The 121,896-nt window shown below is 43.6% G+C and overlaps 7 protein-coding genes and 1 non-coding gene across 9 annotated transcripts in view; 4 read left to right on the top strand and 4 right to left on the bottom strand.

Annotated features, from left to right (window-relative positions):
* Positions 1 to 6,399: 6,399 nt before the first annotated feature.
* Positions 6,400 to 6,472, bottom strand: trnat-ugu (transfer RNA threonine (anticodon UGU)). Its single transcript has one exon. It is a non-coding gene; the product is annotated as a tRNA-Thr (tRNA).
* A 392-nt stretch (positions 6,473 to 6,864) lies between these two features.
* Positions 6,865 to 15,532, bottom strand: hhipl1 (HHIP-like 1). Its single transcript, XM_072364767.1, has 9 exons — positions 15,021 to 15,532; positions 12,732 to 13,378; positions 12,510 to 12,653; positions 11,836 to 12,164; positions 11,615 to 11,741; positions 9,108 to 9,253; positions 8,953 to 9,034; positions 8,029 to 8,111; positions 6,865 to 7,932 (listed from the first exon to the last, which is right to left on the bottom strand). Exons 1-9 carry the CDS (start codon positions 15,303 to 15,305, stop codon positions 7,364 to 7,366), a joined length of 2,412 nt encoding a protein of 803 aa, XP_072220868.1. The 5' UTR covers positions 15,306 to 15,532; the 3' UTR covers positions 6,865 to 7,363.
* Positions 15,533 to 16,763: 1,231 nt separating this feature from the next.
* On the top strand, positions 16,764 to 38,328 carry LOC140269776 (coiled-coil domain-containing protein 85C-A-like). Its single transcript, XM_072364768.1, has 5 exons — positions 16,764 to 17,557; positions 31,128 to 31,207; positions 33,419 to 33,511; positions 34,150 to 34,248; positions 36,921 to 38,328. The coding sequence occupies exons 1-5, from the start codon at positions 16,888 to 16,890 to the stop codon at positions 37,011 to 37,013; spliced, it is 1,035 nt and encodes a 344-aa protein (XP_072220869.1). The 5' UTR covers positions 16,764 to 16,887; the 3' UTR covers positions 37,014 to 38,328.
* A 7,127-nt stretch (positions 38,329 to 45,455) lies between these two features.
* enpep (glutamyl aminopeptidase) lies at positions 45,456 to 66,965 on the top strand. The gene is made up of 20 exons (XM_072365816.1): positions 45,456 to 46,297; positions 47,772 to 47,913; positions 48,489 to 48,623; positions 48,713 to 48,833; positions 51,883 to 52,037; positions 54,422 to 54,535; positions 54,617 to 54,751; positions 54,842 to 54,907; positions 56,233 to 56,298; positions 57,326 to 57,486; positions 59,140 to 59,222; positions 60,685 to 60,821; positions 61,147 to 61,202; positions 61,291 to 61,441; positions 62,250 to 62,323; positions 62,502 to 62,606; positions 62,702 to 62,875; positions 64,862 to 65,002; positions 65,840 to 65,921; positions 66,443 to 66,965. Exons 1-20 carry the CDS (start codon positions 45,672 to 45,674, stop codon positions 66,599 to 66,601), a joined length of 2,883 nt encoding a protein of 960 aa, XP_072221917.1. The 5' UTR covers positions 45,456 to 45,671; the 3' UTR covers positions 66,602 to 66,965.
* Positions 66,966 to 68,579: 1,614 nt separating this feature from the next.
* Positions 68,580 to 76,596, bottom strand: rrh (retinal pigment epithelium-derived rhodopsin homolog). The gene is made up of 7 exons (XM_072365523.1): positions 76,485 to 76,596; positions 74,929 to 75,119; positions 71,485 to 71,584; positions 70,562 to 70,715; positions 70,311 to 70,479; positions 68,803 to 68,981; positions 68,580 to 68,688 (listed from the first exon to the last, which is right to left on the bottom strand). The coding sequence occupies exons 1-7, from the start codon at positions 76,594 to 76,596 to the stop codon at positions 68,583 to 68,585; spliced, it is 1,011 nt and encodes a 336-aa protein (XP_072221624.1). The 3' UTR covers positions 68,580 to 68,582.
* Positions 76,597 to 78,360: 1,764 nt separating this feature from the next.
* Positions 78,361 to 80,470, top strand: cox8a (cytochrome c oxidase subunit 8A). Its single transcript, XM_072365156.1, has 2 exons — positions 78,361 to 78,548; positions 80,147 to 80,470. Exons 1-2 carry the CDS (start codon positions 78,432 to 78,434, stop codon positions 80,240 to 80,242), a joined length of 213 nt encoding a protein of 70 aa, XP_072221257.1. The 5' UTR covers positions 78,361 to 78,431; the 3' UTR covers positions 80,243 to 80,470.
* A 1,606-nt stretch (positions 80,471 to 82,076) lies between these two features.
* On the top strand, positions 82,077 to 86,477 carry LOC140270548 (glucosamine-6-phosphate deaminase 2). The gene is made up of 7 exons (XM_072365725.1): positions 82,077 to 82,151; positions 82,318 to 82,463; positions 82,547 to 82,648; positions 83,146 to 83,328; positions 83,405 to 83,589; positions 83,659 to 83,833; positions 86,072 to 86,477. The coding sequence occupies exons 2-7, from the start codon at positions 82,340 to 82,342 to the stop codon at positions 86,128 to 86,130; spliced, it is 828 nt and encodes a 275-aa protein (XP_072221826.1). The 5' UTR covers positions 82,077 to 82,151; positions 82,318 to 82,339; the 3' UTR covers positions 86,131 to 86,477.
* Positions 86,478 to 111,312: 24,835 nt separating this feature from the next.
* gabrg1 (gamma-aminobutyric acid type A receptor subunit gamma1) overlaps positions 111,313 to 121,896 on the bottom strand; it is a 21,845-nt gene continuing 11,261 nt past the window's right edge. Inside the window, exons 3-9 of one of the 2 annotated variants that reach the window (XM_072365522.1) lie at positions 121,677 to 121,744; positions 119,927 to 120,147; positions 119,564 to 119,646; positions 116,589 to 116,726; positions 116,347 to 116,499; positions 114,580 to 114,782; positions 111,313 to 114,495 (exon numbers count right to left, since the gene is read on the bottom strand). In XM_072365522.1, the coding sequence (XP_072221623.1) occupies positions 114,214 to 114,495; positions 114,580 to 114,782; positions 116,347 to 116,499; positions 116,589 to 116,726; positions 119,564 to 119,646; positions 119,927 to 120,147; positions 121,677 to 121,744 (1,148 nt within the window). In that variant the 3' untranslated portion in view covers positions 111,313 to 114,213. Of the gene's footprint in view, positions 114,496 to 114,579; positions 114,783 to 116,346; positions 116,500 to 116,588; positions 116,727 to 119,563; positions 119,647 to 119,926; positions 120,148 to 121,676; positions 121,745 to 121,896 lie in introns of those variants that run through there. The other variant, XM_072365521.1, reaches the window with a different exon arrangement.

Genomic DNA, 121,896 nt, shown 5'->3' with positions numbered 1-121,896 from the left:
AACCCTGCACCTCAGGTACCGTGTGCTTCTTCGTTTTACAGCCCGGCGCCAATGATGGGCGCTTCCAAAATGACTCGTCACATGAAAATTAAGAGTGCTTGGTCACCAAGATACAAAGGCTTGGTCACCTTAGACCAACTCTCTCCTTCCACAGGATGCAGGCACCATGCAGCTCGTTGTGTTGGGACATTTTGTCCAGTGAATATTAGTCGTCAGTAGTAATTATATTAGCAAATACCAGCATTGTTAGTTTTATTCGAGGGTATAGTCGTGGCGCTAAGTACCAGAATTAAAAGTATTGTCAGTTGTGGTATTTATTCTCCAACAGCCACATAATAAGGTGATAATAAGGTTATATAACAGCCACTTTCCTGTTGGTTTAAAACCATTAATAATATATGATTCTGAGAACGGGTCCAAAAATGATCTCATCCTCCATCTGAGAAAATATCTTCAATAACCGCAAATGATCTGTACGATTATCTTTAACACAATCACACAAAGAGGTTCCCTTCTTAAAGTAAAACACATACAAAGATTTTATCACTGACCCGTCAGTGAAGGACATGAACAGCTGTTGACCCCGTAAAGGAAGTGCTGGGGTGTCATATCACCTGTGAGCTCGGTCAGGTCATTCTCAGGTGTGAGATTTGTTTCAGATAAGTGCAAAAAAAGCAGTATGAAACCCCGAGCCCAAGCTGGTACGATCGTGGTTAATTAAAGCAAACAAGAGGCTCCACTGATGACATCATGTTCAGACCACTCGCTGGTCTCCCTGGAGACCGGCTCCACCATCATGTTTTAATTTTCAGGAGATTGTTTTGGCTCTCAGTGTCATGAACACCAAAGAAGAGGAAGGATGTCCGTTTCTCAGTGTGTCGTGAACTGTGACCTGAAATGTAAAACATCTCAGGTGCTTTGCCTTTAAGGGTGTGTGTGTGTGTGTACTTGTGCAACCATCTTTATGGGGACCGGAAGTTAGTTCTAAGCCATCAGAGTGAGGACATTTGAGAAAGTGAGGACATTTTGGCCGTCCCTCCTTCTTTGCTTTGTTTGACAGGATAACCTCTTACTTTTGTCAGCTCTGAGACACAAATGTTGCTACTAAGGTCCCCATTAAGGGGAATGATCTCTCCCATATAACGTGATTACATATATATGTAGATAAAAGGGGTAAGATATGATTCAGGTGCCTGACATTCTTGAAAAAAACAAAAACAACAGTTTGATGCAGGTTTAACATTTGTTTAATGTAGATATTCAGCTGCCATTTTGAATGAAAATGTGCCATTTTTTACTTGCAAATGGATATATTTAATAAAAGACCAAAGAATCACAGTATTTTGGAACTTCAAAGCACAGGATATTAATCAAAGGTTCATGTTTAACTTTGTTCTTTACTTGGAGTCTGACTCATTTTTGTAAGTGAAATACAGTCCAGTTGGTATCTTTTACCAGAGCTCTGACCTTTTGATCTCGCTCTGAGTTGTGGTGTAAAAGCTCTTGTATCTTTACCCTCTGTGTTGTTGTTGTGCTAGCTGTTAGCTTCCAGGGATCCACCGTGAGGTCTCACCAGGTGTTCACAGCTGTTGTGCTATTTGTCTTACCTCACAAGCAACAATAGTGAGACTAATTGCTGCTTTCGTGGCTCGTTCTGAGCGTGGCATTTAGAGTGTGGATCATTATCTTAATGGTGTACAGACTCTGCTCTCTTAGCAAACTGCAGGTTTACACAGACAGTGGTGTTGTAGTCTGATGCAGAAATCTGGAAACAACTGCAGCAAAACCTTATTCAACTGTACCATAGACATTTTTTATGTTAAAAAAATGCATTGAGATTCATATTGCGTCATCTTGGCCCCATGAAATAAATGTTTCCCACTGTGCAGCATCCCCTCTTCTTTGAACAACATCTGGAACTGAGGAGACCAGCTGCTGGACCGTTGGGAGAGGAATGCTCCTGTCTGATAGAGGATTCCTGGGTCTTCTTTGTTGTATTCGAAATGTTTTGGTGGTGAAACATCTGGACTGCAGCAGCCGGACTCTTCTACTACTAAGCCGTGCTGCTGCAATAGATGCAGGATGTGGTTTAACTTTGTCCTGCTGAAATATGCAAGGCCTTCCCTGAAGAAGGGGGCAGATGTTGCTCTGAAACCTGTTCATACCTTTCAGCAGTGATGGAGCCTTCCAGATGTGCAGGTTTCCAGTTCCACAGGCACTAATGCCCCCTCATACCATCAGAGATGCAGGCTTTGAACTGAGAGCTGATAACCAGCTGGATGCTCCCTCTCCTCTTTAGTCTGGAGGATGCTGGAGGATGATTTCCAAACAGAATTTCAGGTTTTGATTCCTCTGTTATGTATAAACACAACACTGGTTCATCCCTTGAGTTAGGAGCCTTTTTTCTGCCTGAATGCTTCATAGCTCAGAGTTAAGTGGCTGAACAAAGAAAAAACACATTCCTCTGAAAATGCTCAGGAACAAGGACTGAAAATGAGTGAAAAAGCAGAAAATGTCCAAAGAAAAACTGTGAAAGACCTTCAGAAAGCTGCAGAACTGTTGATCAGGACACTTTTGGGTAGAAATTAGGGCTGAATCAGGAGTTTTGCATAGAACTGCATGTGGTTCATATGGTTTAGTTTTGTTTGCTCACATTTAGACCAATTTTCTTTGGCCGAGATTGTTTCAAACTGCTACTGTAAACTGAGATCGGTACCCGGCCGCTGGTCACGTTACCTGCAAAAATCAGAGGTGTGGCGTCTTTTTGTTTTACATATCTGGCCCCCACATTCTCATCTTTAACACAGCCCCCCCTCCTTTGAACAGGCAGCTTGGAAGAGGCTTCGTGTCTTGGATCTGTTCGTCTTAAGATCCTCAGTAGAGGAGGTTGACCTCTTGTGTTGACCCTCCATTGTGAGAACTGAGGTTTCCACAGCTGGACATTGTCCACTGAAGGTCAGGTTATTGTCTGGAGGGCTGTTTGCTTAATAGAGCCTTGTTTTCTCAAGAGGTTATCAGCGAGTCCCCGTGTTCATTCAGTCTGTCTGCTCAGTAACGGGTTCAGTGGAAACAGCAGCTTACTGAGACAAAAGAAGAGCTGTTTCCTCCTCACTTTGCCTTTTGTCTTGAAGCAATGAGCCACAGCAGCCGACCTGTTGATCACTTTGTGTGAGGGATGTGAACAAAGACACACTCTTAACTGCCTGCACCCTTCATCTTCATTATCTTTGCTTTGAGTTACCGTGTTTATCCAGCTTTTATGGGGGTCAGGGGTCAGCGGTACAACATGTCTGCATGAATAGATGCACGTTTTTATTGAGGTTGTGGTTTTTCTGGATAATGTGACCTGAAAACACAGGAAACATGTTTAAACTGAGGTCTGCCGAGGTGACACGAGGAGGACAGAGAGAAGTGTTAGTTTGTTCAGAGAAAGGTCATAAATTAACTAATTTCAACCGTTGACTGAATTTATGGAGGCTTGTAAAACGACCTGATCAAAGAAAACTGCAAATAAGGCCACCAGTGAACACTAATTGCCACGAATCAGTCGAGGACTTTCATCTTTATGTCGGGGTTTGCATGTTAACCTGTGCAAGTGACCCGCGAACAGACATGCGTGGAGTTGATTGGATCGAGAGTTTTTGTTACAAACGTGCAACAAGAAAAGAAAGTACATCTGACATTAATTTTCACCGGGCTAATTGAGGAAGAGAAGGAACCACTTTCTGCCAGCGAAGAGTTGGGAAATTACAAACCTCTAAAGTCAGATAAAAAGGTGTTTTGTGGCTGTTGTGTAAAGCTTTAAATCCTGCTGTACAGATCTTACTGTTATAATTGGCTTTGTTCTTAGACATTATAAGTTCATATTCTGTATTTTACTAAATAACCTATGTTCTAGCTGGTACTTTTCCACTCTGCTCATACTGCACAACAGATGACCTTAAAATGGTCCAAGACCTTAGAATGACATAAACAACTGGGTCAGACAGAACATCTCTATTGGAGCAGATAGGTCTGGTACATTAGATCCGAGCCTAAAACAGTTTATCACATCCAAAGAACACAACAAGGACAGCGGCTGGCCTGATCATGCCACTAAAAACCGGCCAATTATACTCTGACAAGTGTGAATACAACCTCTGTGAGATAAAGCTGAATATAAATATGAAATGTTTCCGGATATCGGGGCTTGGCCTGACGGATTTCCTGCTGGAGCTCTGGCACTCCGAGTCCAGCTGCAATATACTTTACTATGTGACCACTAATAAATACTGAATTTAATAAACGATTTCTCCAGCTTGTTCTTGGGCTTCCAATGAAAGGTTCGGGCTAACAATTACTACACTTTACAAAAGATTAGTATGCTAAAACCTTCCAGAGGAGCTATTAGATGGATGTTAGCCCGACAGAGCTCCCGGGTGTCAGTGTTGAAAACTAGCTAACTAAAAGTAGCCAACTAAAACTAGCTAAAATTCTGTTCAGGCAAAGTGTGGTCAACAGAAAGATCTAACCCGGTTCAAAATAAACGTGCTAAATATATTACATTTTAGCATACTAATCTTTTGTAAAGTGTGGTAATTGTTAGCCCGAACCTTTCATTGGAAGCCCAAGAACAAGCTGGAGAAATCGTTTATTAAATCAATTATTTATTAGTGGTCACATAGTAAAGTATATTGCAGCTGGACTCGGAGTGCCAGAGCTCCCGCAGGAAATCCGTCAGGCCGAGCCCCGATATCCGGAAACATTTCATATTTATATTCAGCTTTATCTCACAGAGGTTGTATTCACACTTGTCAGAGTATAATTGGCCAGTTTTTAGTGGCATGACCAGGCCAAACACTGTCCTTGTTGTGTTCTTTGGATGTGATAAACTGTTTTAGGCTCGGATCTAATGTACCAGACCTATCTGCTCCAATAGAGATGTTCTGTCTGACCCAGTTGTTTATGTCATTCTAAGGTCTTGGACCATTTTAAGGTCATCTGTTGTGCAGTATGAGCAGAGTGGGAAAAGTACCAGCTAGGAACAGAGGTTATTTAGTAAAATACAGAATATGAACTTATAATGTCTAAGAACAAAGCCAATTATAACAAGGATATGAGTGTTAAACCCTGAGCTTCACTGCTTCTTTTTTAAGAGGCTGTCGCCAACATGAGTGAGCAGTTTTTGCACTTATTCACGTTTGAATGGGAGCTCGGCTAAAGAAGGACCTGGTAAAGAAGTACCAGCTCATTTGTTTGAGTTACTGGTGAGAACTTCCTGAGGCCCGTGAATGCAACATGTCCCCAGCTGTAGCGAGGAGCCTCCACCCTGCTCAGAAACCCACTGACATTACAATGTCACATTTCTGCCATCAATAGTTGGCTCCTGTTCCTGTGGTGAGACTCCATGTGAAGGTGCTGCGTCCTTATTCTCATGTGGGAAACCCGACATTAACATGTTAACTTTTCCATCTCATCGTTATCTGGTGGGATGACAGACATATCAGCCTCAGCCTTCATACAAGGCAGATGCTGTACTTTTAACTGTTTTTATTGGGTTGGAAAGCATTCACCCTCCACTGATAATCAAGCTGGACAGGAGGAAGTGAACATTCCCGGTGTTCCCTGCAGAACTGGGATGCCTCTCCAGTCGACCTGAGCGGTGGGAGAGGGGTGGACTTTGTGTTCTTTGGTTCACTCTGAGGCATTTTTTAGGATAACTTGATTTCATGTCAAAATGAAGTCAGTTCTGTAAAGATTTGTTGTTCTTTGTCAATCTAACAGTGGACCATCTGGGACTGAACCAGATCACTTTTAAGAGAAGCAACACTGACATCTAGTGGCATTTTATATATATCTTTACATGGATACTTTACTGAATTTCTATTTTTTGTTTTTTAAATGTAATGCCCTCCATATGTGCGTCTGGATGAGCATTTGAAATTTGAGTGTACTGTACAGCTTTCATATGACTGAGAAACACGGCTGATCTGCTATTAAATGTGTATTTACGTAGTATTTTTGGGTCCAAAAACCTCTTTGGATTTTATTTTATTTCGTACAAGTTGTCTATAACTCTCCTGCTAAAGTTGAACATCTTTAGTAATCCAGGGAGCTAAAACACCTGGGACAGTTTAATAGATTGACTTCAGGCTGCTGGAGGAACTGGAGTGAGAAAGCGCACGCTGAATGGTGCTTTAGCCTGGTTGCAGCTCCTGAGCTTTGATGCTCAGCATATCAATGACCTGCAGATTCAGCAGGTTGTTTTCCTTTCAGTAAACACGAGCAAGCAGCGCTAGAGCTACACTTACACTACAAAGTAAACCTCCGTGTATTCAGAATCTGTTAGTTTAAAACAAATTTAATTAGTTAACATTGGCGGAGCAAAGTGAAACAACATTTGAAAAAGCAATTCCACACAGGCCCCAGCGAGGATCGAACTCGCGACCCCTGGTTTACAAGACCAGTGCTCTAACCACTGAGCTATGGAGCCAATACGAACACCATCGCCCGATTTTAACATTTTTAAATCTGGACTTCATATTAATTGAATAGTTTGATTAGCTGCTAAGATACGAGTCATACAAATTTATCCCTGAATAACTATAATATGAACGAGTGTTGCTGCATAAATCAAACCTTAGTCATTAATAGTGAAAGTTTTGTACGTTACGGATTCACGAGTTTAGCTAACATCATACCCAACGTTAGCTAATGCTTAGCTTAGCATTAGCTAATTAACAACTACCGTGTTAATTCTGTGAAAATGTGGGCTACGAATCTGTTAAGGGCCCGTGTTTGTTTTCATATTACATTAGAAACCTTATGGGACAACAGGCTCGTGTGGAGTCAGTCCTCTAGTTTGGTTATCGTGTGGAGAAAAAATGCAGACCAGGAAGCTTTTACTCAAATCGTCAAATTATATTAACATTCATTCAGTGGACACACAAAAACAAACCCAGAAATATTGTTCAACTTGTTACTGTAACAAATCAAATAAACCAAAGGTACATTCAAATTAAACTTTCAACACTATTCTGTTAAAAACTATTCAAATTTACCACTACAGAAGTGAATATAGTTGGTGTTAGATCGTCAAACATCTGGAATGTGTTGATTATAAAAATAAAATCTGCAATACTTCTGAGGCCTTATTTTCCTCAGTTACTCCTGCTGGTCTCTGACATTTCTGCAACCTCTTTTATTGGAACCTTTCCCCCATTTAAAGCAGTTTTTTCAACATGTATCGCTGCGATTTACCAACAGAAACACCTTTTCTGCAGATTACAAGTACCTGTTAAATGTGAAGGTTATTTTGATTGTTTTATCTAAGACAGCAGGTTTAGTTCATGATAATTAGCTCTGACGTCATCGCAGTCCATTTTTAGGCCTCTATAATGTGGTCGGAGTTGCCACAGATCACTCCAGCATCCTCATAATGGGCACAGTTATGTTTCCCCACACCAGCATGTGTGCAGTCCAGCAGGCTGGACTCAGTCCCTTCACACTGAACATCATCCAGAAGAATCTGCAGTCCCTTCCCCTCACCAAACTCTGAATTCCTGGCAGCCTTCAGCGCGTACTGAAAGCCCAGCTGCCGGCAAACCACCTGAGCATTGTTAGTGATCCACAGGTCATCACACACGGTCCCCCACTCCCCGTTAATGTAGATCTCCACTCGTCCACGGTCCGTTCGCCCGTGGTCGTCCCCAACCAGCCTCACGGCTCCGTTCTGGAGCTCGGTTGCGCTGTCCGTTCTGGGCTTGCCCTTCCTGCGCCGGCCTTTCCGCCTTGAACTTCTGGCTGGTCTGGCGGTAGTTGTGGTCGGTTCAGGCGTGGTCAGGGTTGGTCCCAGATCTCCGAGACGATCAATGAGCTCTTGGAGCCAGTCATATGAGTCTGTGGGCTGTGGCTCAGGCTTGTTTTTGCTTGGCAGCTCCACACCAATCAAGGCTAATGGAAGAATCGCACAAATATGAGTAAAACCACACGAACGAGTCAGATTTAAGTAGTTTTACTGAGTGTCAGGGGTTTTGTTTGTGGACTCACTTTCTTGAGGAACAAACTTGATGAGATTGCTTTTTACCCTGACAGGAACAGGGTCATAGTGACACTGTCCCGGAGGAGCACGTCTGAAAAACAGCAACAAAAAGCTGTTCATTTACTTATTTAACCTTTTTTTTCTCTCTTTAGCATTAATAAAACCCAACAATACACATACATTCAACACAAAATAATATAGAAATGTATATATCATCCAAAGTTAAACCAAAAACAGTCACAATCGGACACATCTGCTTCTAATATGTGATTTAGTGGAAGCATCAGGTGATTTTTCAGTGTATTCCAAGCATTCTCACATGTATATTTTTTAAATTATAGGCAGAAATAAATGACCAAATGAGGTTTAAATAAATTTAAATGATTTGTCTGTATATTTCCACGTTAGCTGTCTTCTTACTGTTCAGATTTTTTCTTTTTTTGTGGCACTCACAGCACTCCATACCTCTGCTCTGAATGGATTTATGTCCTAAAAAGATGTAAAAATGTGATCCTTTGCATGGTGAAGAAAACTTTAAGCTCTTTGAATTCGCATTTCACTTCCAGCTCAGGTCCGACAGCAGTTAAAACAAGCTCGGCAGCTGGGAAACACATCAGCTCAGCCAACCATCTCCTGCTGAGAGGACGGCAGAGAGCGCCAAAGATGGGAGATTTGAGTTAAACCGGCCAGTCACAGAGCTGCCAAAACTGCTTATATCACAAACGGAGGCAGGCAGAGCTCCACTTCTGCTAAGAGAGGAGTCGAGGAAGTCAAACCGGAGAATCTTCAGCCCAGCCAAGTATGATCCCAATGCTGCATATCTCCCTGAGCAGAACCACGCGCATGTGTTTATGATTATGACCAGATGCGTCTCTCACACCGAGTGTTTGTGCACAATGAAAAGTTTCCCTCACAACGACAGCATCACCCACCTGGACGGATCCACCACTTTATAAACGACTCCTGAAGGGGACGTGGCGCTTGCTATTCCAGTGGACATGAAGTACAGCTCGCCTGCAGAGGAGCAGAACATTACACAACAGAGTACAACAAGAACACATGGAATGCTTTCAGGCTGCTTCGCTACCAGATTCATCCTCAGCAAAGGAGATGATGTACTGGTGATAGTTGTTGATGAGGCCTGGGAAGGCACACGTCAGGCCCAAGCCCATACAGATCTCATTGTATTTCCAGCTCCCCGTGTTCCTGTCCTCCTGCAGACTCATCAGACGCCTGGAACACAATCAGTGCGGTTACATGTGGGCCATCGGATCGGATTAATGGCTAAATTACAATAAGACTGAGTTATTCAGCTCAGTTCGACACCTTAATCTGACTAAGAAACAGATCGGATCGGATTAATGGCTAAATTACAATAAAACTGAGTTATTCAGCTCAGTTCGACACCTTAATCTGACTAAGAAACAGATCGGATCGGATTAATGGCTAAATTACAATAAAACTGAGTTATTCAGCTCAGTTCGACACCTTAATCTGACTAAGAAACAGATCGGATCGGATTAATGGCTAAATTACAATAAGACTGAGTTATTCAGCTCAGTTCGACACCTTAATCTGACTAAGAAACAGATCGGATCGGATTAATGGCTAAATTACAATAAGACTGAGTTATTCAGCTCAGTTCGACACCTTAATCTGACTAAGAAACAGATCGGATCGGATTAATGGCTAAATTACAATAAAACTGAGTTATTCAGCTCAGTTCGACACCTTAATCTGACTAAGAAACAGATCGGATCGGATTAATGGCTAAATTACAATAAAACTGAGTTATTCAGCTCAGTTCGACACCTTAATCTGACTAAGAAACAGATCGGATCGGATTAATGGCTAAATTACAATAAAACTGAGTTATTCAGCTCAGTTCGACACCTTAATCTGACTAAGAAACAGATCGGATCGGATTAATGGCTAAATTACAATAAAACTGAGTTATTCAGCTCAGTTCGACACCTTAATCTGACTAAGAAACAGATCGGATCGGATTAATGGCTAAATTACAATAAAACTGAGTTATTCAGCTCAGTTCGACACCTTAATCTGACTAAGAAACAGATCGGATCGGATTAATGGCTAAATTACAATAAAACTGAGTTATTCAGCTCAGTTCGACACCTTAATCTGACTAAGAAACAGATCGGATCGGATTAATGGCTAAATTACAATAAAACTGAGTTATTCAGCTCAGTTCGACACCTTAATCTGACTAAGAAACAGATCGGATCGGATTAATGGCTAAATTACAATAAAACTGAGTTATTCAGCTCAGTTCGACACCTTAATCTGACTAAGAAACAGATCGGATCGGATTAATGGCTAAATTACAATAAGACTGAGTTATTCAGCTCAGTTCGACACCTTAATCTGACTAAGAAACAGATCGGATCGGATTAATGGCTAAATTACAATAAAACTGAGTTATTCAGCTCAGTTCAACACCTTAATCTGACTAAGAAACAGATCGGATCGGATTAATGGCTAAATTACAATAAAACTGAGTTATTCAGCTCAGTTCGACACCTTAATCTGACTAAGAAACAGATCGGATCGGATTAATGGCTAAATTACAATAAGACTGAGTTATTCAGCTCAGTTCGACACCTTAATCTGACTAAGAAACAGATCGGATCGGATTAATGGCTAAATTACAATAAAACTGAGTTATTCAGCTCAGTTCAACACCTTAATCTGACTAAGAAACAGATCGGATCGGATTAATGGCTAAATTACAATAAGACTGAGTTATTCAACTCAGTTCAACACCTTAATCTGACTAAGAAACAGATCGGATCGGGTTACTTGCGATCGAATTAAGACCCCGAGATAACTCGTTCTGCGCATGCTCCAGATTTTTTCCCGCGATCGTCACCCGGAAGTGGAAGGAGACGATATTCCTGTTGTTGTCGTCAGAAAGAAAGAAACAACGCGATGGAGAATGCGCCGTTGGGCATCGTCTGTGCCATAACCAGCTCATCACAGATGGAGAGGGACGCAGCTTCATCTCGCTCTGCGTTCGCCATCTTTATGAATGCCTGAGTTTGTTGCTGTTGGTGGTGAAGACGTCAACAGGAAGTGGCTCTATTAGCGATAGCTGAAATGGGGACAGCGCCACCTATGGTACCGGGGGATGACATGCTTTGTGCCAGTGATTCCATTCATTCACCGCCATATATCCAAGGATAATTACCCTCAGATAAGGACCCAACTGTAGCTGTAATCCAGTTAATCTCACCATGTAACCCACTATCTGTGATCTGAAGAGTCTGAGAAACTGATCAACACTGTCTTTATTTGGTGCTGTCCCACATTTATAAAACAATGTGATGTCAGCTGAACCGTGTCCACACCTCTAATTTATTTCAGGGTGAACCTGCAACACGAGCTCTAACAAAGAAGAGTTTTCGCTTGTCCAAACTAGCTCCCGGACTTCCTGTCGATGCAGGCACCAAACAAACCGTTATCTTCAGGTTTTGGTTTGACATCTACCACCAGTTATATTCAGGTCTGTTCTCTACAGAAACACGGAGCTTGGTGTTACTTTGAGGCGATAACAGATGTTCAGATTGGACCTACCCACTCATGAAGTCTCCAAATATGTACATGCCGTTCAGGTTGGGGTATTCACAGCCGCGGTACACATAACCACCCGTCACTGACTTACCCATCTTGTGAGGATAAGCATAAATAGGCAGCACATCATCTGTGGATAAAAACAGGCCATAACTGGTGTCACCGTGGTTCTGAGACCTGCTGCACATGCTTGAGCTCGACTGTAAAACACTGGTGGTGCCTACCCAGCGAGCTGTTGGCGCACAGCTTCTTATCGTAGCAGGAGAAGCCCTCTTTGGCCCTCCAGCCGTAGTTCCGACCTTTCTCCACGATGTCGATCTCCTCAAACTTGTTTTGGCCCACATCCCCACAGAAGATTCGACCTTTGCCCTCTTTGGTCTGCGGGTCACCCCGGTCCACGGAGCACCTCCACATGTTACGGACGCCGTAAGCGTAAACCTCAGGGCGCGCGCCGTGCTCGTGTTTGAAAGGGTTATCCGGAGGGATTCTGTACAACGGGCCTCTCTCGTTGTCGTCCACATCGATACGAAGAGCTTTACCCAAGAGAGCTGACCTGCAAGAGACGAGGCAACGAGAGAACATTCTTGGAAGTGATTCATAATTACCGGAGGCTCTGCAGCATTGGATCATCTAAGAGCAGAGATGTCAAACTCCGGTCCTCGAGGGCCGCTGTCCTGCAGGTTTTAGATGTTTCCCTGCTTCAACACACCTGATTCAGATGTAATGAATCTCTTCAAAAGATTGTTAAGTTCTGCACAAACCTGCTAATGATGCATTGATCTGAATCAGGTGTGTTGGGATCATCTAAAACCTGCAGGACAGCGGCCCTCGAGGACCGGAGTTTGACATCCCTGATCTAAGAGTGCTTAAGTTGTGATTAATGCTTGTTACTTCTTACTTGTTCTGGGCGTTTCCGTATTTCCCAAACGGGTCTCCGGCCATTCCACCATCCCCCGTGAAAATGTACAAGTAGCCATCGTCTGCAAACAGCAGCTGCCCTCCGTTGTGGTTGGATGCCGGCTCATCGATCTCCAGAATGACTCTTCAGAGAGAACGTTATGTTATAAACAACGAAAACGCTGCTTCAGCTTACAGCCCTGGAACTGCGGTCCATACCTACCGCTCGGACCTGTGGTCCACCACGTTCATGTCATTGGCCATAACCTTGAACTCGCTGATCCGTATCCTCTCGTCGAAGCCGATCTCCACTGAGTAATACACGTACAGCTTCCTGTTGTACTTGTGCCTGGGGTGAAAGGTGATTCCCAGGAAGCCTCTCTCATCGCCCTCCCACGATGACGTCAGCACCGCCTTCGTAATGTTCAGAAATGGCCTGTCCAGCCTGGACCGGTCCGGAAGATACGTCCACACCAGGCCAACCTGCTCTGCCACGAAGAACCGATGCGTGCCGTCGTTGGCGTGCACCATGGCGAGCGGATTCCGCAGCCCGTTTGCCACTTCCTCCAGACACAGATTCAAACAGCCTTCTACATCAGTCTGAACCCGACCCAGGTTCCTGGTGAGCTTCTGGTTGCTGAGCAGATGAGGGTAGCAGTAGTCCGGATCGTCCAGCTCCAGGAACTTACAGACACGAGTTTGGTCGTCTTTGACCTTTGCTAGCTGAAGGTCATCGGAGAGGAAAGGGATGGTTGAGTGGCACTTTTTCCAGAACTGGGAGCAGTAGTCGGGACAGAGACCGGGGATGGTTCTGACTGGGGTGCTCGGGTCCTCAGCATCAAAAAGATGAGCTGCGTACGGAGAACACTCCTGAAATCAGACAGATGGAGAAGAGAAGAAGAATGAGGACGAGCAGAAGGGCTTTGATGATCATAAACGGTCATTTTATGCCACTGTTACAGTGTACGAGACATAAGGTGGAGAACACAGTCCAGGTGTTTGTGCTGATATGCTGTGTTTGGTTTCCTCCAAACGTGCTGCTGTGCATTAGGACCAAACATCTCCACTTTGCTCTGGTCTGTCCAAAGGACATTGTTCCAGAAGTCTTGAGCTTTGTTCAGATGCAGCTTTGCAAACCTAAGCTGTGCTGCCATGTTCTTTTTAGAGAGAAGAGGCTTTCTCCTGCAGCCCTTCCAAACAAGCCATCCTTGTTCAGTCTTTTTCTAACTGTGCTGCCATGACCTTTAACCTTTAACATGCTAACTGAGGCCTGTAGAGTCTGAGATGTAGCTCTGGGCTTCTTCACCTTGGGGTGACCTTTAACCTTTAACATGCTAACTGAGGCCTGTAGAGTCTGAGATGTAGCTCTGGGCTTCTTCACCTTGGGGTGACCTTTGACCTTTAACATGCTAACTGAGGCCTGTAGAGTCTGAGATGTAGCTCTGGGCTTCTTCACCTTGGGGTGACCTTTGACCTTTAACATGCTAACTGAGGCCTGTAGAGTCTGAGATGTAGCTCTGGGCTTCTTCACCTTGGGGTGAACTTGCTGGGACGTCCACTCCTGGGAAGATTGACAGCTGTCCTGAATGTTTTCCACTTGTGAATAATCTTTCTCTCTGTAGAATGATGGACTCCAGATAGTCTGGAAATGGCCTTATAACCCTTCCCAGACTGATGGGCAGCAGCAGCTGCTTCTCTGAGATCGTTGCTGGTGTCTTTCCTCCTTGGCATTGTGTTAAACTGACAGAACTCCTGCTTTTATAGAGCTGCTCACACTGACTGAGGATCAGTTAATCAGAGCATTGATCAGCAGCTCCTGGCTGCTACTTACCCTCTTAGTTCCTGGGGAAGCAGTGAGGGTTCACTTAGTTTTTCTCAGTTTTTGTTCAGTAAATAATGACACAGTGTGATGTCATGTGTGGCTGATCTGGAGTTGTTTATATCTCATCTTAAATCCTGGTACGGATCAAAATATGATGTCCTGATGTATAAAAAACTAAAACTAAAAGAAGTTTCTTTTCCACACGACTAATTCCAGCGATATATTTCCTTCAGATCAATGCTAATGAAAGATTAACCTCTTTATCTTATATTCCTTGACACATTGGGAGTTTTCAGCAATAAACAGCAGAATAAACCAGATAAATATTAAACACAAGACCAAGATAAAACAAACTTCTGTGGCCTGAAATACTGAACTAAAACTGCAGCTATAATCCTCAATGTGAAGTTATGGTGGTCATGAGATCAAAGGATGCCTCATAAGACTGTGGCCACATCTGCACAGTCAGCAGCTTCAGCTGCTAAAACATCCGATCAGGAGTCTCAAACTCCTTTCTATCCATCTTTAAAATGTTTCTGAATTACACTGTGAATCCTGTTTTATCTGAGAAACCACTCTTTTTCATGTCCTTCCTCTGGTTACATAAGAACCGCTTTGATTTTTGTTTGTTCAGCCTCTTGGCGCATGATGGAGACGCAGCCGAAGCGACCTTTGTCCGTGCGTGCCTACCTGGCAGAGTAACTCCAGCACGTACCCCGCACAGTTGGAATACCCGTGGTAATCGAAGTTGTCCATAATCTGGTAGTATTTGGCCATAAGACCCTGGTCTTTTTGATAATCACAGCAGCCAAAATCCTTGTACATTACGCAGAACTCCAGCTCCCTCTGCGGTCGGAAGGGCGGTTTAAAGTCCAGACACTGCGGGTGAAGCGCCACAGGTGCCAAACACAGCGCCAAAACGCACAGAATGCCTGTGCGCGACAGCCACGGAGTTTTGCCCAAACACCGCTGCATGATGGCGTGCGGTGGGTAACATGGAAGGAACAGCTGTGCGCGGGTTTCCTGTATGGACTCTGTCCTGTCCTCTGCGTTATTTGGCGTTCCGACGTGCTGACGCGCGGTGTTCTCCGTCAACCTGGACCGTCGGTGCAAACCGCAGGCTGAGGCCAGCAGCTGTCCGCGTGCATGTGCACGTGAACGGACGCTATTAACAGGCTCAAAGTAAAGAGAAGTCGAATGAGCAGCTCTTCCTGCTCCACTGCTTCTGCCTGCGTTGTGTTCGGGACTGTTTTTGTGTCCAATCCTTTGAAATTCAATTAGATCACGCAGTGCATTGTGGGAATGTGGGTTCTTCCGTTATTATGCATTCTTGTGCAGAACTGTCAGCTTTGGCAACATCATTGTTGAAGATTCCTGCATGTCATCCCCGTCCTCCAGCAGATGGCGACCACAGCCGGCCGTGAGGAGCAGCTCCGCTGCGCCACAGATCGCAGGGTGAGAAACTCTACGCTCAGCTCACAGCAGTGATCAGAAGTGACCTCGTTTCTTTACGTTTGAATCTTTTAAAGTGTTCTCCAGGCTTTCTGACGGTCTTTCAAAGGACAAGTGGAGGACAAAAGCAGTCTGAGGCCTAAAAAAAGCCATCTACAGCAGATGAACAGGATCTGAAAGTGATGTCCTGTAGAAAACGGGACAATTATTTCCTTTTTGCCATCCAAAAACATCCATTTAGAGAAGAAAACTCAGTGTGAACATGGTCTGTTAATGCATTCCTGTGTATTTCCTTTTCTCGGCTTCTTCGTGCACCTGGAAAGGACAATTAAACGGAATTTATAAAACGAACTACTTGTAATCAGGAATAAATAATGATAATTTGGTTTATTTTCCCAACAAACAATCAGACCTGCAATTACTTTTGACATACAGCACCTTACCTGAGCTGTGAAAAAGGGGCGGAACCATAAAATGATTATTTAGTTTCATGCCATCATTTCAGAGAAAACATTATGGTGAAATATTCCATTTACATTCATGCAGAGACTTAATTATTATTTGTGACTGAGCTCGAGTGCTTCTGAAACAGTTCACCTGCACCTACTTAAATTAAATTGACATTTACGCCGTTAGATTATTATCCTTATTTAAATCCTTCATAAAACATATGAAACAGATGAAAAATTTAAATTATACTCTGAATTTAACCAATGAAACCGTTGAAATATGATCCTCCTGTGAGTTCTCTGGCTGCAGCATTTTGGATCCAATAACAGAATAACCTGCTGAAATAACGCATTTTCACCGCTGCACTGCCTAATTCTCGCCTGCAGAGGGCGCAGCTTCCTCTATTAGTCCAGAGTAAACCCACCCGCGTGTCAGTGCGTGTGCACGCCCCTTCGTTCACGCGCTACGCGCAGATCATCTGTGTTTAATCGGAAAGTAACAAACTGCAGCCGCTGATCTGTGTCACTCACTCCGCGGGTGGCTTAGAGGAGGCACCGCGGGGCTCGTGCACGGTTCTGACAAGCTCGGTTCGGGATGGATCTGGTTCTCACCATAACTTCGCTGGGTTAGAGGACTGGTTCGAATCAGCGGGGACATGGACGCGGCGGACGTGAGCCGGCTGTCCGAAGAGGAGCTGCTGATTCTGGGGAAGGAGGACTTGATCCGGAGGCTGCGGATTCTGGAGAACCGGAACATGGACCTGATGCTGGAGCACGGCAGAATGATGAAGGACGTGAACCGGAGCCTGCAGGTCCACCTCCACGAGATCCGGAGTCTGAAGGAGGTCAACCAGAAGCTGCAGGAGGATAACCAGGAGCTGCGGGAGCTGTGCTGCTTCCTGGACGATGACCGGCAGAAAGGGAAGCGGGTGTCCCGGGAGTGGCAGCGGTTCGGCCGCTACACGGCCGGGGTTCTGTGGAAGGACGTCGGGCTGTACCAGCAGAAGCTGACGGAGCTGGAGGCCAGTCAGGAGGCGCTGAGGGCGGAGAACACCGAGCTGAAGGAGATCGTCCTCATGCTGGACGAGGAGAGGAGCGGAGCCGGCTCCCGGAGCTCCATCGACAGCCAGTCCAGCCTGAGCAACCTGGGCCCGGTGCCGCCCCGGGACGTCGGGGACGGGAGCAGCACGTCCAGCACTGGCAGCGGCGGCAGTCCGGACCACCACCACCATCACAACCCCTTACTCAAGGCGTGTGAGGGGAAAACGGTGTCTCTGAGGAGGTCCATGGATGATCTGCACCTCCACAGAGGCTCCGGAGGCGCTGGTGAGTGATTCTGAAGCTGCAAACGCGACTTCTGCTGGTGTTTCACTCCAGAAACGCCTTTAAATCAGCAAATATCAGCGACCTGACTGAAACTTTTCTCCTTTTAACTCAGACTTGACTGTAATTTAGGAAGTTAAGCTGAACTTCTACAAACTCAGTTAATGATTGATTCAGTTTCACTTTACAGTTCATAACTTTAAAAATGGTTTCTTTCATTTCAGCTGTTCTATGATCAGCCCTAATTTCTTTCTTTATTTCCAGAAACACAGTAAACAGCTGCAGAGATTCACTGAAACATGTTTAAACATGGATCTAAACCCAGAATCTGAGGCAGAAACAGAGTTTTTTCTCAGTTCTCAGCAGCTTTAAAGTGAATCTCTGGTCTGAGCTCCTTTATTCTCCAACACAGCCTGAACCCTCTGAGACAAGCTTTCTGTCATTTCTTTAAGGAGTCTTCAGGAATAGTTCTCCAGGCTTCTTGAAGGACATCCCAAAGCTCTTCTTTGGATGTGGGCTGCCTTTTGTTCCGTTCTCTGTCAGATGATCCCACACTGCTTCAATAATGTTGAGGTCCGGGCTCTGGGGAGGATTCATCCCTCCATAAGACCTGTTGCCACTGATTTTCAGTCCACTTCTTGTGTCATTTGGCACAGCTCAGCCTTTTCTCCCTGTTTCCCTTCCTTAAGAACGGCTTCTTGACAGCCACCCTTCCATGGAGACCATTTCTGATGAGGCTTGGGCCAACAGTAGATGGATCAGCTGAAGGTCCAGATGCATCTCTCAGGTCCTGTCAGGTCACAGTTGGATTTTTTCCTCTTTCTTAAGGACATCACTTTCAGATCCTGTTCATCTGCTGTAGATAGTTTTTTAGGCCTGACACTTCTTCTTTTGTCCTCCACTTGTCCAGTTTCCTCAAATGTTTTAAGGACACACTGCACACCATGCTGAGATATGCCAAGTTTTCAGCTAATAGCTCTTTGGGAATCACCTTGTTGCTGCAGAAATCCTATTTTCTGTCTGTCAAACTGTGTTTTCTTTGCTGTTTTTCATAGATGCAGCTAAAGAAATGGGAACAAATGATGTGTCTCTGTGACAAAGTGCCTAAAGATCCAGTTTAAAATGGCTTCTTTGCTAAGTTGTCTGTTCTGTGTCGACACAACACTGGTTCATCCCTTGAGTTAGGAGCCTTTTTTCTGCCTGAATGGGTCAAAGCTCAGAGTTAAGTGGCTGAACAAAGAAAAAACACATTCCTCTGAAAATGCTCAGGTACAAGGACTGAAAATGAGTTAAAAAAGCAGAAAATGTCCAAAGAAAAACTCTGAAAGAGCTTCAGAAAGCTGCAGAACTGTTGATCAGGACACTTTAAACGATTATAAGAAAGCCATGAATAAAGGAGAGCTGGATCAGGAGTTTCAGACATGATAACATGTTGTGAATACCTGTTATCTCATGAATAAAGAGGCTCAGCAGTGTGAGAGCCGATAATATTTCAAATTTACATGCAGGTTGATGTTGAAGAGCATCTTTATCCAGGACGACTTCCTGCCTTCACACACTCTGACCTCAGATTGAAGAAAAGGGATAAAGTCAGAGCTGAAAACGAGTTTTCTGGAGTGTTTTCTGCATCTTTGGATGCTTCGTTACACTCTCACTGAGTTTAAGTGTAAAGCTATAAATCGCTTTTAATCACACACAGATGGTGTCGGCCCGGCTCGGCCCGGCTCGGCCCGGCCCGGCCCGGCCCGGCCCGGCCCGGCTCGGCCCGGCACAGATTGTCCCGTCAGGTGTAATGAGGCCTTAGCACCGTGGCTGCGGCGGCACGATGCTGTAAGTCAGCAGGTGGAGCACAGATGGAGGCGGGTCGCAGCAGTTTAGAGAAGAAGAAGAAGAAGAAGCTGAGGTCCAACAGGTCTGACTCCAGGTTCTGAACCCGAACCACCAGCTCGTTTCTGTGGTCCTGACTGAGGCTGAGGGTCAGATCCACAGCAGATTTCAGCTCGGTTTATGGTTACTTTCCTCGCTCTCAGCCCCAGTTTTCAGAACCAGTTTGATGTTTTTCTGTGGAAGTTTGGCCTCGTTGAGCTGTTTCTCAGTGGAGACGTCGTGTTGGGACAGGAAAAGGATCCACATCATATGAGAGATAATCTACTTTATTAGCAGGGTCCCCCCCCCCCATCCTCCTGTCCTCATCCACATGAATCCCAGTTAGTACGACTGGGTAGAAATAACTTAAAAAGCTATAAAATGCAGGGAACTGTGGGTCAGAATGACCTCCTGTCCTCTCAGAAAGGCTTGTCCGGTGCTTCCAATGATCAGCCTCATCCTGGGAGGTAAGTGCACAGGTTCCAGGGGAAAAGAACCGTTGTAAAAGCCTAAATCCAACCAGAACAGGACCGGGTCATCGGTTGGGAGCTGCAGCCCATCGCTCAGGATGCAGTTTCTGGGGCCGAGAGGCTGTTTGAGGGTTAAAATGTGGTTTCCAGGTGGGTTTAGGTTGGGTTGGCTGGCATCGCTCCTCTTTTATGTGCTGAATGTTGATGATACTGAAAGTTTTATTGTGTAAATGTGATTCTCAGAAGCGCTGAGCTCCACAGGAAGGGAAACCCAGACCTTTCCTTTCTCTCTTGTTGTTTCCTGCTTTCTTCATAAGCTGACAGTTATATCAGCAGGATGGTGAACGTGGGGCAACTCGTTCGTTTCAGTTTTATTTATAAAAATCATTTCAGGGCACTAAAAGATACAGTTCAGTTCAATTCAGCCTAATCCAATTAATTCAGTTCCTAATTAGTCCAATTCATACAGATAATGAGTTTCCCAGCTCAGGAAACCAGCAGAATGCACTGAAACTTCTCTGTGGAGGGAAAAAACTCTTTTAACAGGAAGAAACCTCCATCAGAACCAGAACCAGGAAGGAACCATCTGCCTGGACCAGCTGGGGCTGAGAGGACAGAAAAGAGGGGACAACAAGCAGCGTAACACCAGGCCAGAGACACCTGCTGAGAGGACAGGAAAGAGGGGACAACAAACAGCGTAACACCAGGCCAGAGACACCTGCTGAGAGGACAGGAAAGAGGGGACAACAAGCAGCGTAACACCAGGCCAGAGACACCTGCTGAGAGGACAGGAAAGAGGGGACAACAAGCAGCGTAACACCAGGCTAGAGATACCTGCTGAGAGGACAGGAAAGAGGGGACAACAAGCAGCGTAACACCAGGCCAGAGACACCTGCTGAGGACAGGAAAGAGGGGACAACAAGCACCGTAACACCAGGCCAGAGACACCTGCTGAGAGGACAGGAAAGAGGGGACAACAAGCACCGTAACACCAGGCCAGAGATACCTGCTGAGAGGACAGGAAAGAGGGGACAACAAGCAGCGTAACACCAGGCCAGAGACACCTGCTGAGAGGACAGGAAAGAGGGGACAACAAGCAGCGTAACACCAGGCCAGAGACACCTGCTGAGAGGACAGGAAAGAGGGGACAACAAGCAGCGTAACACCAGGCCAGAGACACCTGCTGAGAGGACAGGAAAGAGGGGACAACAAGCACCGTAACACCAGGCCAGAGATACCTGCTGAGAGGACAGGAAAGAGGGGACAACAAGCAGCGTAACACCAGGCCAGAGACACCTGCTGAGAGGACAGGAAAGAAGGGACAACAAGCAGCGTAACACCAGGCCAGAGATACCTGCTGAGAGGACAGGAAAGAGGGGACAACAAGCAGCGTAACACCAGGCCAGAGACACCTGCTGAGAGGACAGGAAAGAAGGGACAACAAGCAGCGTAACACCAGGCCAGAGATACCTGCTGAGAGGACAGGAAAGAGGGGACAACAAGCACCGTAACACCAGGCCAGAGACACCTGCTGAGAGGACAGGAAAGAGGGGACAACAAGCAGCGTAACACCAGGCCAGAGACACCTGCTGAGAGGACAGGAAAGAGGGGACAACAAGCAGCGTAACACCAGGCCAGAGACACCTGCTGAGAGGACAGGAAAGAGGGGACAACAAGCAGCGTAACACCAGGCCAGAGATACCTGCTGAGAGGACAGGAAAGAGGGGACAACAAGCAGCGTAACACCAGGCCAGAGACACCTGCCGAGAGAGAGAAACACAAGTTAATGACAGCAATGATGTCATATGTACATGGAGGGAGGAGAGGTGATAAACTTATCAAATATTGCCAAATAATTACAAAATAAGCTGTTTAAGCGTAATGTGACCCTGGTAGGACTTTCAGTACTTCTAGAAAAGCATCCTAACATTAGCTCTTTACAGTATGAATGTATATAACTGAGACTTTATTGAACCCTAACCCCCCTGCAACGAACACTTCTAACTGGACAAATTAGAGTCTGATGCTCCTGGCTTTTTAAAGTTCCTGTTTCCTCATGAATGAGCAGAGTTTGGCTGGCTGGAATTCACTTTTCCATCGTTTAGGTACGAATTAGAGCATCTTTTCCTCATCTCTGCCACGATGTGTTGTACTTGCATGCTGAACATTGTCGTGGTTGCTTTGTTTGGGAGGCTGTGAGAGTTTTTAGGTTTTCTAGCTGAGTGAAATGAAAGGCTGAATCACTCTTCACGTCCTCCCTCTATTGAAGAGGAAGGAGTGCCTCTCGGTTGTGTCTGCGCCGGCTTCTCTTTGTGCGTGACGGATTCTGAGTGCAACAAAGAGAGAGGCTGCATTGTTATGATAATGAGGCATCATGGGAAACTCTCGGGCTGAGAAAAGGCCTGAACATACAATAAGAGAGTAAACCTGTTTCTATACAGCTTCCACTGTCTGTGACGAAGACGGGAATGTGTGCCTTCTGTGGCAGAAGAAGATAGAAACAAAGCATGAAGTAGTTTAATCCACCGTCCTGGAGTCAAAGCAGTTCCTGGGATGTTGCTCACGTAACCCTGTAACCTCCAGAGGAAGATGGGCCTCGCTTTAGAGTTTAAATGAATGCAACTTCCAGGCTCCTCCCCCTTCCCTCTCTGCTGTGCTTCAGCTCCGCCTCCAAAGCTCCTCCCCTCAGAGGAGGCGAGTAACCATAGCAACTGTAGAGGAAGATGGGCCTTGCTTTACCGGGGGCTCACACCACAGCCGCTCACGACGCTCACAACCCGCCGCTTCTACTTCTTCTGCCGCCAGAAGCGGCTAAAGGGGCGGGGCTTATATGTATAGCAACTAGCAGATATATATAATAATCCATCCATACATCGGTTCCCTCCTTCACCATGGATCGTACTCTTGGCCTTCTTTGTGTTTCTTTGTGTTTGCGCTCTGCTGTTTTCCGCCTTTTTCCCCTTTTTTCCACCTTTTTTTCGCCTTTTTTCCGCCTTCGGAATCCAGATCGGCCCTAATTGGCTGTCGTCGCGTCGCGTCACTGCTCATTTGCATAAAGTTGAGCCTTTCTCAACTCTTGAAGCTCACAACGTGCCGCTCACGACGCTTTTGGTCCCCGGTTAGAGTTTAAATGAATACAACTTCCAGGCTCCTCCCCCTCCCTCTCTGCTGTGCTTCAGCTCCGCCTCCAAAGCTCCTCCCCTCAGAGGAGGCGAGTAACCATAGCAACCGCAGAGGTGGCAGTGATCACTCTGGGTTTGTGAATCTTTGGATCTCACGCTATCTGATCCCAGTTGTTGGAGCTGCAGCGAGCACCAGTTTTACTTCTAAATTAAATCAAGGTTTTTGCTGGATATCGTGGCTCTTTTGAGATAAAACGGGTGATTTTTCTCTGCCTTCAGAGGTGGTTCAGTGTTGCTTCTGTCTCAGAGGCAGCTCAGACTCAGCTATCGCTCTGCTTTTTGATCGATGAACACTCGCTCGACGTCGGCTTTATCGCCGACAAATGAAGTCGTGAATCAGTTTTAATCTTAAATGAGAATCTCAGTGCTCATTTAAATTAAATTATCTTTACCTAATTAAATTCTCTTTAGCTGATCAGAGACTCCTTCTGGTTCTAATGAAATTAGATTAGCTGTGTTTGTTATAATGAACAGAAATCCTGCAGTTTTCTTTAGTTTCTGCCATGTTTTGCACATTTTGAAGACCAAACCAGGCCGGTGAGCCAGAGAAAGATTTGATTTTTAATATTTTTAATATTCCCGTCCTTTGAGTTCATGGCTTCATTATTTCTTGGCTCTTTCATTTCCTCTGTTTTGAGTCTTAGTCGGTTGTTACTCTGTGTTTCTGGTTTCTTGGTTGCTGTCGGTTCGTTGTTGATCATTTCTCAGAGCTTCTGCTTCACATCCCTCCCAGTTCCCCTCCTTCGGTCCTCAGCTCCACTTCCACACCCGTCTCCACTCGATCGGCCACAGCTGCAGCCGCTTCCTCAGGAGTTCCCCTCAGTATTTATGTGGTTAGATCCTCACCGTTACTTTCTTCATGGTTATTCGCAGGAGGTTGTTTCATCGCTCGTCTGATTTTTCTGTGGGTCCTCCTCACTCCACCAAACCGTAACACACCGGGTAGACGTTATATCTCGCCTCCATCAGTCTATTTATCTGATATTCATGTAGATACATGGGATATGATACAAGTAAAAGCAGAAAAATTATATTCCTGGGTGTTAGGGTGACTTTTCAACAAAAATCCGCTATTTTCCTGATCCTGAACGGTTCATTGGTTTGTTTTCAGACTAGCTGTAGCCTTGTGCTATCGTGCTAAGCTAACTGGCGCTTTACACTGTCCAGTATTTTCTCTAAAATGCCCCCAAACTGTAGACATTTTTTGCTGCTCGTTCTTTCCTCCATCAGACGTTGTGCGACAGTAATAACTGTCCGTGTGAAACAGGGCGACCGCTGAGCAGAACATGTTGGTGGGAGTTAAACGAAGCATCGAGGCAGAAAAATGGGCTTAAATAATTATTCGAGGAATCATTTCAGCTCTTTAATGTATCCATCAAAGCTGTGACTGTTACCGTACGTTCAACCCAAGAAAGACTGGATTTTATACCCATTTAACATGATGAAATTAGGAAAAACTCTTATTGTTTATATGGAAGCTCATTATTCGTCTGACTAGTGTAGCGTGCAAAGATTATCAAAGACAATGAGGTCATTTGTGTTGTAAAAATTAGTCACGGCCTGATGGGGATTTGTTGGGAAAAGCTGCCTGGTCAGGATTTCCCACATTCCTGAGAACACAAAGACCCAGAGGCACTGTGGGAAAAACGGCAACATGGGAAAGTGATAAAGAGACATTGTTTAGTCCAACATCACTGGAAAAAGCTCACCTGCTGGGATGAAACAGGCTGCTTCGACAGGCCAAACCGGCAATTAACCTCGATGCATGTAAACATGGAACAAATAAGTGTTTGTGCGTTTGTTTTGTGCAAATCCAGCATTTAATGCCAGGCATCCAGGGGGGGGTTTGTCCTGCCGAGGCCGAGTTTTCACCCTCTCCGTTCTTTTGATGACGTGAAATGTGTTTTAGTGACGGATCACTCGGCTTATTTCACAGTGACGGGGCAAAAAAAGCCTGGTTTGTGAGGCCGTGATGACGCTGGGGCAGCAACAGGTGGACTTTTCCATTTTTAAATGAGTGAAACAGCGATATGTGACCTAATTTATCCTGATCTCAAACTCATGTGAATATGAGACTCTGGATCAGGATTAGGACTTCGATTGACTTCCTTTTTCTGTTATATATATATATATATGTATATATATATATATATATATATATCCTATATACTGTGGGTGTCAAAGCCTACATCCAACACTTTGTTTTGACATCCTGCACCACACAGAACAGCAGGAATTACTAACCTAAAACGCAATATCCTGCTCTGTAGATGCTGAAAGACCAAAGTTCTTTACAGTCTGACTCTGAGGAATATTTCCTGAACTTATTGATGATTCTCTGATGGAGTTTGGCACAAAGCGGTGAGCCACGACCCATCCTTGTTGGAGAGGCTGAACCTTTGGTGGAAGCTGCTTTTATACCCAATCCTGACACCCTCACCTGTCAGCAGGTAACCTGCTGGTTGGAGAAGCTCCAGAAGCTGTTGCTGTGGATTCTATAAACTTTTTAAAGTCTTTCTTTGACTCCAGAACAGCTTTTACTGAGTGTTGCTGCAGCAGATTCTGAATTATTGTCTAAATATAATGAAGTTGGTCTGTGAAGACACTGAAAATCATTTCTTTGTTCTTCTGTCAGTTAAATAAAGGTTCAAACCAATGATCAAATCTATCCTTTTTTTGCATTTCACAGAACTTTTCTGGAGTCAGGGTTTGTGCATTCCGGCTGTTTTCGTCTCTCTAACTCGTGCATCCGTTAATATTTCACCCAGAAATCGTCTTTGAGACTTTCGTCTCCACGTGAAGCGCAGGTTTGGACGTCAGTGCAGCTAAAGATGTCTCGTTTGGTGGTCTCAGCTCCTCACGGGAGGAGGAACTTAGCACTGCAGACTTGTCAGCTGTAACAGGATTACAAAGTTTATTTTTTCCACCAGTTTTTGCAAACCCAGCCAGCAGCTACCCTGTTTTTTCTGGGATTTTCATTCCCCCGTTGGCCTCATTCCAGGCTGCGGCCATCTGTCCGACAGCATTATGTGGCTGACAATGGGGAGCCGGTCTTCAAAGACTCACTGTGCAGGACTTCACATCCACCCCTCTGCGGGACCCGTCGGGGTCAGAGGTCGTCTCCTGACCCTCCGAGGGTCTTTCTGAGGCCTGGATGCACTGATTTATCCGAGTTTCTGTGTGGGGGGGTCAGAGGAAACACGTGGACTCCTCACCGCCGTGTTTTCGTGGCTCATGGGTTCTGTTTTAGTGTTAATCTTCTCTGGATTTCCATCTTCGGTATTCCAGTGAACTTTTCCTTCTTGTTTGGGCCCTTCTGGATTTGTGAAGGTTTATTTTTCATGATCTGTTTTACTTTGGAGAGCCTGCCTCCTTTGTCCTGTTTAGTTTTCCCTCCTGTCTTAGTTTAATGACATCCTCATTATGACCCGTTCTGTTGGATTTTCCCTGCCTTGACTTTCATGTGCGGGATGTTTAAATGTTCCGTTGCTTATTTGCATTTAAAGCCATAAAGCAGAAGCTTCGAGGCTCAGTTTAATAAGCTGTTTTCAGTTTCAAACACACCGTCTGTCCCCTTGTTTTCTTCACTGAGATGTTGCAGTAATACCAGCCCTGATTAAAGAACTGGGATGTGGGATTTTACACATCATTAGAATATAAAACGTTATCTAACCGACCGCTTCCATCCAGTTAAAGGAAACTGGAGAACGGTAAGAAACCTCCCCTCTCAGGTCTGACTGAGGCTGTTTCTCCCCTGCTAAAACTTTATTGAGCCACATACTTTACATGCAAAGTGTGACGCAGGAACATCTCTCAGCGTTGCATGTTTCAGGTGATCAGACTGAGCTTTCCTCAGGGTCTCATGTGTGTTGACTTAGTTTGAGACGCACACTGAGCTCAGACTTTGTTCACCAGCTGCTGGAAACTGACTTCAGTCCTTTTATGACTTCTTCTCACAGAATTATTTAAAATGCAAACAGTTCATGTTTGTTTGAGTCAAATCTGGCCTAAACCTTAATAAAAAACACGCTTTTCTGTTCGGTGTCTGGTATGTTTGAGACCAGAAATGTGAGTTTAATTTCCTGAACTCGTCTTTGCCAACAAACTGATTGAAGAAGGAAAACTGAACCCTCTGAGACGAGCTTTCTGTCATTTCTTTAAGGAGTCTTCAGGAATAGTTCTCCAGGCTTCTTGAAGGACATCCCAAAGCTCTTCTTTGGATGTGGGCTGCCTTTTGTTCCGTTCTCTGTCAGATGATCCCACACTGCTTCAATAATGTTGAGGTCCGGGCTCTGGGGAGGATTCATCCCTCCATAAGACCTGTTGCCACTGATTTTCAGTCCACTTCTTGTGTCATTTGGCACAGCTCAGCCTTTTCTCCCTGTTTCCCTTCCTTAAGAACGGCTTCTTGACAGCCACCCTTCCATGGAGACCATTTCTGATGAGGCTTGGGCCAACAGTAGATGGATCAGCTGAAGGTCCAGATGCATCTCTCAGGTCCTGTCAGGTCACAGCTGGATTTTTTCCTCTTTCTTAAGGACATCACTTTCAGATCCTGTTCATCTGCTGGAGATAGTTTTTTAGGCCTGACACTTCTTCTTTTGTCCTCCACTTGTCCAGTTTCCTCAAATGTTTTAAGGACACACTGCACACCATGCTGAGATATGCCAAGTTTTCAGCTAATAGCTCTTTGGGAATCACCTTGTTGCTGCAGAAATCCTATTTTCTGTCTGTCAAACTGTGTTTTCTTTGCTGTTTTTCATAGATGCAGCTAAAGAAATGGGAACAAATGATGTGTCTTTGTGACAGGCTGCTGGTAACAAAGTGCCTAAAGATCCAGTTTAAAATGGCTTCTTTGCTAAGTTGTCTGTTCTGTGTCGACACAACACTGGTTCATCCCTTGAGTTTGGAGCCTTTTTTCTGCTTTTTTCAGCCAATGTCCAAAGAAAAACTTTGAAAGACCTTCAGAAAGCCTGGAGAACTATTGCTCCAGACCACTTTAAAGAAACTATAAAGAAATGAGGACTTTGTACAGCAGCTTTGTCAACAGAAAGCCTTTAATACTATTCTTTAATAATGCACGCTGTCTGTTCGTCTCTTTAATCCAAGTCATGGAACTGGACGAATTTACTTTTGGGCAAATCATAGGAAACTGTGTTTATCTTTCAAATTAGGCCTTATGTGCCATGTTTTCTGCTGAAAACTGACAGAATCAATGAGGTGAAATAAGAAACTGCTCAAACTCATCTCAGAACAGCTGAAGCTGTGATTCAGGATCTTTCAGTGGGATGATAATCCAAAGCAGACCAGCTTAGTTTTAGGCCTCTGAGTGATGCTACATGAAGGCAAACTAAACACCGAGCTGTGACCCCTGCGTCTGAAGAATCTTTATTCGTAGCAACATGAGCACAGAAGCAGGAAGGTGAGCTGGATCTGTGCTGACCGTCTGTAATTTAAGGATGTCCTCTGAGGTCGGCAGCGTCTGATTGGTCGTTACTTTGGGCTCATCCACAGGATGAAAACCTTCTGCTTCTTTGTCCTGAACCTGCTCTGAATCGTACGCCTTGAACTCCACAATGATGCCAGAGATGCAGCAGATTAACTCCTCACTCTGTTTCTCTCTTTTCATCCTTTCATGCTGGATGAATAACACACAGTGTAAGTATTTATATACAGCAAGAATTTGGGCCTCGGGATCAAATGACTCCAGATGGAAGTAGAACAAAGTGTTCTCTGTTCGCCTCAACATGTCTCCAACCCTCCGCTCCCTCTCCTGCAGCTCAGCCATACATCATGGAAATCAGCTTTAAGGAAACATGTGTTTGTATCCAGTGTGACTTCAGATCCATCCTCTGCTGCAAGTGTGAGCTGCTCCCAGAAACGATGCTGAACTTCTGAAATTAGAAGTCTGACTGCAGCAAACACATGTGGCAGAAATCAGGAGGTTAGAGGTAAACATGGATGCTTCATGGTGCACAAAGACACCTGAAGAAGAGCTCAACGGGATAATCTTCACGATGATGAAGTGAAAAGTCAAATAGAATAAAAAGTAGTTCATATCACCTCAAACACACAAAAAGAAATTTAACTTTTGATTTAATAGATGATATTTAGGGGATATAACTTATTTTAATCAGGTTAAAGTCATGGTTGAAATGAGGCAGCAGCTATTAAACAGTTTACTTTATCATAACTTCATTTTCTCTCAAATAATCTCTTTTTTGTAGACATAATTTAATGAATAAAACAATATGTTTATTTATTAAATTTAAGAAATGCACGTGATGTTGACTCAAATCATCTCTGCCTCCAAAGAACGCAGCAGGAGTATAATTTACTCATCAGGCTGACCTTATATCGTTCAGTTTCAGGGAGTAGCTGTGAAGAAAATGCAGCTTTTTACTTGTTATGATGCTGCAGAGCAACCTTTGCTTCTTCACTTTTTGAATGGATCACATGAAGCTGTGTCTCTTAATCTGCTGATGATGATAATCTGCACTGTGGAGAGGTTGGAGGTGTGGATTTAATCAAGCAGTATCACAGCAGTTATTATGGAACTTAACTGCACTCAACATTTAAAAAGTCCTTTTTTGAGGTACTGGTTTGCATATTTTGAAGTGAAGTCAGGCATCTTGTAGAGTTTTAAAGTTGGACTCGAAAATTTGGCCGATTTGTGTTTGTTTTTTGCTCTTTAGCTCCTGGTGTCGTTCAGGGCTGCGGTATCTCAGCCGCTAGGTGCTAATATCTATAGCAAAACTATAATTTGGGTTATTCAGCCACCTTTTACTGGAGGGTTGAAAACTCCTGATGTGCAGGAAGTAAACAGATAAGAAAAGATTTTACATTTTGACATATTTGGCCCCAAACTGGGCCCCTAAAGAGTGTTTAAATGTCTTAATTTGCCAATAAAAGACCTTAAAAACTGCCTGTTGGGGTGTCTTTAATTCAGACTTTATGTGTCCTAAATGTTTTTAATTGCATCCCAGTAAGAATTTGTGGTGTACGATGACCCTATTTCCCCCCCAGCCTGGCTAATCGTCCCTTCCTTATCAAACCGAACGCGATAAATGGCTTTTTCCTCATCCACTCTGACAGAAAACTGACATAATGAACCTGAAGAATGGGACGCGCTGCTGAAGTTCAGGTGTGCAGAACTTGTAGAGACTTATCTGACATCACCTGAAGCTGTAATTTCAGCTGACAGACAAGAATCTTTCTGTGAGATAATAATCCAAAGCATAGCAGCTTTGAGTTTCATGCCCTGCAGCGATTTGATGGAGGACTAAATATGAAAACCGTGACCTCAGTTTTAGTCTTCTTTATGAACTACGTGTTCTTTTGTCATTTAAAACCTGACCGAAGTCCTTCGTGGGGTGCAGGATGTTGCCTGTTGAGAGCACCTGACTTGAACACTTCCATCTAACCCAGTCCAGTTCAAGTATTTCTGACTCTATTCAAAATGTTTTGAACTCTTTGTGTGGCTGCAGAGGAATTTACTTCCACAGGTTCCCGTCTCTGCAGACAAGCTCCAGGTTGTCTGCAGCAGAAATTCCCCCAGTTGCTTAATCCTTCAACCTGTTTTGAAAACACCAGTGAGTACAGTATCACTGTGCTGGGATTAATCAGCTTAACTGGCATCTCTTTGGTCAAATCAACAATGTGTTTCTGAGCGAGTAATTCAGATTGGCTGCTAAACATTTAAAGAACACACAAGGAGAAACTCTCACAGGAGGCGCCTGACTGAAACTGGTGTTGGTTTACCTGCAGCCAGTCAGGAAAAAGAAGCTTTAACACGCTTTCTTTCACAGTTACTTCCCATTTCTTTGTTTTAACTCTTCATTTTAGTGTGAAACGCGGTGTATCGGTTGAAATGTCCTCCTTTATGAAATGGTTCGAGATTCCAACAGGTTTTTATCCATTATTATCCTCAGTGCTCTCTTTTGTGGTGTATATGACCAGCACTGAGCCTGGAGACGCAGTGAAACTATGACGTGTTTTAGATTAAAAAACTTTGCTCAGCCCAAAACCAACCGATGTGACTTTTTTTCCATTCAGATGCCTCAGACAGCTACATGAGACAGCTGGAGGACCGGCTGAGGATGCTGGAGGATGAAAACAAGCAGCTGCTGTCACAGGTAATTGTTACTGTTATCACTGTGCTTTATCTTCTTAAGATGTAGGACCCTTTGTTGGACATTTTCAGCTTTTTCACTTGTTTTCAGTCCTTGTACCTGAGCATTTTCAGTGTTTTTTCTTTGTTAAGCCACTGAACTCTGACCTATGAAGCATTCAGGCAGAAAAAATGCTCCTAACTCAAGGGATGAACCAGTGTTGTGTCGACACAGAACAGACAACTTAGCAAAGAAGCCATTTTAAACTGGATCTTTAGGCACATCTCCAAGCTTTTAGAACGATGTCTTATCTAAACATGACTGAAAGCAACTGTAGATAATGTTTAGACCAGATTCTCTTGATATTATTCAGGGTTTATGTGTGAAAACAGCTACGTTTTTTCCTCCAGTCAAATGGAGGGAAGGTAAACACTCAGTTCTCAGTCCCAGGACAACGTGTAACATACTGTTTGCTGTATAACACCGACTCTATGTGTATGATTCATACCAAACGAGCAGTAAAAGCCTCAGTATTAGCTCATATGTGGTCTTGTTTATATAGCTTCCCTGTGTTCCCTCCCTCTGTTGCATTCAGGTATTTTCAGTTTGTTTCATTTCACACTCCAAAGAACAGAGGAATTACTTCTGCCTCGAAGCAATAACCGTAAAATAAGTCCAACAGGCTTTCAGTTCCTTCATTATTCATACATGTCCCCACTGAAATGACAAAACTCTGCTCTAACGAGATTATGGGATTTGAAGCGTGTTTAACTTCATTATTTATCTTTGAAATCTAATTTCACCGCCTGTATTAAATCAGTTTAGCTCACCCTTCTGTTGGGTTTTTGTTTTAAAACAAGTGGAGCAGACATGCTTTCATCATAAATGTTCAGTACAACAAAAAGCTACAGTTAGCCTTTATGCTAATCTTAGCTTAGCATAAAGCGTAAACAGCTAGCTTCACTGTAGCTAAACGTACAAGAAAACTCTTAAATGTGGAGCTATTTCTTTAAATGATGCTGACTTTTCACCTTTTTACACAGTAGGTCATATCACCAGCCTAGAAATATAAGTTTAGCCACCAGAGATGTTGCTAACAGGATGCTAACATGTTTGCTGTTGTTGACCCTGACAGTCCGTGCAGCCTAGCTGTTGGGAAACATGTTCTCAGCACTTAAATTGACCAACTTCTGCTAATGAATTCTTTTCAGTTCAGCTGTATTGATAAAGTGTCAGGTCATAAGAGATAGATAAAGAAATAAATAAAGAATATCAAGCAACAGACACAGAGAAATAAAGGTTTAATTTCAGTACTCATACCCTGTCAGGTACAGAAATAACCCTACAGGTAAATACTCCTGACACTGATCCCTTTTGGTTTCAGTGCTGGTTCAGGACTGCTGTCAGAGACATAAAGAATCAGATAAGAACTGGTTTTGTTTTCCTATAATCATGTTATTACCCTTTCTGCACTGGACCACAGATCTTTCCTGATCACAGGATTTGTGTCAGGATCTTTCCACACTGACATGGTTATTTGACCTTTTTTTAAATTTGATCTCAATATCATAAATCTGGTTTATAAACGCTGTTTAAACTCATTTATAAGCAGTGCTGGAAACTGCTGTTTCTGTGGGAGCCACAAACACACGATGGCATAAGATAAGATGGGATAAGAGGTTCTTTACTGGGGTCCAGTGAAAGCTGGTGCCAGTTTTTCAAGGCTGGAGTCAGAACTTTCATGGATAAAATGGAAAGAACTTGTTGTAAGATTGGCTCTGCCCCCACTGTGGTGGGAAACCCCCACAAGGATGCATACTTTTTAATTACCTGAAGGTAAAAGCAAACAGAAAGGCTTAACTCTGTATGGAGGGTGTTGGCTGGATGCAGTTCTGCACCACAACATAAAGATATATTCATGGTTCTTTCAGATCTACAGACAAACCAAAATGTACCTTTTTCCTTCCTAAAATCCAGGTTCATGTAGCCACAGACAGGAGCAGATTATGGGATATTTATCAGTTTCTGGGTCTGAGGCTGGTGTTGCAGTGAGGGATCATCTGTCTGACCTACAGCACTGATGAGTGCAGATGAGCAGCTGATTGATCGTCTCCTCTTAATGCAAACACAGCAGGTCTCCTGTTACCTGCTTCCTCAGCCTCTGCTTTCTTTTCATACTGCATCCCTGCATCTTTTCCTAAGTATTTACTTGGTGTTTGCTGTGATTGTGACCAGAACGCCACCCAGACCCCCGGTGGAGAGCCGTCCCCCACGGAGCTCTTCCTCCCCCTGGGACAGAAACCTGAGGCTGTTGTTCATGCAATGAAGGTACGCTGACGATCTGATACTGGCTCCAGTTAGGGACACTTATTCTACCTCCTCTGAGACGTTATGTTAACCCTTTCAGCCCAACTGACGGCATGTTTCACCACAGGAGGAGGCTCTGCTCTTCCATTAAAATGGCTTTTATAAGACTTATGATGCTATAAATCATTAAAATGAAAAAAATCCCACCAGCCGCCCCCCCCTCAGGTTTGGAAACACTGAAGAATGGCATCTGTGAGCTGTATTTCCCAGCTGTGTCCTGTAGGGGGCGGTAGCTTAGATGGCTGATATTTAAGGGTACGAACAAAACACCTTTTTGGTCATTTCGATCGGAGGACTTATTTTTTTCTAAAATGTTTTACTTTTATCTCTCTTATCAGCCCAGTCAGAATTTCTGCCTTTGGTCCATTTTGCAGAGGTAAAGTGAACCTTTGAGGGATCAGGGAGCATCCAGCCCTCTAACTGGGGCTTTGGTGGCTGTTTTCATGGATAAATCACCACTGCTCCTTGATCTCCAAAAGGAAAAAGTCATCTTACCTCTAAGAGATGGAACGCAAAGTTTTCACTGTGCATAACTTTCTGTAGGTGTATTGAAATGGCTTCAGACTGATTAAATGTGTGTGGGGGGGGTGTGTTTGAAGGTGCTGGAGGTGCATGAGAAGCTGGACCGGCAGAGCTCGATGGAATATGATGAAGACCTCAGTGAGAAAGAGAAGGCCATCGTCAGGGAGATGTGCAACGTGAGTTTAACCACAAACTTTCTTTATCCAGAGATGGAACAAAAAGCATTTCTCAAAGTTCAGGGTTTGTCCTGATTGAGCGGGAACATCCATCCAGCGAATTTATAATAATAAGCGAGTATGGGGAGTGAAAGGGGACAAGTCCGGATAAAAGGGGACAAGTCTGGGTACAAGGGGACAAGTCCGGATAAAAGGGGACAAGTCTGGGTACAAGGGGACAAGTCCGGATAAAAGGGGACAAGTCTGGGTACAAGGGGACAAGTCCGGATAAAAGGGGACAAGTCTGGGTACAAGGGGACAAGTCCGGGTACAAGGGGACAAGTCCAGATAAAAGGGGATATGTCTGGATAAAAGGGGACAATTCCGGGTAAAAGGGGACAAGTCTGGGTAAAAGGGGACAAGTCCGGGTAAAAGGGGACAAGTCCGGGTAAAAGGGGACAAGTCTGGGTAAAAGGGGACAAGTCCGGGTAAAAGGGGACAAGTCCGGATAAAAGGGGACAAGTCTGGGTAAAAGGGGACAAGTCTGGGTAAAAGGGGACAAGTCTGGATAAAAGGGGACAAGTCTGGGTACAAGGGGACAAGTCTGGATAAAAGGGGACAAGTCTGGATAAAAGGGGACAAGTCTGGATAAAAGGGGACAAGTCTGGATAAAAGGGGACAAGTCTGGGTACAAGGGGACAAGTCTGGGTACAAGGGGACAAGTCCAGATAAAAGGGGACAAGTCTGGGTACAAGGGGACAAGTCCTGATAAAAGGGGACAAGTCTGGATAAAAGGGGACAAGTCCGGGTAAAAGGGGACAAGTCCGGGTACAAGGGGACAAGTCCAGATAAAAGGGGACAAGTCTGGGTACAAGGGGACAAGTCCTGATAAAAGGGGACAAGTCTGGATAAAAGGGGACAAGTCCGGGTAAAAGGGGACAAGTCCGGGTAAAAGGGGACAAGTCTGGGTAAAAGGGGACAAGTCCGGGTAAAAGGGGACAAGTCCGGATAAAAGGGGACAAGTCCGGGTAAAAGGGGACAAGTCCGGGTAAAAGGGGACAAGTCCGGGTAAAAGGGGACAAGTCCGGGTAAAAGGGGACAAGTCTGGATAAAAGGGGACAAGTCTGGGTAAAAGGGGACAAGTCTGGGTAAAAGGGGACAAGTCCAGATAAAAGGGGACAAGTCTGGATAAAAGGGGACAAGTCTGGATAAAAGGGGACAAGTCTGGATAAAAGGGGACAAGTCTGGGTAAAAGGGGACAAGTCTGGGTAAAAGGGGACAAGTCTGGGTAAAAGGGGACAAGTCCAGATACAAGGGGACAAGTCCAGATACAAGGGGACAAGTCCAGATACAAGGGGACAAGTCCAGATGAAAGGGGACAAGTCCGGGTAAAAGGGGACATGGTAAAAGGGGACATTTCTGGGTACAAGGGGACATGGTAAAAGGGGACAAGTCTGGATAAAAGGGGACATGGTAAAAGGGGACAAGTCTGGATAAAAGGGGACATGGTAAAAGGGGACAAGTCTGGATAAAATGGGACAAGTCCGGGTAAAAGGGGACAAGTCCGGATAAAAGGGGACAAGTCTGGGTAAAAGGGGACAAGTCTGGATAAAAGGGGACATGGTAAAAGGGGACAAGTCTGGATAAAAGGGGACATGGTAAAAGGGGACAAGTCTGGATAAAAGGGGACAAGTCCGGGTAAAAGGGGACAAGTCCGGATAAAAGGGGACAAGTCTGGGTAAAAGGGGACAAGTCTGGGTACAAGGGGACAAGTCCGGATAAAAGGGGACAAGTCTGGGTAAAAGGGGACATGGTAAAAGGGGACATTTCTGGGTACAAGGGGACATGGTAAAAGGGGACATTTCTGGGTACAAGGGGACATGGTAAAAGGGGACAAGTCTGGATAAAAGGGGACATGGTAAAAGGGGACAAGTCTGGATAAAAGGGGACATGGTAAAAGGGGACAAGTCTGGATAAAAGGGGACAAGTCTGGGTAAAAGGGGACAAGTCCGGATAAAAGGGGACAAGTCTGGGTAAAAGGGGACAAGTCTGGGTAAAAGGGGACAAGTCTGGATAAAAGGGGACAAGTCTGGGTACAAGGGGACAAGTCTGGGTACAAGGGGACAAGTCCGGATAAAAGGGGACATTTCTGGGTACAAGGGGACATGGTAAAAGGGGACAAGTCTGGATAAAAGGGGACATGGTAAAAGGGGACAAGTCTGGATAAAAGGGGACATGGTAAAAGGGGACAAGTCTGGATAAAAGGGGACAAGTCTGGGTACAAGGGGACAAGTCTGGGTACAAGGGGACAAGTCTGGATAAAAGGGGACATGGTAAATGGGGACATTTCTGGGTAAAATGGGACGTGTCCTGGTAAAAGGAGACGTCTCCTTACTATAATCAAACAAACCAGCTGCACCTTTTGCCCAGTGACCTGAAAACCATCAAACAACAGGTCAAAAACTGCATCGAAACCAAACTGTCCACCTCGCTGACCTGCTGCACACACTGGTCCTCGGGTCCTTTTTCCCTCCGATGCACTCTGAGGCCCAGGAAGTGCTCCCAGCGTGGCCGTTATAGAGAGGAAAGTGTTTAATTTAAAGCACTCTCTGGAGGAACAGCTTCTTCCTGTGGATGGTCTCAGGTCAGTTCATCTCCTGCATGTTTCTGACGGTGTTCTTTCATCCTTGCAGGTGGTTTGGAGGAAGCTGGGCGACGCTGCCGGCTCAAAGCTCTCCGTCCGACAGCAGCTCTCAGGAAACCAGTTCAAAGGACCTGCACAGTAGGCAGACACCCAGAGAGGCCACCGGTGCTCCCAGTAAACCCACAGAACACTCCTGAATGGGCCCAGAAGCCTTGCAGAGCGTCAAAGTGGTGTTTGGAGGAACTGCAGCTCAGAGCACAACCTTCATTTCATCTCCTGGAAATGAACGGATGTGTTGTTTGGTTCAAAGACGTCTCAGAGACGGTTGAGCTGCTCGCTGAGGCCACCATGTGGACATATACGGTACACTCAGTGTTAAAATATGTCAGGATAGATATTACATTTCTGATCTTTTGTAGCTTTTAATGGCTCATACGTGTCAGCTCCTAGATTAGAGCTGCTGCTCATCTGTTCAGCATGCAGTGAAGGCAGCTCTTTGCTGTGTGCAGGTCATATATTTACTGGAATACATTGAATATTCGCTGCTTAAATCAGTGCACCTCAAATCAGAAAACGCTGGGATGGTATGAGACATGAATAAGGGGGAAAAAACAGTGATTGTTCCTTTAACGGATGGTATAAACTCCAGATGTTTCATGTTCTGTCTCTTAATAAAGATCCATTTTTACATTTCAGACACATTCCAGACAAAGTTGGGCCGGTGGAGATAAAGATAAAGCGTATTGAGGACTTGAGGTTTTCTGATTGGCTCATGGGGGGGGGGCTCAGGGTGGGGCTTCAGTCTCACCAGGTGAATGACCCGAACGGACTTAGGATCTTCCAGATGGTACCTGAGAAGAGAACAGGGCACAGGGAGGGAAGAATGAATGGATGGGAAGGTATGGAGAGAGATGGGATGAGGAAGGATGGAGGGAGAAAGAAGAAGGGGCTGAGAAGGTTTGTGGGGGGGTAAGAGCAGTGGTTGAGTAAGTTACCTTCATTTTTCTGAGGAAACCAGGTGATGCAGAGTTCCAGCTCTTATTTTGTCCCATTCTTCCTGCAAACACGTCTTAAGGTGTGCAGCAGTGCGGGGGGGCGGCAGGTCAGGACTGCAGCCAGTCTACATGAATACGGTCATTCCCGTCCATGCTGAGCGTTTTGCTTTTACTTTACTTGACGTTTGTCGTTCTCAACCCTTTTCTATCATCTCCACCTTTCAGATTAGAGGAGCTAAACTGCAGCAGGTTTCAAATCTACACGATTCGTCAGATATTTGCTTCATCTTTCAACAAGAAGCAGGATTTTTAGATCACAGCACGCGGCTTTTACAGGAGAGTTCACGCCATTTCAGCTCATCTTAAAGAGGAACTCCGGTATTTTTAAACCTGGACCTTATTTGTGGCATGAAATACGTTCATCTGCTCACCGAGAACAGTTTGGTGAAGATATTTAGATTCCTCGAGATCCATATAACGGAGTGAACGGGGCTTAGAGGATGCAGCCTCTAAATAAGGCATTATCTGTCTTTATTTCACCAATACTTTAAGAAGAATGAATGAATGAACGTGTGCTATAGCTCTGTTAGCTCATAGCTGCTGTTATGTGGCTACCTGCAGCTATAGGAGAGCTAACGGAGGGATTTCTACACAGGCACTCTACTGGGACCACTTAATCCAGTACAAAGCAGTACTACAGTCGGCTACTTGCCTATAGCTATATATTAAGTAGCTCTCCTATACCTTGCGGCTATAGGAGAGCTACTTAATATTTCTTTACATTTGACATTGTTGGGTTTCCAGATGTTCAGTAAAACATTAACATACTTTAGACCAACAGTAACTACTTAAAGCTATTCCCATGCATCCAAACAGCAACATGTAGACACAGGAAGTGGATTCCCCTGACAGTCCTCCTACTAAAGCAGATGTACAGCAGAACAGTAAAATTATTTAGGCCGCACTGAATCAGATCCCCCCCCAGTGGGGCTGAATGATTTGTCTAATGTTGCATATCTGGATGTTAAATTTGAATAGACAGAAAGGTCCAGGCTGAGTGAGGACACCAACAAACTACAGCTCAGATTTGTACTCAGTAGAGTGCCTGTGTAGAAATCCCTCCGTTAGCTCTCCTATAGCTGCAAGTAGCCACATAACAGCAGCTCTGAGCTAACGGAGCTATGAGCTAACAGAGCTATAGCACACGTTCATTCATTCATTCATTCTTCTTAAAGTATTGGTGAAATAAAGACAGATAATGCCTTATTTAGAGGCTGCATCCTCTAATCCCCGTTCACTCCGTTATATGGATCTCCAGTTATCTAAATATCTTCCGAAGGACGCCGACTTTCACCAAACTGTTCTTGGTGAGTAGATGAACGTATTTCATGCCAAAAATAAGGTTTAAAAATCCTGGAGTTCCCCTTTAAGCACGTAGCACCACTGCAGTTTTAGGAGTCTTAACGTTATCAGACCCTCAGCTTCAGATCAGTCCTCAGACAGCTGGACACCTGCAGAGGATCAAACTCTGGCTTCTTCAGACTCTGAATTCTGGGACAGGTTTTGGTGAAAATGTGCGCTTTTCTCAGCCAACTTCAATATGTGGTAAATTTTCACAACATTTTCCGTTTGGCACCATTAGATGCGATCACATGTAGTTAGACCTTCGACAGTTTATATCCACAATTATCCCAAAAATCCTGCAAATGTGTAGTTAAATCCCGTGTTGGCATTTAAGATGAAGACGACATCCTGTTACAATGAGATTTCTGTTTGGTTATGTGCCTGAAAATGGTTAAAAGTCGATCCAGTGACCATGTGGTTGAAAACAGAATGAAACAAACGTTTTTACCTGATTTGACTGAGTGGTCACACAGTGCTAATGGAAAATGACAACTTTTAGAGACATTTAGCTGAAACTGTTGATGAATCTTCCCCCTTTCAGTAGGTTACGGAGTGTCTTTATATTTTTTAACGTGCTCTATATAGCTGAAGATGTACTTTAGCAGCATTTTAGTATGTAATGATGTTGGAAACACAGAGGAGACTTTTAGATGATCTGAAAATTAAAGTTTACTTTTTTGTAAATGTGTGTTGCTTCGGTGTTTGTGTGAATCTGAGAGGAAATCTAAATAATAGTGAAAGTTTAATGTTTGGAGGGCATTTTACAGCCCTAATTTCTTTATATGTTGGCAGGAAAACAGGAAATAGGTGCATTAAATTTACTGAAACATGATCAAACATGACGGCGTCTTTGTTTCCTCCACAACAACATTGATGTGTGTGGCGGTGCGTGTGCAGGGTTTTTATGGCGCTGTTGCTGTTACACCCCACAGCTGTAGGGGGAGCCAAAGAGCAACAAAAGTCAAATTCTCCAGTGTTACTTTAAATACTAATCATTCAATAATATGACAATAATTGGCTGTTTTCCACAGGTTCACGTGGACGCTGACACCTATCATTGTGTTTAAGGACCTCTAGTGGTTGTGGGATGAATTACATCTGAAGAATAAAACTGGCAGTAGAAAAAAGATTATATTTTAGTTTTAACCATGATATTTGCTAACTGTAACCCACAGGTTTTATTGCCTGAAACCAACCAGAAAATGACAGTTTTGAACTGGACCAAGTTGTTAAAACAGTGGGATGAAGCTAACTCTTTAGCAATCCAAACTCTGTTCATGTGTCGTCCCACGATGGTGGAATGACCTACCGAGCGCTACCAGAACAGGGGCGTCCCTGTCTATCTTCAAGAAGCTCCTGAAAACCCAGCTCTTCAGAGAGCATCTCCTATCCCAGCACTTACCTTGTACTTCCCTACCCCCTCTATCTCTGCACTTTATCTTTCTGCACTTCCTTCTATGCCTGCACCCTATCTCTACTCTGTTCCCTCTGACAGAGTCGGACTCCTGGGTTCCTTCTATGTAGCTTATTGTTAGCTTTTTATAAAGCTGTTATATCTTCATCTGTAAGTCGCTTTGGATAAAAGCGTCTGATAAATACAGAAACAGAAACTCTTTAGCTAACTCTGCTGGAACATTAGCCTCAGATATAGTTTATCCACTGGGCTCTTATATCCTCTGAGGCTGCTGCTGGATGGAAGACGCATGCTCCTCAGTGCAGCTGACAGCAGAACATTTCCACCAGCCATGCAGTTAGCAGCTAGCATGTTGACCCGAGTCTCAGACCTGTTCCACACGTCCACAATCCTTTTCTTTTTCTGGGGTAATGGCTACAGTTAGAAGTTATAAATACATTGTTAGGGCTGGTAAATTGTACGGGTTTCTCTAAGGGCTGCATGGTAGTGTGGTGGTTAGCATTGGAGGTTAGCATCAAGAGGGTTCCTGGTTTAAATCCCAGCTTTTATAAACATTTAGTTTATCCACTGGGCTCTTATATCCTCTGAGGCTGCTGCTGGATGGAAGATGCATGCTCCTCAGTGCAGCTGACAGCAGAACATTTCCACCAGAAGCTGGCTTCATCCGTCCAGCAGGGTGGATGTGAGTGGAAAGTGTGTGAAAGTACAGTTACATTTCTTTTAATCATTCATGTTGAAAGTGCACACGCAGACACTTCTCTGGACTGTAATTATGTTTTACTGTGGTGACGTTTCTGTAATTCACTTTTCCAAAACAACTATTACTGCAACAACAACGACGACCAGTTATCATCACGATGACTTTGCTTGTTTTCTGAGCACTGCCTCCTCTTTACTTTACCCTGTAAATTAAACGGTTACCAACACGCTTGGACAGCTGTCTCAGGTCAAGGATGAGTGAGCTATAACAGCCGCCTTATCTTACTGTTCTGATCTCTGTGAAACTGCAAAGACAATAAAGATAAAGAAGAGTCGGAGAAGTTATCTCTGTCTGCTTTGATCCTTTCAGCACAAACAAAAGGAGATGTTTAACGGACAGCATCGGGAGCGGATATGGACAGAAATAAGAAAACAAATGAGGGCAGATAAAAAGAAAACAAAGCTGAAACTGAACTCAGACGGCAAGTTCTGCTGGAACCAAACCACCTCCATCAAAACATCGACTGGGGACTTGATCTGGAACTTTGAGAAGGGAAGAAGAACTTCTCGTGGTGAAAATTATGCCAAATAAGTCAAATAGGCACAACCTATAAGATTAGTTATCGCACTGCAAGTGTTTAACATGCTTTTAAAAAGCTTTTTGGTACTTTTACTGCTCATTTTACGCTACATATTTTAAGGAAACAACGTCCTGGCCTGTAATTCTGCCCTTAACTCAAGCATTTCACGGCATGCACAGTAGTTTTGACCATTCAACATGTTATTTAAACAGTGTAAAATGACCCCCCAAAAGCTTAAAATGCGTGTAAATGGCGTGCTTCTCCTCCACTAACTGCAACAAGCTAAATAAATATCCTCCAGTTCGATTACCAGCATGAGGAACCTGGTGCGTCTACAGTAATCCTAACCTAACTAATCCTGACTCAAGACTAACTGATTGATGCGTCCGTTTTTTTTTCTGTTTATGAAGAAGACTTGATGCACCTTCAGTGGATAGAAACAACTCTGTGAATCACGTTTTACCTGCAAAGATTAAGATTAAGCGACTGAGTCGTCCCAAATATGATGGAATATCCCAGATCCTCTCTTGTGGATGTCCACCACAGCTGTTGTTGTTTTTTCCTCCTCGAGGTTTGTTTCAAAGCAGCCTCTCCTGACTCTTTAGCTGAGTTTATTCCCTTTAAACCAGGAAATGTAAACATGAAGGAGACTTAACTGGTGAATGCAAACTTGTGACTAAAAGCAAATTAAATGCCCTTAAAAAGATGATTAGAATGAGGAAATGTACCAATATTTTCACTGAAAAGTCCAACCAGGACCCTTTAGGGGGAAAGTCCTGCTCTGCACCTTCACTCTTTCCACCTAAAAGTGACTTTTTCTTCACGGACAAACATTTCTGCATCGTTTAAACATGGGTGAAAGAACAGGAACTGAGAGATGTGGAGCATCGTCCATATGAGAAGGAAACAGGTAACAAAAGACACTTTCATGCATCAGTAAAAAGGACTTTGTTCGTCTTTCTGACCGACAAACGTCTCGTATCTGAAGGCTTGAACTTAATTCCCACCATGTGTTTTTTGCATGTATAATATCCGACTTCTAAGTCCTTTTCCAGTTGATCTATGACGTCACAAAGCAAAAGAACCGCTTGGTTGGAGATAAGAAAACATAAATCATAGTGTAGAAACTTCAAGTCATGAAAAACATTGACAGGTTGTGCACATCAACAGGTTTACACCATTAATCTGGAGTCTGAGTTAATGTTTGCATTGTTTCAGTGGTGCCAGCATGTAATCAGAGCACAGCACCACGTCATGTGTTGTTGTTGCAGAGGCCATGCTTACTTCAGCTGACTCTGCCAGCTGGAAGCAAATCAGCTCACAATGTGCAAAAAACATCCACACTGAACGATTTTCCACATCATATTTTACATCCAGTGACAGCGAGCTGCAGCAGAGCGGTGTGTGTTGTTTATATCTCAAGTGAAGCTTCACATAATGAAGAGGAAAGTAAGGATGAGGTCATCCAAACTTTATGTAGGAAAACCATCACAAGCCTGATTACAACTGAAACCACAGCCTCAATCTCACCTGCAGAACAAAGAAAAACGTCTTTGTTCTTTATGTTATAATCCAACCAGCTGGGATTCCACTCATCTGCTTTTTGTGCCTTAAAATCCCAAATGTAATGCTGGACAAAGCAAACGGCACACGGAGACGGTAGAAATACACGACTGATCCAGTCCTAATTCTTTTCTATGTTTCCATGAAAACAGGAAACAGCTGTAAGGATTCACTGAAACATGTTCAAACATGGATCTAAACCCAGAATCTGAGGCAGAAACAGAGTTTTTTATCAGTTCTGAGCAGCTTTAAAGTGAATCTCTGCTCTGAGCTCCTTTATTCTCCAACACAGCCTGAACCCTCTGAGACAAGCTTTCTGTCATTTCTTTAAGGAGTCTTCAGGAATAGTTCTCCAGGCTTCTTGAAGGACATCCCAAAGCTCTTCTTTGGATGTGGGCTGCCTTTTGTTCCGTTCTCTGTCAGATGATCCCACACTGCTTCAATAATGTTGAGGTCCGGGCTCTGGGGAGGATTCATCCCTCCATAAGACCTGTTGCCACTGATTTTCAGTCCACTTCTTGTGTCATTTGGCACAGCTCAGCCTTTTCTCCCTGTTTCCCTTCCTTAAGAACGGCTTCTTGACAGCCACCCTTCCATGGAGACCATTTCTGATGAGGCTTGGGCCAACAGTAGATGGATCAGCTGAAGGTCCAGATGCATCTCTCAGGTCCTGTCAGGTCACAGCTGGATTTTTTCCTCTTTCTTAAGGACATCACTTTCAGATCCTGTTCATCTGCTGTAGATAGTTTTTTAGGCCTGACTCTTCTTCTTTTGTCCTCCACTTGTCCAGTTTCCTCAAATGTTTTAAGGACACACTGCACACCATGCTGAGATATGCCAAGTTTTCAGCTAATAGCTCTTTGGGAATCACCTTGTTGCTGCAGAAATCCTATTTTCTGTCTGTCAAACTGTGTTTTCTTTGCTGTTTTTCATAGATGCAGCTAAAGAAATGGGAACAAATGATGTGTCTTTGTAACAAAGTGCCTAAAGATCCGGTTTAAAATGGCTTCTTTGCTAAGTTGTCTGTTCTGTGTCGACACAACACTGGTTCATCCCTTGAGTTAGGAGCCTTTTTCCTGCCTGAATGCTTCATAGCTCAGAGTTAAGTGGCTGAACAAAGAAAAAACACTGAAAATGCTCAGGAACAAGGACTGAAAATGTCCAAAGAAAAACTGTGAAAGAGCTTCAGAAAGCTGCAGAACTGTTGATCAGGACACTAGAGATGAAAGGTCATAAAGAAATGAGGCTGATCAGTTAGTTTGGGGTCAGAATTCCTTTTGTTACACTAAAATAATACAATGTTGGCCTCAGTAGAATATTTTATCTGGATTTTTTTCCTCTGAACAAAGTCTGCCTCCTTTTAAACACAACATATAGAAACGAGGACTGGACCAAAGCTTCTGGGCTTACAGATGAAGAGAGAAGCTGTTTGAGTTTTGTGCCTCAGAAACATCTTGTTTCCTTCAGTTCGGTGACTTTTCTTTCTGCTCCAGTGCTGTTGTGGTCAGGTTCCTGCAGCCACTGAAACAAAGTTAATCCCAGGCTGCACAATCCAGCCATTGTTTTAGTTTGCATTTCACACTTCTCTGCTGCCATCGTTCTGGAGCTGATTTGGCACATCGTGCACAGTCATGTCCGAAAGCAGACTTTTTCCTCTTCGTGTCCACTGTCGGTGCTTCGGAGTTTAGATCGAATCACTCTGGTTTAAACCAAAGACTCTCACATGCACACACACTCTGGCTCGCTTGTTTTTACAGTAACTGGCACACATGAAGGTCTATTTTCAGTCCTGTTGCATTTTTGTAACCCCACACACGGGAAGTTGAACTCGAGCTCGCTGATTTACAAGCTGATTGTAGATGTTTAACGGGAGGAGGCGTGTTAACAGCACCAAGGACAGAATAAATCTCTCACTCCTTGTGTGAGATTCTCTTTGCTGACAGATTTCCTATCCTCACTTCTCCTCCTCTTTCTTCTCTCCACCCCTCAGCACCACAGGGGTAAGCTTTGGTTCAGCTCACACTGCTAATCTAAATACTGAGGGAGCCAAATCCAGCCGCTCTGACTCCAGGTCAGTTTCACAGCAGTTTACCCTCAGAGAGTCCTGCTCTGGGCCAGGGAAGGTTTCAGGTTTGGAAGTCACCATGGTTGACAGCATGGATGTTGAGAAGCAGCACAAGCGTTACTGCATTCGAGGGAAACATGTAGTCTTTATCTGCGGGACGGTGGCGCTCTGCTCCCTGGCGTTGGGCCTGGGGTTGGGCCTCAGGCCCTCCTCCACAGTACAACCCACACCGGTCCCCACAGAAGAGCCTCCCCAGCCCCCTCCACCTGGCAGAGGGCCCTGCCTGCCTTCCACCGACTCCAGCGGGGACTGGAGGAATTTCCGTTTGCCTGACTACGTGAACCCGGTTCACTATGACCTGCACCTGGAGCCGGACCTGGTCGATGACACCTACACGGGAACGGTGGACATTCAGGTGCAGGTCAGCAAACCCACCCGGCACCTGTGGCTGCACATCAGGGAGACGTTTGTCAGCGCCATGCCGAGGCTGAAGATGCTGAGCAGCCAGGGGGGTCAGAGGGAGGTGGCGGTGAAGAGCTGCTTTGAATACCAACCTGAGCAGTACGTGGTGGTGGAGGCCACCGAGGAGCTGGCCGCCACCGGCCCGGAGGAGGTGTACGTGCTCAGCCTGGACTTCCAGGGCTGGCTGAACGGCTCTGTGGTGGGATTCTACAGGGTCATCTACACAGAGGGGGGCGACACCAAGTAAGACCTGTTCTGAGCATCACGCACATGACAAACCTTTTCATTTCAGAGGTAAAACTGTCTCCATTCACTGTGTTTTAGCTTTTTGTGCAGCAGAGTTAAACAGCTACACAAAAGACTCCTTTACGTAGTGACATCAGCACGAAACGTATCCGTGTGACACCTGCCACAAAGCTGGCTGGACTTATCACACATAGCTGGCTCATGCACCTCCATCTTTGTCCAATCAGACCGCGTCTTTCAGTGGAAGCGCCGTAAAGACACAGGAGCTGAAATGTGACAAAGATGAATGAAGTACCGTTTTCACTGAATATTTAATATATTTTAACTTATCGCAGTAGATTCTGAACGTGGAAATGATTGAGATGTGGGCTCTTTAAAGCAAAGCTTTGGGCTTCTACAATGATGTTTAAAAGTCCTGATTCAGCATGATTCACTGAAACATGTCAAACATGAACATAAACCCAGAATCTGAGGCAGAAACAGAGTTTTTTATCAGTTCTCAGCAGCTTTAAAGTGAATCTCTGGTCTGAGCTCCTTTATTCTCCAACACAGCCTGAACCCTCTGAGACCAGCTTTCTGTCATTTCTTTAAGGAGTCTTCAGGAATAGTTCTCCAGGCTTCTTGAAGGACATCCCAAAGCTCTTCTTTGGATGTGGGCTGCCTTTTGTTCCGTTCTCTGTCAGATGATCCCACACTGCTTCAATAATGTTGAGGTCCGGGCTCTGGGGAGGATTCATCCCTCCATAAGACCTGTTGCCACTGATTTTCAGTCCACTTCTTGTGTCATTTGGCACAGCTCAGCCTTTTCTCCCTGTTTCCCTTCCTTAAGAACGGCTTCTTGACAGCCACCCTTCCATGGAGACCATTTCTGATGAGGCTTGGGCCAACAGTAGATGGATCAGCTGAAGGTCCAGATGCATCTCTCAGGTCCTGTCAGGTCACAGCTGGATTTTTTCCTCTTTCTTAAGGACATCACTTTCAGATCCTGTTCATCTGCTGGAGATAGTTTTTTAGGCCTGACACTTCTTCTTTTGTCCTCCACTTGTCCAGTTTCCTCAAATGTTTTAAGGACACACTGCACACCATGCTGAGATATGCCAAATTTTCAGCTAATAGCTCTTTGGGAATCACCTTGTTGCTGCAGAAATCCTATTTTCTGTCTGTCAAACTGTGTTTTCTTTGCTGTTTTTCATAGATGCAGCTAAAGAAATGGGAACAAATGATGTGTCTTTGTAACAAAGTGCCTAAAGATCCAGTTTAAAACGGCTTCTTTGCTAAGTTGTCTGTTCTGTGTCGACTCAACACTGGTTCAGCACATTGAAATGGACGATAACCCAAAAATCCAACTCAAAGTCCAGTTTGTGTAAATATCCAGGAGATTCTGTCACATGTTGTTCATTAATGTGTAACACATCACTGCCCTTCTTCTGTTCAAACTTTGCTGTATTTTTGTTGTCTTTCCTGTCACCAGGAAGATCGCTGCGACTGATCATGAGCCAACAGACGCCCGAAAGTCATTTCCCTGCTTTGATGAGCCCAACAAAAAAGCCACTTACACCGTCTCCATCACCCACGATGCAAGCTACAGCGCTCTGTCCAACATGCCACAACAGGTACAAGTCGAATCAGAAACTTTGGCCAAAAGCTTTACCACAGGTGGGCGAACCACCAAAACCTCAGGCCCACTGTTACTAATGCAACTAATGCTTGAAAAATCAGCTGCAGAGTCACAGATTCCAAACATTTGCAACTGACTGAGGATATGGCAGCAGATCTGTAGGTATTCACAAGTATGCAGCAGCATTTAGACCCTCCACACACTTTTAATTCCATCTTAATCTATAAAGCTCTGTCCAAACATCAGTGCAACACGAAGAAAAAGAAAAATGACAGAATAAAAACATGTGGAATAGATCTGAGACGCCATTATTCGCCCAGCGACTGTTCTGACAGATTTAAAGCAACATCATCACTGCTTTGTTGTGATTTAATCCACAAAAGAACCTGTTTGAGTCCCGCCTGCATCTTCAGAAATGTTTAAACTCTTATATTCTCTGCAGAGGTTTAATCCTGAAGTGAACATCTTGAATACTAACAGCACGGGAATAAATTCTGTGGCTCTGTTTTTAGGCCAGTGGATCCACCCTCCACCGCTTTAACCCATTAACCTTTCGCTCTGCCCCTCCAGGGTTCCCCTGAGGAATTGCCTGACAATAAAATGAAAACCTCCTTCCAGAAGTCTGTTCCAATGAGCACCTACTTGGTTTGTTTTGCTGTGCACCAGTTCGACTTTGTGGAAAGAACTTCTGCCAGAGGAATTCCTGTGAGTTTAACCTCTCACTATCGGTACATTTACAAAAAATGTAGATATTTAAAAGCACTTTGAGATTCTTGCTCTGTCTTCCCCTGCAGCTGAGAATCTACGCCCAGCCAACTCAGTTAACAACAGCCGAGTACGCAGCTAACACAACCAAGGTCATCTTTGACTACTTTGAGGAATACTTCAACATGTCCTATTCCATCTCAAAACTGGGTACGTCTGTCCTCTCTTTTTATTTAATTTACAATTTACTCTGTTTTAATTTCTGACCCCTGAAACGAATAATTCACAAAGGACAGCAAAGTAGAAAATTAAAAGTATAAATTCTGGATTGGATGAGGATCAATTCCCCCAGTTTTACCTTCCTGGAGAGTGATCCTGAGAGCTGGAATAAGGGCTAAACCTTCCTGAAGAGCGATCCTGAGAGCTGGAATAAGGGCTAAACCTTCCTGAAAAGTGATCCTGAGAGCTGGAATAAGGGCTAAACCTTCCTGAAGAGCGATCCTGAGAGCTGGAATAAGGGCTAAACCTTCCTGAAGAGCGATCCTGAGAGCTGGAATAAGGGCTAAACCTTCCTGAAGAGTGATCCTGAGAGCTGGAATAAGGGCTAAACCTTCCTGAAGAGTGATCCTGAGAGCTGGAATAAGGGCTAAACCTTCCTGAAGAGTGATCCTGAGAGCTGGAATAAAGGCTGACAGAGAATCTACACCAAATCCTTCCTGAAGAGTGATCCTGAGAGCTGAAATAAGGGCTAAACCTTCCTGAAGAGTGATCCTGAGAGCTGGAATAAGGGCTAAACCTTCCTGAAAAGTGATCCTGAGAGCTGGAATAAGGGCAAAACCTTCCTGAAGAACGATCCTGAGAGCTGGAATAAGGGCTAAACCTTCCTGAAGAGTGATCCTGAGAGCTGGAATAAGGGCTAAACCTTCCTGAAGAGTGATCCTGAGAGCTGGAATAAGGGCTAAACCTTCCTGAAGAGTGATCCTGAGAGCTGGAATAAGGGCTAAACCTTCCTGAAGAGTGATCCTGAGAGCTGGAATAAGGGCTAAACCTTCCTGAAGAGCGATCCTGAGAGCTGGAATAAGGGCTAAACCTTCCTGAAGAGTGATCCTGAGAGCTGGAATAAGGGCTAAACCTTCCTGAAGAGCGATCCTGAGAGCTGGAATAAGGGCTAAACCTTCCTGAAGAGTGACCCTGAGAGCTGGAATAAGGGCTAAACCTTCCTGAAGAGTGACCCTGAGAGCTGGAATAAGGGCTAAACCTTCCTGAAGAGTGATCCTGAGAGCTGGAATAAGGGCAAAACCTTCCTGAAGAGCGATCCTGAGAGCTGGAATAAGGGCTAAACCTTCCTGAAGAGCGATCCTGAGAGCTGGAATAAGGGCAAAACCTTCCTGAAGAGCGATCCTGAGAGCTGGAATAAGGGCTAAACCTTCCTGAAAAGTGATCCTGAGAGCTGGAATAAAGGCTGACAGAGAATCTACACCAAATCCTTCCTGAAGAGTGATCCTGAGAGCTGGAATAAGGGCTAAACCTTCCTGAAGAGTGATCCTGAGAGCTGGAATAAAGGCTGACAGAGAATCTACACCAAAACCTTCCTGAAAGGTGATCCTGAGAGCTGGAATAAAGGCTGACAGAGAATCTACACCAAATCCTTCCTGAAGAGTGATCCTGAGAGCTGGAATAAGGGCTAAACCTTCCTGAAGAGTGATCCTGAGAGCTGGAATAAGGGCTAAACCTTCCTGAAGAGCGATCCTGAGAGCTGGAATAAGGGCTAAACCTTCCTGAGGAGTGATCCTGAGAGCTGGAATAAGGGCTAAACCTTCCTGAAAAGTGATCCTGAGAGCTGGAATAAGGGCTAAACCTTCCTGAAGAGTGATCCTGAGAGCTGGAATAAGGGCTAAACCTTCCTGAAGAGTGATCCTGAGAGCTGGAATAAGGGCTAAACCTTCCTGAAGAGTGATCCTGAGAGCTGGAATAAGGGCTAAACCTTCCTGAAGAGTGATCCTGAGAGCTGGAATAAGGGCTAAACCTTCCTGAAGAGTGATCCTGAGAGCTGGAATAAGGGCTAAACCTTCCTGAAGAGCGATCCTGAGAGCTGGAATAAGGGCTAAACCTTCCTGAAGAGTGATCCTGGGAGCTGGAATAAAGGCTGACAGAGAATCTACACCAAAACCTTCCTGAAAGGTGATCCTGAGAGCTGGAATAAAGGCTGACAGAGAATCTACACCAAATCCTTCCTGAAGAGTGATCCTGAGAGCTGGAATAAGGGCTAAACCTTCCTGAGGAGTGATCCTGAGAGCTGGAATAAGGGCTAAACCTTCCTGAAAAGTGATCCTGAGAGCTGGAATAAGGGCTAAACCTTCCTGAAGAGTGATCCTGAGAGCTGGAATAAGGGCTAAACCTTCCTGAAGAGTGATCCTGAGAGCTGGAATAAGGGCTAAACCTTCCTGAAGAGTGATCCTGAGAGCTGGAATAAGGGCAATCGGACTTTGTCTTGGACTCCTTGAGGGAATTAGAATCATTATTACCTGGATGACGGATAATCTACACCAAAACCTTCCTGAAAAGTGTCTCTTTGGAAGTCCAGAACAGCTCCACACGATGCAAGATGTAAAGAAAGACCAAATTTAAAAGTCCAATGTTGTGCAATCGGTCAAGAATCGAGTGATCTGATGGTGCCGTCGAACCGACATAACAACTAAAGTGCTGTTAGTTCAGACCTTCAAATATAATCCAAGGATTCATGGGACCTCCAGAGATCACAGAACTGCATATTAAGTGTTCAAATTGCATCCGTGAATAAGACCACAGCAGAGGGAAGGTGTTGTAAATCCATCCGTGATTGTTTTCTATCCCTAACCAAGCTTCTGCTGACACTCAACCAGGAAGTTACAAAAGTGCTTCAGTGGTCTTGTTTTAGCTCGCTAAGAGACCCCATGGCTCGTATTTAACTAAGTGGCTGTGTGTAGAAATATGCTGCCACTATATGTGATTTAGAGACATTTTAAGCTTCCTCATTAGTTTTATTCACACACCAAATGGTTAGGATTTGGGTAAAAGTACAGGGCAGGGTGTCATCCTGTCACAGTCCACAGCATTAAACAATACGAAAACTTTAAAGGCAAAGTAATGACACCCGACTGGACTGTGGTATTTCATGGTCCTCTGGTCTGAGGCAGTGTAATATGAAAAGTATGGTCAGAATCAGTAAGGCGGTAATGTAATTCACCTCAGAAGGACTCTCTATGCTGTTTCGATCCAGATAAGATAGCCATCCCTGACTTTGGTACTGGTGCCATGGAGAACTGGGGTCTGATCACCTACAGGGAGACCAACCTGCTGTACGATGAGAACCAGTCCTCCTCCAGCAACAAGCAGCGAGTGGCCAGTGTCATCGCCCACGAGCTGGTTCACCAGGTAATAACTTTGGTTTTACACACTTAGCTCAAACTCACACGAAAGCCTCCCGAACTTTGACAGACGAACCCCTGACTCCCTCTCACATCCACAGAGTCTGAAGTCACAGACTGAGGATTTAACAGAGACTCCAGATATGACAGGGTCGCTGTTTGTAAGGTTTTTCTGAGATTATTTCCCATCATGCACCTGGTGGTAACTTATAATAAGATAAGCAGCTTTCAGCCACAGCTGGGTTCTTAAGTGCAGATGAAACCATTGTATGAGACGTTTGTGCTGCTTCCATAAAGCAGTTAGTTTCTCCTCCTTTTGTTCGGTCCAACTGAACTCTCTGAATGACTTTTGGCTTCTTCAGAGGGGATAAAACTCAGAGAGTTACCTGATGTCCAGGTAAACTGAAGTGTGATTCATTCTGCTTAAAGTTTAAAGTTTAAAGTTGTTTTCACTCTCTAATCCTTTTGGTTTCTGATGGCTCGTTTCCTAATCTGACCCCCGGTTGTTCAGTTGGTCTTTGGCTTTCCACAGCTTTTATGGAGTACACTTTTGGATTATTTTGGGATAAGTTTGTTAGACTTCTACTCTAAAGTGCATCTAATATGTTCGTATCATTCCAAATCCAAGCGTCTGGTCTTAATACACGATGAAAGATCATATCTAGAGTCGTTTCCATACCTGGTTTGAATGCAGTTTTAGAGCAGTTTTGGCTCATATCTTAGAAAATAAATGACATCAGGTCTTTTTTTACAATATATATTGACAATGAAACCTTTTACAGCAAAAAAGACCAGAGTCCAGAATCGTAAATGTTTAAAACCCTTTAAATGCTATTGTTCAAAGTTTTTATGATGCTCAGAGAGGGAACATTGTACCACCACATATCAGCAGTTTTGTGCTGGTGGGAGATAAGAAATCTGGCGATAAGTTAGTTTTATGAACTGATTACATGCGATTACAGGAATTATGGATCCATTCCGGTTCCCTATGAATCTCACATGCTTCGTAGGATTAACCTTAAACCCGTTGTTACGTATAAATCAATGGTAGTGAGTACAATCATAACTGTTTCTCTTATATGTTTGTGCATTTGTACACATAACTAGAAGTCCACCCTTCCCACATCTTTCAAACTTCTTCCTTCAGTCCCTGGTATTTCTCAGGCTTCTCATCTTCCTTCTTCCTGATGGTTGCTCTCACTTCCACATCTGTCACTGCTGCCTTCTTCTTTAGTTTGTTGGTTAGCCAAAGGTAAATCCCATTTTGACTTTGGCATCCTACACCCTGCTACTATGTTTATGTATTTAGCAGACGCTTTTATCCAAAGCGACTTACATATAGGGTAAGGGGGTCTTGCCTAAGGACCCCTACTGGAGGTAATACCTTTCATGGAGGGGATTTGAACCCAGATCTCCCACATGAAAGATGGCAGTTATACCACTACACTATCCACTATGTGCTGCAAGAACTGTTAGTTCCTGTCTGGACGGTACAATGTCGTAACATGAGGGATGTAGAAGTGAAGATTGCCTGGATTTTCTCAAACGTTGGGGGACCGAGACATAATGATGTGAAGTAGGCAAGATGAAGAAGGGCTGAGGAAATGTAAGATGTATTCATCTTTTGCATGTTAAAGTTGCTGCTGTGTTTGGGATCTTTGTCCTGTTGATGAGCCAGTTTCAGCCCAGCTTTAGCTGTGGGACAGATGGCCTCACATCTGACTCTAGAATACTTTGGTATCCAGAGGAGTTCATGGTGGACTCAATGACTGCAAGGTGCCCAGGTCCTGTGGCTGCAGAACCAGCCCAGATCATCAGCCCTCCACCACCGTGCTTGACAGCTGGTATGAGGTGTTTGTGCTGATATGCTGTGTTTGGTTTCCTCCAAACGTGCTGCTGTGCATTAGGACCAAACATCTCCACTTTGCTCTGGTCTGTCCAAAGGACATTGTTCCAGAAGTCTTGTGCTTTGTTCAGATGCAGCTTTGCAAACCTAAGCTGTGCTGCCATGTTCTTTTTAGAGAGAAGAGGCTTTCTCCTGCAGCCCTTCCAAACAAGCCATCCTTGTTCAGTCTTTTTCTAACTGTGCTGCCATGACCTTTAACCTTTAACATGCTAACTGAGTGTTATTTCTGGCTCTTCTGTCATTCTCTGTGATCCCATTGAACACACTGGTCAATAAATACTAAATGATTGATCAATAAAAAGCATTGACGGAAATATCGCAGTCGAAATGTGCTTGATACCATTTTTTTTAGACAAAAGCTCAGGATGAATTAAACAGTAAATCAAAAATACTTCGTCATAAACGTGATAAAATGTGGGGAAAAAGAAAAATCAGATGTATACTGGACCTCTCCCAAGTTAATTCCTACTCATTAACCTTTGCAGTGGTTCGGGAACATCGTCACCATGGATTGGTGGGATGACCTCTGGCTAAACGAAGGCTTTGCCAGTTTCTTTGAGTATATTGGCGTGGAGAAGGCAGAGCCTACCTGGGGCATGGTGAGTTCTGTTTTTAAAGAATATGCAGAAACAGGACGACAGTCTGCTGAAATCCACCCTTGTCTTTGTGTGATGACTCAGCGAGACATCATGATTATCAGCGATGTGCTTCCCGTCATGGTGGACGACGCCCTCCTCTCCTCTCACCCCATCATTGTGAATGTGGCAAGTCCGGCAGAGATCACATCGGTGTTTGATGCCATCTCATACAGCAAGGTACGAAATGACAAGAAAAGCTAACAACAGTCTTTCATCTAAAGTTCATGGAAACCATTTCTCAGCTTTATGATTAAATAATTTTTACAGGGAGCGTCTATTCTCAGGATGTTGGAGGACTGGATGGGGAGAGACATGTTCAGAGACGGCTGTCGGGTGAGTCTCATGGTGGATATTTGAAATTGGATGAAGTTTCTTTTATTAACTAGTCCCCCGTTTTAAAACTAGTCCATGCATTCATCTTCAGTAGGCTTGATTACTGCAGCGTCTGCAGTGTTGCAGGTTCTGCACCGACCCGTCGTTGTGAAGAAGGAGCTGAGCCAGAAGGCGAAGCTCTCTATTTACTGGTCAATCTACGTTCCCATCCTCTCCTATGGTCACCAGCTGTGGGTAGAGACCGAAAGAACGAGATCGCGAATACAAGCGGTCGAAATGGGTTTCCTTCGCAGGGGGTCTGGGCCTCCCTTAGAGATAGGGTGAGAAGCTCAGTCATCCGGGAGGGGCTCGGAGTAGAACCGCTGCTCCTCCGCATCGAGAGGAGTCAGATGAGGTGGCATCTGGTTAGGATGCCTCCTGGACGCCTCCCTGGGGAGGTGTTCTGGGCCCGTCCCACTGGGAGGAGACCCGGGGAAGACCCAGGACACGTTGGAGAGACTATGGCCTGGGAACGCCTCAGGGTCCCCCCGGAAGAGCTGGAGGAAGTGGCCGGGGACAGGGAGGTCTGGGTTTCTCTGCTCAAGCTGCTGCCCCCGACCCGACCCCCGGAGAAGCGGCAGATGATGGATGGATGGATAGGTTTGATTATTGTAACAGCATCTTTACGGGTCAGTTAGACAACTGCAGCTCATCCAGAACTCAGCTGCTCGAGTCCTCACTAAGACCAAAAAAGTGGAGCACATCAGTCCAGCTGTGAAGTCTTTACAGCATCAGAACTTTAAAGTCCATCAGAGGATAGACTTTAAAGTTCTGATGCTGGTCTATAAAGCTCTGAATGGTCCAAAATACATCAGTGACCTCCTGACCCACTGTGAACCTCCCAGACCCCTCAGGTCATCTGGATCCGGTTCTTTATCAGTTCCCAGAGTCAGAACCAGACCTGGAGAAGCTGCATTCAGCTTCTATGCTCCACATGTCTGGAACAAACTCCCAGAAAGCCTCAGATCAGCTGAAACTCTCAGTATTTAAGTCCAGGTTGAAGAAACATCTATTTTCAGCTGCATTTGAATAAGCTTCAGTTTCAAAACGGAATCATTGATTTTATCTTTCATATATATAATTTTGTCTGATTTTATCTATTGTTCTTATTTCTTTCTTTTGCTTAAATTTTAAATCATGCTTTTTATTTTTTATTACTTCTGTTTTAATGTCTCTGTAAAGCACTTTGATCTCACCTTGTCGTTGAATTGTTCTGTACAAATAAACTTGCCTTGCCTTAGATTTATAGAAGTTCTTCTTCTGACCATTTTTGCTTCTCTCTGCAGAAATATTTGAATGACTACGTCTTCAAGAATGCCAAAACAGCCAACTTCTGGGCCTCTCTTGCTGATGTATGTTTGAACTTTTCTAATTTATCTCGCTGCTTGCCAGATCAGTCAGATTTATACAGTTTGCACACAGGGGAACACATTTCTCAGCTCATGCCAGGTAGCCGGAGACAATCCAGCTGGTTGTTGATCTCCGAATTCAGGAGGAAGAATGTGGTATTTATCATGTGTTTTGGGGACTTAAAGAAGGCCACGACCGTGTCCCACAAGGTGTCTTGTTGGAGGTTTTCCTGGAATATGGCGGTACCCTTTGTTACAGACCATTTGGCCTCGCCAACAGTTAGTTGGTCTCACTTCAACGCTGTGTTGGACTCTGCCAGGGCTGCCCATTGTTACAGATTCTTTATACAAACTTTATGGACAGAATTGCTTGGAGAGTGTCCAGCTTGGTTGGCCGAGGATTGCAGTTTTGTTTTTCCAGAGGATATGGTCCAGTAGGCCTCATTGAGCTGAGAGCTGAAGCATTCATTGGGGCGTCCCACAGTCCAGGAATGATAATTGTGACTTATGGGTACCAGACCATGGTCCTTAGTTAGAAAAGGATGCAATGCCCAATCTGGGTTGGGAGTGAGTTTCTGCCTCAAGTGGAGGAGGCAAATCTGTTGATTGTTGATTATCCTCCAACCCTTACCTCTGGACATGAGGTTACTGAAAGAATGAGATCAGGAAAAGAAGCAGTGGACCTTAACTTCCTCAGAAAGGTGTCTGGACCCTTTGGGTGAGGAGCTCGGCCACTTGGGAGTCGAGTCACTGCTTCTCCACATCTTTAGGGACCAGTTGAGGTGATTCAGGCTTCTGGTTATTTACTTAATATCCTATGAGAGAGGCTTTTTAAATAGTCGATAGGTATGATAGAGAGCCAGCATCTAGTGACCATCAGCTCACACTTTAAGGGACTTAGAGTGCCTAAATCTATATTTCACATACAGTTTATGAAACATTCATTATATTAATCAGCCCAGTCTCTTAAAATTGAGATTTTCTGTGAAAGAAAGATTTCTATCAGCCAGTTTCTCCTCTCTGTGCTCAGGTGAGTGGGTTGCCCGTTGCAGAGGTTATGGACACATGGACCAAACAGATGGGTTATCCTGTGGTGGATCTGTCTGTGTCCGCCACAGATGCCAAACTGACCCAAAAGCGTTTCCTCCTGGACCCCAATGCTGACCCCACCCAACCTCCTTCACCTCTTGGGTAAGTGACGAAAGGAAGACAGATGTCCTTGTCTTACTGGTTGAATCTTCAGAGTGGATAAAGAATTAAAGTGCTAACTCAATAACTAGAATTCTACTTACAAATTCAAGCTGTTTCCTTTCGTTTATCAACGCTCTGCCGGTCTTGGACTAGAATCCATCAGTTCTGTAATGGTAAACATTATCTCTTCCAATTATGATGCAGTTAAATGATTAAAAATAAGAATACTTGGCAGGGACCCAACCATAATAAGCTAGCACTGGAAACTGAGTGGCCTGTGATGGTAACTGAGGTGATTACAAAGGATCATAAAGTGTCAGCTGTGCATTAGAGGCTAATGACTAGCATGTATAAGCTGGCAATTTACGAGATTGTTACTCCCTCAGCTGTGCATTTGCATGAAAATACCTCCTGGGTTGATTAGTAGCATGTTGGAGCTCAGGGGTTCAGCTTTTATCTCCTAACGCCAGTTGTTCAGATCAGTAACTGACTTGAACAGGGTTAGGTTTAGTATATCATGGGCTCAACGTCTCACCTATTGGTTGATCGTCCTCCTAAAATCAGGCTCCAAAAACAGAAATGACACAATGGTACTTCCTGCCAGGGCGCAACGATACAATTAGCTTATTAATTCAACGTGCAGTAAAAGTGGTCAGGGACTAATTGATCTGTTTAAACTTTAAAGTATAGTTCTTCTTTGTAAAGTTGGAACAAAAAGCTACCCTACATGACTAATAGCTTTTAGGTCATTGTTCTGACAGCGAGTTAAACTAGATGCTAGCACTGCTAATCTTCCCCTCTTCCAGTCACTGTGGCTGTGATTTAACACAGTTATTTCCCTTTATATACAGTAATTAGTGCATAAATAATCTTTTTGCTTTTATTTTAGCAACACTTTTTGCCTTTTTTTAAAAAAAAATTTGAGCCACTGACATAGTTTTCTAATTATTTAGGCAGTTTCAGTCGGATACACTAATGAGTTTCCCAGTAAGTAAAGGTAGCGACATAATGGTAGCCACAATTAGCAGTTGTGCCTCTAAAAAGGGAGATTAAAGTATATTAATCAATTTGGTCATTTGTTCATGCCTGCTATAATGAATATAACTTTATTCAGTCATTTTATTGCCTAAACTCAACTAGGAAGTGATAAGTGTTTCAGTTATGTGCCGTTATTGACTGGATGTGGCCAAAAAGTGAAGAAACGGGTGTCCTAGGGAAAGAAACCGGATGTCGAACCTGCATCTCTTGGTTGAAAGTGCAGCGGGTAATTACACCATCTACAAGAGGACTTTATGGTTTGTTAAAGGAAACAAAAGAAGAAAGACGTCTGCTCAGACAGTTTTGAGGACTTGTTAAAAGTTGTTTAACTTGTTCTGTTCCTGTCACATCTGCATCTTCAGTTTATGAACTCCCTGAATTTTGGTTTCCAGTTCCCAGATTGTGGAGATTTCTTCATTGTTTTATGTGTTTTTTTGTCTCTTACGAACTCTTCCTGGTTTAGTCTTTTGTGAGTTAACTGTTTTTATAACCTGTTTTAGTCAAATGCAAACCTCAGATTCGGGGCAGCTGATCTCTGCTTTTAGTATAAACTGATTAAATGTACATCTTTGCATGGTTTTCAAGGGAATTAATAAAAATGTGTTTTTGTTACAGATACAAGTGGACAATTCCAGTCAAATGGCACTCTGTGAAGAGCGATAAGAATATGGAGATTATGTTTGACAAGAGCGCCTCAGGTAGGCTGAATACTTATAATATATATACAAATATAATTTATTCTATTGAAAGAATGGCCCCGGGGTCCTAAAACTTTCCAATACCTCAACAAAACAGAGGGAAGAACAAATACAAGTTACGAAATAACACAGTGAGTTAAAAAAAAAAAAAGATTAATTGTATCAAAAACAGAAAAAAAGATTTTCTCTATTGAAATGACCCACTTTGGAAATCAGAAAAAAGGATATTGCATGTCTCTGTGTGTTTAGGATGAAATATAAGGAACAATGAACATTAACAGAACCCAGTGAACATATTTAATTATAGATACATCCAAACAATTGTGCAAAAAGTGTTAAAAACAACATTCAGACCTCTGAGAAGAGTTCCAGAGGTGTATTCTTAGACAATATCGACATAATCAATCATGAAAAATACCAGAGCAGGAATCAATCTCCCTCTAACTTGAAAGGTAAAATAATTAATGGACCCATAAAGTGAGCTCTGACAACCAGAAGTTCTGTTCATAACATGATCAACATGAAGCTTCAAGGAAAGTTCAGGATCAATTGGAAAAATTGATCTTCAGGACTTTTTCTCATTCAGGGAAAATTTGAACAAAACCATGTTTGGACAAGTTAAAATCTGACAGTAAAGAGTTCTGTGTTTGTCATATTTTGATTGGAAGTGTAACTCACACTGACATCAGAGTAAGGATTCACATATATATCGAACAAATCATGTATAAAAATGGGAAAAAAGACAGGGTCTGAGACATGAACCTTGTGGAACGCCATTTTTAAAAAGAAGACACCACCGAACCACAATAATGTGTTTTAATCTAAGACTTAGAAACATCAAATATAGCATTAAACTAACTACTAATACAAGAAGGTTTGTGGTGGTAGAAAGAATCTAAACTCAGGACATAAAAATACAGAAATATTTACATGTTCTGATGACTGAAGATCAACACAGATTGTATAAAGTGGTAACATTTTATTTTAATTTTAATTTTTCATTTTAATTGGATTGTATCTGAAGTGCCTTGAGATGACATTTGTTATGATTTGGCCCTTTACACATAATAGTGAATTGAATTCAATTGAAATCTGAATAATTGTGGGTTAAATCATCTAATGAGGAGAAAACAAGGAACTTTTTGAGTGATTTTTATCTATAAAAGCCACAGTTTTTATCCCTGTTTTCCGCCTTCATCCATCCTGAATTTACTTCTCTTCTTCATGTTTTCTCTTCCTTGATGAGGTTGATTCATCTGCTGTTGTCTGTGCTTGTTTATCATAAGAAATATGACCAAACTTTCTCAAAACAGCATCCACAGATGCCTCCACTCTCCTCTTCTTCATCACCCCCTGAACAGAACTCTTCTTCTATGTGACATTAATGATTTTAAAGTGTGTTATTGCAGTTTTAAGCATCCAAACACATTCTCCACACACTGATGACTCTTTTGACTTTCAGAGCTGGTCGTCGGTAACTACTCGACCTCTGTGGACGGACTGCTGAAGATTAACAACGATCACATCGGATTCTACAGAGTCAACCATGACGACAGCATGTGGACCGATATCAGCCAACAGCTTCAAACCAACCATTCGGTATCAGATCGACGCACAACACACACGCTAATGTTGCTGCTAACATATCTCTGTTTGGTTATACTTTAACAGCTTATCTTGCACTGTTATTGGCCTTCAGAGACAATTAAAAATCTAAAGAAAGATGATACAAATGGTATCATTTCACATTATTGAGGCTAAAGTTTGTCTGCATCCATGTGACCAGTCCAGTAAAACTGAGCCAACAGCTGGACCACAGACCTGCAGTGATACCTGCTGTAGTAAACTGTGTTTTTACCCCTGATGCTAACTTTAATGTGTGAAACAGATGTTTACATGAACCAACATCTGTTTTCTCTAACAGGAGTTTGACGCGGCCGATCGTGCAAGTTACATTGATGATATTTTTGCTCTTGCGAGGTAAAATGTCTCCTAAAAACATCTGTGTGAGCAAAGATCTGCTTGTTAGAGACACAAAGAGTGATTATTTTCCCTTTTCGCCGCTCAGGGCTGACGTTATAGACTACGGTAATGCTTTCAATCTCACAAAGTACCTGAAGAATGAGTCGGACTACATCGTGTGGAGCCGGGTGTCGTCCTCTATCGCCTACGTTCGGAACATGCTGTCGAACAACGTCGAGCTCTACCCGAAGTTTCAGGTGAAACAGCTGTTTCAAGCTGACAATACACCCATTTATCATAAAGTTTATCTATAATCTAAATGTGCAACGAACCTTCTCATTGAAATCAACTAAATTAGATGTAATCACGTCCTAAACTTTCCTTTTTATTTGAACTTCTTTAAAAACTTCATGTTTTGTGTCTTTTTATTTGATGTTTTTGTATAAAATAATATATTCATGCATATATTTATATGTAATATTACATTTGAAACAGGAAAAAAGCCAGAAACATTATGGAAAAATGTCCAAAAAATGTTAAAATCTGAGAAAATACATAAAGAAACATACAGAAGAATAAATTCATGAATTAGACATGAAAAAACAACAATAATGATCATTTTCTTTGTCAATAATTTAAATATTGTTAAATAAAACCTTAAAAGGAGAAAAATATAGAAAACTAAATGAGAATATTAAGAAATTATGAAATATAAATGAGTTTTTTAAGTGGAAAAATGAACTTAAAACAGATTAATATATTTACATATAAAATAAACAAATTAATTAATAAATTAAAACAAATTTGTCTTAATATTTCCATTTATTTAGTTATTATTTCTTATTTAATTTTTTTTATTTTTCTATTGTAAAAGATATTTTAAACCTAAATCATCTGAATAAAGTTTAGAAATAGAAGTTTGTTGCATTTATACTGTAAAAATACAGATATTCATATCACATAAAACTTCTTTCAGAGCTACAAAGTAAATCTTCAGTGATGCAAAAGGAACTAATTTCCTTTTTAAAGACTTTTTCACGTTGATTTCCTGTTTCTCATCACCAGAAACTCTTTGGGGACCACGTTAAACCAATAGCAACGAGACTTGGGTGGACAGACGCTGGATCACAGATAGAAAGGTACGACAGCAGCCAGCAGGAATCAAACCAGTGTCATCTCATAACCACAGCTTCCAGTTTGTTCTCCATCTGCTCAGAAAACGAGTCCAACGAAGATTAAACTGTGCTAAAACACAGACAGTTCAGGGCAGTTAGGTGCAGTCCTCCTTATCTGTTTATCTCTGGTTGTGTTTGGCAGGTTGCTCAGGGAGACGGTGCTCAACATCGCGTGTCAGATGGGCGATCAGGACGCTCTGAATGAAGCCTCCCGTATTTTTGACCAGTGGATCAGTGGCAGCGTCAGGTTGGCTTTTCTGCTTTCAGTTCTATGACTTTGATGCTGTTTCGTGACGACGGTCGGTTTAGTCTCTGGTAACCTGTTGACCATCTGACCTGCAGCAGTGTGCCGGTGAACCTGAGACTGCTGGTGTACCGGTACGGCATGAAGAAGTCGGGCACCGTGGAGAAGTGGAACGTAATGTTCCAGAAGTACAAAGACACGACTCTGGCTCAGGAGAAGGACAAGCTGCTGTACGGGCTGGCATCTGTGGAGAATGTGGAGCTTCTCTATCAGTAATTAAAACCTCTTCTCTTTCCTGAACACATCATTAATTACAGAGTCGGGATGGAAATGAAGAAGCTGAGTGTGTATAGGGGGGTCTACCCAAGGACTGATGTAAAATGTGGGGATTTGTATCCTGTTTTCCTCCAGAACACTGTTGTGGAAGTGGCTTTATGCCATGATGTGAAGTAAAAAGCAAGCATGAGTAACTGGAATAACTCAAAAGGCAGAATGACCCCTAACCTCACCCCCCCAACAGGGATATACGGCTCCGAGTGATGATCAGCTGGTCGTGTAGCTTGGTGTTGGTCATAGGGAGATCCCAGATTTGAGCTCAGGTTGTACATGATGGTGGTTTCATTTGAACTTGGATTCATGTGGCTGCCCGGCCCACCTCCCTGACCCAGACCTCGAGTGGCTGCCCAGCCCACCTCCCCGACCCTGACCTCGAGTGGCTGCCCAGCCCACCTCCCCGGCCCTGACCTCGAGTGGCTGCCCAGCCCACCTCCCCGACCCAGACCTCGAATGGCTGCCCAGCCCACCTCCCCGGCCCTGACCTCGAGTGGCTGCCCAGCCCACCTCCCTGACCCAGACCTCGAGTGGCTGCCCAGCCCACCTCCCTGACCCAGACCTCGAGTGGCTGCCCAGCCCACCTCCCCGGCCCAGACCTCATGTGGCTGCCCAGCCCACCTCCCTGACCCAGACCTCGAGTGGCTGCCCAGCCCACCTCCCCAGCCCAGACCTCATGTGGCTGCCCAGCCCACCTCCCTGACCCAGACCTCGAGTGGCTGCCCAGCCCACCTCCCCGGCCCAGACCTCATGTGGCTGCCCAGCCCACCTCCCCGGCCCAGACCTCGAGTGGCTGCCCAGCCCACCTCCCCGGCCCAGACCTCATGTGGCTGCCCAGCCCACCTCCCCGACCCAGACCTCGAGTGGCTGCCCAGCCCACCTCCCTGACCCAGACCTCGTGTGGCTGCCCAGCCCACCTCCCCGGCCCAGACCTCGAGTGGCTGCCCAGCCCACCTCCCTGACCCAGACCTCATGTGGCTGCTCAGCACATAGATTGTTGTCTGTTTGTGTCCCCTTAAATCGGTCAAACACATGGTGCTGATCCAAACTCTATCAGTGAACATGTAGCTCTGATCTTTCCACACAAGTAGCCGGAGTGCGAATCCGTCCGGTTTTCCGACTTTCAACTGGAACACTGTCAGCTTTGATGTGACGTCCTTCTCAGGTTGAATAAATGTAAAGCAGCATTCTGTGATCATGTGATCAAGGTCTTCAAATAGAAAAGAAACATTTTAACTAATTCTTATGGTTTTTTCCACCTGTGACAGTAGACCGTAAAGCAGGCTGTCAGGGACACGGAGTAATGATGATGGACTTTACTTAAATAAACCAGATGCTGCCAAAGCAGGATGTAAACCAAAGATATAAAGTAAAATACTTTATGAACAAGCACAGCTTGCAGGCTGATGGCAACAGGGCAGGAGGCCCAATGAACTGGCAAAGAGAACCAAGAGAATGTAAACTCAGGGAGTCAATACAAAATGAGAGTCAAAAGGTTGCTGGTTCGATCCCCAACTTCCTCAGTCTACATGTAAAAGTATCCGAGATACTGTAAAAAGAAAATATCCATATGAGACTCTACAAAAGACTGTAGATAATTGGAAGTCACCTTGGACAAAAGAAGGGGTTTTCTGTTGGTTGCAGTTTGTAATTTGTGCCACTGGGTGTCACTAAAGTCCACACACTTGACCTTTAAAGTCAATTTTGGACAAACATGGACTTTTCCTGTTGTGGGTTGAAAATGGCGAGAGACAGAAAGCTAATTAGGGTTCAGACAGAAATAAAACTGGTGATAAGTCTACATACTGAACACTGTATGAAAGAAGACTTTTAATGTTTTATTATAGATTTTAGAGAGTAATTTGAACGCCATCAATAGGACAATCGCCTGTGTCGAAACTTAAGTTGCATTTCTTCCTTTCTGACAGGCTCCTGGAGGCATCCAAAAACGAGAGCGTGATAAGGAGTCAGGATTTGTTCACTGTGGTGCGATATGTGTCATTTAACCCGCTGGGTCAGAGCATGGCCTGGGACTGGACCACGCTGAACTGGAACTACCTGGTCAACAGGTGAGTGTAGCCAAGCTTTACTCATCCTGAAGCCACACTGATCTGATCAAGTTAGCCAATGCTAGCTTATAAGCTTACAAGCAAAACCTTGTGTCCTCACTGGTGTCATTACATCATAAAAGTACCAAAAACACTGTTGTACTTTGACCGTTCGGAGTCAAATATTCATCCTATTATGTTGTGTGATAACTTGTGATAAGATATCAGCTACTAAAGATGTTCAAAGACAGATTAACAGATGAAACGACATCACGCTTTTATCAGGATTTCCAGTTAGAAGTCAGAGCTGATAAGAAAAGACAAAGTTATCACAGTTTAAACAATAGGAGCTAGAAGTAAAGATAAGTCATGCTGTGAAATAACAGTTTTATTGCCATCAATCTATGAAAAAAAATACAAATTTTGGATTTAAAAGGTGAAAAACTGACATTAACATTGATCCAGCAGCTCCCCAAACAACAGGGTGTTATACACATCATCCTGCTTCCTTTTCCTGTTTTCAAGTCAAGCTGTGCTTTCATTTCTCAATCAAAGATGCTCTGAGCTGTTCTTTTGGGTAGATTTTGGTCACATGACTGATGCAGCTGATTCAGTCACGTGACCGAACCTTAAACCCAGACATTGAGGAGCAATTTGCACTTATATTCACTTATTTTTGTTACTGTTACACACGATTAATTCATTTCTGGCCGTGAATTGTGTAATTTGGTCATTTTTAAAGTGAAACTTTCAGACAGAGCGGAATAAACTGGGCTTTTTAAAGTCTTCGGTGTGTCTTCATAAAGATAATTTCATCTTTTCTGTGGAAGATGGTCATGATTTCTTTGTGTTGAACAGATACACCATCAATGACAGGAACCTCGGTCGCCTGCCGAATCAAATCACCACCACCTACAACTCAGATCTGCTGCTGTGGAAGGTTAGCACCGGCCTTCATGCAACATACTCCTGCTTTGGTGGCTGCTGGCTTTCTTTTCCTTCGTTTTATTGAGTTTTTAAACTCAGCCATTGAACAGTTCTCAGTATTAGATGTTGCACGGACAGATTGAATAAAATAGCCTCTTTTTTTGCAGCATAGCTAAAAAGTCTTTCTTGGACTGGAAGAGACTGAGAAACAGTTCAATATAAAACTGTAAAACAGGGGGAAACGTTCCTGTCCGTTATTGTGGATTTAAAGTTGCTTAACATTTTAAAAGAAGGGGTTCCACATTATCTCCAGATCCCTCAAGTGTACGTCTGATCCTTTACAGTTTTATATGACTCAAAACAGCCTGAAAGAGAAAGAAAGTGCTTCCAGACTTTAATGTTTTTAATTCCAATGGATTCCAGATGTTGAAAGTTCCCCCTTTGAGCAGATGCTCAAACTCTGGAGAAAATGTGACAGATGTCTGGAGGTTGCTTTGCGTGAAATATGATTTTCTGAGTTTTCTGCTTCTTTAGATGGAGCATTTCTTCAAACTAACCCCAGATGCTGGAGCTGGGTTGATGCCCAGGCAGCAGGCGCTGGAGACGGTGAGGAACAACATCGAGTGGATCAGGAGGAACCAGGACGAGATCAGGCTCTGGCTGATGAGCAACGTTGCAGAAAGCATCGAGTAACGCCACAGGTGGAGGACCGAGGCCTGATTTCTGCTCATCGCCTGGATGTTTATGCCACCTACTTAATTATATTTTATTACTTTTCCTCTTTACATATTTGTAAAATACACAATAATAAGTAATTAACTTATAAAGTGCAAATATTTATGATATACAGTTTTGAGTTTGATTGTTTTTAAATTGAAGGTGTTGGCGAGCTCGTGAATGCAGACTTTTGTGGCTTTTGTGGGCATTTTTGCTCTCAGAAAGCATCCAGCCTCTGTGCACGGTTTCCACAATGAGAAAACACATCTGTTTGATTGTATTTGTAATCAGTGTCTCTATACAGATGTGGAGCTGAATGAATACATTTTTATTCAAATGACTTTGAGTCCTGTTCATTTTACCTTTAGCGATCAGCTGTGATGGAGGCTAAGCTTTACAGTGAAAAAGAAAGTGCACCCCCTTTAAAACTCCCAGGCTTTACATGTGGGGTCAAATGGAAAAGAATCTGCTCCACAGCAGGTGCTGAAACTCAGTGAATCCACATGAGATGTGTCTTTATTTACTGAACAGCTTTGGTTCGTGTGGGGAAAATATGAGCGTCGGGTATATTTGTTACGATTCTGGTCGCATCCTCTTCACGACTGTTGGAGAAGGTCGTCTTCTCTTCTGGGGAGTGTCTGCCTGCAGGTGAACATTTCAAACAGCAGCCAATCAGGCTGCTGATTGGCTGCTGACCTGGTGAAGGCTGCTGATTGGCTGCTGACCTTTTGAAGGCTGCTGATTGGCTGCTGACCTGGTGAAGGCTGCTGATTGGCTGCTGACCTGGTGAAGGCTGCTGATTGGCTGCTGACCTGGTGAAGGCTGCTCATTGGCTGCTGACCTGGTGAAGGCTGCTGATTGGCTGCTGACCTGGTGAAGGCTGCTGATTGGCTGCTGACCTGGTGAAGGCTGCTGATTGGCTGCTGCTTGAAACGGTTTCCTCTCTCTTCGTTTCTCAGTCTCTGCTCTGGTTCACTTATTTATTTGTACGTATCTGTTGTGTGTTCCTGTTTGGCATTTCATTTGAGCTTTATTTCTCATATTCAGATTTAATTTTCCGTCCTCAGTGTAAGATTCTTGTTGTTTCTTGTCATTTAGACGTCCTCAGGTGTCATTCTTCTCACCTGTCTCCTGGTAATCACTCACCTGTTGTCCCTCCCAGGAGTTACAGCTCTCTGCTTGCTCCTGTTATTTTCCAGATCATTATTCCCTGGTCCTATGCCGTGGTTTCTCGCCCTTTTCGTTGTTTCTTCTTTTATTTGTTCTTGTACTTTCTGTTTAAAGTGAAGCGTGTCCTTCAGTTCAGTCGAAATAAGTCGACTGTTCGTCCTGATTTCGGGTCGTTTCCCTCCAGCCTCACACTGAATCACAACAAGCTCTTGTTGGCGGCAGCATTTCTTCTCTTTTAGTTGGTTCCAGACTCTGTGAATAACTGTGAGTATTGTGTAAATAGTTCGTAAACAGCCTTAACATTTCTGTAAAGATTACACTGATCCTTCCTGTTTCTTTTCAGTTGTTTTCTCCTATTTTTGTTAAGTTCAGTGAATATATTTTGGAAGATATTTCGAAGGCACTTGATCTTGGTTCACTCTGATGTCATTTCTGTGTAAATACCAAATGTCCTCATTCGTCATCGCAGTCCCACACTTTTTGGGATCTATAACATCAAATCAACAAAGTTTAACGGTCTTTGCTGTAATATGAGTTCAGGAGAGCTGGTTTTTCAGCCAGAACAGAATGCTTTGACCTTCTCCAAGTGTAGTAAAAAGAGTCCACACACAGAAAGGTTTTAAAAGTTTGTTATTGCTTTAACCGGAGCACAAACAGTGACTACAAAATGAGAGCAAGTGGGATTTACACAGTAAACACCAGTGTTACTCGACAGAGAAACGGCTACAGCAGAAAGGCTCTGAATGCCAGCTTTTAATGTTTCATGTCATGCTGAAGCTTCGTCGTCTCACTGGGTCAGAGGCTGTTGGGAGATTGTCATGGGAAGGTGGGTACTGATGGTGATCCGCTGCCTGGTTTGACATCGAATCATCCCGATGATGGCTCGTCTGAACCTGAAAAGATCATCGAAGTCCTTGAATGCACCATCACTACAACTCACAGCTTTCCAGGTTAAACACACTCAAACATGAGCTGATATAGAAGCTTCCAGAAGAGGAAACTCTTACTTTTTGTTGGCAATGACATAAATGCAGGGGTTGTAAAAGGTGGAGGATTTGGCAAAGAGCGGAGCAATGATGGCCATGGGGGCTGGGATGGTTTTTGGGTCACCAAATGATGCCCAAAGACACACGATGGAGTATGGAGACCAGGCGACCAGGAACATGATGATCATCACAATCGACATCTGCCAGCAACAAGCAGAGAAACACAGAATTAATGGAGTTAAAAATGCCAGAAAGGCTGTTTTAGTTCCTTAAGATGGAAAACTATATAAACTTTCAATCTTTTAACCTGTACAAAACTCCTGATCAGCCTCATTTCTTTCAGACTTTCTTTTATCTTTAAAGTGTCCTGATCAACAGTTCTGCAGCTTTCTGAAGCTCTTTCAGAGTTTTTCTTTGGACATTTTCTGCTTTTTCCCTCATCTTCAGTCCTTGTACCTGAGCATTTTCAGAGGAATGTGTTTTTTCTTTGTTCAGCCACTTAACTCTGACCTATGACCCATTCAGGCAGAAAAAAGGCTCCTAACTCAAGGGATGAACCAGTGTTGTGTCGACACAGAACAGACAACTTAGCAAAGAAGCCATTTTAAACTGGATCTTTAGGCACTTTGTTAGCAGCAGCCTGTCACAAAGACACATCATTTGTTCCATTTCTTTAGCTGCATCTATGAAAAACAGTAAAGAAAACACAGTTTGACAGACAGAAAATAGGATTTCTGCAGCAACAAGGTGATTCCCAAAGAGCTATTAGCTGAAAACTTGGCATATCTCAGCATGGTGTGCAGTGTGTCCTTAAAACATTTGAGGAAACTGGACAAGTGGAGGACAAAAGAAGAAGTGTCAGGCCTAAAAAACTATCTACAGCAGATGAACAGGATCTGAAAGTGATGTCCTTAAGAAAGAGGAAAAAATCCAGCTGTGACCTGACAGGACCTGAGAGATGCATCTGGACCTTCAGCTGATCCATCTACTGTTGGCCCAAGCCTCATCAGAAATGGTCTCCATGGAAGGGTGGCTGTCAAGAAGCCGTTCTTAAGGAAGGGAAACAGGGAGAAAAGGCTGAGCTGTGCCAAAGGACACAAGAAGTGGACTGAAAATCAGTGGCAACAGGTCTTATGGAGGGATGAATCCTCCCCAGAGCCCGGACCTCAACATTATTGAAGCAGTGTGGGATCATCTGACAGAGAACGGAACAAAAGGCAGCCCACATCCAAAGAAGAGCTTTGGGATGTCCTTCAAGAAGCCTGGAGAACTATTCCTGAAGACTCCTTAAAGAAATGACAGAAAGCTTGTCTCAGAGGGTTCAGGCTGTGTTGGAGAATAAAGGAGCTCAGAGCAGATATTCACTTTAAAGCTGCTGAGAACTGATAAAAAACTCTGTTTCTGCCTCAGATTCTGGGTTTATGTTCATGTTATGTTTGGATATGACATATACTAAAAACAGATTATTTAGTTGACAGTCAGTTAATATGTTGGACAACTTTATACAATAAAAGCGAAGCTTTATTCACTTTGGTGACGTCCATCTGGTCCGACCAGTCGACGTTGATGCTGTCCAGGCAGTTGCTGGCTTTGTACCTCCTGACAGTGACGGATACGTTGTAGTAGCAGTAAAACATGACGGACAGAGGAACCACAAAGTTCACAGCAATCACTGTCATCGTGTAGGAGATGAAGGAGCTGTGGAGGAGCAGCAGGAAACGAACTTTAGCATTTTCAAGTGTTCTTTAAACCGAAATATTAGCAGCTGATGAAGACTCACGCATCATTCTGCCTCCAGTTGATGGTGCATGTAGCTCCGGTTGGGTCAGGGGCGTAACTCGCCCAGCCCACTATCGGCATGGAGGACCAGAACACAGCGTTCAGCCAAGCCGCCGCGATAAGAAGGTTGTACGATCGTGACGTCATTTTCTGTCCTGTGCAGCAGAGAAACAGTGGGAGTGAATCATGAATTATATCGTGCTGGAAGTAGGAAACTGATATGGTTTGTTTTGACTTTGCAGCTGTAATTCTTCCACTCTGATGGTGTGGTGTTATCATGTTATCATTATCATTTTATCATGCCAATCACAACTTATTGTTCCCTTAAAGCTGTACGGGCCATTGTGGGGTGTTTTTTTTTCACTTTTAAACAAATAAAACATTTTATTTATTTTTATTTTTTTATTTATTATTTTTATTATTTTTATTATTTTTATTTTTATTTTTATTATTTTTTTTTTTTTTTATTTATTTTTTTTTTTAACTTGTTGACCCCAAATCAAGACAAGCTGAAAGGAGAGACGTCCAGAATGCAGAGCAGGAACAAAATGGAGAAAAAAGGAGGAAGTTTAAAACCATTTCTTCCCTTGATCATCATGGGAAATGTGAGATGAGAATACATCTGATTTAATTTATGTTTACGGTCCATTTGAAATATTTGCATTTCTTTTATCTGCCTCTATTGTTTCGACTTTGCAAAACTACAAAATGCATGCATATTTCCTCAGTTCTTTCGCCCACTGATGGTTTGTTTGCTTTCTTTAACTGAAGAACAGTCCATGAGTGTCACCACAGGGTGGCGCTATAGACTGCGGCAGAAGAAGTAATTGTCCCAACAGGAAGTAAACCTTAAGGAGGATAAAACTTCTTCAGGGAACAGTTGAAACCTGAATGATGTCGTCAGTTTGAGGGTTTTAAAGGTACCTATGTCTGGTCTGCAGATGGTGAGGTAGCGATCAATGGCCACCACAGTCAGCAGGCCGATGCTGGCCATGCCGAAGAAGATGTTGAGAGCTGCATAAATCTGTGGATAAAAACACAGAAAAACAAAGTGAAAAGTAATTTAGTGGCTGAAATTACTCTATCTATCTATCTATCTATCTATCTATCTATCTATCTATCTATCTATCTATCTATCCATCCATCCATCCATCCATCCATCCATCCATCCATCCATCCATCCATCCATCCATCCATCCATCCATCCATCCATCCATCCATCCATCCATCCATCCATCCATCCATCCATCCATCCATCCATCCATCCATCCATCCATCCATCTATCCATCTATCCATCTATCTATCTATCTATCTATCTATCTATCTATCTATCTATCTATCTATCTATCTATCTATCTATCTATCTATCTATCTATCTATCTATCTATCTATCTATCTATCTATCTATCTATCTATCTATCTATCTATCTATCTATCTATCTATCTATCTATCTATCTATCTATCTATCTATCTATCTATCTATCTATCTATCTATCTATCTATCTATCTATCTATCTATCTATCTATCTATCTATCTATCTATCTATCTATCTATCTATCTATCTATCTATCTATCTATCTATCTATCTATCTATCTATCTATCTATCTATCTATCTATCTATCTATCTATCTATCTATCTATCTATCTATCTATCTATCTATCTATCTATCTATCTATCCATCCATCTATCCATCCATCCATCCATCCATCCATCCATCCGATAGAGGCTCACAGTGAAAGCCGGCCCTCCTGTTCACTGTAGATTAGCCTCACATGGTTCAGTATCACTGTACAGTAACAAGGACAGAGGTGGAGAACAATAATCCCAACACGAGGCCGCTGAGTTTCAGCAGCTGACGTCAGTCCGCTCTCAGTTTCTTACATCTGATTAGAGCGAGTACCAGGAGGTAATAAAAGGGAGCTGAAGGCTGAGTGGAACATCATGTGTATCACATCACAGTTTTCTTCAGATGTGTCTTACAGAGCCAGATTGGCTCCTGTTAAACACAATGTGTCTGAAAATAAACGCTACAGCAGCTTCTAGTCATGTGAGGAAGAACGTAAACCCTCTTTCAGGTCAAAGAATTTACCTATCAGGACACAAAGAATAATGTGCTTCTTACCAGGTCTTAAAATGAGGTAAAGGTGTAAAACTAAGTGAACCCCTGATCCAGCAGCAGCTTCAGCAGCAGCTTCAGCAGCAGTGAGTAAAACTAAGTGAACCCCTGATCCAGCAGCTTCAGCAGCAGTGAGTAAAACTAAGTGAACCCCTGATCCAGCAGCTTCAGCAGCAGTGAGTGTAAAACTAAGTGAACCCCTGATCCAGCAGCTTCACCAGCAGTGAGTGTAAAACTAAGTGAACCCCTGATCCAGCAGCAGCTTCAGCAGCAGCTTCAGCAGCAGTGAGTAAAACTAAGTGAACCCCTGATCCAGCAGCTTCAGCAGCAGTGAGTAAAACTAAGTGAACCCCTGATCCAGCAGCTTCAGCAGCAGTGAGTGTAAAACTAAGTGAACCCCTGATCCAGCAGCTTCAGCAGCAGTGAGTGTAAAACTAAGTGAACCCCTGATCCAGCAGCTTCAGCAGCAGTGAGTGTAAAACTAAGTGAACCCCTGATCCAGCAGCAGCTTCAGCAGCAGCTTCAGCAGCAGTGAGTAAAACTAAGTGAACCCCTGATCCAGCAGCTTCAGCAGCAGTGAGTAAAACTAAGTGAACCCCTGATCCAGCAGCTTCAGCAGCAGTGAGTGTAAAACTAAGTGAACCCCTGATCCAGCAGCTTCAGCAGCAGTGAGTGTAAAACTAAGTGAACCCCTGATCCAGCAGCTTCAGCAGCAGTGAGTGTAAAACTAAGTGAACCCCTGATCCAGCAGCTTCAGCAGCAGTGAGTGTAAAACTAAGTGAACCCCTGATCCAGCAGCTTCAGCAGCAGTGAGTGTAAAACTAAGTGAACCCCTGATCCAGCAGCAGCTTCAGCAGCAGCTTCAGCAGCAGTGAGTAAAACTAAGTGAACCCCTGATCCAGCAGCTTCAGCAGCAGTGAGTGTAAAACTAAGTGAACCCCTGATCCAGCAGCTTCAGCAGCAGTGAGCTGCAGTGATGGTTTCCTGTGGGACGTTATCAGTCTCTCTCATGGTTCTGGAGGAATCTCGGCCCTCTTCTCTCCAGCGCTGCTTCAGCTCATTGAGGTTTGCAGCATTGGTTTCTGCACAGCTCTCTTAAGGTCCCACCACAGCATTTCAGTCAGGCTGAGGTCTGGACTCTGACTGGACCATTGCAGCACCTTGATTCTTTTCTTTTTCCCACATTCTGCTGTAGATCTGCTGCTGTGTTTGGGATCTTTGTCCTGTTGATGAGCCAGTTTCAGCCCAGCTTTAGCTGTGGGACAGATGGCCTCACATTTGACTCTAGAATACTTTGGTATCCAGAGGAGTTCATGGTGGACTCAATGACTGCAAGGTGCCCAGGTCCTGTGGCTGCAGAACCAGCCCAGATCATCAGCCCTCCACCACCGTGCTTGACAGCTGGTATGAGGTGTTTGTGCTGATATGCTGTGTTTGGTTTCCTCCAAACGTGCTGCTGTGCATTAGGACCAAACATCTCCACTTTGCTCTGGTCTGTCCAAAGGACATTGTTCCAGAAGTCTTGAGCTTTGTTCAGATGCAGCTTTGCAAACCTAAGCTGTGCTGCCATGTTCTTTTTAGAGAGAAGAGGCTTTCTCCTGCAGCCCTTCCAAACAAGCCATCCTTGTTCAGTCTTTTTCTAACTGTGCTGTCATGACCTTTGACCTTTAGCATGCTAACTGAGGCCTGTAGAGTCTGAGATGTAGCTCTGGGCTTTTTCACCTTGGGGTGACCTTTAACCTTTAACATGCTAACTGAGGCCTGTAGAGTCTGAGATGTAGCTCTGGGCTTTTTCACCTTGGGGTGACCTTTAACCTTTAACATGCTAACTGAGGCCTGTAGAGTCTGAGATGTAGCTCTGGGCTTTTTCACCTTGGGGTGACCTTTAACCTTTAACATGCTAACTGAGGCCTGTAGAGTCTGAGATGTAGCTCTGGGCTTCTTCACCTTGGGGTGAACTTGCTGGGACGTCCACTCCTGGGAAGATTAACAGAACTTCTGCTTTCATAGAGCTGCTCACACTGACTGATGATCAGTTAATCAGAGCATTGATCAGCAGCTCCTGGCTGCTTCTTACCCTCTTAGTTCCTGTGGAAGCAGTGAGGGTTCACTTAGTTTTTCTCACACTGCTTCTGTCTCTTTTTATCTCAGTTTTTGTTCAATAAATAATGCCACAGTGCGATTGTCTGAGGTTGTTTTAACACCTGATGAGGAGCAGAAACTGCTGTTTATATTCCTTCAACCCACCTGACAGCCGTTGTAGCCGAACTTCCAGCTGCCATGGATGTCTGAGGCAGCTGACATGGGGTAACCGATACCGGCCACACCGATGTCAGTGAAAGCCAGGTTGATTATGATGAAGTTTGTGGCAGTGCGAAGCTCCCTGAACTTCACAAACATCAGCAGCACTATGATGTTACTCGCTAAACTGATGACACCTGGAGGAGAAAAGAAGAAGAGCATTACAGTTCATCTGCTGCTCACCATTGACAGAAATGGGACTCTTCAGAGGCTCGTTTCCTCTCAATGAGACATGATGTGTCCTGAGAACATTGAACTGCTTTTGTTGTTCTGTTTCATTCAGAATCAGCCATAAAATGTAAAAAAAAACAATGTTCAGCTGGAGACTAAAACACTGAAACCTGAACAAAGGCAATTTAAAAAGTTTCTGCCTTCAGTTTTTCTGATTAATGTGATAAATAAAAATGTAATTTAATGATAAATCAATAAATAGTGGGTTTTTTTGGTGATAGATTCAGGGTGCAGATGGATCAGCTGAAGGTCCAGATGCATCTCTCAGGTCCTGTCAGGTCACAGCTGGATTTTTTCCTCTTTCTTAAGGACATCACTTTCAGATCCTGTTCATCTGCTGTAGATAGTTTTTTAGGCCTGACACTTCTTCTTTTGTCCTCCACTTGTCCAGTTTCCTCAAATGTTTTAAGGACACACTGCACACCATGCTGAGATATGCCAAGTTTTCAGCTAATAGCTCTTTGGGAATCACCTTGTTGCTGCAGAAATCCTATTTTCTGTCTGTCAAACTGTGTTTTCTTTGCTGTTTTTCATAGATGCAGCTAAAGAAATGGGAACAAATGATGTGTCTTTGTGACAAAGTGCCTAAAGATCCAGTTTAAAATGGCTTCTTTGCTAAGTTGTCTGTTCTGTGTCGACACAACACTGGTTCATCCCTTGAGTTAGGAGCCTTTTTTCTGCCTGAATGCTTCATAGCTCAGAGTTAAGTGGCTGAACAAAGAAAAAACTGGGCTGAAAATGAGTGAAAAAGCAGAAAAAGTCCAAAGAAAAACTCTGAAAGAGCTTCAGAAAGCTGCAGAACTGTTGATCAGGACACTTTAAAGAAGTCAGAAAGAAATTAGGCTGATCAGGACTTTTTAACATGACTGTAATTAAAACTAAAGCTTGTAAATGCATCTTCATATCCAGCTCTGTTGTTAGCGATGGAACATCGTTCCGTTACATAATGTGATCAGAGCAGCCTTATTTAGTCATGTTTTACCTCTAAATGTGTCAAGTTTTCAGCATCTTGCAGTTAGAAAGACGAGGATTCAGTTCAATATCAGTATTTAATTCTCCAAATGTTCTGCAGTCCAAGTGAAGGGGGATAATGTTATTACACAATGAACAGAAACAGAGGACAGTTCCTACAGTTTTTACAGCATCAACACAGCCTTAGAAGGATGCCCAAACTTTTGCACGCGCCACAATGACTTATTGCTCTTGTTTTTTATGTAATTAGTTCACTCACAGAAGTTAGAGCTGAAATAAACCACAGACAACATGTCTACCTGCAGTGATCAGATATCCAGCCACTATGTTGTGCTCCAGCTGGGTGAAAGCACTTTTCCCTCCGTAGGCCTCGACTTCATCAGAAATGTTGACTTCGGATACAATCCCCATGTTCTCAAGTGTTTTAAAAGACTCAGAACAAATAAAATACAAGTATGTGACGTGAACAGGAGGTGAAAACAGAGAAAAAATGCAGAGATGGAGAAACGGAAAGCGCTGCCTCGGACTAAAAGCTGCACCGTGGGGGTGAAGGTGGAGGGGATTATTACATACCACCACTGTTTGGCAGCCTGCAGTTTGTACACAAGGCCCCTCAAGAGAGGATTACTGCTCACGTGGAGTTTCATGAAAGCTGTTTCTGCCTTTGACGTTACAACGAAAGTAAGCTTGAACTGAAGTCAGACTGAAGGCTGCTCACCTGCACACGATATTTCAGAGACTTCCACCCCCCAGGGTCCATGAAGGCTCCCCGAGAGGAGCTGGGCTTTAAGGTTAAAACTTCCAATTACACACAAAAAACTGGTTAAAATCTACATTTTCACTCCACTTTTCTCCCAGTGCTCGACTGAGTGAGTGAAACCAGCTGATGTAAAACCCTGAATCAAAACAGTTGGGACATTATGGAGTGAAAAACATCGACTTTTACATTAACTCTGTCTCATCAGCTTCATTTCACCCATTAACAAACATCATTTTTACCTTTGTTATGTTTCCTTCTGCCAACACTTAAAGCCGTTCTGACTCTGAGGAAACCAAGTGATGCAGAGTTCCAGCTGTTATTTTGTCCCATTCTTCCTTAAACAGGTCTGAATACCAATAATGACCAAATTACACCAAATAATGACCAAATTACACCAAATAATGACCAAATTACACCAAATAATGATCAAAATATACCAAATAATGACCGAATTACACCAAATAATGATCAAAATATACCAAATAATGACCAAATTACACCAAATAATGTCAGAATTACACCAAATAATGATCAAAATATACCAAATAATGACCAATTACACCAAATAATGACCAAACACTTTGTTTCCTTCTGCCAACACTTAAAGCCGCTCTGACTCTGAGGGACCAGGTGATGCAGAGTTCCAGCTGTTATTTTGTCCCATTCTTCCTGCAAACACGTCTTAAGGTGTGCAGCAGTGCGGGGGGGTGGTTGTTTCTCTGCTGGGGACAGGTCAGGACTGCAGGCAGCCAGTCCAGCACCCGTACCTCTTCTTCCTCAGCCAGGCCTCTGGACTGTGGCAGAATGTGGTTTTCCATGGTCTGCTTGAACAATGCTGGGACGTCCCAGGAAAAGATGTGGCCTTGAAGGCAGCATATGTTGCTGTAAAATCTCAGTGAACTTTTCTGCATTAATGCTGCCGTCACAGAAGTGGAAATGAGCTTTGCCCCCTGATCCAACCCCATACCATCACAGAGCCTGGCTGCAGGGACTGGCTGCTGACAGCAGGCTGGATGCTGCTTTTGCTCTTTGCTCCATTTCTTCCAACAAAGATGTGGAATACTGATGGGTCTGACCACAGCACACGTTTCCACCGTGTGACGGTCCATCCCAGACGCCTCCGAGCCCAGAGAAGTGGACGAGGTTAACATCAGGCTTCTTTTCTGCACAGTAAAGCTTGTGAATGGAACTCTGTATTGTGGTGCTTGACAAAGGTTTCCACAGTAATCCCAACCAATCACACTCACTGCAGGGTCAGTTTAGAATCACAAATATTCACCACATCCGAAGCAAAACTGTATTAAGTGTACCAGAAGTGTGTTGCAAAAGTTAAAAGGTGCGGCCGTCCTCCGCACCAGCAGGTGGCGCTGCGCGGCTCTGAGTGGATGTGCGCTGAACGACGACGAGCGTCTTGGCGTCGAATCACTTCCTCTTCATCATAACAGCATCTCTCAGCATTGAGATCGTCTCCTCGTAACAGATCAACATGTCGGGGCTCCTGAGGACCGTGGCCAACCGCGCTGCTCCCTCCCTGCGGGGACACATCGTCACGCAGAAGGCGAGCATGTACAGCAAACCACCGAAAGAGAAAATCGGCGTCGTTGTAAGTGTGTTAAACCGCTGAAGCTCGTATGCTAACAGATGCTAACAGCTAGCACCTGTCCTTGGCTGTCGAGGTCACAGCTGCCGGGAAGTGGGACTTTTTCATTTTATTTATTCCAACCAAACCAGTGAGCCTGGTTCTGAAATATATCTCTACACTTATTCAACGTGGTCATTTTAGCAGTTTGAACGTAATCCAGTAGAAATTTGTGCCCAAACTTCAACCGCTACGCGTTAGCAATGCTGCTAATTAGCTGTGTTTCACATGATATAAAATCTTTAAAAAGCCACTTATTGTCAATGACAGGCTCTCACAAAGCTCAGCGTTTAAGTGTATTATTGGTGTGAGTTAGTGCTTTGTTAGAAAGAGGAATTTCGATGCCTGAAGTGTTCATTCTAAGACAATTTACAAGCATCGCCATCTTTTCCCAGATAAATGAAGTTTGGTGTTGGTTCCAGTTATTTGTCCTTTTTAAAAAAAATCTCAAAGTCTAATCAGTGTTGTAGATGAGCCTGACTTTAATTCTGCCCAGTTAAAAGGTCGTTTTAGAGGTTACACAGGGGTTAAGTGATGTTACGTGTCTGTATTTGGGTGAGATGGGATGTCTTCAGACCTGTTAAATCCACAGGATGAGTCATCAGATCAAGTTACTGTCAGGAGCCAAAACCTGGACATGACGTGGTTTTTAATGCTGCCGACCTGTTTCAGGCCAGCCTGGAAGATCGGTGGGGTGTCCCCCCCCCCCCAAAGCAGATCCAGTTCTGGTTTGGAGCCAGAATGTAACTCAGTTCTTGCTTCAGCCCAGAAAAACTATGTTGATCCTGAGCAAGAACCTCTTACATCACACTCAGGGAGCCGGGTTTTGGACCTGCGACACGGACGCTGAAGCAACAGAAGAAGAAGAGCATGAGCTCAGCGTTCTTCTGTGTAAAGCAGCAGACACATGAGTGTGGTTCTGACTCGTTTTGGGGTCCTGGGCCTGAAAATGCCCCTGAGTGTGCAGGACTCACACACAGATGAACCTTTTCTTGTATCACATATTTAACCCGATCACTCAGTTTTGGGCTGATTCGGGTCAGTTTAGCCTGATGTTGTCAGTGGGTTCATCAGCACCGCGTTGATTCTTTGTCTCCTCAGAAAGATGCAGAGATTCTGACGGGTGTTTGGACCTTTCAGTCCCATTTTGTCACTCGTTTTTAGCACCGGGTCCACTTCGTTCCTCCCCACGGTCCCATGTGCCTCAGATCTGGGTGTTAAAGGCGAACTCGTCCCAACAGAAAGTGAAGAAAAGAACGTCGTGTATCTCAGTCTTTAACGGTCTTTATTCCACGTTTAGAAGCAGCAGAGATGACAGAACAAACTGCTGCTTTGTTTTCAGGCGACTGATTAACTCACTTTAATTAACTAACTGAAACAGCTGATTTCTGTGAATTTATCTGTAATTCAGCTGGAAAACGTATCAAAGTGTTGCAGTGAAGTCGGTTTTTCCTGAATGATTCGGTGCTGCTTGGAGAAAAGTGGACTTTGAACACCTCTGAGCACGGATCAGAGGATCAGGGTGAAGTGTGTTGATGATGCTCCTCTCCTCTCGTCTCCAGGAAACGGCCATCGGCATGGGCATGTTCTCCCTGGCCATCCTGGGACCATCTGGATGGATCCTGGCCCACCTGGAGGTTTACAAGAAGAAAGACTAAAGTTTTAACAGTTGCACCTGGTGAATCCAGCCCGGGACCACCTTCTGAGAAGAATTCGGGACAAGTCTTACGTCTCTACCTCTGTGACGTTTCACTCCACAGTTACAGCTTCACCTCAAACACTGACTCTGAAACATGGAAATCTTACCTTTTATTGTACATCTTCCCTCATGAGGAGTATGTTACAGAATTAAACTTTTAACACGTCGATGTTTCTGTTTGTTTCAAGCTTCTTATTTTCTTTTCTTAATCAGAACGTCGCTCCCTCAGAACAAACCTCTCGATGACGGAAGAATTTGTATTTTCTGGACTATAAGTCGCATTTAATTAGAAATTTTATTCGACAAAATTTCTCTGCAACTCTTCGGCCGACGGGGGAAAACGTGTTTCCTGCGTTTCAATGAACTCACGGAAACTGTCGGCCTGCAGTTTAGCCTGCGATTAGCTTCCTTTGTCAGTATATTTGTCACAAGACCTGTGGATAGAAACGTTTACTGCTTGGTTCTGTCGGTTAGTATGAATTAACATTTAAAAACATGTTAAATTATAAAAACTTTCAAATATAAGTCACAGAACCAGTGTGATTTATAATATAATTAAATGAAAGTGTGATTTATAGTCTGGAAAATACGGTAAATGGAAGAACATTCAGTTTGAAAGTTTGAGTGAATAAAACTCACCAGGTCCTAAAATGGGCTAAAAAACAACCTCGGATAATATTCTGGAAAGTATTCTAGAGTCAAATGTGAGGCCATCTGTCCCACAGCTAAAGCTGGGCTGAAACTGGCTCATCAACAGGACAAAGATCCCAAACACAGCAGCAGATCTACAGCAGAATGTGGGAAAAAGAAAAGAATCGAGGTGTTGCAATGGTCCAGTCAGAGTCCAGACCTCAGCCTGACTGAAATGCTGTGGTGGGGTCAGTTTATTCTGTTTTAACTGAGGTTTGAAGCAACATTTAATGCTGTAGGAACAAGTCTTTTACACCAAAACAAGCAAATCCACCAGTCGGACTGTTTTAACCTGGTATCGACGACAGTTTGTTGCATCAGAGATAAAAATGCATTGATCTGTCTGAGCTGATGAGTTCATTAAAGCAGCTAAAAACAGCAAAATAAAAAGTCCTTCGTTCAAAGTCTGTTTTCAACTGGATCAAAACTCTGTTCCTCATATGATGTCGAATGTTTGACTTATTGAGCAGAAAATCAGACATCGTCCAAACATTTTCACTTCGTATTTTAAAATTTTGAGTAAATATCTCAAATTTTAGACTTTTTGGTGCAATATTTAAAATTTCTGAAATTGACTTTATTGGGTTTTTTTTGTATTTTTCCATTAGTTTAATATGTTTTACAAGTATTTCAAAGTTCTGTCTGAGTGTCTAAAAATCTTTACTTTTTAAATTGAGTCTTTTTTGTAGTTTCTTAAAAAATAATTTGTTGATTTTTCACTTTTCAAATTTTAAGTGGATTTAAGAACAAAAATTTCTGACTTAAAGATCTGAAATATCCTGACTCAGAATCTCTTAATTTTGAATTATTGGTGTAATATTCAGAAATTTTGACTAATTTTCACAAAATCTTTATTTTTTTATTAGCTTTTAAAGTTTTTTGTAGTTTCTTAAAAAATCTGTGATAGTTTCTCAACATTTAACTCTAACTCAGACTTTTTTTAGTGCTTTGTCAAAGTTTAAAGACGAGTAAAAACTAATTTGACCGGTATATTTGTGTCTTCTTGTTTTAGCAGCAGGAAGACAATGACGAGGAAGTAAAGGAAGCGGCTGAATATTTTTGGGCTTTGCGGCTTTCCATACTTTCCTCCGGAAAGTCACCTGACCGACTTTTGCTCATGTGACAAAACAAGCGTCTTTTTAACTCCCCTCCGCCGATAAAACAGCGTCTTTTTGCAGGTAAAACACGGTATTGTTGCTCAGATGTGGAGTTTTTAACTATTAACTCGTAGCTTCAGGTTAATTTCGGGACTTCAACGTCTTATAATCTGCTCAGTTGCTTAATTTGCTAACAGCAGCTGACTCAGAACAAAACTCCGTTGATTATTTCAGTTTTTTAAATAAGATTCGTTCACTGACGCCACACAATGAGGCTGGTGATCCTGGACGACTACGACCTGGCCAGTGAATGGGCCGCTAAATATATCCGCAACAGGATCGTCCAGTTCAGGCCATCCGCGGACAGGTTCTTCACCCTGGGTTTACCGACAGGTAGGAGCCGCTGTCACCGGTAATAATAACGGGTCTGTGCGGTCGAACCTTCCCTGAATCCGCTCATGTTTGGCCTCTTCCAGGCAGCACTCCCTACGGATGTTACCAGAAGCTGATTGAATATTACAGAAGTGGAGATCTGTCGTTCAAATATGTGAAAACGTTCAACATGGATGAATATGTGGGTAAGTTCAATAAAAGTTAGCTGGTTGAACTAATTAAAGCACTTTTCACGCATCCAGCTGTGAGTTTGTGTCATGCAGTTGTTGTCAGGTTTGATTTAATTAATGAAAACGTGTTTTGGTAACAGGAAGTGAACATTTATCTGTTTATGTGGAGAAGAAATAAACTGAAACATGATTTCAGAGCAAAGCAGGCACATAAACACATGATCCAGAGGATTTAACGCAGCATGTCGTCAACTTTTCTGTCATAATATAATTAAGGCTGGGTGATAAATCGATTTGACCAGTTAATCAGATAAGAGGATCAGATTGTAATGTTTTTATTAAAACATCCTGAAATATTCCCTAAGATGCTTTGCTGCGTCCTCAGAAAACGCTGTTGTGTGTAGTTGCTTCTTTGTGGTGAAAAATGACTCTCAGTTCACTTCCTGTTGGTTCTGAACTCGCTGTGAGAGTTGGTTCTGACGACTGTCGGCATAAAAGTGTCTCTCCTGCAGGTCTGCCTCGTTCTCACCCAGAGAGCTACCACTCCTACATGTGGAACAACTTCTTCAAGCACATCGACATCGACCCGGCCAACGCTCACATCCTGGACGGGAACACGGACGACCTGGCGGCCGAGTGCGAGGCCTACGAGCAGAAGATCGCCGAGGCCGGAGGGATCCAGCTGTTTGTTGGAGGTCAGACTCTCTGCGGTTCCTGCAGCCCTCTCCGTTGATGGCGTGGCGGCGCCGTGACGCTCTGTTCTCTCTGCAGGGATCGGACCCGATGGCCACATAGCGTTCAACGAGCCCGGCTCCAGCCTCGCCTCCAGGACCAGAGTGAAAACGCTGGCCAAGGACACCATCGTGGCGAATGCTCGGTTCTTTGGGAACAACCTCTCCAAGGTTCCCACCATGGCTCTAACTGTGGGCGTGGGAACCGTCATGGACGCCAAAGAGGTCAGACGGGGACATGTGGCGGCGGCGCACGGTTTCTGCACGCTTTCTGACTGCTGATGTCCTCCTCAGGTGATGATTCTGATCACAGGAGCCCACAAAGCCTTCGCCCTGTACAAAGCCATCGAGGAGGGCGTGAACCACATGTGGACCGTGTCCGCCTTCCAGCAGCACCCGCGCACCATCTTCGTGTGCGACGAGGACGCCACGCTGGAGCTCAGGGTCAAGACCGTGAAATACTTCAAAGGTACCTGCAGCGCTCTGCTTATTCTGCCAGAACGGGCCGAACAGCCGGGTTTACCGCTGTAGAAACGTGGAGAAAAGCTTCGTGTGGAGCTTCTTCCACATTTCTGCAACATTTCCCTCGGTTCTGTTCTGCTCCTTCCTTCGTTCCCTCGGTTCTGTTCCCTCGGATCTGTTCCCTCGGTTCTGTTCCCTCGGTTCTGTTCCCTGTATTTAGCTCCTTCCTTCGTTCCCTCGGTTCTGTTTCCTGTATTTAGCTCCTTCCTTCGTTCCCTCGGTTCTGTTCCCTCGGTTCTGTTCCCTGTATTTAGCTCCTTCCTTCGTTCCCTCGGTTCTGTTTCCTTGGTTCTGTTCCCTCGGTTCTGTTCCCTGTATTTAGCTCCTTCCTTCGTTCCCTCGGTTCTGTTTCCTGTATTTAGCTCCTTCCTTCGTTCCCTCGGTTCTGTTCCCTCGGTTCTGTTCCCTGTATTTAGCTCCTTCCTTCGTTCCCTCGGTTCTGTTTCCTGTATTTAGCTCCTTCCTTCGTTCCCTCGGTTCTGTTCCCTCGGTTCTGTTCCCTGTATTTAGCTCCTTCCTTCGTTCCCTCGGTTCTGTTCCCTCGGTTCTGTTCCCTGTATTTAGCTCCTTCCTCCGTTCCCTCGGTTCTGTTCCCTCGGTTCTGTTCCCTCGGTTCTGTTCCCTCGGTTCTGTTCCCTGTATTTAGCTCCTTCCTTCGTTCCCTCGGTTCTGTTCCTTGTATTTAGCTCCTTCCTTCGTTCCCTCGGTTCTGTTCCCTGTATTTAGCTCCTTCCTTCGTTCCCTCGGTTCTGTTCCCTGTATTTGGCTCCTTCCTTCCTTCCCTCGGTTCTGTTCCCTCGGTTCTGTTTCCTGTATTTAGCTCCTTCCTCCGTTCCCTCGGTTCTGTTTCCTCGGTTCTGTTTCCTGTATTTAGCTCCTTCCTCCGTTCCCTCGGTTCTGTTCCCTCGGTTCTGTTCCCTGTATTTAGCTCCTTCCTCCGTTCCCTCGGTTCTGTTCCCTCAGTTCTGTTCCCTCGGTTCTGTTCCCTCGGTTCTGTTCCCTGTATTTAGCTCCTTCCTTCGTTCCCTCGGTTCTGTTCCTTGTATTTAGCTCCTTCCTTCGTTCCCTCGGTTCTGTTCCCTGTATTTAGCTCCTTCCTTCGTTCCCTCGGTTCTGTTTCCTGTATTTAGCTCCTTCCTTCGTTCCCTCGGTTCTGTTCCCTCGGTTCTGTTTCCTGTATTTAGCTCCTTCCTCCGTTCCCTCGGTTCTGTTCCCTCGGTTCTGTTCCCTGTATTTAGCTCCTTCCTCCGTTCCCTCGGTTCTGTTCCCTCGGTTCTGTTCCCTCGGTTCTGTTCCCTGTATTTAGCTCCTTCCTTCGTTCCCTCGGTTCTGTTCCCTCGGTTCTGTTCCTTGTATTTAGCTCCTTCCTTCGTTCCCTCGGTTCTGTTCCCTCGGTTCTGTTCCCTCGGTTCTGTTCCCTCGGTTCTGTTCCCTGTATTTAGCTCCTTCCTTCCTTCCCTCGGTTCTGTTTCCTGTATTTAGCTCCTTCCTTCGTTCCCTCGGTTCTGTTCCCTCGGTTCTGTTTCCTGTATTTAGCTCCTTCCTTCGTTCCCTCGGTTCTGTTCCCTCGGTTCTGTTTCCTGTATTTAGCTCCTTCCTTCGTTCCCTCGGTTCTGTTCCCTGTATTTAGCTCCTTCCTTCGTTCCCTCGGTTCTGTTCCCTGTATTTAGCTCCTTCCTTCCTTCCCTCGGTTCTGTTCCCTCGGTTCTGTTTCCTGTATTTAGCTCCTTCCTTCCTTCCCTCGGTTCTGTTCCCTCGGTTCTGTTTCCTGTATTTAGCTCTTTCCTTCCTTCCCTCGGTTCTGTTCCCTCGGTTCTGTTCCCTCGGTTCTGTTTCCTGTATTTAGCTCCTTCCTTCCTTCCCTCGGTTCTGTTCCCTCGGTTCTGTTCCCTCGGTTCTGTTTCCTGTATTTAGCTCCTTCCTTCGTTCCCTCGGTTCTGTTCCCTCGGTTCTGTTTCCTGTATTTAGCTCTTTCCTTCCGTTCCCTCGGTTCTGTTCCCTCGTTTCTGTTCCCTCGGTTCTGTTCCCTGTATTTAGCTCCTTCCTTCGTTCCCTCGGTTCTGTTTCCTGTATTTAGCTCCTTCCTTCCTTCCCTCGGTTCTGTTCCCTCGGTTCTGTTCCCTGTACCCAATCCCATACATTCTGTTGGTACCGGGTCCGTTCCACTCTCTCTCTGTCTCCTCAGGTTTGATGCATGTCCACAACAAGCTGGTGGACCCAGTTCTCAGCATCAAGGACCAGTGAAGAAGCTGCTTTTGAGCCAGAGTTCGACCCGTTTTCACTGATGACCCTTCAGCCGTGGTTCCCCTCGGACTGTTGCAGGGAGTAAACCGCAGGTCTGCTGTGTTTGAGATGTAACCACGAACCCCCGCTTTGTGTTGTAGGATTCAGCTGAAGTTAAGTCTGCACAGGAGGCCCCGCCCCCCGCCGCTTTGGGCCTGTTGAGGCTCCGCCTCCTTCTGTCTGACTTCATATTTCAGTGTAACTGGTTACATTCCTTCCTCTGCCTTCTTATTTTCACTCCTGTTAATCAGGCCGACTGCTTTTGTGAGAACGTTCTGTCGTTTATTTTCTAAAGACAGTAAAACGACTTTAGTAAGAAGGTTTGTGTTCATGGTTTTGTTTTATGAAATACGCTAAAGATACCGAGCAGCCGGTCACAGAGACACATCATTTGTTCCCATTTCTTTAGCTGCATCTATGAAAAACAGCAAAGAAAACACAGTTTGACAGACAGAAAATAGGATTTCTGCAGCAACAAGGTGATTCCCAAAGAGCTATTAGCTGAAAACTTGGCATATCTCAGCATGGTGTGCAGTGTGTCCTTAAAACATTTGAGGAAACTGGACAAGTGGAGGACAAAAGAAGAAGTGTCAGGCCTAAAAAACTATCTACAGCAGATGAACAGGATCTGAAAGTGATGTCCTTAAGAAAGAGGAAAAAATCCAGCTGTGACCTGACAGGACCTGAGAGATGCATCTGGACCTTCAGCTGATCCATCTACTGTTGGCCCAAGCCTCATCAGAAATGGTCTCCATGGAAGGGTGGCTGTCAAGAAGCCGTTCTTAAGGAAGGGAAACAGGGAGAAAAGGCTGAGCTGTGCCAAAGGACACAAGAAGTGGACTGAAAATCAGTGGCAACAGGTCTTATGGAGGGATGAATCCTCCCCAGAGCCCGGACCTCAACATTATTGAAGCAGTGTGGGATCATCTGACAGAGAACGGAACAAAAGGCAGCCCACATCCAAAGAAGAGCTTTGGGATGTCCTTCAAGAAGCCTGGAGAACTATTCCTGAAGACTCCTTAAAGAAATGACAGAAAGCTTGTCTCAGAGGGTTCAGGCTGTGTTGGAGAATAAAGGAGCTCAGACCAGATATTCACTTTAAAGCTGCTGAGAACTGATAAAAAACTCTGTTTCTGCCTCAGATTCTGGGTTTATATCCATGTTTGAACATGTTTCAGCTGTTTCATGTTAACAGTAAATATCAGCAGTAAATATTAAGCTGCATTTCCACAGTCTTCCACCGGGGGGCAGTCGTCCCTCAGCTCAGACAGACTCATGTCATCAGATCTGCGGCCAAATAGAAAATCCTGGATCAGACAATTTGATCACGTCTCAACAAACAATATTTTTTCTTCTGAAACTTGAAATTAAGCAGCAAACCAAACAGACTGAATGAGTTATTTCTGGAAAACGGTGATTAAATACTGTTTATCCACGTGTGTCAGTTCCAGTTTCTACATAAAATCTCTGAAGTCTCAGAAAATGAAACGGAGCTTCTATGATACGAATATTTTATTGATTTCTGCTAATAAGATGGTGAGTTTGAAGGCTGTGACAGACGAAAACACACTGACTGATTTACTGAGTGTGAGCTGTGAAGGTTTGTTCTGTACAGTCGGGTCAAAACACTCCATAATGAACTTTTTCAGGATATATGACCAAGTATTTGGTCCTCTTTGAAATACATTAAAGATGTCAGACTGTGTTTGATGCACCTTTTTCCACCTGAAAAACCTGAAGGAACAAAGGGCTGAAAGGCACAAAAGATGCTTTGATTTTTGTATTTGATCAAGAATAAGACAGATTTCGTGTCTTCTGTGGACTGAACCTTTATGAAATGATGTAAAATGCAGAGTTTTGGGAATAATTTCCTCTGGACGTATGAATCAAACACTGAGTTGTGATTCAGATGAAAGAAGAACGCAGCATCAATTCAAATCAATTTCTCTTCATTGTCCCCTGAAGGGAAATGAGTGTTGCAGCAGGAGCCCACAAAAGACGAGGTACTCGATGGCAAAATGAATAAAACCCAATTAAAAGTCTAAAAGCCATAATAAAAACAACACAGTTATGAAATCACTGGCAAATGTTCAGAGTTCCCACCAAAAACAAGACGATTCCTTTTCTTATTCTTCCAAGTTCAGGTTTCCAACAATACAAAAGGTTAAAAGAGACTCATCATCTCAGAAGGTTCTCCTTAAAAAGAACATCCACACGAGATGTTTATGGCTCTTCCTCCGATCAATAACCACGCCTTTGGTTTCTGACACATTGAGCTCCAGAGAAGAAGAAGAAGAAGACTCGTCACACCAGGGTGCAGCAGGCCAGATGTGCTGGGGTTTGGACTCCTTCCTACGTCCAGTTTTGCATGGAAAACACATTCCAAACAACGTCGTAAAGGGGCAGTTTGGGGCTGGTTGTGAGGTAATAATAATGATGTTATTTCCAACAGGTGATAATAACCAGGATCTGGTCCTAAAGCAGCCTCCATGAAGGCAAAGATGTTCAGAGGAGCTCCAGTTTGTGTTTAAAACAATGTTCCTCAGAGAAAGACTGGAAGGGATCTGCATATTTCTGCCTCTACAGAGCAGAATATCATGAAAGCATTCAGGGAATCTGGAGGAGTTTCAGTGTAAAGGACGAGGGAGCAAGCCTAAGCTGGACCCCGTGACCTCTGACCCCTCAGACGCTGCATCAACAACCGGAGGTGCTAGCTCAATGCTGATATTAGCCTGCTGTGATTTCAGGTGAGAGTGAACAGAACTGAACGCAGAGAGCTGCTTAATCTGTTAACATACCTCTAGTTATAGATTTAGGGCTTGTAATGATGTAAAAACAATGATAATGATGTAATGATTTCTCCTTCTACAATACAAAATATCATTAAAGCATTCAAGCCTAAGCTGGACCCCGTGACCTCTGACCCCTCAGACGCTGCATCAAGAACCGTCATTCATCAGCAGCTGATAGAAGCACATGGACAAGGGATTACTGTGGAAACCTTTGTCAAGCACCACAATACAGAGTTCCATTCACAAGCTTTACTGTGCAGGAAAGAAGCCTGATGTTAACCTCGTCCACTTCTCTGGGCTCGGAGGCGTCTGGGATGGACCGTCACACGGTGGAAACGTGTGCTGTGGTCAGACCCATCAGTATTCCACATCTTTGCTGGAAGAAATGGAGCAAAGAGCAAAAGCAGCATCCAGCCTGCTGTCAGCAGCCAGTCCCTGCAGCCAGGCTCTGTGATGGTATGGGGTTGGATCAGGGGGCAAAGCTCATTTCACAGTGTTTGCTTCATGGCTTCATGGGTTTTAGGTGCTGGAACGAACAACACCCCCATCAGGCAGGTTTCATCACACCACCAGATGGGTTAACTTCCCACCATGTTGTGCTTTTGGCTCAGTTGGATCCATTAGTTTACGCTTGTAACGGAGACGGTGATCATCGCTGCTTTCGTGTCGCAGCTGTTTCAGATCAAATGAAATCTCTCTCGTGTGCAGATTCAAAGCTGTCACAACCGTTTTGTCCTGAGGAAGATCACCGTTTCACTTCACCGCAGTGAGTTTCCACTGTTTCCTGCCCTCCCTGTAACGCTGCGATGTGAGTTCACGGAGGCTGTTGTGTTTGCGTTTCATCACGACTCAATCTCCTGCTGCTGATTAAATACGCATTTATAAATACTGAGTAAGATGAGGTCTGGCTGATGTGATGACAGTCGCTCCTCCACTGGCTCGTGGCTGCAGGAACGACTATAAACTGCCTCTCTCACTGCTTTTTGACTCCGCTTTCAGCCCATTCGTTCCTCCTGAGGGCCTTTCTGCCTTTCAGCGCTGATGACATGATGATCGCGGCTTGTAATGATGATGATTTATCAGCGGCTACACTTCCTGACGAGCTGCGCATGCTACAGTTCTCCTGCTGCCACACTGTGGCTCCCCCCAACACATCGTGTGTTTACTGTATGCTCCATTTAAAGATGGTGACCTCCGGCGCTACGCGTCCGATCTGAAGTTGTGTGACGCATATGACCGCAGCTGGAGGCGCTCTGTCCTTAAATCTGTCCGAGATCTGCTGGGCAGCTGATGTCCCTCAAATCCTCAAAAATCAGGTGGTTGACTGAACACTGTGATAAGATGCTCCGATTATCAATGCAAGAAAGACATCAGAAATCCTTTTTGAGCATAATTTCTCCAGTTAAAGTCTCTTAATGCTCTTCTTCTGCTATGTCACATATTATTAGCTCAGGGTTACATGCTGACATGGGCCTCCAATTGTCGGAATGGCAACACTTTTTGATCAAATTTTCTATCAAACATCCCGTCATTCCGATACTTTTTCCCTCCATGGTCGGACTGGTGTTTTTTTTTTAACATACCGCATTTCCGACAGTTCCTAGCTTTTTTTTTTTTTTACCCATTTTGCACCAATGATACTTCGGCGCAAATACGCCGTATTTTGGCAACAAAATGCAGTAAAAACGTTCATTCATGTTATTCACGTGATTTATGAATACTCGCTTCAATGTTGGGAAGCGCGGATGGGCTTTGCGCATTTGGCACAAACACACAGCCGTTGCGCAAGGCTTTATACAGCCTGTTGATGTCTTAAGGACCTAACTGGTCACACCTGGGAGTAAATGTCATGTAGAGATTGTTTTTACATGACATTACAGCTGAACATATAGCTTTCATCCACAAACCAACGTGGGAGAGCCCGAAGACGCATGTGCCAGACGCACAGAGGCATGCGTAAAACACCCATTTTGACCACTTCATGCTGTTTAGTTGCTTTCTTTTAGTTAACTTTCGTTTCTTTTGGATTCTTGTGCGTATTATGGAGCCGTTTCGGTCCATATTTGTAAGCCTTTTTTTCCTGGATTAAATTTTCGGAAGTTGAAACAAGTGGCATCGGAGTGTGTGATTGAAAACCACCGCGGTCTGCTTCTCCTCCTCCAGTTGCCGAGACTTTGTGTTTTTAACAACGCTTATCTGTAAACACGTGTGAAAACATGTAAAATGAACAGAAAGAAGGGACTCATCTGTTGAGTAACGCACATTTCCTTATTCGGAAAGCCTTGGCGGACTGGTGGGATGTCTGACTGGTGGGATGTCTGACTGGCTGTTGCCACACAGATTGGTTAGCACATTTGTTTGAATCACTTTACTGTTTGGGTTGAGCCTGAGCTGCTGAGTCCTGCTTTTTTCTCACTCAGCCAATCAGTGTCTTTCCTTGTGCTCCCAGTCTGTTGTCTTCTTCTTCTTCTCCCGCCGCCTCCTCATCTCCACCATGCCAACATGGAGCCTCAACAGAAGCCCATCACCATCAGACTCGAGGTCTTTGCTACCAGCTACCAGCTGTCACATTCCACCTGGATAACCACCAAACATTACCCTGATTCTTTGTGCAACAAGCTTTGATCACAGACATTTGTGCTCCAGTAAACATGCGGCCACCTTTCATTTGATCTGTCCTCACTGAACCCTTTCAGAGTTCAGAGATCATGAGACAAACAAAGAAGCATCTAGTTTTTATTAATCTGTGCATGATAAGTGATGGGGGAGGGTTAGTTGAGTCTTCTATAAGCATGAAAGTATTACAGAGACAGGTGTCAACAGCATCCGTCTGCTCGGTCTGGGGTGCAACTACTAGCCCCCGTTAGCCCCTGGTAACCCCCCGTTAGCCCCCAGTTAGCCCTCGTTAGACCTCGTTAACCCCTGTTAGACCTCGTTAGCCCCCGTTAGCTCCCAGTAAGACCTCGTTAACCCCAGTTAGCCCCGGTTAGACCTCGTTAGCCCCTGCTAGCCCCCCCGTTAGCCCCCGTTAGCTCACAGTTAGCCCTCGTTAGACCTAGTTAACCCCAGTTAGCCCCCGTTAGCCCCAGGCTAAACATTCTCAAAGTTTAGCGCATACACACAAACCAGGATGTAGTCAGGACTACGTCCCTCAGTATCAGTCACAGCATTGATAGCTGATCTTAGTTTTTATTTGTCTGGTAACATCATGGAGAATTAGATTTAAGCTTAAAGTGTTACAGCGACATGGGTTTGGTTGGTGTCATGGTATAAATCAGTTTTACCTGTTAATTAAACTTTTCTGAGCATATTTGTGTGATTATTACTCTGAACACTTCTCTGAGGACTGTTCCCACCCACCACAGACCTCCAGCCTGCCTCTCACCTGCTCTGTTACTAACCAGCACACCTGGATCCACTCACCTGATGACCCTCAGAGATATTTAAAGCTCCAGTGTTCTGCCACTCTGCGTTTATGTTCTGAGACCTGGACTTTCTGGACCTTTGGGTTTATGGCAGGTAAGTGAAGCATTTATTCCTTCTAAGTATATCAGATAAATGGTTTATGAATCTCAGCCGAGCCAACCTGACACTTAAATCAAAGGTAATGAGTCGAAGTCTCTCTTTGTCCTAAATAGAAACATAGCAACTGTGGATTTCTGTTTCTCCTGAACTGTTGTCTGTCATCTCAGAACAAATTGCCTTCAGAGGTTGTCTGGTTGTGTTTTCTTTGTTAGTTTTGGTGAAATCTGTAACAAATGTAGTTTTAATCAGCCTCAGCGTTCTTCTCACTGAATTCAGTTTCATTTAACATGTTTTATTCATGACAAAATGATATCGTACGACACAAAATGCATCTGATTCATCTATAGACTGAATAATTTCCTTCAGGTGGTGAAATAAACGAGGGGAAACGTCAGTTCTGGTTCAGATATTCGCTCTAAACTTCCTCAACCAGCTGAACTCGGGCTTGTTTTCGGCCTCAGTGGCAGCTCAGGGCCGTATTACCTGTGAATAAAAGACAAATCTGTGGTTAGGAAGCGCTCACCCTTCTGCTTCTGTTCACTCTGATCCTTCTTTGTGTTTTTCTTTGTTTTGCTTCCCTGAACTTGTTCATCTTTCCATGAACAGAAGCTTAATTTTAGACTTTTCTCTGGTTTCTGATCACAATAAAACTGAAACTCGCTGCAGAACGCATGAAATTCACTTAGTTTTGATTTAAAATTCTTTATTTTGAACATAAAATGGTTTATAATAAAGGGGATAGTAATATATTTTTTTATTTTCTCTTTACATGGAGGTAAAACGAGTTGGAAGAAGCATAAACTTACTTACCTTTTAAAATACTGATTCCTTTCTTTTAACTCCATGACGACGTCTCCAAGTGTTAAACTAAACTTCCAGACATACTTTCGACTATTTGAACAGGTTTACATGCACTAAAGTGTATTTCACGCCCACCTTCTTTATTTGCTTTTTAAACTGAATGTTTCATCTCCACATTTGACTAAAACCTCCCTTTTTCATAAACTTTTGGCTATTTTGAGGTCACGAGTTATTCTGATTTGTACCTAACTTCTGACCTTCTGTGCGTTTTTATAAATTATTTCCACGGCCAACTCGAGCCTCTCAGGATCTGATCAGATTAAGTTAAATGTAACAAACGAGGAGGAAAGTGTCCAGGTAAGAAATCTGAGCCTGAATAAAACTTTTAGCTTGTATAAATCATTCTGCTCCATTATTTTATGAGCATTTTTAACCACTTCAGCTCAGCTAGTTGAGTTTATTTCTGTGGAAACTGTTAAAAGTTACTGGGTCTTTGCTCCCTATGTGGATTGGGAGTCTCTTTTTCTCCTTTTCTTCAGAAATTGATCAGCAGCAGGTGCAGAGCGGCGCTCAGACCAACTTTATTGGTACCCCAGCTTCCTGTCTCAGCTGCTGCTGCAGAAATCTGTTTTATTGCAGAAAAAGGTGTGAATGTATTCAGAAAGCTGCAGAGCTGTAAGAATCCAGAGGAAGAGTGCAGCTGCAGCGTCGGTATATTAAAGGATCTGCGTTTGGTTCTCACCTTCAGTCAGAGTTTAAGTTGGTTTAACAGAAAGCTTCCAGTCACAGGGCGTAAAAATCAGTTTAACTTTAGTTTAACCACCTTTAGTCTGAATTCATGCAAGCAAACGGCTTTTTTCCCTTTTCTAAATAAGTCGTAAACTAATGAATTTAGAAATATGATCAATTGTCAGAATCTGTGTTGTTCATTAACCCTGAAACCTTTTTAAAGATGACATTTATTTTTAATCTATTCGACACAATTTTGAGGTCCTGAGACGGGTTTTGATAAAAACTGTTTTAAGGATGGTGGATCTTTGTCTTTTTTTCAGTTTTTTACTCTGAATATTTGCTCGAGCCCAATTATTCACAACTTAACTTTACTTATTTTCTGCTCTGCTTTCATAACATGCTTAATAACACTTTGTTTAGCTGATCTAAAATTTGAAAATTAATGTCCAAGAATGTATATTTCAGCCAATAATAGTGCTAATTTACATTTTAAACGGCAGATTTGTTTGGGATGGATGGAAACGATGACTCAGCATTTTACTACACATTGATGACCCGTCGGTCCAGTCTGACCGGAGTTATTTCTTCCATCATTGTGGCATTTTAATGATTCCTTTCATTCCTCTCTGGAACCGCCTGCCTTCTGTCCAGAATGTGCACGACTCGTCTTCCTTTCTGCTTAACTTCTGAGCTGATACTCTCCACCAACTAGTTTAGACTTTAAGAGGCCTTCCAGAAAAGAGGGGAAACCTCTTTAAGAACCCAGAAAAAGTCCAGCTGCTCTTAGATTCCAGTGACCGACTCGCTCCGCAGAACATCATAAAGTTCAGTTTCTCTGCTCTCATGGTGGCGTTCTTTGAAAGCTGCTTCCAGTTCTGATCACCAGCGTGTTCTCCTCAGGTTCAGCCTCACGGTGTCTTCTGTAGTCGTGACGACTCGCTGATTTCAGACGGTTTCTTCATGAAATGGATCAAACCTCAGAGGAGAGGGGGAGGCATTGGTCTCAGGAATCCCATCGGCCTGTTTATGATTCATCTGCCTCCACTGTGCGTCATCACGGCTCCTCGTGCGCCGGCTCTGGCCCGCTGCAGCATGCTACTATGCTATTCATGGTCACTGTGGCTGTCTCGTCTGCTTCCATGGAAACCGAGCTGCTGTGATGAGGAACGGAACGAAAGCAAATCAACACGACTGACAGAACACATCAGGTTTCTGCAGGAAACCAGCGCCGGTGTTTTCTCAGTCTGCTCAGCTCCTGCTGCAGGTTTGCTGTAATTCTGCACTTAATTAACTCTTCTGCTCATTAGCATCTCTCTCATAATGAACCCGTCAACAACCTGCTTCTGGAAAACCTCACACAGCTGCTGAGGCTTCATGCTGAAGGACTTTCTGTTCTGTAATATATAAAAGGTTTTCATGCTGTACACGACTCGTTTTTTTACTCTTATTCTATTGCTAGACTCTGCTTTTAGATCAATATTTGGGAGAAATGTTCTTGATTTTTAGAGCTGCAGCTCACAGTTAATATTTGATGTTGGGATAATTCAAAACACTTATTTTAAATCCCACACCAAGCAGCTTTGTTTGGGACGGATGGATGTGCCGGCATGTATTAAATGAATTAAATTTAGCTGAACTTTGGTTTCCATATGATGCTGTTTGGTTACTTTAAAGGACTTTAATCAGCTAATAATCCTCTTCAGGAACTTTAAATGTTGAGAAAGCCAACATTTCCGCTTTAGCAGGACTGGGAAATGAGAGTTGGGCTAAAAGGAAAAAACAAAACGGTTTTATTAAACCAGAACTGCTCCTGAAGAGCCGCAGTCTGCATCCACCTGTTCAGGTTCAGGAGGGAAATAAGGATCCATGGATCCTGGTCAGAGTGGAGCTCTGAACCCAGAGGCCTGCAGCAACGTAACGCCTGGCTCCAGATGCAGTTTTATCACTTTGAATCGTGCACGTTGTCTTCATAAAGCTGTGCACGCATGAGTCACTCAACCCTCATAAAAGGAAATGTGGTCATATCAAACCTGATTCAGACGCTCCATAAATGAATAATTAGCATGTCTGTAAGAAAAGAAACTCTCAAAGTGTGAAACTGAAACAAAACGGAAGTGATTGATCAGAGAAAGCGTCACATTTTAAATGAGTGGTGGTCAGACACATGGGGGGGGGCTTTTAGGAGTTGTATACAGGTGATGAACAGCAACTCTGTGCACAAATGGAACCCCAGGAAACGAGTTTTTAATAGAAACTGTTGCTGATAGATCTGTTGTCAGGAATGTCTGCGACGTTACGCTGATGAGGGCTGATCGTCCTGGACGGAGGTTGCTTTAACCCCCCCGAGGCGGCTGTCAGTTTTCACTCTGATGTCCTAAATTTGGAAGATATTCAAAGTGCGTGAATTATTTTTAGGTTTGGAGTCCCACAGGGATTCGGCTGTTTATTGGTGCCGTCTGTTCCTGAACTTCCAGGAGAGCAGAAAGTCGGCTCTCCTCACAGCTTCAGCTCCATCTGCAGTTATGTTCTTCAGCTGGAGCTTCTGTCGGTTTGTATCAGGTGTTCTGCTTAGCTGAAGGGACATCTGTCCTTCACTGAGTGGCGTCTGACACATCAGGAGGGGGGGGGGAGGAACAACGGAGGCCACGTAATTATGAGCTGAGAGGAAAGGGGCTGGAAAGCACAGCTGAGCTCTTTACACAGTAAAAACCTACTGGGGCCCGTTTGGATCCCCTGACATCTGGAAACCGACTCGATTTAACAGGAGGTGACATTAGAGAAGAGAATCTCACTTTGTCAGATGCATTTTCTTATGAAGAAGGGCTTTGTTTGCATGTTCAGGATTAATTTTAGATGAAAGCCTTTTTCTTTCAGTTCAGGCATCTGAAACTCTGCTGTTTTATTTCCCTGCTGCAACACATCTGCTTCAGATTAAATGGATCTCTTCAAAAGATTCTTAAGCACAAACCAGCAAACGAGGCATCGCTCTGAATCAGGTGTGTTGGAGCAGGGAAACCTCTAAAATCTGCAGGGCAGCAGCCCTCCAGGACCGGAGTCTGGCATCTGTCATGATATCCAGCCTTTAAGTGCTGGAATTTTAACGGGATGAAATGTTTCCGTCAAGGACGGATGCGAAGGTTGACTGAACAATAATTTTAGGGTTAGAAGAAGAAAACATTGACTAATTGCACTCTGCAGACCGGCTTTGATTAATTGTTGAGCTGGACTTGAAAGTTTGCCGGAAAGCCCACAGACGAGTTGAGCGTTTCAACTTTTAATGGCAGGATAGTTTCTGCTGAAGGTGGAGGGCACCGTGTAATTGTCTTTTCTGCATCTGAAACGAGTGCTGATTGGAAAATGCAGCAGGCAGATTGGAAATGAGTCTGATTGGGCTGGAAACTACAAATTAAAGTTGTTCCCAACATAAGAGGCGAAGCGAGCATCGACCTCTTCAGCGCCTTTTCTCGGGCTGAGTCTGTTAATTGGCATTTTCAAGCAAAGGCTTCTAAATGGGGACGAGTCTTTATAAGTCGAGCTGGTTTCTGAACAGAAGGCGAGATTTGAGATGAATAGCATCGAGCAGCTGGAACATGACTTCTTCATGCAACAAGATTAATATTTAAACAAGAAACTGCAACACAAACTCCCAAAATAACACAAGCTGAGGCTCTCCACATCCAAAATGACCTTCAGGGAGGATGTTGCATTGCATCATGGGAGGTACAGGTGACCTCATCGGAGCACGACCGCCACAATAAACACTCTTTGTAGCATCTTCCAAGCTATGTTGTAATAAATCTTTTAAATAATCAGCTCAAAGCTAATAGAAACTGTAGAGGTGTCTGAGCTTTTCTCAGCCACAGGACAGTGGGTTCTGCCGCTGTAACCCATCACCAAACACTCCTCTGAAACCACAGCATCCTCCAGAGGTGCCGCATGCAGAAAGATGAGGGAGTTCATTAACCCCCGCCTCAGGCAATTAAAATCTACAAGCCTTTATACATTATTGAAAGGCAAAGCCTTCACTTGACTCCCCTGGGCTGGGAAGATGCCTGAGGAACCCTGGCAAAGGCTGCCGCTCCGTCCAAACTCAAAGCTCCGCCTCCCCTCAGCTTCCATGTCGCCTCTTTGCAGCCAAACGTTTCCAGGGAGGGGCCCAGGTGAATCCTACCCTGTTACAGGACAATAGAATATCCCAGATTATTCCCTGAAACTTGGTTATTCCTGAAAACGAACTCTTTCTCATGCTGTGGGTGTCCACCTCAGCTGAAACTTAGGATCCTTAACAGACTTCCTTCTGACATCCTCTCACATCTGAAGACCAAGTCAGACTAAACCTTCTGCATTTTCAAATTTAATCAAATATATTGATCATTATGGCTTTTGTTTTATGTAAAACGGTGGAATAGTCTGTTTTTTCTTTCTCTAAAATCCATGTTGTAAAACTTAAATCCACTCTCAAACATTCATAAAGTATCAATCTTACTTTTATTAGTGTGACGAAGACTTTTTAGTTATTCTAAATCTGTAGTTTAACACTTGGACATTATAGCTGCTCTCGATGAGGGAGTTCTTCAAATACTGTGAAGGCATAAAATATTAACAGTATGTTGGGGTCAAGTGTTTGTTGGAGTAAAAAAAAAAACCACAGGAGTTTTCAGGAAAAAGTAACTTATTTTACAGGCTTTTATTCACTCAATTTTTCCATTTTAGTTTGAGGCCAACATCTCCTTTTCCTGTCTGACGTAATGATGTCACGTGTGTTTTCTCGTTACTTCAGAGTAGTGGTGCAACGGATCATCATTGATCGTTCGGATCAGATATTCATTCATTCATATTCGGATCAATAGCTTCGGTTCGGCACGTGATCCGCGGATTGATTTATTGGGGGGGGGGGGCGTTGTGCGCATGTTCAGTCCACTCACCGCGTGGTCATGGCCCCGCGTCAAGGGAGAGGTTGGTGGATAAAACCGTGACGGTATGCCGGCTCTGTGGCACAAAGTGAAATGACGGGAAACGCATCAGGCGTGGCCGCGCACGTGAAGCAGCATCACTCCGGTTTCACTGACAGGAGAGAAAATGAAGGCTGCTCAGCAGCCCCTTGGTGCACAATCCAACCGGTTAAAGCATCAGACGCTCTGGGTGCGTTTATAGGTGCAGACATGGGGCCAAATTCTGTTAAAGGAAGGAAAAATGCCTTTTTATGAAGCACTTTAAGTTGTTTTTCATTATGTTAAAAAGAAGATATTATGACTTGTGCACATTAAGATTATTTTATATATTTTAATTGAATAATTTAAAAGTGTTAAACAAAAAGACCAAAGTTATGTTTATTTGTCTTTTTGCTGATCCGATCCGTGTTTCTGATCCGCGAAGCCATCCAAACAATGAGTTTTTAATTTTTTTTAATCCCCTGCGGCCCCACTTCAGAGTCGTGTAGAGAACACACCATCTATGATGAGATATCCTGTAATCTCTGCTGTGATGTGAGGCGGTCAGCCTTAAGTACCTGAATGCAGCACCTGTGGCAGGGACGTGATGGAGGATGGGAGCTCTGTAATGCATTGCCTCCACCGTGCTGCAGAGCGTCTCTTAGACGGGAGAAATGTCCCGTTTCTTTAAAAGGAAAAGGGCATCTGAGAGAGCACTTCCGCTGACATGTGTCATTCCTGGTTTGGGGCATTTCACTGAAAAGTCTTGCGTCCCTCTGGGACGCCACATGGATCAGGATGAAGAGGGATTTCTGGAGAAGTCTTCAGATGGCTCGATAGGCTGCTAAGATTAGCCCTATTATTTATTAAAGCTGATGGCTTCTGAACGTCTCCATGAAAATGTTCTGTGTCTATCTTTATCTGTGTTCGTATACTGATGGACTGTTTTAGATTTTGCTCGAACAGTGATTTTATTTTATTTTTTTTATAACCTCGTTTAAAGGCTAAACGAGTAAAACATGAAACGCAACCGTTCAGGAGGCCAAAATCCTGATATTTACAATGACAAACAGTGCTTTTCTGTCCACTCTGTTAATATCAGAGTTCCATCTGGTCAAATAACATTTGTAAAGTGTAAACGAAACCTTTGATTAAATAGTTTATTGTAATCTCTGTTAGCAGGTTGCCGGCGGGCTCGACCAGCTGATGCTTGTACGCACAGACTCGACTGGTTCAGCTGAACAAGCTGTCTCCTGAGCACGCTCAATGGTCCAAACGTGCCAAAGCACGGAGAAGATTTATCCTCACATGCTCAAAAAATAAGGAGAATCCTGCTGGTTTGGTACCAGTTACAAAATACTGGAGGAGACTAACAAAAAGTCGAATTTTTATGTTTGGTTTGTGGAATACTGGCGTGTAAGTCAAATATGAACCCATTTACGTGTATTTGACGCCCTAAATCGGCCGAAATATGATCGGAACAACCTTGATGTTGAAGCTGTTCAGTATAATTGAGTAATTTTATTTACACTGGATTGTTAAGCTGCAGGCTGTGCAGTCGATTAACCCGATTTACTCAGATTTAAGGCCTAATAAGTAGGAAAATTATAATAAATTTGCACAAAAGGAATCTCTATCATTACTATATATCGTTGTTATAGACATATCATTGTCTTTACCACCTTTAGAGGTGTGGTGCAGCTCTCTGTTTGCATCAGTTCATTTCTATTCGTGCAGAATCACAACAAATCTCACCTCAAAGCACTTCAACGATACAAACCAGTTTAAGCCAATTCCAGTCGAATTCTTTATGGTTTTAAATAGATGCTCTTCCACAAAGCAACAGTGGACATATCTGAGACCACCAAAACCTCTTCTGTCATGAGTTCGGGTTGAAAGGAAGAGTGAAGCTTGTTTCTAATGATTTGCTGCAGCATTTCTACTAAATTTAATGCAGTTCTCAGTAAAACACTTCATGCATACTTGTTCTATCACTCATGAGTAATTCCAGTAATGATGTTCAGAGTGACTAAGATCTCCTCTGTTGATAATGAACTGTGAATTTAACAATGTTAATGATATAAACGATGGTCAGAAACTGGTCTGAAACTAACTTTGTTCTTGATGTGGAACCAGGATCACTCTGAAGTCTGCTTCGGGAAGATGTTTCTGTATTTATCAGACGCTTTTATCCAAAGCGACTTATAAATGAAGATATAACAGCTTTATAAAAAGCTAACAATAAGCTCCATAGAAGGAACCCAGGAGTCCGACTCTGTCAGAGGGGACAGAGTAGAGATAGGGTGCAGGCATAGAAGGAAGTGCAGAAAGATAAAGTGCAGAGATAGAGGGGGTAGGGAAGTACAAGGTAAGTGCTGGGATAGGAGATGCTCTCTGAAGAGCTGGGTTTTCAGGAGCTTCCTGAAGATAGACAGGGACGCCCCTGTTCTGGTAGCGCTCGGTAGGTCATTCCACCATCGTGGGACGACACATGAACAGAGTTTGGATTGTCTTAGGCGTGGTGTAGGAGCTGCTAGACGACCATCCTGGGACCAACGGAGGGACCCAGTTGGGACAGAAGATGTTTCCAGATGATGAATTACTTGGTTAAATGATCTCAGACTCGGCCTCTTGCATCCATGGACAGAAATACACCCACAGATGTTGTTGTGGTTGGTGGGGAATCTGTCAGGCATCATCATCCTACAGCTGGTAACGTGCTTAACTCGCCCCGCATGGCGTCCTCCTCTGAGGAGGTGCCACTGCTGTTCGTCCAATAAGATTGATTCTTGCCTTCAAGTCCAATCAGCATCAAATCATCTTAACATGGTTTAAAGATTTTCTGCTTCAGGTCCTTGACTCTAAAGAAGAATCTAATTTTATCTCAGGAGGGATCAGATCAGGAAAGTCTTAAAGTTTGAGATTTGCTTCCTTCACATTTTCACTTGTACCAGATCTTCAGCATAATGGCTCCTATTGAAGGACTAAACTTGAATTTTAAAAGTATTATCTTTGTTATTCTTTAGCCAGCTCCAAATTCTATACATGCTAATGCTATAAACCCATTTTATCATTTATCTACATTTTAAATGTTAATACTTGCTCTCGAAATGATGCAACTGGTTGCTTACAAACATGTTTTGTCACCTGCTAAAGTCGTACAATGCCTATGGGGTTTGGAGCATTTTGTCATTACTTTTAGCACAAAAAGTGTCAGTCTGATGGAGAATTGTGATTGAGAAGATAAAACGTCTATATTCTAGTACAAAAAGAAAATTAAGCCTGTAAAGTGAAAACTGTGGGTACTTTTGAAAGGTTGGATCATTTATTTCCTCTCTGTCTGAATTTCAGTCTATTCTATTTCAGAATATTTTGTCCATCCATTTCTTTGGGAAATTCTTTTGAGGAGAAGAGTGCTTTCCCTTTTGAGCTAGCGTCGAACAATCTGGGACTAATTTTCTACAAATAAAACTAACAATAGTTTTTCTTACACCAACATAATAGGATAGTTTGCACAAGAATCCCACCAACTATCTACAAAAGAAACCAATAGAAATGTCTGAACAAAACCGCTTATCCCTGATATGTTTGTTTATACTGATTAACAGCTTAAAATACAGTTCCATGCATATTTACACATTTCAGCCACTCAAAGTTGAGACATATCAGCCTGCAAGGCTTTTTCAACAGGTAAGAAAATGACTGAAACAAGCTGCTAATGCTAGCTAATACTAGCTAGCAGCAGCTAGCGTTAGCATACTCGGTCAGCTCAATAGTTTTCTGGAATCGGGGTGCAATTCCCGATGCTCCATGTTGACTGAAGTACAGCTTCTGGATGCTACGTCTGTGCCACATGAGTTTGCAGTTTACTACATAGTGGATTAAAAGTGTGAGTTGACATTTTTAACAGCACAACAAAATGGCTGACGAGCTACATTAGTGTGTTATACTGAGCAGATGTACAATTCAAACACAGGTCTGATCACAGGCAGGAATGGGTGAGGAGGCAAAATAAAGGCTTTATGTCTGCTTCTTTCTGTTTGATTATTTCAGGAGTGAATTAAGCGATACAGGGAGTTACCGTCTGTTAGCAACACTTGGGTCACAGGCAGTCCTGGTCTTCCTCTTTTTGACCTTTGGCTTAGCTCTGCTTCATTCTTTTAATATCAGTCTGGCCTACATGATGAGAAAAGTATCGGTTTATAACTTCCTGTCTTTAGACTTTAGGTCCTTTTAACTTTAGGTCCACTTGAACTGCATTTAGCTTTGTAGACTCTCATCTCGTAAAACCTAGTGTACAAATCTCTCAGTGGATTCAATTAGAAACACCAAAAAAAGTGTATTTGCCATTGTATGTGTTCATATTTACAGCTCAAACAACTTGAAATTGTGAAAATGTAGGCCTATGTAATGTATAAAGATGCTTAGGTTTATCTTTATGAGTTGAATAGAATTTTTATTAGAAAATTGTATGTTTATTTCAAATTTGTTCAGATGATTTTTAGACGGTGAACTTCCTAAATGAAATAATTAAACACAGAATCCCAGATGATCTGTGACATATTTACACTGTTTGTTTGCTGTAAATGAAACCACTTATAAAACGTTACAAGCAAATATTCGACTTAATTTGCTCCTGTTAACTGAGTTTAGCTCGTGCATCATCACTAGTGCTGTTTGACAGTGTATGAAAATGTTAATCTGTGATGGATGAGCAGTTACTGTTTTGTGGTTCAGTATCTGGAACGAGTCCATAGTACAGATTTAACACGAAATGCAAGCAGCAGTACAAAAAAACATCAGAAAGTCGCCCTGAGCTGCAACTGTAGATGCATCTTAACTCCACATTTGATTTAAAAAATAAAGAAATAAAAATCCAACCTCCACGCTGACTCTGACACAGCGTGTTTTAGTTGGCTCTGCAGAAATGTAGTAGTCGCACGGTTACTGTGCCCTCAGGCTAATGTCTGCTATTATTTACAAAGCTGCTGATAACGCAGTGCTTTAGGGTTTTGTGTGCGGCAGATTTTCTCCAGCTGGACAGTTGTTCTTGCACGCAGCAACTTTTGACATCAGAGGTAGAAATGACCCCCATCTCTGCAGAAGGCCTCCAGAAATATCTTAATAAAGGAAGTCCCAACTGGGTAAAACTGTCAGAAGACTGGCATTTTGCACACTTTTTGACAGTCTTCCAACCTGGATATGACCTGATTGACCCCTTGTTGATGACGGTGAATGAAAATCATAAACTAAATGATGATGTACCCCAAAGGCTGAAAGGAGAACGCCATTTGTTAAAGCTCTTTGGGTTCCTAAAGTCACATGTGAAGCTTTTGTTAATATGAAACATTGATCAGTACGGCTTGAAGATGTCTAAGAATAGAGCGTAATGGCTCCACACAGCACTAGAGCATGGTATACAGTGTATGTAATGTGTTTATGGACGAGATGACTCCATAAAGGGAGTGATGGGGGGGTGGTATGAGCAGTTGGAGGCAGCGGAGTTGAAGCTGTGCAGCTTTAATTGCCCTGACATCAGTAAAGTTGCCTCCTGAGGCCAAAAGGTAAAAGCTAGCTTCAGATCTGGCCCTTAGCTCGGAGAGCTGGGCAGGAGCGACTAGAAATCTTTTCTCCCGTCAGTCAGAAGGACCTTCGTCATGTTCCATAAAGGAACGACGCGAGGAGAAAACGGACCTTACAGCCGGGCTGTAAAAGGTCAGCAAGCAGAAGAAGGGGCAGTTATTTTGGCAGGGACATCCTCAGCATCTATGAGCCTCATTTTTTTTCACATGCTATCTAAAATGACCATCCAGAACTCAAAGAAATATGTGATAAACGTGACCTTTTAGACTTTTAACTTGATCTTTAACAACATATTTAAAGTTTGAGCCCGGTGGCAGCCTGTTGTAGTAACTTCATATACATAGCTAGGATATTATATTTTTAATTGGCTCTATATGAATTAATTGGATTATGATTACAATGAATTGAATTCCAATTGGCTTGAATTGGACTATATTATTTAAGTGCCTTGAGATGACAATTGCTGTAATCTGGCGCTATATAAATAGAATTGAATTTATATATCATATAATACATTTACTGCACAGGATATTTCACTCTTCCCTTGAGTTATTTCTGGCATTTATCAGGCAGAGCAAAGGGAAGGAGAGTAGTCTCAAACTGATGCTGATTGAATTGAACTGTGTTGAAGTGCCTCACTTAGTAGCTGCGTAATATTGTATTGCAGCAATGAAACCAAAGGATAACAAAATGCTTCGTCATTGAAAATCAGCAGGTCTGATGCAGAGAACAATTCAAAATGAATAAGAGGATGGATCATTTCATCTGATTCCATTTCAAGCTAATGAGCTCCTCATCGACGGGTTCTCAGCAGCCGTCATCTGCAGCTGAATCCACAACCACGGCGGGCTGGGAGGGATTCGCCCTGAAAGCGTGCGATCTGTGGGCCTGAAGCCGAGTGCTGTGGGAAACGGCGAGGAGTCGAGATCGAGGGCGCTGCGGGGGGCTGAGAGGAGCAGGCTTCTGTTGAGCTCCATTTATTTTGTAATCACACAAGTCATTACCTTGTGTCATCAGCCTAATATGTTCAATTAATGCGCCATTTTCACACCTACGTGGGAAAACCTCTGAAGCTGTGTGATGGATCCCTCGTTGTTTTGAGTGAGAAAAGAGGAAATAATCCCGTTAGAGCTGAAGTATCGAATGCATCCAAGTTGCACTGCGGACCTACTGAAGTCTTTGCATTCATACATAAATGTACAGCTGCTCTCTAATTATGTTGAAGGATAGAAGTCACTACTACGTAATCCAACTATTTCAGCAGTTTGTGAAGTAATGCTGGGATTTCCTCCTCAGATTTCCCTTTAAATGACAGCAAATCCTGACATGGACCATAAGATTTGGTTAATTCCAGCCACTCATAAACCTTGTACAGGGAGCTGTCCCTCATTTCATCCTGTCGTTTCCTTTTATTTGCATTTTAAAGGCTCATTTCCCTTCATGCACGAGACGGCGGGCACGGCGGCGCCATGAGGAGGTCACCAGTGCATCACGGGCCTTATTCATACAGTGGAAACCCAAATGACCGGCGCGAGAAAACCCACAAACGTGCATAATTTAGGCTGAAAGATGCCGGACCAATCCTGAGAGACCGAACCATCGACGCAAGAGAGCAGCGAGTCGGTCGAGCTGTGCAGCCTGTGGGCTTCACTCTGAGTTTTCATGCCCAACACGCCGGAAAGGAATGAAAACGGTTCAGATATCTGCTTCTGCAGCTCAGAGGGTCCGGAACAAAGCAACAGCCTAATCATTTGGAGGGTTTTTATTGGAACTATGGTGTAAAATGCGTCCTGTCGCACTCGTACGTGCTCGTATCTTCATTCATGCAGCGTGTCACCTTCAGAGACGCTGACCTCATCTAAACCAGACGGGTGTGAAGAAGAACCCTCCTGAGGCTCGAGGAGCCTCCTCACCTCTCTGGGTTGGTTTGTCACGTCTGAGCTGCTGTGAGGGGGCAGAATGGCAGCTCTCCAGCTGTTAGCCTTAATGATTCTGCAGATACACCTGAGAGGCTTCACTCTGCCTTAACCAGGTCTGACTGAGGCCTCCTCTGGGGTGAAGGAGGTGGAAAACTGTGGAAATGACTTTCCAGGAGCTTTAAATATACATTTGATGCACTGAATGTTTGTGAAATGGGTGCATTTGCTGTGCAACCAGATGCAGAAGAGTGCAAAAGTCTCAATGGATTGAGTATTTAAGACCTAATTTTCAACTAGTTTATTTAAACTGGCGGTTGCTTTACTTCAGTTGGGCTTCAGCAACCAGAGCTGGTTCAACACGACTCAGACGGGAGGAAGAATCAGGCTTATGCACTGGAAAAGTCTTGGTTTTAGTCCTGAATCTTTACAGAATATAAAGCCTTTCACACAGCAGATGACTCGGATCACTTTCAGACTCAGATTATTGATTAGCCCTCCTGTCCCATCAGGATAGAAATATTCCATCACAGGGTAAAGGTGATTTGTATTGATTTTAACTAACCTTTCCCTCTATGAGGAAAGAGGTGGACCCAAACCTGTTTAGCAGAACAGAACCACTAAATACCTCCTGCAGCCAGGCAGAGTGGTTCTGTGGAGGAGAAGCAACCAGCAAAAATGGATCCAGTGCAGTCTGTGTCCCAACATGGCTAAAAGCCACCGGTGGTACCGTTTGCTTTGGGTCACAGAACTCGCCCCATCTCCTCCACATGTGTAATGCAGGTAGAAAAAGGCCAGAGGGACACCAGAGAGGATGCCTGTACTTATGTTCTATCTTTCATCACAATTTTATGGGAATTAGATTTAGATGAACGGAACCGACTCAGAACCCGCTTTAAAACAACAACGATATGACACCGGTACCCTTGGATCCAATAGATTGTACCATGAACTGGTTATTACAGTGAAAAGTTTGGGTCCAGTTGGGTTCGGCCTGTAAAAATGCTGCTGCAGCCTATTAAAGGCGACGAATCGGGCTTTTTAACAGTTTTTATTGAGTCTCATCTGTTGCATCTACACACTTTATCCAATAATCCTTCAAGGCTGAGATCCACACCTCCTGGTTCTGTTCGGTCCATCACAGCTTCTGTTCAGCCGCTCATCCCTTAACTGCAGAAACCAGCAGCAGCATCGTCTTGCCGCTCCCATGTTTGGTGTTTTGTTGCTCCGGCAGATTCCTGCTCCTACGTTCAGTCTGAAGGTGCCGCACTGCGTTCTCGTTTTCCAGGCAGGAGGTGGGAGCCTTTCACCTTCCAGCGCCTTCCTACCCTGTAATCACGTCGGCAGGAGGCGACGGTTGGCTTTATTTTCATCAGCAGCCTCATTCAAACCCCGCTCTGCCCACAGGGTAATTGGTACTTCCCGGTGAAAAGAGAAGGTGGAGGGACTTCATCAATGTGTCTTTGGATAATTCACAGCTTTTAAATGATTATTTATTTTATTTTTGGCACATTTTAGCCGGCAGCTGACTTCACATGCATGAAGGAAATGTTTCTCTTCCCTGGAACCACATTTTTCGTGATTAAATTTCAATTAAAAACTGAACAGAAATGTATTTTCTGCTGAAAATAATCCCCTTTAGTTCACTGAGCAGTATAGAGCAACCATTGGTTTGTAAAGATAGTTCCATCAGAGTGAAAGTCCAGATGGAAATATTTTATTATAGAAAACTCTGAACTTGATGAAAGTTGGAAAAACTAAGTGAACCCAGTGTCTGTTTTTATAGATGAAATCCTCAGCTGCTTTCATTCAACCACCCTTTACATGTGATATCCAGCCCTCATTTATTAATGTTTCCATGGAAACAGGAAACAGCTGCAGAGATTCACTGAAACATGATCAAACATGGATATAAACCCAGAATCTGAGGCAGAAACTGAGTTTTTTATCAGTTCTCAGCAGCTTTAAAGTGAATCTCTGGTCTGAGCTCCTTTATTCTCCAACACAGCCTGAACCCTCTGAGACAAGCTTTCTGTCATTTCTTTAAGGAGTCTTCAGGAATAGTTCTCCAGGCTTCTTGAAGGACATCCCAAAGCTCTTCTTTGGATGTGGGCTGCCTTTTGTTCCGTTCTCTGTCAGATGATCCCACACTGCTTCAATAATGTTGAGGTCCGGGCTCTGGGGAGGATTCATCCCTCCATAAGACCTGTTGCCACTGATTTTCAGTCCACTTCTTGTGTCATTTGGCACAGCTCAGCCTTTTCTCCCTGTTTCCCTTCCTTAAGAACGGCTTCTTGACAGCCACCCTTCCATGGAGACCATTTCTGATGAGGCTTGGGCCAACAGTAGATGGATCAGCTGAAGGTCCAGATGCATCTCTCAGGTCCTGTCAGGTCACAGCTGGATTTTTTCCTCTTTCTTAAGGACATCACTTTCAGATCCTGTTCATCTGCTGTAGATAGTTTTTTAGGCCTGACACTTCTTCTTTTGTCCTCCACTTGTCCAGTTTCCTCAAATGTTTTAAGGACACACTGCACACCATGCTGAGATATGCCAAGTTTTCAGCTAATAGCTCTTTGGGAATCACCTTGTTGCTGCAGAAATCCTATTTTCTGTCTGTCAAACTGTGTTTTCTTTGCTGTTTTTCATAGATACAACTAAAGAAATGGGCCAATGTCCAAAGAAGACCACTTTAAAAGATTAAAGAAAGTTTGGCTGCTTGGAAAGAAATGAGGTCTGGCTCAGGAGCGCTGTAGATAATGTGTTTCTTTTTTTTTTTTTTACTTTTTAATTTCTGTTCTCTTATTCATCACTTTCATCTTCTTTGAGAAATCAAACCGTATCAGCTCAGATGGATCATGAAGCTCGGCTTGTTTGTCAGAACATCAGCTGATTTGCTTTCAGACATGTTCTTTTTCAAACCTTCTGAGCCTGATAACCTTTGCTGCCTCTTCTGCTGGCCTTTTTTAGCCCACCTCTTGTTCAGCTTCTTATTTTCATGCTGTACTTGAACAGCACTACATAAATGTCATCCGTTTACTGATGGAGAGGGTCGCTGCACTCCTAAAACAGCTCGATGAGCTGCTGTTCTGTCTCTCTGGTATTTTGGCTCAAACATGTCGTACATCTAATCAATGCTTCTTTGGAAAAAATGGACCTGCCTGAATTATTCACATTTCATGAAGAGGATGCAGATTATAATAAAATGGAGACATATTTGGTTATTTTAAAGGTGTAAAACATGAGATGAATTGTCCTTCTGGTGCTACTGTGATCCAACAGAACTCTACTGCAGGCGAAGCCGAACATATCGAGTTCTGATGCGCAACACTGAACACGTCTCCCTCTAAATATGAGCAATCATTGATTTATTGTATTTATAGCAGCACTTTTCAGATTTAAAAGTACCCGATCATGTAAAAATAAGAGAAAATCCACTGGTGTTCATGTGATTTATGGTTCGGAGATGGTTACTCTATTGATCCCAGAGGGAAACACGTTAGCAGTTAGCTGGACGTTAGCAGTTAGCTGGACGTTAGCAGTTAGCTGGACGTTAGCAGTTAGCTGTAAGCTAGCAGCAGATGCTAGCAAACAATGCTTTCTCATCAACAGTAATGGACTAAGCCTGAGATGTGCACAGCGTAACTCGTAGTAATGCATGTGTACCGTTAATTACTGCTTTTAAACGTTTGGTAAATAATTGTACTTGGAGACCTTTCAAACTGATATAATTCCAGTTTTCTCAGAGAAAATCGCTTTCTGTTCGGTTTGGAGCAGCGGGTTAGCTAGCCCTAACCCGCCTCCCGTCTCAAGCACCTCAATAAGACCTAAAAATGCTCCAATGTGGCGCCTTTTTCACACTGTAACCACAGAACTGCCACTCACGGTTCTCTGTTCATTTCAACAAGTCTTACGACAACGTTGGAACTTTTTCCAGGCACTGCTTTATTTCGTCACAGTGTATTGAGTTAGTTGTCACAATACAATATGAGCAACACTTACAGAGTGATGTTGTCTACAGATGTGTTCATATGGCTTGAGTTGAATGGGTAAATAGCTCTACATGGATTGTTAGTACAGTGAACAGCTTTTCTCTCGTGATCACGTTTGAGGTTGTTGGGCTGAAAAATACAGCATTTGATTTTTAGTCTTCTCTCTACTTACAAAGAGGGCTAAGCAACAAAATGTGTGATACACTGTAGTTTTAGAGCAGCTTGTAAATACATTTAAAAGACCCTTTAGTTAAGAATGATTAGCTATAAACATACACTTTTCTTTTTAAATGTAGATCATGACAACAGTAGAAGCTGAAAGGCTGAAACAACTCAAGGAAAACCCAACAGTGAGATGAACAAAACAAAGAAAAATCATTCAAATCTGTATTTAAATAATTCATCAGTGTCTTTGTGAAAGGAAAAACTCCAGAAAACGAATAACACCGACGTAAACCAGCTGTGTGGATGTAGTTCCAAAGTAAAGTCCTACAACCCTTATTTTTACCAAACCTGCTGTTAATGCTACATCAAATATCTGAATAAATGAGACTTTATGAACATCAGTTCCACTGTTATATCAAGACAACTTGGATTTGGTTGTTTTAAAAACCAGTTCACGGTCATAAGAAGAAATAAGTACACCCTTCTATCCTCTTATATCGGGACATAAAACAGACTATCGGCTCCTCATCAGGTGTTAAAACGGCTGTGCTGTCATGACCTTTAACCTTTAACATGCTAACTGAGGCCTGTAGAGTCTGAGATGTAGCTCTGGGCTTTTTCACCCTGGGGTGACCTTTAACCTTTAACATGCTAACTGAGGCCTGGAGAGTCTGAGATGTAGCTCTGGGCTTTTCCACCTTGGGGTGAACTTGCTGGGACGTCCACTCCTGGGAAGACTGACAGCTGTCCTGAATGTTTTCCACTTGTGAATAATCTTTCTCTCTGTAGAATGATGGACTCCAGATAGTTTGGAAATGGCCTTATAACCCTTCCCAGACTGATGGGCAGCAGCAGCTGCTTCTCTGAGATCATTGCTGATGTCTTTCCTCCTTGGCATCGTGTTAAAAAACACCTGAAAACTGACAGAACTTCTGCTTTTATAGAGCTGCTCACACTGACTGATGATCAGTTAATCAGAGCATTGATCAGCAGCTCCTGACTTACCCTCTTAGTTCCTGTGGAAGCAGTGAGGGTTCACTTAGTTTTTCACACTCTGCTTCTGTGTTTTGTCTCAGTTTTTGTTCCATAAACACTGACACAGTGTAATGTGTCGTGTGTTCGTCTGAGGTTGTTTTTACTGAGTTTTACACCTGATGAGGAGCTGATTATCTGTTATGTCCTGATATGTAAAACCTTAGAACTGACAGAGGGTGTACTTTCTTTCACAGGACTAATTGTGACGTGTAAAATCCTAAAACTCGGTTCAGAATCTTGTTTTTCCTGTGCAGGAGTCTACCTACTGGTGCGTTTTCTAAAGCAGGATCTTCTGGTTGATCAACAGCTGAACTCTGACAGTGATCATGTTTGCATAGATGAATTTCTCTAACTTCGTTCCTTGTCAGAAAGTCGCAGAACGACTCGACGCCTCAGACTAAAATCTGGGTTATTTATGGTCGTGTCCTTTCAGCAACTTAATGCAGTCGGAGCTGACATTCACTCGGGGCATGGTACTGAATATTTGACCGTTTCTTTGGTGCATCTGAGAGGTTTAAAGTCCTGTAAAGACTGTAATTAAAGAGCAAAGTGGAGCATTGTTCCTGTTCTGGTTTCAGTTTTGTGTCCACAGGTCATCTGACGTTTTAGAGCATGATTAAAATAAATTGGAGTCGTGTTTAACTGTTTTTCTCTTGTTCAATAAAGCAAAAAGATTTGTCAGCCTACATTTATGCTGCTAGTTAAATAGTTTATATGAAGATAGTAGATATATTTAGAATCACTTTTTACATGAAATGTCCAGCAACTTCAAATGAAATATGACTCGGATCCCTTTTTTTGTTTTTTAAATAATGGCAGAGGTTCATGTTCACACAAGTTTGTTAATTATCTTAACATGAAGGCAAAATAACCAGCTTTTAAACTAATTCCTGTTGTATTTGGCTGTAAAATATTGACGAAACACATGATCGGTTTTTTGGACCATAGTTGTGAAAGCGTGGGTTACCGTGGCAACAGAAATCCAACTTTTAACGCGTTTGTCTGCTTCTTTTTGTCAGAAAGCAGCTGGTTTGGACGTCTCTTCGATCTCCTTCTCCTTCTTTACCGTCTGTCCCTGAAAATATCAATAAGATCACGCCTGCCCGGCTGATTCATGAGTGCAAGATGTTTTTATCGCAGAGGAGGGTTCAGGTTCCTGATTTGTCTCCTGGGACTGTGGCGGCTCGCCAACACCTGGAAGAGAAAAGCTTTTAATCTCCTCTCTTGGAAGGACGTTCATGCAGCTGTTTGCAGATGTGATACAAAAAAATGCTGATTTTTAAGCAGATGAGGAAAGCTCCGGACTGTTTTCTGGGTGTCTTCACTGAAGAAAGATTCTTTTCTTCATCATCACCCTGAAAAATGAGCTCAGCTTCACCAAACCTCCTCCTGACTGACTTTATTCATCATTAACAAGTGTTTTTACATTTATTTTAAAAGTTTTAGAAGGCTCAGCTGCTAAATAAAACCATTTGTGTCATATCTGTGATTTGTTTACAGCTGAATCGACATCCTTCTTCTGGGATTTTTCCTTCTCGTATTAAAAGTGTTCGGTTAAATTCCTCAAAGTCAAACTGCAGGTCAGATCTATGAACCTTTGCCATTTCTGAAAGAATCGGATCTTTCAGTCGGACGCACAGCTGAAGTAAGACGTGGACAAAATGTGCATGAAGTTGGTGATGAAATCCTGTATGATTTTAACAATGAGCTACTGAAAGCTGCCATTAAGACTATTGCTGCCTGGTGACTCAAAGATGTTGTTCAGACCATCTCAGTATGCCTTTATTTCCTGTTTCAAATTGACAAAGAGCAACACGGTGACCCTCTGTTTTCATGCAACGGATAAAAGAAAATCCAGGTTCTTTATGAAGTGTTTTCACAGATGTGTTCGGAAAGGAAACACAATCACTTTTGTTCTTTTTTTGTGACGAGTTAGATCAGAGTATAAAATCTGGCTGCCAGAAAAACAACCATCTTTGTTCCTGACAACTCGCCGCTTGACAGAAGTAACGAACTCGATCCAAGCCGCAGTTGGACCTCTCGGGTCCGAACGCCTACAAAAATAGGACCCTGTGAACAATGTTCAGATATTTAAAGGGACGCTCCCTGTTCGTGTCGGTGACCAATGGTTTCTACGGGTTTGTTGAACATTCAGCTGGCTTTGCTTCTCATGCATTACTGACTTTCAAAGAACATTCGGGAACAACGACCCTCAATTCCACTTTCCTGCTGCTGGACGGCATCGATAGCACGGTGGCGAAGAGTAAACGAGCTTTTGGGCTGTTCTTCGAAAGTTTCATGGCAAAATCTCCTCTGAGCAGACTGGAGTTTGACATGTGCAAACACTTTGGGGATGTTTCATGAAAACTCGGCCGAATTTTGAGCTTTTTTTGTTGCTCTTATCTGGATGAAGATGTTGGACGGAGTCACTAAGAGGTCATGCCTTACTGCGGATGGTACTATTAAAGCATGGCAGTTTGGTTATTCTGAATTATTCTAATAGCAGCTCTGATTCTATGAGATTCTTGCAGATGTTAAACTCCAGCTGTGCTTTTTGTGATGTTTTTTTTTATTATAAATACAGGTAACCTATCCAATAAACCAGATTGAAAAGGCCGAAAGCAGTAGGAAAGAATATTCGTGAATAGGAATCGATTTTGGAAACCCGCACGTGCATCCTGTTTTCACGCCAGGCACCTGAACGGCAATCGTCGAAGCAGCAGAAGAAGCTGGCGCAGTCTTTTCCGTCCAAGCACTCGTAAGCGTAGTCGTCCTCCTCGTGGTAGGGCACGATGTTGTTCATCTGCAGCAGAGACGTTCCAGGCCGGATGTTCACCATGCTGGGCACTTTCTGCTGTGGAGGGGACAGTTTTTCACCGTTACTGCGACATTTCGTGGACTCGAAATCGGCGACCATCACAAATGAGTGCGTTGTTACCTGTGCGTTGTTGTTGGCTTTGGACTTCTTGGTCTGTCGGTTGCTGGTGAAGTAGTGCAAGGTGCCGTACTCCATGAGAGCAGCGAAGGTAAAGATGAAGCAGACTGAGACGAACAGGTCCATGGCAGTGATGTAGGAGACCTTGGGCAGGGACTTCCTGGAGATGGTGCTCAGAGTAGTCATGGTAAGCACTGTTGTGATGCCTAAAGGGGTCACAAAGAGATGAATGGACTATCAGACAGTACGTAAAAAGCTTAAATCAGTGTCTTTCTTTGCATCTTCTCCACATTGCCTAACAAGCTTTTTTGGGGGGGGGGGGCACTGATTTTTAAAACCTTTTTCCACTCTGGTTCGGATGCTGTGCAGTCGCAATGATTTCTGCTGGTAATTGGCAATTTTTAACATCTGTTATGATACGTAACCATGGCAACAGGAAAGCTTTTCACAAGTTGGAGTGGTTGATTGAGCTTTCCAAAGCCCAAGTAATGCCTGCAATAAGAGCCCATAACCAGACTGGCTGAAAAGGAGATGTTGGGGATGCAGAACAGGAACAAAATAAAGACTTTAAACCATTTCCTGCCTTGATTACCATGAGAAGTGGGAGATCACCGAAAAATAGAGAAGCTTAAAGTACTGATAAGGATGCAGCAAGAGCATGAGGAGGGCAACATTTATGTCACTGAGACCTGGCTGCAGGAACAGCTCTAACAGCTCTCTGCTCAGCTTTAAGACTATCCGGGCAGACAGAGACTGCAGACAGAGCGCTAACAGTAAAGGAGGAGGATCACAGAGCTGGTTAACAACAGATGGTGGAATCCTGGACCTGGCTGCAGGAACAACTCTAACAGCTCTCTGCTCAGCTTTAAGACTATCCGGGCAGACAGAGACTGCAGACAGAGCGCTAACAGTAAAGGAGGAGGATCACAGAGCTGGTTAACAACAGATGGTGGAATCCTGGAGCGTCGCTGCAGCCCAGATGTTGAACTGCTGGCTGTGAGTTTCTGTCCATGTTGTCTGCTGAGAGTTCACCTGAGTTACCTGCTGACGCTGTGTGTGACATCATCAGCTGAGTTGTTGCTAAGCTACCGAAACAACATCCCAACCCACTGATGGAGACCTCTGAAGGTTTCTACCAAACCTTCCTCTCTGCCACACTTCAACTTTCTACATGTTTGTCAGTTTATTTTCATTTTTATTTTGTCACCTATGTAGAAGAACTGCGTGTCTTTGGAAAAAAACAAACTTTTACTGGATCAATACAAGTTTCCTTCTGGGATTAACAAAGCATAATCGAATTGGAATAAATTGAATCGGTAAGGTTTGACGTGGTGATATCTTACTCGATGTGTCATAGCAAGGACGGACAACATGTTTCTATTTTGAGGTCACAAAGTCGCCAAACAATTAAAACTTACTAAATTTGGGCATTTATTGTCATTTATTGCCTATTTTTGGTGTCTTTTGGCACTTATGGGTAAATTATGGCAGTATTGGTATTTATATGGGCCAGATGTGGCCCAAATATCATAGCAAATCCAGATTTAAGCCATATCTGGTGTATATAGCTGAGCTTAGACACCATAAGGCCGAAAAGAAAGCTATGGTCTTGGTCTGCGTTAGACCAAGAATCGAGTTGAGTCCAGAGAGACGAATCAAACTCTAACTAGCTTCCAACATAGTTTAATTTAAGCTTGAAGGAGGATAAGTTGTAGAATCACTACATTCGAGACACTGGACCCTTTACTGTGCATGAATAAATGATCAAACCTAGAGATGTGCGGGCTGGGACAGCGTCCTTGTTAATCCAGAAAGAGACCCAGGACAGAACCACAATCATGCTGCAGGGAATGTAGGTCTGGATGGTGAAGTATCCCATCCTCCGACTCAGATCAAAAAAGATGGTCATGATGACATATTCCCCTGAAAGTTAAACAAACAGAAGAAGAAATGACATGAGGACTCTAAATTCGTGTGATAGTAATGTCTGGCGACCTGACCTGAGGTCTAACCTGACTGAGTGTGAGCCACATCAGTGGTGTTCCTCATCCCAACGAAGGCAAACTGGTAGAGTCTCCAGTAGCGCTGGTCGGCCACCTCCACCGCCCGCCGCTGCCACCGATACATGATCTCATTCTTAGGGTAGCCATCTGCACAATACCCCCAATTCAGACACATGGCAGATAAATTAGAAGCTTCATGGATACCTACAAGATCAGACATCAGTCATTCAAATCACGGTACACACAGACTTTGTATAGAAGATGGATGTAGCCACCAGGTGTTAAAGTGATGCCATTCGCTAAATTTAGTCCTGATCTGCGCACTGGTGGTCTTTAGAAAATAACTACATAATCAAGTGAAAGTCAGGCCTCAAACTGAGCTATATGTGGGGGTTTAATTGACTTTGGGGTCTTTGGGAGTGACTGACAAGCTGTTTGTTGGAGGCAAGGCATGAAGATCACTAAACGCATTGTTTGGAATCCATTACTTGATGTTTCTCGGGGAGTAATCTATACGTTTTCTGCAGATGGAGCTTGTTTTAATCAGTTTATTGTAATTATGTTCCTCAGCCCGTCAAAGGCAAACTGGTAGAGTCTCATAAAGCCTATGAAGTGTTCCAATAGGATAAAAGACCAATTTCAAGCAGTCTACGAGTAGTTAAAACCAGGAAATGTACCCGAAGCTGATATTAAGAAATGTGTCTCGTATCTCGAGTATTCGATTTCTTTTCAGTAAAACCTTCCTTTGATTGATCTGCATTAAAATGTAGCTCATTGCAGTTTTATGCAAGCTTCAACAAATGAATTGTCTCAGATGATGAAGTCTGCGTGTGAAGATGAGCTTTAACCACCAGCTTCCTGAAATGCCAGCGTTTTGGAGGTTTTCTTAGAGGAAAACATAATTTGTTACCAACACTGCCAGGAAAATAAAGTTGTCTGAGACCAGGGAGTTTGGCCACATCTCAAAGAGCTTTTTCTATGTTATCATTTAGTTTTATGTACAATTTGTGTTGCTTTTTCCAGCAACTTGATTGGTTGAACGTCTCTCAGAAGAAATGGAAGAAAAAATCTAGCCTTTTTGCACATGGACATAATTTCTAAATGATAAAATTTTAATTTAAGGGACAGTACTCTAAGTTTAAACCTTTACTTTCAGCATTAGAATGAAGGAATAGATCCAAAATGCTTGTTTTTTTCAGACCAGAGACGACTGGTGTCCCAGTAAACGAGGTGCAGATCAAGCTAACCAAGCAAGAGATAAACCATGTTGTTAGAAAACTTGGTGCCTCACCCAGTTGTACCATCATTTTATGATATAACATGGTGGCTGCATCCATTTCTTTTACACAGCCTGACTGTCGGTCACAGGGAACACTGCACCATGGAAAGGGAAGCATTCAAAATGTAACTGAACTGCTCAGTCTCATGAAATTTCCTCAAATGAGCAAAATGTCTTAAATGGAAACTAATCTGTGCACAGCAGTGTAATGTGGGTAAAAGTGAGATCTTACGGCTGCACTGTGGTTTCCCTTAGCAACAAATACATTTGAAAAGTACTATTTTTTTTTTCTTTTCTTCAGCTTGTAGGTTTCTAAAATACTTGATCTTGCTTTAAGGCTCGTGTTTGCATAAATATTCCAATAAAATGGCCAAGTTCCAAAATCCTAAAGCCAAAAACATAGTTTTGGTGCATAATATGATGTGCAAGTACTACCTCTAGTCCCAAGAAGACACCAAACCACACAATGGTGTCATATATCAAATGTTTAAAGTGAGATATTTTACTATTTCATGATAAAAATGAGCTCATCTTGAATCTGATGGCAGCAACACGTCTCTCAGAAGCTGCGACAGGGGCAACAAAAGGCTGAAAAATCAGTGCTACGAAATGGAAACAGCTGGAGGAAGATGTTGAAACTAATCAGGTTGATTGGCAACAGGTCAGTAACATGATTGGGTATAAAAAAAAAAAAAAGAGCACCTTGGAGAGGCAGAGACTCTCAGAACTGACCTACAAGTCCAGATCTTTCACCACCTAAAACCATTTAAAATACAACAAAGAAGACCCAGGAATCCTCTGTCAGACAGGAATGGGACAACATGACTCTCCCAAAGGTCCAGCAGCTGGTCTCCACAGTGCCAGATGTTTACAGATGTTGTTAGAAGAAGAGGGGATGCTACACAGTGGGGAAACATGGAGCTGTCCCAGTATTTATGAGACATGTTGCTGCCATCAAACTCGAGATGTTTTCTATGCTTTATCATGAATAAAATATTAGTTTATTTCCATTAAACTCTGTACATTTTACACTGTGTTCCAACTTTGTTTTAATTCAGATTGTTGAAGTTGTGTAGAAGTACATATTTTCCTTTTCAGAAGTGTTTGAAAACTGTTCCGACACCCATCATTCAGCTTTGGTGTGTTCTGGCATCGAGGCTCGAGGTTAAAGGCAGAAGTTTATGGAGTCATAGTGGCCATGTTCATAGGCTAATGTTGACTATTGCGCTACAGAGTAAAAAAAGCTTTTATTTAGGAATGTTTTCACCACAAATACCTGCTCATTTGATGACATTTACTGTGACTGTACTGCTTCTGACATTTGTCCTCATCTCCATGGAATGGTATTTGTGTTTTCCACTGATGTGCGGAAGATTAAAATCATGATAAGACATGGGAGGCAAAAGCACAATGCTGGAGACGAATGAAGGATGACACAGACGACATGAATCAGACTGGCAAAGGCTGCATAATTCATTAAGTCTGTCAGAGAAAATGGTGCTGGGTGACCTTCTCTTTCTGCTGGTGGGGCAGATGATAGATTGTTACAGCGTCAAGCAGATGAGCCCCTTTGGCAAGGAGAAAGAAAACAGGCTTAGCCACTATGCTAGCCCAGACAGAAGCCCCTCTTTCTGGGCAAATTACGGAAGCTGAAGTCGAGATGACGGGTTCAAAAATGAGAGGGGGAATACGTTTAGCCACCTACAGCTTGAAAACTCCAGCGGACACGAGTGCTCATCCATTGGAAAGTTATGCAGCTTAAGGTAACACTCCGCATTAATAGTCAACCTGATAAAAACAGAATTGTGACAGAGAAAAATCAAGTCTCAGAATTCTTTTTTTTCCTCCGAAACATGACCAAACATCGTAAAGGAACTTGCTGTTCTATCTGCAATTACATCAATAGATACAAATATATCATGCTTTGACAAGTTGGGGTCACTTAAAAGAGAAGTACGTGACAAAAGTACAGATGCTCACAGTAAAGCTGCACAAACAACAAATATCTTTAGTTAACATTAAGAATGGCAGATAGGAAGGTGGGTAACGGGCGGCCTGGGCGTCCTACCTCAGCGTGTACATGACTCTCCCGTTGCTCCACAGCCTCAGGAGCCGGTTGGGGGTTGTGATCCAGTGAGCGTCGGACTTTCGGGAGTTCCTGAAGAAGGTGTCGGGGATCCAGATTTTGCCTACCATGTTACTGTTGAGCATGAGCAGCTTCATCGTGCTGTTGAACTTCAGCCGACTGTCGTACCACGTCTGGGCAAAGAAGATGTCGATGGTGTACTCCTGCAACAAATGTCCGAGCAAATGAAGCAAGCCGAAACACTCGCGCACAACATCAAGTAAAGAGCTGCTATTTGACGTCTTTCCAAAGTTGAGACCTTAATTCTCCCCTCAGGATGAACAATGGATGCACAGCTGGAGGTTAGAAGACTCAGATTGGCTCTGATTTTGTTGTTTTTCGTTGCCCCATCGTCAGGTCTCAGAAACTAGTGGAATCAGCATCCTGCCTTACCTGGGGGACTGGATAGTGGGTTCAAATCCCCTGCATGAAAGGTACTGTCTCCAGTAGGGGTCCTTAGGCAAGACCCCCTTACCCTATCTGTAAGTCACTTTGGATAAAAGCATCTGCTAAATGCATAAACATAACATGGTTGAGGCAACCAATGTGTTGGTTCGAAAGCCGTCATCCTCAGCTTATTAGGCCGGTTAATCAATTTGGTCGATTTTTGCCATTTCTTTCACATAAGTGGCATTTGGCGATTATAAACACGCTAAGCCAGAGATGTCAAACTCTGGTCCTCGAGGGCCGCTGTCCAGCAGGTTTTAGATGTTTCCCTGCTTCAACGCACCTGAATCAGATCAATGCCTCATTAGCAGACTTGTGCAGAACTTAACAATCTTTCGAAGAGATCCATTTAATCTGAATCGGGTGCGTTGGAGCAGGGAAACATCTAAAACCTGCAGGACAGCGGCCCTCGAGGACCGGACTTTGACATATGTGCGCTAAGCGGAGTGAATCCACTATTATGGTTGCCATATTGGTAATTTTTGACCGTGCTGGAGTTGCCGCAGTCTTCGCTCTAAGCACTAGGTGTCACCACTGAGAGAAAGACGGAATGATAATGCAGGAATAACAGCAGAAGAAGTCCTACAGGAAGTAAACGTGCTAACGGCAGGCGCATGTGGGCACAGTGCAGTGGAAGAAGTAAGTTTTCCTTTTAAAGTCCTGTATATTTTAATCAGTTAGAAATGAAGCGTTGGTCTTCTTGATGGAATCAAATGGAGGGAACGAAGAAAATTGGCTGAACATATGATCCGTGAGCCATTGAAAAAAGTCATACTATCAGCCTCTACCTCAGTATATGTTGTGTTTATGTCAAATGACTTCTTCCATTTTTCAAAACTTCCTCATTAGAGCAATGTTGCTAGCAAAAATATGTTGGCTGGAACAGCCAGAAAGACACCGGAAAGAATAAAGAACACAATTAAGTAGAGTTCATTCAGGAAAAAAGGGGATAAGAAAAAGATGGATTTTACTGAGGCCTCAATTAGACTTATTTTCTACCACTATTATCAGGTAAAATCCTTCAGCATTTTTTGAAAACAGGCACAGAATCAAACAAGCTTTCGTTCAAAGTCTCCATTCTCCTTTTGTTCTGGTACCACATTTCAGTTTTTGCTCTGTGGATGAAAGTTAAAAACAAAACAGCCATTTATTCTCACCATAGTTCTGACATTGAGCCCAGAAGGGGAATCCTGACCAGCACAGAAAACAAAACAACGTGTCGGTAAATCTGAAGAGGCTGCCTCACCATGTTGATGGGGTCCACTGGTCCGATGCTGTTTACGTACACGGCTGTTTCGATCACTGTCGGTCTCACTGAAACACAACAAAGAAGACAAACCGCACTGAATTATGAACTCAAAGTGACTCATCGCTTTGAGATGAGAATTGTGGAACCCCTGAAAAACCTTCAAAGCTGGGGGAGTTAAGATGATCAGATCCATTTGATTTTCAGTTTAGTTACAATC

The sequence above is a fragment of the Leuresthes tenuis genome, unplaced genomic scaffold (genome assembly GCF_036924035.1).
Source record: "Leuresthes tenuis unplaced genomic scaffold, fLeuTen1.0.hap1 SCAF_15, whole genome shotgun sequence".
NCBI classification, from domain to species: Eukaryota; Metazoa; Chordata; class Actinopteri; order Atheriniformes; family Atherinopsidae; genus Leuresthes; species Leuresthes tenuis.
The sequence above is the reverse complement of the archived record's forward strand: the minus strand, read 5'-3'. Positions and strand labels throughout refer to the sequence as shown.

Excerpts from the sequence above, each read along its gene's own strand:
- hhipl1 (XM_072364767.1), bottom strand. The coding sequence starts at position 15,305 with ATGCAGCGGTGTTTGGGCAAAACTCCGTGGCTGTCGCGCACAGGCATT. Across the intron at positions 13,379-15,020 it reads TGCTGGAGTTACTCTGCCAG|GAGTGTTCTCCGTACGCAGC; the intron begins GTAGGCACGCAC and ends GTCTGATTTCAG. Across the intron at positions 11,742-11,835 it reads GTGCGCCAACAGCTCGCTGG|ATGATGTGCTGCCTATTTAT; the intron begins GTAGGCACCACC and ends TTTTATCCACAG.
- LOC140269776 (XM_072364768.1), top strand. The coding sequence starts at position 16,888 with ATGGACGCGGCGGACGTGAGCCGGCTGTCCGAAGAGGAGCTGCTGATT. Across the intron at positions 17,558-31,127 it reads CAGAGGCTCCGGAGGCGCTG|ATGCCTCAGACAGCTACATG; the intron begins GTGAGTGATTCT and ends TTTTCCATTCAG. Across the intron at positions 34,249-36,920 it reads TCGTCAGGGAGATGTGCAAC|GTGGTTTGGAGGAAGCTGGG; the intron begins GTGAGTTTAACC and ends TCATCCTTGCAG.
- enpep (XM_072365816.1), top strand. The coding sequence starts at position 45,672 with ATGGTTGACAGCATGGATGTTGAGAAGCAGCACAAGCGTTACTGCATT. Across the intron at positions 62,607-62,701 it reads TGGATCAGTGGCAGCGTCAG|CAGTGTGCCGGTGAACCTGA; the intron begins GTTGGCTTTTCT and ends TCTGACCTGCAG. Across the intron at positions 65,003-65,839 it reads TGGAACTACCTGGTCAACAG|ATACACCATCAATGACAGGA; the intron begins GTGAGTGTAGCC and ends TGTGTTGAACAG.
- rrh (XM_072365523.1), bottom strand. The coding sequence starts at position 76,596 with ATGGGGATTGTATCCGAAGTCAACATTTCTGATGAAGTCGAGGCCTAC. Across the intron at positions 71,585-74,928 it reads TCGGCTACAACGGCTGTCAG|ATTTATGCAGCTCTCAACAT; the intron begins GTGGGTTGAAGG and ends TTTTATCCACAG. Across the intron at positions 68,982-70,310 it reads ACCAGATGGACGTCACCAAA|ATGTCGATTGTGATGATCAT; the intron begins GTGAATAAAGCT and ends TGTTGCTGGCAG.
- cox8a (XM_072365156.1), top strand. The coding sequence starts at position 78,432 with ATGTCGGGGCTCCTGAGGACCGTGGCCAACCGCGCTGCTCCCTCCCTG. Across the intron at positions 78,549-80,146 it reads AAGAGAAAATCGGCGTCGTT|GAAACGGCCATCGGCATGGG; the intron begins GTAAGTGTGTTA and ends TCTCGTCTCCAG.
- LOC140270548 (XM_072365725.1), top strand. The coding sequence starts at position 82,340 with ATGAGGCTGGTGATCCTGGACGACTACGACCTGGCCAGTGAATGGGCC. Across the intron at positions 83,329-83,404 it reads GATCCAGCTGTTTGTTGGAG|GGATCGGACCCGATGGCCAC; the intron begins GTCAGACTCTCT and ends TTCTCTCTGCAG. Across the intron at positions 83,834-86,071 it reads GACCGTGAAATACTTCAAAG|GTTTGATGCATGTCCACAAC; the intron begins GTACCTGCAGCG and ends CTGTCTCCTCAG.